Here is a 115,800-nt window from a genome sequence, read left to right as displayed (position 1 = left end):
CAGACTTAAATTTAAAAAAAAAAAAAAAGTAAAAAAAAAGTTGTGAAGTTGTTTGTATGTGTGTGAGTGTTTGTGAGCATTTTTACATTGAATTGTATCAGTGAACTGAAAGAGGCTGCTTTGTTTGTGTATCGTGCTTCCTCGGGCAGGAATGGGCATACACTCACTGAACGTGTTTGAATGTAATAGGTTTTTACCAGCACAGTGAAACTCCATCAAACAGGGAAAAAAAAGATATCGCATAATTGTAAATACAGTTTAGTGCTGCAGGTTGTGTAAATGTTTAGATTTCAAGGCATTTTAGCTGGTACTTCACTTCATATTTATGTGTGGAAGCTGCAGTTGGTGGTGTTTTCTTTTGTTGTTGTTTTTTTTTTCCTTCCTTTTTCTGGGGGGGGGGGGGGGGATCTGTAGATTGTTTTACAAGATTCGTTGATACTTTGTAAGATTTCAGTCTAAACAACTGAAGACATTAAAAATGACCTGAAATGACGCAGTCTGGTGTTTTCTTTTCTTTTTAACGGGTCAAATTGAACTTCTGTCGAGTCTTAAAATACTTTCTTGCAGCATCACAGCATGATGCTGCCACCACCATGCTTCACCGGTAAATACAGTCCTTTAGCAGATCGGCAGGTGATGATAATAAAGACACTTTTGCAAAACCTCATGTAGGAGCCAAATGTGATATTATTGGATTGTGTACAAGGGTTTGACCTGTGTGGGTGTGTCACTGACGTCATGCGCATATAGCCTGGGGCAATGAAGGAGGAAACAGGTGTTGACCCCGGAAGGGCACACAGGTTTTTGACCGCTCTGGCGGAGTTTATCGGAATATGCTTGTGTTTTGTGCTCTGGTGAATTGAACTTGGAAGTAATATAATTTACACTGAAATAAAGAGATTTTGTTATCTTACCGAATCATTGGACTCAATTGATGGACACAAAGCTAAAAGGTAAACAATAGCCGCCTTGCGCGTCAGACCCACCTACCGAGGCAACAGCTCACCAGCCCAGTATTAGGCTGGCTGGTATACCTCAATATGAATTTATTGACAAGTCTTTCCTTCCTGAACTCTCTCTCGTGCTGAGGTGTGAAGCACAGACAAAGAGGACAGTTGCAAGTGAAAAGTAAACGCTTGTAAAATTTCAAACCCTTAAAAATGACCAAAATTTCAAAATAATGCTTTAAATTTCATGTAAACATGGAATACGGTCACCATAGCAAAATCTAATAACATTACATGAATTAGAAATGTAGCCTCATTCAGAAGGGGAAACAAATGTTTCTTCTATTGTATTAGATTTATTGTAAATAAGTAAGTATCCTTGCTGTTGGTGTATAGCTTCTATCCTGCTTCACATCATTACAATATTAACAGTAATTGTTTCAGTTTGAATAAGTCAAAGTGAGAGTGAAGTTAAATGATTTCTCACAGTCCATCACAATAGACCCCGACAGTTCCCCTTCCTCTTCTGGTTTCCTGTCACTCCTGTCTTTTACTGGAAGCTGAGAAAGATTCACATTTCGTGTTGTTGGATCTTCCACACACACAGTCACAGACCGGACCCACTTCTAGATTGAAGAGTTTGGGATTTGTTGTAGTTTTCGCACTGTTGTTGTGAACTTTCTCCTGCATTCCGTCTGATGAATCATTTTGTGGAAACACAAACAGATTTTCAAGAGGAACCAGATGTTGGATGTTTTCCACTGAATCACATTTCTTCTTCCTGAATCACTTTGAGATGCTTCAGGATCATTTTCCTGCAGAAGGTAATCCCATACGCTTTCCCATGTTGTGTTTACAACCAATACTGATATTAATGCTAATTAGTATTAGTTGGAAATAATAATGAGAATTATATCAATAATAATAATAATTATTACTATATCAAATTTTGGAGTAACATGACAAATATATTACTTAATTATATACTCCTCAGTAACTTGGAGCCAGCATTTTATTTCTCAAGCACATTTATTTATTTATTTATTTATTTATATCTAACAAGGATATGAAAAGAACAAATGACAGACATGAATAATAATAATAAAAATAATAATGTCACTGTACACGATAAAGTGTTGAAATACAACAAACAACATTAAAAACATATTATTATTATTATTACTACTACTACTATGTGAAACAAGATATGTGATTCATATAGAGACTTGTGTGTGAATAATAAATGGATTTGTGAATAGAATTCTCAAATTGACTTGTGTTTTCTCCTGTCTGCATTCATTATTTCAAACGTTTTTAATAGAAAATCACCAATCAGCATTTGAAGCATCATTGGTGTGTCAGAAATACATTTCAGTACATTTTCTGATACAATCTGAGTCGACGACTCAGCAGAATAAAGACGTCTTCCTCAAGTGAACCGGAGTCAGAGTAGGATGGAGCTTCCCAACGAGTCAGAAAGTCCAACGTCCACAGCAGGTTGTTTATTTACCCGACAGGAAGCAGCGGAAGGGATTCTGCTCCTGCCTCTGTTCAGCCTGCACTTTCATAAAAATCCGGGTTTTAATCCAGAGGCTGAAGGTAATCTCGAGTTAGCTGGACCAGTAAAAAACAGAAAACTGCGTTTTGCGTAAAGAATACACATCAACAACTCTAAACTGTTTCAGCAGCACGGACAGCTCATCTTAAAGATTAAAGAAAATATATCTGAGTACCTTTATCAAAAAAAACTTTAATAAATTGACATTTTTGGGGCCTCAGACCACATGTTGAACACCCCTGATCTATCACACACACGCACACACGCACGCACACACACACACACACACACACACACACACACACACACACACACACACACACACACACACACACACACACACACACACACACACACACACACACACACACACACACACACATTTTGCTCCTCCTCTGCGGGGAATCGAAACTTAACTGAGTTCAATAAAAAGTCAACTCAGGGCATTTAGGGCGTTTTCAGTCCCGGACCGTCCACCCTGCTCCAGACCCATCGGGACCCCCGCAGCGACCCGCAGACCCCCGCAGAGCCCCGCAGCAGACCCGCAGCAGACCCGCAGAGCCCCGCAGCACCTCGGAATCATGTCTTTCAACCAGACTCCGTTTTATAACCCGGTAAGTGAGAGAAAGTCACTCGGAACCGTTATTCTTCGGGGAAACACAGTTTATTGTGTCCCGGTAAAGAAAAACAATGAAACGACCTGTGAACCTCACGTTCCGGTAAAAACAGAAACACGAGGACTTCCTCTGCTCGGCCTCGTCTTGGTTTCCTCGGGTTTATTCTCTTTCTGCTGCTTCCTGTCTGGTACCTTGTAGGAAAGACTTCACCAGTCATGGAAACTTGAAGTCATCAAGCATTTGACTTCGGTTTGTCTTTTCTATTTCTGGATAGAAGGAAAACTTTCCCAGCAGAGCGCGGGATTACTCATGATAAAGCAAATGATAAGAATGTTGCTGTTTTCCAGGTTTTGTTGAATAATTCCGAGTACCGATGCACGGACTGATAACAAACTACCGATACCAAACTACCGATACCAAACTAACGATACCAAACTAACAGTTCTAAACTATTGATACCAAACTACCAATTCTAATCTATTGATAAACAAATATTGCTACCAAACTATTGACACTAGATCATTGATACCAACTACTTATATCAAACTATCAATACTACACTATTGTTAAAAAATGATCAATTAGATTTTTTTTAAACCAAACTATTGATTAAAAAATAGTATTGATACGATGCTGCTTGTGGATTTAATGTCATGTTAAAGTATTGATTTGCTTATTAGAGCGGCGTTGATTTTAAATGAACATGTGGTATACAATAATACTGTTGAGTAATAATTATATGATTCTTGTTAAATACAAACACCTTCATAAATGCTTATAATAATTAATAATAATACTTTTTATTGGCCCTAATTCACAACAGATATTTTGGAAATAGTTAATTGCACAGTTTAGGGAATAAATTGCACGTTAAAATGTTTTTGAATACACAGTGCATGGAAACATAACTTAATAACATAGTAACTCAGTTATTACCATGATTACTCCGGGTAATATTTGTTTTCAGCTTATTGTACCGTGTGTAACATGTTTCATCTCTATGTTTTGTTTTAAATTGTTCCATGTTTCATTTTCAAACCGTACTAAATGTTGTTATGAGCATGTTGGACTTTTTAACTTAAAATGTAAAGTTTAATACTAAAACTTCTCGTTATTGAAATTGTAAAAAAAAAACTTTTCAAATCAGTTCAATATCAGTGAATGAAGTTAAATGTCATGTTTTTTTTTTTGTTTTTTTCCCTATGGGATATTTTTAATTGTTGAAGCAAATGTGTATTCTACACAGAATCCAGATTAAAAAAAATATATATATTCTTCGCCTCCTCTTATCTGCATTTGTCCGGTCAAACGGTCAAACGATAAGGCTTTGTGGTCTGTCAGTCAAAAAGACATCAAGAAAACACCGAGCACCACCTCGGGTCCCGACCTGGTTTAACATTGTCTTTATTTCTGGTGTATTCAAAAGTAGAGTTAAGCTTGTACAAGTAAGAAAGGTTTTTTTTTTGTAATTAGTCAGTGACTAACTCCACCCATGTGTGGGCTTCAGGGCTCTGGAGGCTGAAACACATGAAAGCTTCCAAGCACACTAATAAAGCCCATTTGTAGAGGTTTTGTTGGGAAACCTGTCCTTGAATTACACGGTTTAAATAGAACTGTGAGACGTTATATAGTTCAGTACTTCTTTAAACAGCGCCATCAAGCCTACACAGTCTGGGGGGCTTTTCTTCTTCTGTGAATCCGTTTCTCCTGTGGGTTTGATTTGGGTTTATTTCGAATTCTTGAAGTGAAGACTTTCAGCCAATCAACAGCAGGAAGTGGCAGCGGCAGTGAAATATTGTGAGGCGAGAGAGAAAAGCAGTGAGAGAGGAAGAAAGTCAGTTATTTGAAGATCGTCAGATGGAGTGTGAAACGAGTTGAGGCTGCTGGGATGTGTACATTCTTGCTCTGCTTGTCAACATATTGGGCCAATCAGATGAAGCTCCACTGCCCCGGACTGTGGACACAGTGAAGCGGATTTCACTTCCTTGTTTCAACATTACATGACGCCTGCTGGTCGCAGGGCACAAGTCAAAAAAAACCCAGAAGCAAGAATGACAATAAGAACTGCTCTGCGTCTGAACGGCTGCTGGATTTCTGTTTCCCAGTACAAAGAGTTCAAACCCGCTCAGCTGTGATTCAACTTTTAACTAGAAGGTCGGATTGTTTGGTTCTGTAAATTAGCATGTCAGGCCACAAGTTGGCGCTGTTGGGTTGTTTTTGTAGTGAAACCACACACACATACACACAGGGTGAAAGTAAGGCCTCTCCTCTTCCAGCCAATCCCCTTCACCGGATCGATCCAGGGCGGCCTGCAGGAGGGGAAGTCCATCAGCATCGCCGGTCGGGTCGTGCATGGAGTCGACAGGTCAGAAAGCAAATTCCTCAACTCCTCAAGCGGTGACGCCGGGGCGGAAGATGGCGGACCTCATTTCGAGGGTCGTTTCCTTGCGATGCGGCGCTCTGGTTCTCCGTCAAACGCTTGACGGTTCACGTGTCTGCAGGTTTCACGTGAACTTGCAGTGCGGCTCCATGGCGGGGACGGACATCGCGCTCCACCTTAACCCGCGCTACGACGGCCACCCCTACGTGGTCACCAACACCTTCCAGCATGGCAGCTGGGGCGCCGAGGAGAGGAAGCAAAGCTCGCCCTTCCAGCGTGGCTCGCCGTTCACCCTGCTCATCGTGGTGACCAGAGACTCCTACCAGGTGCGTGAGAAACGCTTCTCAAAACTATAGTTGGCGTCTTCCAGCGGATCCCCGTTCAATCCAGTCGCCGTGAACAATAGTAGCATCATTCCAACACGTTCTCGCCATTCCTGTAGTATTTCACTCTGCTGTGACTGTGTGACTGCTTCCTCAAAATGCAAATCAGGCGGTTTAATGAAGTGATGAAAAGATGCTTCAGGACAGAATCTCGCTCATAAACACGGAGCAGTTATCATCAGTATCAGGACTATAAGAGACAGAGCAGCCTGCTGCCTGGTTCCGTCGCGGAAGTTCATCGAATACGAAGGACGAAGACACGGATCCCGGGCTGCTTATTTAAATGTTCTTATTAATCAAGGAAATCCTGTGTAAAATCACACGTCCATAAGCAGTAAGCAACCCGATATAGTCACAATTAAGTGATTTAATGTGAATTCACATCTACGGGCAAATAATGAGGGATGGATAGACGGTCTCTCCGTGAAACAAAATAAATCTCAAATTTGATTTTCGACTTTTTTTGAGGCCACGAAAGTTTTTTGTTTTTTTAGCCTCCGAATTTTTTTTTTTCTTCAGTGGCCCTAAAACTCTTCCGTAGTTTCATGACCGACCAAGCAACAAAAAGAAAGTAGGATTTATACTCTGAAGCGTATGGTACTTGGAGTGATGCCAAACAAACTCGTGTGTGGTTCATTAAGTTTTGATGTTATTTTCAACGATATCTTCACTTGTTTTTTTTCTTCTAGCTGAACGTGAACGGCTGCCACTTTATGGATTACAGGCATCGTGTTCCATTTCAGAGGGTGGACACCATCACAGTAGGCGGGAAGGTGGAGATTTCCAACATTACCTTTCAAAACCCAGCGGTAAGGATGCGAGTAGCTTTTAAAGGACTATACCACACTGGTTACTTGGTACTTGAATGGATCAACATGTAGGGGGTGAAAATGTGAAGTTCACTTCTTCTTCATGTCCGTCATTCCCTCCTCCTCAGTTTGGCCTAGCAGCTCAGACCGCATTCCCAGCACAGTCTTCATTCCCAACTCATGCCGGATTCCCAGGTCACCCTGGATTTCCAGCGCAGCCGGGATTTCCAGCACACCCTGGATTTCCAGCGCAGCCTGGATTTCCAGCATACCCTGGATTACCAGCACAGCCTGGATTTCCAGCACAGCCTGGATTTCCTGCGCAGCCGGGATTTCCTGCGGCAGCTCCTGTGAGTATCGGAGGACTGAACCAGCAGCAACAAAGGTTATGCTCAGATTCATGAGAGAATAAAATGTTTGGCCGACGTCCAAGAAAATGGACACAGCTGCAGGAAGGCCATGAACTGGATTCCAGTAAAAGTAAAAAGTATACTTTTTTAGGCGGGGGCATGACTAACACAGCTAAAGCGTTTTAAAGCCCCGTGTCTATAAATACTTGTAATCCACTTTCCACTGCACGTCTTTTAAACACAAACTGTCGGAGCAGAAATATGTGAGAGGATCCATCTTTAACAAGGAAGAGGATCTGGATGTCTTCTTCCTTGTTCCGTTATCTGCAGGTTTTTGAATCGAAGTCTTCCTCGGGTTTTTGAAATAACCCACTAACCAACCGACCAACAGCAATATCAGCACGTACTGTACCTCCTGGTGGACGTAGATAAGCAGGGTACTGCAGCATCATCTCGTGAGAGGATTAACTGGTATAGAAAAGGAAGAATATTTGATAATATGATCATTTAAAACATGAAAACCACAGTGACCGGTTAGTTTGATGGTTGAAAGAGGTAGTAAACTATACTAGGGTTGTCAGAAGACGCAGTGTTTGGTGTAACTGTGTGAGTGAAGGTGTGTTTCTCTGTACACTGTCGCTTGCTGGGAGAAGCTTCAGCCTCCTGCGTCCTTGGGTCTGTATAAACTCAGTGGCTGAACCGTTTCCTGTTTCCATCCTCTGCAGGTGGTTCCTTACCGGAGTCCCATCAGTGGAGGACTCCGACGAGGTCGGACCGTCACCATCCAGGGGACCGTGCACCCCAGTGCGACAAGGTCAAACTAGTTCACCCTATATATTAATACACAGTACATGTACTTGCATCATGGAGAACTTGAGCAGAAAACCAAACCAACATTAAGAAAGTGGACGCCGGCAAAGAAAACCCCTAAAAGGCACAAATCTGACTAATTAATTTGATTGAAACTTCAACTAATGTGTCGATGTTCAATAGCCGGGTCACAGTCATGAAATGTAAACGTTTAAAAGAAGGCTGTCACAATTTGGACTTTGGACCTCCTGCAGTCACGTGCAGTTGTGTCATTAAACTTCTGCAAAATAAAAACGGACCCCGGAAGTCAAACTGTGTTCGCAGCTTTGGCAATGGGAGCTTCTTGTCGACGCCGCTCACCCTCGGTTCTGTTCAGTAGAACACGCTGGGGTGTAAACAAGAGTAAAGGTCGATCAGCACATAGTAACTTTGTCCAAAAACTGTGGAACATTTTCAGAATACTCTCTGAAACCGTGTGAACTTCTTCAAACCGCCCAAAGAATCAAGAATCCCTCAATGTTGGAAAATATACATTAGTATATAGAAGTAAAATAGAAGAAAAACTTGAATCTCTGGTAAAAGCAACAGCTGACACATCTGGTTCAGCTCCAGCAGTCGTTTTAAAGTGACACCTGCTTTCTCACAGATTACTTTTTTTTCTTTCTTTTTTTTTAACAAGAAAATCTGTGTAAGTCAAAGTTAGAGCGACTGCTTCCCGTTCTAACAGCGCCGCTTCATAGTAAAGGATCCGGATCCAATTATAAAAGCACTAAGTCCCAGGAGGATGTGGATTGGGAGTCAAGACACCGTCGTCATGACGACGAAACCACAAAACACAACAAACGTTTTCACTTCAAAATGTTCACTATTTTCAATATTCAACCACAACAATTGATAATCACTTAATATAATCAATAATAAATTAAAACATTGGAAAGTAAGAGAGCGTGTTTAAATTCATATAAAAAGAGTAGATGACAAAAGGTCTGCATACTTTGTTTTGAAGATCGACTGATAAAAAAAAAAGGGAAAATTGTATATTTGCTGCGGCCGTCTCAACTTTTTTTGCGACGTGCGGCTGTAATATTAGAAATGAGTTTTCCTGAGACGTTCTGTTCCTCTCAACATCGAGTACAATGAAACACAAAGTATGAGAAGTGCACATCACAAAAAACAAATGTTCTCCTTCCTCTCAGGTTCTGTGTGAATCTCTCCCACTCGGTCGGCACCGCCCTGCACTACAACCCGCGCTTCGACGAGAACCTGGTGGTCCGAAACTCCAAGTTGAGGGACAAGTGGGGTTCCGAGGAGCGGGGCGGGCCAATGCCTTTCCACCGAGGACAACCTTTCACGGTACGGCTGCAAGACAGATCGCCCACACCGGGATCCAACGATCACATGATCATTGTGAACAGGCTTAGACCCTCGTCACCACCAGATCGCATCGAAAAAAGTTAGATAAATATCTTGTGACACTCTAAACCCACACGAAACTCAAACTTTGAAACATGTGATCATTATTTGTGACTAAATACTCAAATCAGCCAGATGTCATGGGATTCTTTCATAATTCACACGGTGTAAATTAACCTTTATCCGAGCGAAGCCCCATTTCTGTGTAAACTGCCAAATTATAACATGTAAATACATTCATTCAAAACATTTAGTTAATATTTTATTTACATTTACTGAAAGTTTGTTTATGTTTAAATACGAGTCTCTGATTTAGTATCAACATATTTCTCACCGTCACAATATACTGCAAAAGCGTTTCAGATAATATTAATAGTACTGACTAAGATAAAGAAATAAATATAGAAACCTTCTGCAGGCTTTAAAAAAAATTAATCTGAATTGATGTTTTCCATTTATATACAAACAAGATTTTAACATGTAATTAATATTAATAATTAATCTTGCGAGTTAATATTGTACATTTCAATTATTATTTTTTAATTATGTGTCAAATACATTAATGTTTTTGTTCTCAATGTCATTTTAAAATTACCCTCCATTTTCTGTACATTTGAGTTAAATTCAGTTTTAAGAAGTTTCAATTTCCATTCAGTTTTAATAGATTGTTAGATTTTGTCGCCCCCTGGTGGTAGTAGAAGTTGCCCAGACGCTGAAGGAGCTGTGTTTCTTCCAGCTGGTGTTCTCCTGCGAGCAGCACTCCATCAGGATCGTGGCGAACGGGATGCAGATGCACGAATACAAGCACCGCTTCACTCCGCTGCACAACATCACGTATCTGGAGATCGAAGGCGACGTTTCGCTGACCTCCGTCAGCGTGTAGGAGCGAGCGCCACGACCACCACGACCACCACGACCCACCGAGTCCAACTTCTTCACTTCCTCCTGTGTGTGTTCATCCCGCAATATTCAGTGTCATTTTAACGTAATATTACATTGTCTGGAAAATGTAAAAATCCTCCTGTTACGATCACATTGAGTAGAATTATGAATAAAGCTCAGCTTGGCTTTCTCCAACGTGTCGGCATGTATTTCTTATTTTACCGAAAAATTTGCCATACGACAATCTTTTTAAAATATAACTGAACTTTAAGATATTATTAGAATATGCTATGATTCTCCTCTCATGCTAAAAAATAATTTGTTGCTTTACGTGATAATTAAAAGTTTAGATAAATATAAAAAGGCTCCACTGAGCTGCTTTTACTCTTTTCTTTAGTTTCTAGCTGTGGATTTAGGAAAACAGAAAAAAAAGAAAACTGAACTTCTGTTGTGTTTTGGGATCAGTTTACGTGTCAGTGGTGCTCGGAGACACTGAAAACACAACTTTTAAAAAAAAAAAAAAAGAAGAATAAAACAAGCAACAATGCCACCTAGTGGCCCTACATGCTATCTACATCAGTTTCAGTGTTTCAATGTTTTTTTAATAGTTCTTGGAAGCGGACATCATTTTCAAAGTGCCAAACTTTTCTGAAAAGCAAACACAAAAACGACGTGTTCACACTTGTGTAAATGAGGGAAAAAACGACAGTAGATTGATGAAAACGTCCAAATTGGACGGTCAGGAAAACAGGAGGAAGTAGGAAAACCGCTTTGGAAAAACACTGGATTTTTTGACTCCGACATGAACCTTCACAGCTGAGAAGAGAAAACAGTTTTCTGTGCTGAAGCCAAAGTTTGATCGTGAAATAAAACTCAAAACCTTCCCAGCTCAGGGTCTGGACTCCTGCTGAGCTTCGATAAACTTCTTATAACTCATTTAAAAAAAAAAAAGAAGCTTTGAGATACATGACCGGCGTTATTACCAAAACTCTCAGGCCACAGCTCAAATCAAAGGTTAAATCTTTAAGGTCATGAATAATTATGTGAAGCCGGTCACTTGACCTTCATTACCTCTGTCTGGTTGAAAAGTTGCCTGCAGCTGCAACAATGCTGGAAAAGTTTAAAAGTCAAGAGGAAGTTATCACATGTAGGTGACTAATAAAAGCACTTCGACGAGTCACAAGGCTGTCGGATGACCGTGGTTTAACTCAAGTGACAAACTCACACGTAACTTTTTTACTTGACACACAACCAAAAAGTTATGCATTTAATTTTCAAACTTAAATTTAATGCAGGGACACATTCTGACCTTCATTTGGAGCAGAGCAGTGAAATGTCAGTGTAATAACCTTTAGTGGGAAACTCATAATGTTTCCCTTCATTTCAGTCATTAGATAGTTTACATTTAACTTAATATCTGATGATGTGGGAGAGGGTTTTTTTTTCTCCAATTTTATTTATTAAAATTTCACAAGTGTACAGTATCCCTAAAACAAACATCAGGGAGGGGGTTGAGGGTGTGGATGTGGAACATTTAAATTAAATATATCACAAACAGTCATGTGACTCCTATCGATCTGTAACATTTCACTTTTGACCAATGGAGAAACGTCAGTGGATCCAAATGAAGAGTTCTGAGCGTCTAAGTTAAGTTGACAATGATTTGTTGTTATTGTGGAAATATATATATATATATATATAAAACAAAAAATTACTGGCACCACAGGAAGGAATACGTGAGAAGGAATGTTAGATATTGTCCCCTAACAGGAGCAGGAGGAGTAGACAACGTTTCCTTTTATTCATTTCCTACTTATAAACACATGAATCCTCCTGTTTGTGAACTTTATAACGGAAACATCGCCTGATCTCGATCATCAATTCTCACTATTTGTTTCACAGTGAAGGACAGTAACGCGATCAGTACCTGTAGTAGAGGCGAACAACCACAAGGTGGCAGCAGCAACACACTTAAAGATAATCCATGTTTCTTAGCAGAGTGGCGACCACGTGTGAGGGACGTTGATGTGATTCTTTTTTTATTATTGATTTAAAAAGCTGATTTCATAACTTCTACACAATATTTATTCTGTTACCTTCATAAAATCACGTGTCACCATCAGGGCAGGAGAAGGACTCATTTTTAGCCCTGGAATTTCATACCTCAGACCGGCCCACTTTAGATCACGACCTATTAAAATCATGTTATTAAAATGTTAAAAATGTGAAGTTCATAGCGCTATTCTGTAAAGCCTTGTAATTCAGTGTATTTTTTGAAAATATTTCCATTTCATTGCAAGTAAGGGTTGCTTCATAACGACAATTTAGTTCAACACTTGTGCACCATTATACATCTTTTCTTTTTCTTTTTTTTTAAAGTTTCAGAATCCATGTTCTTTCCATAGACATAATAAAGAGATATATATATAGATATATATATATATCTATATATAGATATATATATATATATATATATATCTATATATCTATATATATATATATATATATATATATATATATATATATATATATATATATATATATATATATATATATATATATATATATATATATATATATATATATATATATATATATATATATATATATATATATATAAAGATATAATGTCTATGGTGTTATTATCCATCTTTCACGTTCCACTGACCGAGTGCGCGGCGTGTTACGTCATCAGGGTGCGTCTGCAAATTAATTCGTAGCGTTCGACGGGGGTTCGAACATTAAAAATGAATAGTCTATTAATTTCTAATGCCTTCACAGGACGTTACCAATTATTTCCAACATAGACCAATAATATACATCATCACAATGTATTAACTGGACTATCTGACATTGATAAATGGATGAATAATCCTTGATTAAAGGGCATTTTCTCAGTTTTACTACACTTATTTTTGGTGGGAAAACATTTTTCTATGTAAAAAAAAAAAAGTTCTGTTCAACATCATACATGAATTATTATGGATAAATCAGAATTGTACTTGATTTTAACCACACATCAAATGACAATAAGAATTTGTAACACGAGTGCAAAAGTAATAACTATTTTTGGGTGAAAACAAATGATATGGTGTAATAATTACATTTAGGTCGTAGGTACAGGTTAATACAAATGGACGATGAAAACCAGGATTAGAGATGTATAGGTCACAGATCGGAACGCCGGCCTGGGATTGGCTTCCTGTAGATTTACATGAACCATAGATGGAACCCAAGCCGCCGGTGGGCACAGGCCGCAAACTTGCAGACTTGGAGAAGTTTTGGCTGGAGGTCAGTGAAGGCGGCGCTCGGCGTCCTCCGGTCAGATTATAGATTACAGGAGTTTCACAATGTGCTCAGACACACACAACCGGCAATTCACAACTAATTCACTCAGGTGTGTGTGTCATAAATATTATAAGCATCAAAGTGTTGTCTTTTTTCCCCCCGCCGCTCCTTAACAGGCAGCGAGTGACATTTGCGAAGGTTGAGAAAACAGGCAGGAGGTCCGACTGAAAACCCAGCGGAAAAAATTTACTAAGGCAAAAGATGGGACCCTTAAAGCAGCTTGTTATATCTCTATTTTTACACGCTAACGAAGGGGGGTGGGGGTGGGGGGGGGGTGGGAGTGTGACAACTCCAGGAACAAAAAAGAACAGAAGCTGGAGACAGGAAGCGAGGATGGATGGATAAGGAAAGGCACCATACTGTTATTATTGGGACTCACACTGGGTCCTCCTGCTGCGAGTGTGTGCAGCGCCGAGACGAGTGTGTGACTCATGCATACCACCACAAACGTACAGAACGTAAAGCAGACACGCAGAAGCAACGCGGCTGAAATTAGACTCCATTTTTAATGTGTTTTTATGCTCATTAGGCTGCTTGTTATATTGCATAAAATACATCAAGTTGCAGTGTTCGCTTCCGTGGTTTATTTTCGCTCCATGTTTCACACTGTACGTATACACGCCTGTACAAAGATATCCGGCTTGGAGTTTTTGGGTGTACGAGCTAAAGAGTCCAGTGTGTGTGTGTGTGTGTGTGTGTGTGAGAGAGAGAGAGAGATTGGTGGTTTCAGTGTATTAGCAGGGGATTAATCATCCACTTTGGCGAGCATCCCAGAAGAAGAAGTGGCAGCAGAAGACAACCGGGCTATTTAACGTCAGAAAGCAGAGCTGACATGAGCGGAGGAGACGCAGACGGAGGGCGAGCTGCAGCGTAGCGACTCCAGGGCCTCGTGGACATGACGTAGTTTCTCTGTTTTCCTGTTCACGAGGCCCACAACTCACTGGATTCACCTTCAAATGAGGGGAAATGGAGGATCTTAACACTCAAAGAAGCCATAAACAACATTTCCTCTTATGCAAATATAAGAGTATTATTAATTGGAATATATCAGAGCAGGATTGAAGCACAAACTTGAGGTGGAGATTAAAACAAAGAACAAAAGGAAGAAGTGAAAACAACTTCTTCCCTCGAGCCCCGGCCAGCTGAAACATGCTTATAACTCCCCAAACTAGGTAGTTAGAATTTTATCATGGGGAAACAAAGAAATACATTTTGATGTTAAAAGAAAAGGATAAATTGACGCTTCGGGATAAATTACCTGGACAAAGCATGTAAAAAAAGTGTATTAACAAGGAGGGCCACCAGGTGGCACCAGAACAACGTTTCACTTCATTCTCACTTCGATTTGAAGAGTCTGAAAGTGACTTGGTGGTTTTATGACTGTCTAAGGGAGTGATGTCAAACATTATTGGTGGGAAAAAAAAAAAAAATCAGTTGGAATGTATCAAACTTACCAAATTGACTTTCTATGTCACAATCTTTATGGGCTAAAATCAGCAGTGATCATGTATGTTTATTTGCACTATAAAGGGTTTAAAGATGAGCTCGGGGTTCGAACCAGTGACCCTCCAGGTCTCAGGTTGCTGGACGCTGAAGAATCAGAAGTAAACTGATATTCAGTTGTATAAAAAGTGACTTCTCCACCTGGTTACCCCCTCTCAGACACAATGTGTGTGTGTATATATATATATATATATATATATATATATATATATATATATATATATATATATATATAGATATATATATATATATATATATATATATATATATATATAGATATATATATATATATATATATATATATATATATATATATATATATATATATATAGCCCGGCTGAAAATAACCATTACATCTTCACTCGTTTCTCCTTTTTCCCCGCCACCCTCCTTCAGTGGTAATCCTCTCTCTCCCCTTGATGCATCCCTCTGGTTAGCAGCTCTGCAGGAACACACTGTTCAGGTGGTGTTTTCCACGGCGGTTTGATATCTGCTTTAAAGAGAGCGCTGCCGTCGAGGCGCAACGAGCCCAGAGTTCAGTGTGAAACTGAAGAAATCACCTGCTTCTTGCACTGATCTGTGAAAAAGAAGCGTTTGATATGTGTGGGATCCATTTTTATTAAGCTTGGCGAGTTTGAAACTTGTTACCATCAGTGCCAGAAAATGAAGCCACATCTTAAGCTCTGTGAAATTAGGAAAAGTTTTAAGGGATACGAAGTAAATACATAGGAGTGTTAAAGGTACACAGACCGATGGGGGGCAGTGTCTCTGGAACATTTAATTTGTCCTTTGCTGTAGTACTTTACCAACGCCACCAGGTGGGGACACTATGCGCAGGTTTTTGGTAACACCACCAGAGGGCAAGTGTTGTTCTGGGACCCAAAGGAAGTTATACGTTTTCTTAAATTGGGAAGTCATTTTGTTGGCTTTCAGGAGGTGAAATACATCTTGAAACATATAATTTACCTCAAACCAATCAGTGATTTCTGTTTATACGTGTTTTGATGTTTACATGCATTACTGATAATGAATGTACAGTATTCCGGACAATAAGTCAATTTTTTTTTAGTCGTTTGTCTGGTCATGTGATAATACTAAAAAGCCAAATATAGCAGTACATACCATCTTAAACCACTAGCTGTCGCTGTATGACCACAGAAAGCCGCTACATTAACACAGAAAAACTCACATTACTACTGGATTTAACTAACAGAGCAAGAGAAATGTTTCCAAATAGACAAATTCACAATTATATGACGTCAGACAGTTTCTAAGACAATAAACATAATACAATACATTCAAACCAGACCAAGCTGCTGTTTCACAGATTAGTCAACAGATTAAAAAAAAAGTTATTTCATGCATCCTTTTGAACCAAGTGATCACCTGTCCAAATTTCTGTTTCCACACATTAGTGAAGATGCACCAGATGAAGCCTGCTGTGCCCCGTTTGATCCTTCATGATTCGTTTTGTTGTATTTCTCAGGAAAACCTGGAGAGCTGAGAATGACAAGAGAGATAAACGGCTCTATTGAGCAACGGAACGTTACTACGAATGCCTCGAATTCAGTTGCGTCTTCGGCATTTTTCAGTGAAAGTGAGCAAATGGGGCGGTTCAAAGGAAAAGAAGAGGCGCATTTAAAGTATGGCAGAAGCTCAGTTCTGAGAAAACACAGATGCTACGTGCACCGTGTCGCTCTCATCACTGACATTATATAAACTGAAGACAGTAAACTTACAAATTGGGTAAATAATGCTCCTTGTGGCTGCAGGTTTATTTAAATAAGTGTTTGATGATGGGTGCTGCAGCGTGCGCGTTGTTTTTGCTGGATTCATGGACGAGATCCATGCAGGTCGAATACATCTAGGTCTTTAGGTCTTCTGGACGTCCACTTTTTAAAACTTAACATCTTGTGGTAAAGATTAACCGCAATAACTTCCTGTGAAGAGACCTGAACATGCACATTCTGGGCCGTGAAAACCCTGAAGATGGACAAAGTGAAGAATTTAGTCCTGTTCAGTTATCTAATCCCAATCTGGAGGAGAAAATGTTGGCTTATTGCACAAGAAATGTCCTCCATTCATTATGGATCTCCGCCTTTATCTATTCCAGACCACCAGCGTCAAACTACCCATGTTGTTGTGGGATCACTCTCGCATGCATATGACTCAAGGCAGGAACACACTCTGCACACTCCTAAACCGAGGAAACGACGTCTTTCCTGGCGGTCTCACATTGCAAAATGTAAGAGGTTCAAAATTGAAACGTTCACGGCCACAAGACAGTGTCAGAAATGTAGGGTGGCTTTCCAAATCTCCCATCAACCAACAGGAAAACGAGCGTTCACAGGTTATCCTGGGGGGGGGGGGGGGGGGGGGGGGGGGGGCAAGACCTCTCTCCATATTTTCTTTCGTCGATAATCTTTCTGTGCTCAGAAATCCCTCAAGAACTGCGGCTCAACTCAACAATTGCTCTGTTAAACCTGCAAACACAAGGTGGGATTTGTGAAAACGCCAGAGGGGAAAATTTTGAGGAAATCATGGGAAAACTTTCATCGGGTTGAAAGTAGGACCAATATTTTCTTTACTCATCAATCTGAAGAACAATAATAATCGAAAGTGCAGTGATCAGCAGAAGAGTTGGATCATGTTGGATCAGACGGACCAGAACCCCCGATCTGGAGGAGGCCCACAGAGGGGTCTGACGTTGGTCCATATCAATGACAATATGATGAAATACTTCCTGCAATGACATGATCCCCCTAAAGGGCCCCAGTTTGTTGTGGCTACAAGCAGCCTCACAGAAACAACTGATATTTTGTCCACTTCATCAATATCGACGCCTAAATTAGAAAAGCTGCAATGACAGGCTGGGGATCCCCCTAATGGGGCCCCCTGCTGGACGCTGCTGTGAAAACACGCAAAACAAAAACGAAACGAGACAATTAGTAGGAGCCTTATATTTAAAAGTAGTCATGTCACTTTCTATAGTCTGTATTTTTCCAGACCACACCCCCACCTGCCCAAAAGACAATCTAACTGATGGTGTGTGTGAGAGAGGAGAATTGTGTTTACAACTTCTACTTATGACAATAAAATACAGTTAAAAAAAAGTAATGTAGTAAATAACTGGGTTTACTGCTTGTTATTGGTGCTATATAAATAAGACTGAATTGAACTGACCCCCATCTGAAGAGTAAAAAGATCTGAACGCCCCAGATGTGGGGAAATCCCCAATAAACTGCACCCAGCATGCGTTCGGTAGTGATCGTCGCCTCTGATTCATCACAACGAGGAAAAGTTCACGAGATCTGAGCTGCGTTATGAAACGAGTCGCACCTAAGATAATCGCTAAAATGTGCAGATGAAGGGAGTGACGGTGGTTTCACCGACTTCAGTCCAAACCGGAGACTCAGAACGTAAAAGTGAAACGTGAAGCAAAGCGAGCGGCGACAGGAGGATTTAAATATTCTGAGCGGAGAGACGGCGGCGTGCGGCGGGAAAAGACAGCGAGATGAATGGAAGTGAAGCCCCGCAGTCAAACGCGGCTAAATATGGATCCAGCAAAGCCAAGTCACTCCCAACCAGATCAAACGCGCCAAACTTCAGACGTGTTCGATAATCCTTTAAAGGGTTTCCTGCAGTAAAGGAGCGGCAGCGCCGTGCTGGATGAGAGTCAGTCTCAGCCTGGAGGTCAGAGGTGAACTCAGCCTTTTCTCTCGCAGCGTTAATGACTGTATTCAGACGGACACGGTTGTCCTAAGTCTGTCCTGAGACGTTTCGAAGCGTCGACAGCCCTCGTTCCGTGGTCTTGCTCGTCTCATATCATCGCCGGTCACATGCCTCCCTCCCTCCCTCCCTCCCTCCCTCTGACGCAGCTTCAAAGCAGCGATGCCTCTCAGTGAGATTATGATATTATCAACACAGGCCGCTCTCTGCTGCACAACATTAATGGATTTTCTGTTGGTGCTGCCAGGAAAAGAAAAGAAAAAAAAACAGGCCGAGTCAAACTTTGATCACACATCCAGCTTCGTTGTGGCGTTCCAAGGCCTCAGTCCTGGAAGTCAGGTATTGGAAGTTTCCTCCTCTTTTGCAGGAGACTTTCCGAGGTCGTCTTTCTGATGACACGAGGACACCCTTCCCGATTTTAACGCTCCACCTATTATCTATTAAGAAAAACTCAATGCTTGTTGGTGTTTGTCAGAAAATGGACACCCGCTGCAGCTGCGGATGAATATCTCAAAGATGGATGGTCATAAACCTGTTTCTTATTCTGGTTCACTCTATTCCAAAAAAATAAATAAATAAAATAAAGATTTTCCAGAAAAGGAATTCACAATTCTCATAAAAGGGTTTAAAAAAACCACCATAAAGAGTTTTGGTTGTTTCCATTTGTTTGTAGGAGTCAAACACTCACAGCCTCAGAATCTCTATATGCAGATGACACCATGGTAGCGTTCTTACAGAACTTTACAGACACAGGCAAAAATCTACCTGCAGCTTTCTTAACAGTATACTTGCACGTGTAACTCCAAAACGTTAAGTCAGAAATAATAGTTTTCACTTCACCGGTTCGATGAGCTCATGAGTTTAGCTCTGTGAAAACCTCATCTTCATCAGCATTTACAATTTTTGTTCGCCCGAACTTCAGTGAAGCATTATGGCCCACGAAACAGAACAAACGCCACAGCAGTTACTCGCAGAACGATTAAACGTAATCGATCGCTAATTTTCATTACTTTGCATAACACTAGAATGGAGAAGATTTAGACTCCAATCGGATGTGTTTAGGTAATTTCAATAAAATATTTACACGTCTGGTGATTCTAAATGACTCATATCTCAATAAGATGTAAAAAATGAAGAGTCTGTTCAATCATACTTCCCCATATATATATTTATTAATTTTTTTAAAGAAGCAGTTTAATGTTAAACTTTGCAATAAAAGTTGTGCAGAAAAACATCTAAACCTTTTCTATAACTTAAACTGAACTCCGAAGGAGTGATGAAACTTTTTTTTCTTCCCCTCCAGTAACAAAGTTGAATGTCTAGGTTCTGTTTTTAGAACTGTTTGCCCTAAACTTGGAGTAAACTTACTAAACAACACCAGACAAGCTGTTCTGAAAACAAAACAATCACGTTTCCCTCATAGCTTATGAGCTCCAACGTCCCAATGCGCCAAGATGCAAGTGCACCTGGCTCTTAAAGGGGAAGTAACACAGTGTTTGAGTGTTTGGAGGTACAGTAGAACCTCGGCGGAGCGGACCCGGTAAGCACGGACACATATTTAACCGTTAACACACCGTAATAGGGGACAACCTGCCTGACGTGGACATCAAACAGGTTTTCTGGGATTATTAGAATATTCAGACGTTGTGGTGTCAGGAGATTAGTTCTTATTAATTCTGAATAATCGCTGGATCCCCGCAGCTCAGTGCTGCTCTGTGAAGTTGGCCAAAACCCACCAAGAGGCCCCAATCTGGTCCCACCAAGCCAGATGGTTATATAGGATTTATACAAGTTTTTTTTTTTTGATATTTCATTGTATTTTGCACCAGAATGTTACATTAAATATGACTTTATGTTGAGATTGTAATTACTTTCAGTACAAACTGTTTGATATTGCAAAAATATAGACAATTTCATTACATCCACTGTGACCTGCTGCCACACAGACGTTCTGCAGGATGCAGCAGGCAGCAACAAGAGGACGTATCTCCGGGGCTCTCAGAAAGATGGAGCACCAGCGGCTTTGGCAGTTATAATTCACATGGAAAATATTTGATATATTGTGAAGTAATCATGAATCAGAATTTATTGGGTATCCTTAGTGTTCATGATTGTGCAAAAGTGTACATTTAAAGGTTATTATAGCAATATTGCACCATTTTGTACTCGTGACTTGTCCCTCCGAAGAGGGGACCCCTTTCTTCAGGGGACACCATCGGTCAAAGCGGAAGTTTAAAAAGCGTCTTTTAAACTCAATGAATTTGAGAATAAACAGAAGAACGTGACAAGACAAAGATTCGTTCGGTTGAGTTTATTCTTGTTCACATTTAAAAGATTTTTCATGGCATCACATTCTTCCACCTTAAACGTGCAAGACATACTGTCCTGCGGGCAAATCTCAAAATCCATTTAAAAAAAAAAAAAAGAGAGGACGTGTTCGGGGAAAATCTCTTTATAAGACCTTCATCTGCAGGACGAGTAAATCAGGTGGAAATCAGATGGTAGAAAAAGAAGGATAGAAAAGCAGCATTTCAAATGTAGAATGAGGGAGAAGTTGTGTCTTCTGCAGTGATACAGGTGTGTGTGTGTGTGTGTGTGTGTGTGTGTGTGTGTGTGTGTGTGTGTGTGTGTGTGTGGGGCACAGAAGAAACATCAGACACGGCTTCAGATTTCACACCAATCCTGATGAAGGAAATGAATGAAGCTGCTGTGTTCTCCAGCCTGCGTGTCGATGACTTGTCGTCTTGCTACAGACAGTGCGAGCTTTGTTTCTACAAACACAAACACACACACACACAAACATGAGATCCCTGTGCAAAAATAGAAGTGTGTGTGTGTGTGTGTGTGTGTGTGTGTGTGTGTGTGTGTGTGTGTGTGTGTGTGTGTGTGTGTGTGTGTGTGTGTGTGAGAGAGAGATCTCTCTCTCCAGCGACTTGCAGGGATTGTGTCTCCACAGAGTCTGCCGTGTTGTTGGGAATAGAAATATATATACCAACATGTTTTCCGGAGGCTTCCGTGAAGTATGAGGAGAGAGAGCGAGCCTGAAAACCTGCAGCAATTTAAGGCTTTTTCTAATTGCAGACATGTGGCGTGACTTGATATATTCATGCCATATAGCAGGAAATAAAAAGGGATTCAAACATTTCATTTCTCAGCTCCTTGAGTCGACTGTCCCCCCCCTCCCCCCCCCCCCCAAAAGATTAAAAAACAACGACATCCAAAAAGCAGAATATCCCAATTGGTGTAAACAAAAACCCACTGATAGCTCCGTGCTATGTCCAGAGTTCATGTGGTCGGGTATCAGATGGGGAGGATAGAAACTGGAACCATATCCAGGCCTGGTGCTCGTCCGGGAGTGTGTGTGTGTGTGTGTGTGTGGTCGGTCACTGGTACTGGAGGTAGTTCTTGAGGGTCTCAGGCAGCGGGAGTGTGTCGATGTGATGGATGCGTTCTCGGCCCAGAGCCCGTCGAGCCGCCCGTCTGCACAGGTCCATGAGGGGGAGGGGCTCCGCTGCAAGAGGAGGGGCAAAGGTCAAACATGAAAGTGTCTGAATTTAAGAAATCTTGAGCCAAATTTAACACCGTTGTCAGGATTGTTGACGGAGGAGCGCCATCACATTCCTTCAATCAGAATAAAGTTAAACACCAAGCATACGGCCATCTTTGCATTGGAACAATCTGAGACAAAACCTTCCAGTTCTTTACTAAAGCGCCATAATGTTTTGAGAAGGATTGCTATGAAATAAGATGACAAGACACCTGTGAAGTGTTCATGGTAGGCTGCCTGTTGGTCAAAACTTGTATGTCATATGAGGGGGTTTAGAAGACGACGAGGTCAAAACTTGTAAAAACTCCAAACTGTTGCTGGCGTCCCCTCAATGTAATGCATTCAACATCATCGTCTCATGAGTCCAGTCAGAAGGTTGGACAGTAAACAGAAGAGCAGCTGAGGGTTTTAGTAAGTACCAACCCAAAAAATATACAGATTAATTCAAAAGACCTTGATTGAAGTCAAACTCTCACTACTGCCACCTAATGCACAAAGACACCATGACAGAAATCCTCCATATTGCTCCTTCAAAGTTCTATAATCAAACACTGTTTAAAGGATTGTTGCTGACTGATGTCAGATCAACACGCGCTCTGATCTCAAGTAAACAGTTGTTTGTAAAATTTCTCAACTTTATTCAGAAACAACAGCACATTCACTATTCTGACTCTCAACTCTAAAACTACCAAGTTCCAGGAGAACATGTTCGAGGAGTCACGACACTCCGGAGGCTGCTGCTGCTGTTGTTAATGTCACTACTCACACGTGTGAAGAAGAAATATTGAGTACGTGCAGTAGCGGCATTTCAGAAACGGAGTGGGAGCATTTCAAAGAGTACCGTCGTCGTGTGAACGGACACACAAAAACACAACGAAAGTTTTCCGTTTTCACTTGGAAACATCTTCGTGTTTCAGCGAACGCTGCCGTCGTCTCGGTAAGATGGAGAAGCTGAACCAGCGCTGGATGAGGGGGTGTGATGTTGAGTTTTTCTTTAGCCGTCTGTGAGTGGATAAATGGATTGTTTCCTGCAGGAGAGGCCGCTCGCAGGGCGCAGTGGATCAATACTTAGTTTGAGACTTTATCAACACTCCAACTTCCACTTTTCTCCAATGAGATATCATCTTAGAAATAGGACACAGAAGCTATATTGCTTCTTCGAACTTCAGCAGTTCAGCCATAAGCAGACAGATTTTGGGTGGAGGTGCCTTGTTATCAGGTGGGCTTTTTTGTAGGTCAGTCTGCGCAGCAGCCTCTCTGCTCCGCTGGTGTCGGAGGATTTCTGGATTTCACAACTGTGTGACAATACATTCAACCAGAAAAGTACTGATAACAGAGTCCATTAACTTCCGAGGGATATAAATACTGCAGCTTTCCTAAATTTAGCCCCGGCGAATATTTAATAGCACGCTGAATGCATATTCCTCCCTTCAAAAGCCAATAAGTAACAGCAGACTCACGGTTACACACTATCTCACTTCGTTTTCCAGCAGCAGATTCACCTCACTGCTACTTTAAACACACACACACACACACACACACACACACACACACACACACACACACACACACACACACACACACACACACACACACACACACACACACACACACACACACACACACACACACACACACACACACACACACACACACACACACACACACACACACACACACACACACACACACACACACACACACACACACACACACACACACACACACACACACACACACACACACACACACACACACACACACACACACACACACGCACACACACGCTATTAAAAGATATTCACAATATATCCACACAGTGAGAGACGAACGACGTCTGGTAGTCAGACGGACGGTAAACTGCTGAAGCTGCTCCACCTGGAGGCACCACCCGCCCCGAGTCCGGCTGAAGGGCACGAGGAGAGACGTTTTAACTTTACCCCCATGTGACGATACGAGGAAGACTGAAGGAGAACTTTGTCCTCGACTCGGTAAACTTGTCCAACCTGCTAAAGTCTCCTGTGTTCAAAGGAAAGTCCGCCCTAACACGCACTCATTCAATGATTTGATTCATCTACGATTAAAAGCATCGTCGTGTGAACTCGGTGTACCAGTGACAATTTAACCGGATAGTAGTAGGAACACAAATCCCAGGTTAGTAAGAAAGCTTAAGCTATTGCTAATGCTGTGACACGGCAAACACTGGTGTGTTCATGATACAAACAAGCTGATAGAGATAGCCCTCCTCTGTGAGAGTTTTCCTCTCAGCCTATTAAAAGCACACTGTTACCACAAACCAAAACCACCAAACAAACATAAGGCCTTTTTTTTTTTTTTTTGTGAGGTGTGTTCAGAGAACTGGAGCAGAACGAGCCTGTTGGGTGTGAGAAACCAGGAAAACTCAGGATTTCAGCCTTTGTAAGAACCTTAGGGACTTTATTTGAAAATCGGGGTGCAATTCCGCTGCATCTCCTCTGTGAGTTGATCTACTGTCTGAGTCTGCGTGACCTCTGAGGCAAAAGACAGAGGAGAAGTGAAAAGAAACAAGGGCGCAGCGATCGAGTCATTTGACTGCCGTGTACTTAATGAAAAGTCTTTGCGAGAGCACCTTGGGGACCGGTGGCGGATTCATTTGTGGAGCTGAATGAATCCCAGTTGAATGTAGACAACGTGCAGCAGTGTGTGCGTGTGTGCGTGTGTGTGTGTGTGTGTGTGTGTGTGTGTGTGAGAGGCTGATAATCCTCACAGAAGTAGGAGAGAAACACTCTACAGGACGATACAACCCTCTGACGTCTTGTTTGTGCACGTTTTGCTGAGGCAAAGTTGAACAGCGCGGCTTAGCAGATTAGAAATTAAGACCCCGACGCACCGGCACCGCGATGGGATCTGGGCTCAGCCTCGGCACCTGGAGAATGAATGCTGAGGCGGCATGCTGCGAGACCCCCGGGATCACACTCCGGGGCACGTGGAGTCCCCGAGGGACCAGGAAAAGCCCGCAGAAATGAAGGTCTGCTCTCTATCAGGCCGTACTGCAGACCTATCAATCAGTCTACAATCTCATCGCTACAGGATGCGGACAGCTGTTTCCATGGCAACCCGGCTCCGCACACCACTACTACAGGGGAGTCCATTGAACAGGGAGTTCATATTCACAAATACACAATGTGCCATCAATGTTAACCGATAATTAAATGGTGAAAGGAAGCGTTTGGCTTCAACACGTTTCACTACTGGATGAGCAGATGTAATCACACGGAGCACTCCAAATGTGGAGGCAGCAGCTCATTATGACAAGGTCATCCAAAAAATAACGGAAATTACCAGTCTGCAGCCTTCACGACTAAAATATCTTCAAAAAATATTTGCCTTTAGCTAAATAGGTCTTTATACAATAAACAAGGTAACAGGTTAAATTTAAAATAAACACTAAAATTTCATTATTTGCAGGTTTTTGTCCATTCTTGGTTGCTGCAGCCGCTGATCCCACAGCCCATCTTCAAACATAGTCCACCTCCATTCTGCTGTCATACAGTGACGCCTCGTGGTCCCACATAGTATGTACCGTATATTGTGATATGCAAGTCGTGTGAGCAGCCAGCAAGGATAACCAATAGTCTGGTAACTACGGTAAACCGCTGCAGCTTTAGACCACAGGGGACCTTATTAAATGCCCTCTCTCACCATTCTCCTCCATTCAATCACTTTACATGTGTGTGTCATCACTGCATATTGTTAACTTAATTGTCTCTCTCCTGGAGTCGGCGCTCCTTCCTGTTCCAGTACATTCAGCGGGCTGTTATAATGCAAAAGTTGACGATCTAACAGTTCATTCACTTTCCCAGCAGATTGAGAGAAATGTTCTGAATCGTCTTCTGAGGATAACTCATGGTAAAACTGACAATATCCAGGTTTGCATATGAAGGTTTTCTTTTTTTTTAAATATTTAGAACTTAGGTGTCACTTGATGACTGCATTTTAATTGAACGCTACCTTGCAGCTTGGCTACCGCAGACAGTATCATTCCACTCTGACAGCTCTCCTGACAGAGGCCGACGCCATCACTCTACAAACTGGCTAAAAAAAAACAGCCAAAGGCTGCTGGCGTACGTCGAGTCTCCATGGTAAGGGTTGCCCGGGGCGACAAACAGTCCCGGTGATGAGCACCGACAGGAGGTACACGCTGTCCGTCAGCCGCTGCCGTTAATGAGTGATGCCGACTGGTGGAGGAGGCGGTTGTGGTTGACAAATAGAGGTTAGGAAGTCATTTCAGCTTGAATGTGATCAAGAAGGAAAAGGTGAAGGACTCGGGTACGAGGGTATGACGAATCAGATACAATGTCGTGTCTGCAGGTATTTCATACCTTGTGAATATGACTGATACAGCAGATTCAGATATAAGAAAAGGTTTAACACTCTTATGATCTCCTTGAACCTTTCAAACTTGACAGAAAATGCCAATAATATGAGCATTTATCTTTTTAAAGTCTGAGATAACCTATAAGTCCGGAAAGGTCTTGGAAAAAAGACCTAATGATGTGAAACTAATTTTCCCCAGTAAGAAAAGCCATCCATAAAGACCCGAAATGTCATTACAGGAGCCGTAAGTAGATGGACTTCACTTATACAGCTCGTTTTTCACTGCCTCAGCAGTCTCAAAGTGCTGATCAGTCACATTCATACACACATCAATGGCAACAGAACGACTTTGTAATGTGCTCCCCCATTATCGGGGGGGCAACTAAGGCAAGAATTCAGGAACCTGACTGAACCACCCACCTCCAGATTGGATGATAACTCACTCAGTCACAACAGCTCCTCCAACTGTTGCATTTAGGATGCGATACACCTCAAGGTGAAACCTCTTTGTGATTGTGGACACTTGGACATCACATCATGTGACAACATCCGTACACTTCTACATGCTTGTTGGAAATGATTTGCTCTGGCACTAAAAACACTTGCAGGTCATTTGCCTTTTATAGGAATAATTAAAGACTCTCCAGGTTCACAGTCATCCATCATCTAAACAACTTTATCCAGAACACTTGATCTAAATTCTTCTCACTGTCAAACAATGACAGTATGAACTACTGGATAATTTATCCTTTTCAAATTGTACATCCATCGAGGGTTGGTGACAATCCCAGCTGACAAGAGGTAAAGTTTGAAAATATTTATGGTTAACATAGAAACACTTGAAATATTGTAGTTTCCACATCTGACCACAAGTTGGTGCTGTGCTTTTGTAATATGTATCCACTTATGCAGGAGGTGTAATAAATGTACACCTTTTCGGAAAAGTCGCACAGTCTGATTACCTCCATTATTATGGTTGTCGGTTTAAATGTTTTATAAAAAGTTCTGTTTTCAGCGACTATAAAAACCGTTGTCGTGGAAATGAACAAATGAAACTCGACAATATGACCACACAATCAAATATCAACCAAAAGCATGTGTTTCAGACTGTGGAAGAAAACTGAAGTACCGTGAGGAACTCACACACTGGAGGTACAGGTTCCAAACTAAAAAGGCCTGCAAGCCTGGACTCAACCCGGGGATTAACTGGCTGTGAGGTGAAAAGGCTCATCACTACACCACTCATACTTGTCCACAATATCTTTTCTAAAAGTCTCAGTGGGCTATACTCAACAGATTTTAGTATGAAAATGTTGCCGTTAAATAGCAACGAAAGGCGCCATCTTCATCCAGACCAGGGTCATAGAATCTATTCCAGCCAATAAAGTTTGTCAACATAAAGAGATACACAAGCACTTTCACTCATACTAGCGCTGTTTGGTTAAATGTGTTCTTTCTTTATGTTGCTGGACTGTGTGAGGAAGCTGGAGAAACTCTACGTTAATCACTACAACACGGTTTCAAACTCGCTCAGTCTGAAACCTCGCATCCTGACTTTAAACATTTTAAGGTGGAATTAGTTAGTAAATGATTCTTTAAGCTTGCCCCAATTATGAAAATAATACAAAATGTAAATGTACTTTCGGTTTTCTGTCAATGCTACTTTTAGTTCTGAGGGAGAGAGAGAGAGAGAGAAGGGTGAAATGTTTGATGGTCCAAAAAACGTCAAAACAAAAATATCTGTAGGGTGCACTTTGTTGTTCATTCCTTATGGGCTTTCTATTCTTTTAAGTGCACATCGTGATTGCAAACCGAGACTGAGCTCCTATTTGGAGCAGCCTGCCTGTCAGTCTGGGTAAGAGAACCCTGACTGAGTCGACCTAAACCAGCCTCAACTATTAACTCATGCTAATTACTTGGGAGGCAATTCAGCGAGTGGAGCTCTCTGCATATCCCTCGTATTTCTACCTTTCTACAGTCCTGTCATGTGTCTGTGAGTGTGTGTGCGTGTCCTTCAGATTTATGGCGGACTAAAGAGGAGCTGGAGTGTGGGAAAGTGTGGTTGAGGATGAGTGATGCTCTGTGAGACTTCAGAGGAGTTTTGGTGGCTCCTGCATGCAGAGGAAAAGGAGGGGAGTGGTGGGACGTCTGCGCGCCGGTCTGTCTGTCCTCACTCAGGTGAGACTGCTTATAGGCAGCTGGCGATAGATCGCTTCAGCTTCTTACACTTGAATGTGTGTGTGTGTGTGTGTGTGTGTGTGAGTGGACTGCAGAGACAATTCGACCTGGATACGTCTCATTTAACGACACACAGGGTCCATCTCTCTGGCACATGCGCTCCAATTCACTGGCGCTCCGACTCCGCCCTCTTTCCGCTGCCTTCCTTCATAATGAGGGACGTGTTTAGGTAAAAACACGAGGCTCCGGGCTGCGCTTATCAAAAAGATTAGCATAAAACTGTCGGGCTCGTCTGACCTAGTTTTAAAGATGACGAGTGGATGTGTCTCCACAATCAGCCCTTAAGGTGACGACACATCTCAGATACAAAAAAGTTGTTCAGCTCCAGGTTGAAGGGAGGGTGAGGGAAAAAAAAGGAATATATTTAAGAGTGGACAAAATCAGACCGACGATGTAGGAGGAGGAAAAATAAAAAAAGATAAGTGGAGCAGGAAGAGATGGAAATTGCATTCTGATGGGAAACGCAGGCGTCCAAATTGAGCAGGACCCAAATTGCGTGGTGAGGCAGCGGAGATAATCGTCAGCGGGAGGAATTTCTATCAGTGCCTGACTTCCTGTTAACTCGTGCCGGCTGGACAGCAAGCAAAAATCTGGTGGAGCCGCTCCTGCTGCTAATCTCCCGTCATTAGGAGCATTTGCAGAAATACTTGAGTAAACAAACAGAATGAAGCTGTGTGTGCACATGATGAGACAGTGACCGACTCCTGACTGATGAAACGTGAGATTCACGGTTTGTAATATTACTTGTTCATGTCGGGATTCACAATATTTGATAAACGTAAGAATATTGTTGAGTATTGTAATAACGACATTATTTGCAATCAATACATTAAAATCAAACAACTTAAGTGTTTTTGCGCTTTGGGATTTGTTCTCAACAGTGCTCTTTCTCTCGGCACCAATTTACCCCAGCTGTGACTGGATCGTGTATTTTTTTGTATGTTTATGTTTTCCAGTGCATCGAAAGTTTCCACCAGTAGCGTTTTAGACGCGATTATACATGTTTTTTTTTGGTAATTTCCCCCCCTTGATTTTGGTGTTTTTTGGTGATGTGTGTATTTTGTGCAGTCGTAGTAAAAAGTACAAACGGGTCCTTTGATACAGCTGCTCCAAACATGAGGTCCAGGCCAAAACTGGACTCGCATGAGTCAAATAAACTTTAAGAGTGTGTGTGCCAGTGTGTGCGCCAGTGTGTGCCAGTGTTTGGCCTATCTGCAATGTTTAATCAGACCTTGAGATGGAGCCACAGAGTTTCTGAGATTATAGAGACGCAGGGAGATGAAATGCAACTGACTAACTCGTCTAACTCGTGTGACAGACTTGAGCTCAGAAACGTCCAGTTCTGGTTCTGGAGGGTGTTTTCTCAGGCCCCGTTTACTTCTTGATTGAAAACGCATGGTTTTTTCGATCTTGCCTATGAAAAGTTTTGTCTGTGGAAAACACAGAAATGCTGAAAACAATGTAGTTTTCATGCAGAGCAACTTGTGGGTGCAGCTGGTTGCTTTTGTGTGGCTGTGGTTTGCATGAGCAGTAGCAGCGTTTCAGAAGAGTTCCGTTTTCCCCGTCAACACGGTAACGGAGTTGGAGTGTTTTCAGAAAGTTTTACGTTTCCGCCCGTCGTGTAACGGGGCGCTTAGAGGTCCATCTGACACGTGATTGTCATGAGCGTCCAGTCATCAAGCATTCTGCAGAATTTGATTACGAACCATAATTTCCATTCAGGCATTTCAGGTAAATTACATCAAAAACATGCAGCGCAGTAAAGATTTAAGATGGCGATTTGACAACACTGAATTCAGAAGAGCTCAGAGCCAACATCATCTCTGTGGTTCTGAACCGATTATATTCAGAGACAATAGGTTCCTTTCCGAAAAGATCAGCAAAACAATGTGGGTTGAGAGGACCAGGAGACCTTTTCTTATTCATAGTTCTAAGCAATTATTTCAGGAAGTAGCAGCACTTGCATTCCAAGAAGCCAGTATGGTAAACAGTCTTATTCAAAAGAGCACGCTGGGGAATCTTATGACCTTTATGGTCTCACTGGTACAGACATGAGACACGGGTCACATTACAATTTGAGAAGTGAGCCCACAAACACCAAGAAGGATGTGAATATTAAGTGCCAACTAATCCAGATGTGTCCAAACTATGGTCCTGGCGCCAACCGTGGCTCAATGAACATTTTAATTGGTCCAAGTTTATAGATATGGCTTATGGTGTTATTACAAGACTGGACTGGCTGGGATTAGTTAGTTTTTCAAACTGTTCAGAAAGACGTTAGCAGATTGAGGTCTATGAGGTGAAATCAAGATGGCCGTTTAGTCATATCATTTAGATGATAATTTTTTTTTTTTTTTAATGTTTAAACATTTCAAACTTGTTGGTCCTCCATCAAAACATGTGATTCTAGTCAATGAGTCACGAACCTCGGAAGGAGTCTCATGAGAAGCCAATGAGGAACAACTTCTTTCCAGAATGTTGTCATAAATAATTACTTCATGATCTCTAACAAAGTATAACAGGGTGCTTGGTTTACACAGCGACAGTCATATTCAAAAGGACCTAAAAAAAAAAAAAAAAAAGAAACGCAAACAATCCAAGGCTATAAGTGTTTAATGAACTGACCCTGATTTTCATCACCACCAAAAACACGAGTAGGAAATTTTGACAGCGAATGGATGAATCATCGGACTCTTGTTCAGACAGTTTAGAGAGGCAGGTCATCGAATCAGCTGCTATCATAAATAACAAGCAGGACATCAACAGCCACCAGTCTTCACTGGGAACCAAATAATTACACACATGGGGGAAATAATGGAGGTTTATCATCTGGATGATTGTTTTAATGTTCTGTATCATCATAACAACTGAGCCACGGCTGTTTGGACGCGGCTATCTGAGCTCACCTGGACTCTTGTTGACGTCAGAACAATAAATCTCTTTAACTCAGCTTCTAGGAACTCAGGCTTATTGACAAATGACTGGATTATCCCTGTCTGACGCAGCATGAGCCCCCCCTGCATCAGCTTTCAGATAACTCCTCTTCTTATTGCAAAGAAAACACATAAGTTTACAAACCCTCCCAAATAGAGATTCTAGTGTAGGAAATCTACATACACCGAAAGCCCAGACTTAAACAACACAGTTTAGATGAAAATTGGCCATTCACTAAAATGGGACTAACACAATCATACCCACTTTGAGACTTTGTGAGTGCTCCGACAGCCAAGCAATTATGGCACATATACAATAAGCTCCAGATCCAGCCTTCAAGCTCACAGTCAGGAAATTAGATTTTGGCAATTTCCCTTTTTCTTTTCCAGAGGACCAATGTTTAGTAAATAAGGTGCTGTAGTTAAATGAGCCACCTTAATAATGAAGATGGGGACATGTGTGACATTTACATTCTGTTAAGCCCGCACAGCAAGTGCTAGGAGTTTGCATCAATCTGAGGGCGAGCACAAAAGGCCAGATTTAATAAGATCCTGTATAAAATGTGATTTTACTTTCGATTTGCTTGCATTTTGTGAGAGATCAACTGAGGATAATATCACGAGAGACATCAGATAAAAGTTTTCCGTAATCAAGGGTTTTACACATATATTGCTTGTGTTCACACTGAAGCGATTGGATGGACACAAGTAGGTGGAGGGACGTATCTTTACATGAAATCAATCAAGCAAAAATCAAAAACATGTCTCTGAATACTGTGGAAAGTACCACTGGGACATGATTGGTGGGAGACCCAGGATAGGCACAACAGAGGAGATTCAGAAAAGATGACCTGAGAAGAGGCAGGACAGAAAATATTTCATAATATTAAAGTCATGAAGAGCCATTTCAGCAAATGTCTCCCACCACACCTCTGTTGAAGGCTGAACTGATTTCCACTTTCTTTTCCTGTGATTAACCGTGTAAGGTGCTTTAGGGACTGCTCAAGTGGTGGAACAGCACTGTACAAGTGAAATCCAGTTTTACCATGAATAAAAACACAATTTTAGTTTGGGAATTTGTTAAACAAAATCCTCTGTGTATCAGACTCAAGCACAACACAGGAAGATGGAAAGCATGACAGGTGTTTTTTTTTTAAGGAACTTCTCCTTGATTCATATAGTTAATAGACTAAACTATAGAGTACATATAGTCAAGTATTTCATGATACACAGTACTGGTATAAACAGACAGCATTTTCAAACTATGTTTGGGAACCTTTTTAAAGGGAAAATGGAAAAAGTGACGTGTTTTCACTTTAAACCTTCTCATGTAAAAAGGTCCATATATACCCAACAAAGTTGAAATTGCTCCTCCTTTATTGATTAGCATTTTCAGGTGGGGTTAAACTTCGTTAAGCATTAATGATGAATCAGAGCAGTTTGCGATTACCATACCAGAATCTGAGCATCGTTGAATGATAATGCTCAATTGGGGACAAATGTAGTTTTTTTCTATATTAAGAACTTCAATTTCCATGATTAAAATAGAATCCACGTGTTCAACCACCTCTGAATATGGTTGATAAACGACAACGGGTGACTCCTGATCCAAAGCAGCCTTCTGTGAAGCAGCGGATCAATTCAACCTCAATACCCACGCAGTCTGAGATCAAGTTACAGCTTACATCTGCGCCTTGAACGTCTCTGAACTGCAGACAATCGGGAGGAAGCAGCTACTTGGCCACCAAACAAGTGAGAAAAGAACATTGGTCAACAATTAACCACCCACCTAATCCACACACACACACACACACACACACACATATACATGAAAAAAGTGTTTCCACAGCAACATGCCGCCACAATTGGGTGAGTAAATGTTGGAAGAAAGGAAGTGGGGGGAGGAGGGCAGAGGAGGAAGACAGTTGGGAAAAGGAGAGCGGGGAGGGGGGTGAAACACAATGAGAGCTGGAGTCAAATAGGGTTCATTTACAAAAAGGGGAGGGTTACACATGTCAGGAGTGAGTGTGAGATGCTTCCTCCTCTCGGGTGTAAATGAGTTTGGCTCAGCTTGTCACCGAGGCGCTGGCCGGGGCCACCGAGGTGTCAAGAGGCTTGTTGATGCCTTTCCAAGAATAGGAGGAGGAGGAGGAGGACGGCGCGATCCGGCTTCCCCATTGTTTCCTACTTAAGATGAGAGCGGGTCAGAGGTAGAAGAAGTGATGAAAAATAGAGTCTCAGCAGGGTTGGCTTTCAAGTGACTCCTCCGGCTGGAGGCCAGAGCACCGGAGTGATGAGCGAAGCATGATGAACACCAGAAAACCCCATCATTGTCGGGACAACAAAGGCAGGAGAGGAAGAAGTACACAGATTTTTATCTCTTTTCTCTAAAGAGACTAAAGGAGTCTCAGAAGAAGGGAGGAGGAAAAAAATTAAATAAAACGTGAACAGCCTACAAGACCAGCGTAAGACCAAGAAAGCAGAAAGTGAACAAAGACTGAAGCCTCTCAGTGAGGTGTGGGAATAAGGGAGCGCTGCTATCTCCCAGCATAAATATTGATGCTTTTGCATCCGCCACATCACAGAGGCGTGCCGTGTGCTTGATATCACGCAGTCATCTCTCATGTGCATTCTGTCAGAACATCAGCTTCATATGGTAGCAGGCGGGCCGACGGGTAAAAGACTATACGACAGTAACACTGATACTGCTGTCAACAAGCTCCTACTTTATTAACAATGACAAGTGACGTCAGTTCAAGCTGACTATTCAGCTTCAGCGGACCAGAGAGAATACCCCAGGGTATCAAACTACCACCTGCATTTTCCACTCACTTATGAGGATCACTGCCTCCCTGCGTTTACATGATGTACACGTCACATACATGAATGCGTTGACAACTCACAGCGAGCTCTGATCGCAACAGCCACATTCATGAATTTATTAGAAGTCATTCAGGGAGTTGCTTCATTCTTGATCCTCGCAAACTGCTGCGTTTAAACAGCACCCATGTTACAGAAACATTGACGGTGCTCTGAGCTACTGAAAAACTTTTTAAAAATGGGTGCAACATTTCGAAAAACGCTCCGCCTCCATGTAAACGAGGAAAATGCACCATTTCTGAAGACCTGCTCCTGTGCATGTGCACCACAGTCAGATAGTTCTTCTGCACATGCTCAGTAGATTCAGCCACTACAGTGTCAACCGACATCGTTTTAAAAAGTTGTCACGTAAATATACTTTTCCGAAAGGACAGCACAAAGTCGATGCGTTTTCACTTGAAAGGGTGTGCATATAGTGTGGTACTGAATTCGGGACATTTGGCACATTTGGTTTACCCTCCTGCATATTTTAAAAAAAGAAAGATTACTAATAATCATTCGATGAAAAAAGAGCCAAATGAAATGCCTCAGGATTGTTGAGATTTGATCCAAGTTATTTTGTCTTGTTAAATTTCAGTAAATGTGAAGCAGGGTGCAAACGGCCATGCTTCAGATCAACAACACCCACTCTATCCGAAATACAATCTTTATATTCAAGCTTAATGTGAGAACAAAGGTTAGATGTCAATACAAACCAAAGTATGAACTAAACACATTTTCATTGCAGAGACAGGGATCTTATATTACCGTTCAGCATCATAATTCAGTATTTCGAAGTTACAACCACATTTCCTGGTAAAAAACCAAGTTGCAGTGTTCTGTTTGATCAAAACATTTCAAGTATTCAAACAGTCAGAATTAGTTTTTTCAAGCTGTTATTTCCCTAGCTCTCCGAGTAGACAGAATAATATGACTTTATAATGCACAGCATTCTACATTCCCACAAGCCACGCTGTACCAGAACCGTATGTACAAATCCTTGAAATGGTCAATAAATGTCCGTGACATGAAAACATAACAGCGGCCTTATTTACATGAAAAATAATGGGAATTGAAGCCTGACAAGAATTGAAATGCTCCAATGGAACACATCTCCAGTAAGACTCTGTTATAAGAATGGAATTTATTTCTGATTGGACTCTTATCTGATCAAAGGAAATTCTCGTAGAAAGTCGATCACATTAAACTGACTACCTATATGTTATGTTATGTCACCACAAAACGTAATGAATGTTGTTTCGATAAAAATGGCAGTGCCAGAGACTGCTGGATTCAGAGGACATTGCTGCTCTTGAACACAAACGTCTTTTTCTTGTCAGACTGAAGGACAGTGCTTCAATGGAGCCTTTTCAAAAATAGACACAGCAAGCTCCATTATAGCTACTAAATCCACCTTTAATAGATAAGATCAGACTTTATCAATCTCAGATGGGGAAATTCAGTTATCACAGCTCAACATTGCACAAGTATTTAGAGGCAGACAGGATAGTTGCACACAAGAAATAGGGGGAAAGTATGGGGAGAAACCCTCAGGAGTATTTATATTTACAATAGCCACAGTGCAACAGTACCGTTTAAACATTTATTATTCAGTTCCTGCTGTTGAAAAGGCTCACCAGCAGCAGGTATGAACGAACAGCCAACGTCAGGGTGCAAAACATTATGGGATTGAGCCGAGGATTGAACGGAATGATATTCTTGGTGCATATAAACCTGCGTACCAATCTCATAAGTTTATTCAGTGTTGAAGTGAACTGGATAATCTGATCTCTTAATCACAAAAATCATGTAAATGGAACTAGGGTTTTATAAAGACAGTGTGGAGCCACATTAAGAACTGAGCCAGGAGTTTACCTGTGGCGTACCGACATGCAAACCCAGTGTGTTACTTTCATTCCACAACATCAAAAACTGCTCTGATTTAAGAGCTCAGAGGAAACTGGAAGGCACCATCATAGGACGGATGGAAAACCTCATCATCACCAGTCAGGTTTGGACAGTGGGAGCCTCGAGGTAAGAGAAGTCAGCTTGCATTCAGAGGTTTGCAGGTGCAAATCACGCTGCCAAAAGGCTGCCACTGCAATTGCAAGAATCTTGACCCGTGGTAGTCTACTACACCTAGTGCAGTGGTGCCAGGGGCCACATACAGCCTAATTTCATCTCGACTGGGCTGGATTGGTAAGATGGTGCCAAAATAACCTATAAATTCAAATTTCAAAGTTTTTCTTTCTTGTGACAGTGTTTACGTGATGAAAATGTCTATATTGACAAAAACCAAACAATTTAGTACTTACTAATACAATCTCAACATGAAGCCAATTTTAATGATACCTCCAGTGAAATGTCCTGAAAACTTCTCCTGTAGCTGTTGCATTATCCATGTCTTTACAAACTCACCCTCACAGCATGGCTTTGACACTAATGCTAGTATGCTAGTGTTAATCCTTGAAAACAAAAAGAGAGAGACAGAGGTTAAAACATTGTGTGGCTGTGCTCTCCGCATGTGCCGTCGACCGCACTCTCAATGATGCAAACGGATTGGTACCCATGCACTACTAACATGAACTCAAATGATGCATTTAGACACCTTTTGAAAGTTTTCCTTCTTTCTAACAAATCATCAAATCAGTTGCTGTATTGGAAATTAAAAGTGCAACAGTTTGTCTTTCCCACTTCAAAGAACCTAAAACCAAATCACCTAAATGTGTAAAGTGTTGGCTGCCCTGCGGGGTGCTTGATTTCCACTGGAAGCATTTTGCAATCCTGTGTCGAGCCCAAAGACACTTCGACAGGACATGATGGAAGGGGTCAAACCACCAACATTGGGATGGGAAAGCAACCGCTTTAGCAGCCACCTCACAGAAAACGTACACACAAACTGATTTAACACACACTCATTTCCAACCTGAGGTTTCTCACTATGTGAGGGGCCAGAGGCACACTGGGACGTCCTCTTCAACTTCTCAACTGTGTGCGGGGACACAAACATGGCTCACAGCCACGGACACTATGTCCATACCACAGTCTGCCTCTGTGTCTTTGTGCAACATGGTGGCAGGGGCTGGAGAGACGACCCGGAGCCTGTTACACAATCTGAAACACACCGATCATCTTTATGGTGACTGAGACAGTATAGTCCTCCTGCATCAGAGTTGGAGCCAGTGTTCTTGGTTTCCTCTCAGCTTGTCAAAAGTTTGAGGTACCACTGTCTGCAAACTTGAGCAACAAAGCCATTGAAAAAGCACCTGACTGGAAATAGTTAGCGCCGGCGGCACATTCAGGACTCTTCCTGTTGGTAAACAAAGCAGCAGCCCCTTTCATTGTTGGCTTTTTATAGATCAGTGCAGGCAGAGCAGCGTGCTGCGCTCGCATCCTCCACGCTCCCAGCGGAAAACGGGCTAAATGACAAATCTGCAAGCGAGGCCCCGCTCAGCTTTTCCTCGAAGCCTCCGTGCTGACATTTATGGAGAGCCGGGGCCAGGTGCAAATGTCTGAAGATGATCCACAGCATTCAGGGTGTACTTGTTGAATCCTCCTACGTGCTCCTTGCGATTACACAGGAAAGATACTGTTGCAGTCACACTCGGGATTGCATGACTGTGCCTTCTCCAGAGGGTTAGGAGTTTAGTGAAGCCTGCCAGGATGACTCAGTCGAATGATACACACAGTCCTCAGCATACAGTGCATTTGTTTGGAACAAGGACAAAGAGACGCACAGACCACCGGCCACAGACTTCAACTGACGACTGAAAACACATTTATTCTCTTTGATCCAAGCTCCACAAACGTTAGGACGCTGAGCAATGTCAACAGAAACAGGTAGCAACCATCTCTATTTAACAGTTGGCGATCCAATAACAGCGGAAAGAAAACAAGTGTTGATGCCAGGAACAAATTTTAAAAGTTTGGACAGCAATGTGTCGCCACCCTCTGAAGGCATTTGGGAGCCGAAAAGACAATCTGTTGCCATTTCAAAAGTGAAAAGCAACTTCAATGCTGCTTGATGTCGAACGTCAGCTTGTAGTTTTGTCTATGATTCATTTAGCTTTTTTCCAGCGCCATGTACAAACAATGAGAAGATGGCAATTTCAGTAAGAGCTGGGAGCTTTGCTTCGCACCAGGGTGCCAACAGACGGTGCACAGGGGCATTTGTCCTCAGATTTCTTGTTTTACAATGTGTTGGGGTTTTCATTGGGTGACAGGTCTGGACTGCACTCAGAATCTTTTATGAAGGAGCCATGATGTTGTAATATTGTGGTTTGGCACCGCTGACCTCGAGTAAGACGGACATTCACTGAGAAGGTCATCTGGGTGGTAGGGTAGGTCGCTCTGAACTGTAAATATTGACATTTACATAACATGTACACCAATGCACCCACGAAACGAACCGGGTGTGTTCTTTTTGTACCTTCACTGGCTCAGCTAAGCTAAATTAAAAAAAAATAAATAAAAAAGCTCCACCCCAAAGACGTCAGCACTGTTCCCGCATCTGGGGTCTCGTTTATAAAACAGTGCGGAAAAATCTATGTGCAGAAAGAAAATCAGGTTAATAAAACCGTGTGTGAGCACAGCCGCCCTGGAAATGTGCAAATGTTTATTTCCCGCCTTTATTCATTCAAGCCGAATGCAAAGCAGTTGTTGAACGTTAATACACTACTGGAGCCGTGGTTCCCAACCTTTTCCTTGACAAATCAAAATTTATACCGTTGTAAACTTACGCGACTCCACCCTACCGTGAACAATTACAATTTGTTTTTTATAAATATTGTCCATGATATATTTTGTTACGATAAGTTCCTTCCCTCAGAGGATAAACTCTTTGAGTTTACACAGCCTTTCATTTGCCAGTTTTTCAATGCAAAAGATGCATTGAGCTCTAATTTGGTTCATTTATTCTACATAACTCTCTTGGTACAATCCCACTGCCAGGCTTACTTTTGTGTATAATGGAGACCGGACGTTCATGTTCGATCGGCCCGTACCGTCACAACAACTATAAAACTTTCAATGAGTAATTTCTAAAAAACATTATGAGAAAACCGACTTTGGCTCCAGAAGCAGCTCCAAATTTGCCATTAACCCCCAACTTTTACCAGGCACAACTGGAAATCTCACTTTCCAGAAAATGGTTGTGATTTCAACAGGAACAGCGTGTTTCAACAGCAAGTCTTTTTTGCGAGATTTTCCCTGACATTATACACGAGACAGTGATTTATTTAATTATTTTTGCAATGCAATACTGAGAAATAATACTAATCTGGCAGTATTTTCCTGTACAGTCCTTCACAGAATTCCTCCTCATTCTGACAGCCTCACTCTCTCTGGATAGCTCTTTTATAACCAGTCATGTTACTGACCTGCCCCCAATTAACCTCATTAGCTGTGAGATGTTCCACTGTTTTCTTTTTCAAAGCATTACATAACTTTTGCAGCCTTTCTGTGTCCCATTCCAACCTTTTGATTGAAAGTGTTGTTGGTGTTCAAGTATAAATGGACAGAAACTCACTGGCCACTTTATTAGGTAGACTTGCGCAATGCTCCATCAACAGTAAAGGTTTGATGGAATTATACTGAGGTTGTAGGTTGACGTGGTTAAACTGCATTTTTGCTGAGGAGTGTTTCTAATAGTTATTTATTTATTTTATTTTTTAACAACATGAGGTTATAGAAGAGTGGTATTGCTGAATCACATTAGATTGTGAAGTGCACCTAATGAAGTGGGTGGTGAGCGCTTTTCCAACATAATAAAATTTCTGAGTTTAATGCGTTTTTTTTGTTTTTTTTAATGAAATAGAGGTTTTAAAATGCGTGCCTTTAGTTTTTATGTCCTAATCATAAAACTGTTTTTGGATTTAGGGTTGAACAATCACAGTTACCCACCTTTCTCTACTTTTCAGTTCTGTCAGTAATTCTCAAAGCACGGATCAAACTGTGGACCACTGCATTGTCACTCCACAGCTCTGAAAGCAAGTCTTTCATGAGTTCAAGCCATAAACATCATAACCTTTCCACACAAGCTGTGAGAAATCCCCTACCGCATCCACCTCTCCACATTTCTGCAGTGACGCAAATGCAAAGAGCAGAAATAAACAGTTGCGAGTTCTCGTATTTATAGGACAATTGGGTAAACAGAGAGCTGCGAGTTATTGACTTTCACACAGTGCAAAGTAACATGATTTTCTCTCTCTATATACATATATATATCTAAATCACTAATCTGAGTGTTTACATAGAAGTATCAGCATGGAGGAATGCAGGACGGGTTCCAATATTGAGGCAATTGCACGAAACTCAAGGAGGGATTCGACTTAAGAGTTAGAAGATAAACACATTTTGACATCAAACATCTAGGCAAGAAACTCTGGATTCCAAAATAAGACGCTCTCAGACTTTGGAAACTCTGAATACCGCCTTTTAACATGTTTGGGTAGTTAATTATACAGCATCAATGCGCTCTACACCATGTCAGCAAACTAACAGACGGGAACAGCAGGTGTTAGAGCAGATGACTGGAGACTAGAAAGAAACATGACAAAAGTCCCCCTTCTATAAGGGATCTTGACAATTTAGAATCATGTTTTTGCGCTTAATTAAAAAAGCTGCTGAGTAAATTGTGACTGTGTATGTCCGTGTGGTACTTACGATCTAGTCCGTTGACGTAGCGAATTGACACTTCGCAATGCCCCCACACTGCGCTGACAATGGGATACAGTTTCTTGCCTTTCAGCCCCCTGAAGGCAACTCCCAGGTACTGTTCGTCCACCATGAAGCTTAGTGTCCCCTCGTCCATGTCAAGTATCACTGTCAGACAGTCTGGAAGCACAAAGGACTCATCGGGCTCAAGGAAACTGGGATATGTAGACACTGATGTGGGGTGAATGCGGTTCTTTCCGTTGTGATAAATTTTGTTCCGTCCCAAGTCCCAGCCCCAAGACTCCTTGTCTAAGCCCACCAGAGCTGTGTAGCCCACTGAGTGCAAAGGAGCTTCGGCGGTTCCCACCCCCACCACGGCGTGGGTGCCTCTTTGTCGAGCCGGCCAGTGAATCCTCCACACGTGGAGGCCCCTTGTGTAGCCCACCCTACCGCGGATGCAGTCCGTGCTCTGCGCTATTGGGTGCCGGTGAAACGTCAGCTTGTCGTCCTCCTTGACGAAGACGTTGAGCGATCGGTCGTCTGGGTTCCAGGCGTGGCGGAACTGAGTCTCTGAATTGACCGGGGGCATGTCCAGCAGTAAATCCAACCTTGGGGGCCGACAGTAATCGGGGCCCCGTAGCTCACGGCGCACCGGTCGGTATGAGGGTTCCCCTTGTACATCCACCGACTTGATGCTTCCAGAGATCTTCTGGCCCATGGCTGGTTGGGTCCAAAGAAGGAAGGAACAGAGGGGAGGGAAATGGATGGACCAAGGGTGGTAATGAGGGGCCGTTTGGTCCTGACGTTACCTCATAGGCGCATCGGCAAAACTGTGGGTGCAGGTGGAAAGATGTTGTTGGACACACCCAATGTCTTCAGCCAGGGAGAACCACGCTCCTGTAACACAGAGGAAAGGTCGGCATGTATCAAATCTCCAAAACTGTGTTTAAGAGCAAACGGTAACAATAGTGAGTTAAAGTGTTCACAACTAACTTGAAATAACCGAACACAAACCAACAAACTGTGAGAAAACAATTGTGAATTTCTAATGTGACATGGTGACTAAACACTGCCACTCCATGCACTAACTGGTATTACAAGATAGGACATATATAAATCATACCTTCTGATTTTGAACTGTAGCGAGCAAACAAGACAACATCGTTTGTCTTTAACCGTTTGACAAACATGTGGTACTGCATATGAAGAGCTTTAATGCCCATTAACACTTTCAATACAAAAAAAAAAGTTCTCCAAACACACTGACGGCACTGATTTGTCTATAATAGGAGAAAATCCCAGAAGCTTACATGACATGACTTTCACTTTCAGCTTCAAAGATGCTGAATTAATTTGTCACTTTCATTGCAAGTAAAAATATCAAACATTTGATGGTTCGAGCTTTTCAAATTTTACATTTAATCCTCTTACACAGAATCTCCTGATGCTTCAAAAACCTGATTGAACAACTTTGGTTTTTACTCACATTTTTGGTTTCATTTCTTTTTGTGCATGATTTACGATAAGACAAAATTAGGACTGAAGGAGTTTTGATCCTTTTTTTCAACTAGTAATACATTTCTCAACAAAACAAAAAGTAACTGACAAGAAAACCACTCTGCTTGGCCGAGAACTCCAAAAATAAGCCAAATGTTATTTTTCACTTTATCCGAGTGTGCTCATCTCTAGGTTTTCCACTTAATTCACCGACAGTAATTGACAGTGAAATGTAATAGAAGATATTTCAGCAGTCTAGACAGCCAACCCATTGAGATTATGGCAACAGCCAAGAAAAACTACAAGTATGATGAGAAGTGATCCTCAACAGGATTCTGAACAGAGTTATTTCCAGCTGAAAGCCTTTTTAAAAAAACTGAAAATCTTTGAGAGGTTGAGGGATTTGCTGAAACCTGCTGCTGACTTGTGCAGTATTCACTCCTTATTAGCCAATCATTCCTTGTCTGGGAAAACCAACATGATGCAATTCATATTTTCTAAGTCGATAGGAAAATGCAACGCATTCACAGTGAGCAGACTGAACAGCCCCGAGTTGCTGTTTGTCCAAACACAGGTGCAGCTATTCCCAGTCTGACTGAGCCGTTGAGGCTCCTGTGCTGAAATTACCCAACGTCCTCCATCGCTCTCTCCCATACGCAATCCCTGCAAGGTTTTTCTCAACACTCCCCTATAGTTTCATGGGAATGAGCTCTGTGTGACTCTTCCAAGTAAAGAACACAACGATCTCTGGTGCTGACCCTCCGAGAGGGTGCCGGGTTGAGGGAGCAGATGCCGTGTGACTGGAATATATTGCAACTAATTAAAAGACTGAAAGGACAAAACAGATGACATTCATCCTCTTTATGCTGTGAAATGTAATGAAAAGTGAAGTAGCTGCTTCAGCTCAACTATGCTGGGCAATACGACGGCATGGAAATTCAGCACAATGCCAAAGCTACAACAGCAATTAAAAATGCACAACATATAAAAGTCACCACCATCCTGCTGGGTGTTGCTGCCCTTCCAGGAGGTGATACTCCAAGTCAAGACACTCAATGATGCATGACAAGATTAGAAAAACTATAAAAGACAAAAGTCACAACACTAGTCCAAAACCAAAAATATTGATGCGAAACCAAGAAAATCTATGCAAAGCTCAGTGTAAGTTCCATGCTTTGAATGCAAAAACAAATGCAAAAAAATCTTAAATAGGTACAAACGAGGCACGTAATTTAGTGGGCACAATACAAACTCAAAGGTCATATCGCTTAAATGGTAAATGAATTTCACTTATATTGCACTTTTCCACCGCTGGAGCGGTGCCCAAAGCGCAATACACTGTTAATCACATTCACCCGTTCACACGCGCACAATTCACAATTTGGGGTTGAATGGCTTGCTCAGGGACACTTTGACATGTGAACAGGGGGAGATGGGGAATTGAACCTACGACCTTCTAACAGAGTTGATTACTCTACCAACTGAGCCACAGCAGAATCAAGAAGAGTCATTCTGTAAAAACTCTGTACCAAAGTACTTGGCAGTATTGCTGGCAGGATACAAACAAATGCAGGGAGACCTCAATCTCCAGTGGGATTGAGTGATTTAGTATGCTGGGATAAAGAGTTTTGCTGATTGATATAATAAAAAAAAATGTTTTTGATCATAATATATGAGAGGATTCTTCACGACAAGTACATGGTTACACATGATCATAGAGTTAGTTCACTTTCCAAACTTTCCAAACAATCCCAACTAAAAACAGACAGATTGTAACTTACTGTAATTAATTGTGCCAGAAAAAAAAAACCCCGACAACAAGTAAACAAAAACTTTTCCATTATATGCAAATATATTCTGCGATGCAGCTGTAAATAGGTTTGGCTTCTGGCCAACAAAAACATTCTGACATTACTATTTTGTTTTTTTATTTCTTGTTGCCGTTTCAAAATGCCAAATTAAATATATTACCAATTCAAGCAGTATAAAAACAAAACATGGATGATAAATGGGCCACAGCTCCGACAAGAATAACACACCAGACTGTTATATGCAGAACACTATCTTCTAACTTCAAACCATAAAGACAGACAAGCTCCCACTTTCCATTGTAATTACAACCCCAAAGATGTGGCGCGAAGCTATTCCAGGACGAAGGCGATATCTATTTATCATACAGCGGCATTTATTCACACAAAGCAGTGTGATCACTCACTATCTGCTGATCAGTTGGCATTTATGTAAGTGTGCACGAGTAACGCCGGCGTTCCAAGTGCTCCCCCATGTACACGGTTTGACGGCAATTTCTCACGCTTGAGCTGTCAGTGGCAGAGACACCAGGCTTAACAATAAGGGGGCGGAGCAGAGACAGGAATGATTCATGGGGACCGGGACGACAACAGGGAGATGTATGATGAGAGAAACTACAAAGCAAAAGACTGCCCTCCAAAGTCACAGCTTACAATTAATCTTCCAATAAGTAGACAGCAGAAAGGAGATGGACGGCACACTCCACTCTGAATATGTAGTCAATTTGTTGTCGTCTGTCGATGCACTTCTGCATTAATAGTCTAAGATCAAATGTGGCTGGGTTGTATTGGGCTCAATAAAGCTTTCATAATAAATTCTAACATGCATTTCTTGTACTGATCTGTGTCCCTGGCAGAATCTTGGTAGTCTGATGCCTTTCTGAGCACTTCCTTGATTTTCTTTACCCATTAAAAGTCAACTAGTAGAATACACAGACCTCCAGAAAGCAGTTGTTCAAGTTAGTTTGAAGGTCCCATGAAGGATCTTTGAACTATGCTGTCTTTCTTTCAGGAGCACCGGTCTAGATTTTACCAGAAATTAATCACAAAGCATGAATGAAGCTGAAACTGCCGTTTGAAAAGAAAGCTCGAAACCTTCCATGACCTACTGGAATTTGTTGATTTCTCAATCTTAAGAATCTCCATCCTGGAAAGGTCTACTTATTTCGCTGGTGTAGTTCACCTCCCCATTAGATGTAAGTCTGAGGTTGATCATTGACGGTCTCAGTCCATAAATATCTTCTCATTTTGTCGGCATAACGGTGGCAGACTGACAGGTCTCCATTGGAACTACTTCCTTCCTGTAAATCAACACGGGAAGCCGGAGCTATCGACCCTTGAGGTGACTGACAGGATATGGATGAGGAAGGGTTCCAGTGCTGTGACCATTTGACAGGTTACTCCACTGGGAATGAGGGAACTTCAGAGAACCCAAGAAGCAGTTGCAGCTGAGGAATGAGTTGAAGGATTGGTGGGTATGAAATGTGCTCATCCGGTCGATGGCTATCAGGAGCCCATTGGGGGAAAGAGGAGGAACGAGTGTGGAGCACTGTCAGGGCTCACGCACAACAAAATATAGAGTAAAGACTGTTTAGGAAGGTCACGTTGTTATTGTATGTATGTACGCATCTCAGGCTAGTAGGTGGCAATGATGCCAACAACAATATAATGAAATTTTTAAACATGTTAGTATATGATTACTATGATAAGTGTTGATGTATTACTGTACCCAAGGTTGAAAATAGATTTCTGTTCCGAAAGACAGAACAGTAAAACTGTTACAGCCGACTTCATTTTTGAGTACCTTGTGCTGTGCAACCTACTTGTACAATGCACATTCTTATACTGCTTTTATACTGGGCCAAGGCATTCTGAACAATCAAACAATACTCAGTATATTAACAGGACTATGGGGTGTGGAATTAAACGATATGTGATGATGTTGAGTATCACGATAAAAGATGACTTGCAATGAATTTAAACATTTAAATAGATGTTGGTAATATCCAAGTGTCTTGGGATTTATTCCTCTAAATAACAGTACTCATTATCTCATTCTTTTTAAAGAATAAAAATAAACAAGTCAATTCCACATTTCTTTTTTATATTGCGATGTTTCTCACTCTCCTTTTAAAATTCTGTTATGAACGCACAGTGTATGGAAACAATTTACCACAGTTCAGTCAGTCTATTGTGATATTGCACATATTGACACTACAATAACAACAAATTTGCAATATCTTGTTCAGGATTTCTATACACATATTCAGATGGCATTTGCTGCATTATTTGAAATAAAAACTATATTCTAACATACCAGGTTTTGTTCTGTGACACAATATCGTATGGATTTATCACCCTACCACTGAGGTCATGAGAATAATTGTGGAATATAAATACTTGCTTGAACAACAAAGTGACATATAGGTCAAAGTGATCTTACAACTTCGAGTTCCATAATATAATTAGTTCATTGACTAAAAGTGGTGGTTTTTGACAATTTTGAATCACTTCCCATAAGGACATGAACCATCACATGAGGACACGAACTGAAGGGGTGAAATGTACAGATGGGTAGAAGGATCGATGGAAAGACAATGTGGCAGCACAATGGTTCAGGCCTGCGGCTGTAGCAGAGCAGTCATACAAAAAAGGTCAAATTGTTCATTCTGCTAAACGCTCTCCTTATTGATGATTCAGGAATGCAGCCAGAGGGGGTTAAAAAGACCAGGGTGGAGAGGCAGGACAGCGGTCCCATCAGCCTCTCGGCAAAAAATAAATTCCCTCTGGGAATATTTGACGCCATTTCTGCTCTGAGCTGCCGACATCAAAAAGGCACCTCCAGCTGCCAGATATCAAGCTCCCAATCAGCCTCCCCCTGCTGCGTGATCGACACGACAAGCTGTGCTCCCCTGCACACACACACAGATACACAAACACACACAACTGTTACCCACTGAGCCCTTGATCAATGACATCTGCAGACAAAAACAAACAAGTGACCGGGGTACTGTGACACGCTGGCTAATATCTCCAAGATGAGCAAACAGTGATCGAGTCCGACTGATTCAACGGTGTCATCTGCTACAATGAGGCCATGTGAAGCACAACTCTGGAAATAGAGAAGCTTTGACATTTGGTGCTACTTAACAGAACCAGATTATGTTCAAATCACTTAAATATTTAGCTGGAAAAAAAAAAGAATAGTGTTGGACTCAAGTTTTCATTTAAAAATTGTAAAAACATCTGCGCTCCTTTTCAAATTCAAGAATGAAATGTTCCGTAGTATTAGTTGCCAATCACAGATGTAATTATGAGATTGGCTGCTACAGGTTAGCAACCTCAATCTAAGGACCACACAATATTCAATTCAGTGGTGAAAATATCAGTACAAGTCAGGAATGGCTTCGACGTTCAGGCGCTCAGGAAGCATTAGAAAAACATTGTGGTGGAAATCACTGCAAAGGTACTCTTACATCTGCAAACACAGAAAATTCTCCATTATAAAAATGCATACCGGTGAAATATGCACCAAAGAAAGCCGATACAGATCAGGTAAGTTGTCGTCTATTCTGGGTTCAAACTCCCCGAAAAACTTCAAGGAGCTGCATCCTCTGAAGGTTGCATTTGAAAACCCGGCGCACGGCGTGACAAGGACATCTCATGTCGCAGGCTCAAAAGGAGCCCACAAATATGTCCATCGTTTCCAAGACAACGGAGGAACCAACAGCTAAATCATTTGCTGCCTCACTTGTCCAGATTTGCAAAACTGAGTTAATGAAACAAATCGTGTGACTTGTGCATTTTTATCTCAAAATATCTAAATGATCTACTTTTCACCATTTGAAGTGTGGTCTTTGTGCCGTTTCAAATTAAAAGCAGTGTTTGATCCATTTTAACATTTAATACAACTAAACAACCCTCACTATTCACCATACCACCTGATCACTGAAAGTACTGAGGCAGCTGATTCATGAACTGGATTCATTTTGAAAATTGGTCCGGGCAATCCTAAACCCTTCAAAGGAAAAAATTGTTTCCACAGCTGCGGAAAGTGGAGATTATTTTCTGAAAGACACGGCATATTTGGCAAACCCCCGATACTCTTATAGAGAGCTATAAATCACAGTCGTAGCGTGAACACAAAAATAATGTCTGCAATAACAATCGGCAGCTGCAAACCGGCAGTACAGTTATATCAATGATTGATAGTTTGGAATAAGAAATGTTGCAGAAAAAAATAAGTTTTGAATTTCCTTAAAGCCGATAGTGACCTCTTGAAAGTTGTGGGATCGGTGATAGGGCAAAATCAGCCCGTTCTCATACTTGGGTAGCAGAAATAAAACAAAGATTGGCAAGTTTCCTCAAGTAAATAAAGACAAAAAAATATGTAGGAGTCAAAATAATTGCTTGTGTCAGTCAACACATGGGTGATTCAACAGCGGTCATGTTCTTCCTCCAAGTCATTCGTTCTCACGGAGACACGGGGAGGTATTTTCTGGCTTGAAGATTGTCCACCCATGTCTCCAAAGTGAACGCTGCCACCGGCTCTCCCTATTATCTGCCCGTGTACCACGTGTGGTACAGATAATAAGGTACAGCTAAAAGAAGACAGACAAGGGTGGGTCCTTCTTTTACGGACGGCCAAAAAGATAAGGAGCAACGCGACACGGCTCGGCGAGAGGACGGAGGAAAAAGCTGGCTGTGAAGAAGGTCAGAGCTGATGAGGAGTGTCAGCCCTGAGAGCCAAGGAGAGGTAAAGGAGGAACATGAAGGAGAGAGATGCTGATAGTCCGGGCGAGTGACGGGGTGGTCGTGTGAACCCTCATGAAGAGAATGATGGCAGGAGATGACGCGTCGAAAAGACAGCACAGATCAATCACGACCTTACAACCAAAATAATTAAGACTTTAAACGGAGATCTCTGTCACAACAAGGACTACTTTTGGAGTTTCTGGACTATCAGTGAGTCGTTTTATGCTTTTCGTCTCCACCCTAATAGAGGGACCCTCTTTACCAAACACTGTAGATTAAATTAGATAAATATCGCAGATTGTTTCAAATGTTTTAACCATCTGCGCTACTCCTCATTAAAATGCACCAACAAAATCGACTGAGTCATCACATGACGCACCAGTGAAAATATCTTCGTATTGCACGTGAGAGTATTACGGTAAGGAGAAAAGCTCTTAGCTCTAATGATGTAAAGGTATTTTAGAGAGGAATCTCAACCAGTGTAGGGAACGTGATTTGTATGCGGTGGAACATTGTGCAGAGACACAGGCCTGAGTCCTCGCTGGACAGCATCGTTTTCACTGTGAAGCTCCAGAAAAATCCTCATTGAAATAAGTAAAAGCAAGCAAATGTCCCACAGTAGAACTTCTTTTTGAGAGAATCCAATCATTGCTTAAAATCCTTAGTAAAATCATTTTTAAAGCAAAATTAGGCAAACGAGGGACCGGAAACTGTTTCTATCCATGAAAGGTAAAGTAGCCAGAGATCACAGTGGGTATAAATCTTGGTCTCAGGATTTTAGTGCGACAACATTTCAAGTGAAAACACATGGTTTTTGCGTTTTTGCTTCCGAAAACTTTGGATTTGACGCCACAATGTTTTGAAGACAATGTCCGTTTCCACGGAAACGGCAGAAGCACTAAAAACAACGTAGTGCCAGGCTATGAGTCGGTGCTGCTGGTCGTTTTTTGTAATTAAACGGAACAATACACCAAAAACATTAACTATGGCGGGTTTTATAGTTGATTCTTAACTATAAAACTACCAAGTCATAGGAGAATACAGACTTGCAATTGTTGTCCATCTATTAAGCATGAGCAAAAGAACTATTTACTATGTAAACTTTATATCGACTGCTTTTATATTGAAGGATTACTGCTTGCTATGATGGTGAGATTGGGCTCATCTACCAGTTTGGCTTCACGATGGCATTCGTAAGAGCCTCAGCCTTTTGAGACTTTATGTAAAAGTGTTGGGAATCAGCGATTAGTATGAATATTATCATTTCAAGTGATTAACTGGTTTTAGGAAGCAAGTGTGATGGTTTTTCTTCCTTGGGAACTCCTGCACTTTTCCTCCAGCACATTAAAAATGACTGTGGATTACATCACAAGTTTAATCAAGTTTTTTTTTGTCTCCAAGAATCACATTGAAAAGACCCTGAAGACATCCTGCAGAGGCTGATCATGATCCATGATGTTAAGTGAACATGCGATCAATACAAACTCTTACAGATGTTAATGTCTCTGTGCGTTAATGTTTTTCCAAATAACTGTTTTGGTTCTGTCCCTAATATATACAGATTGTGACGAGGTTCTGTTTTTTCTTTCTTTGACTAGATGCCGACTTTGTTGTTTTGGGCATTTTTCGTCTGGATTCTTGTGCTTCTACCAGCTATAACTTAATGAGTGATGTCATTATAACAAACATTCTTTTAATCAATTGATCAGTTTTTTTTGAATGAGGTTTATCCACTTTTGATTCATAGTTAAAATTGTCATTTTGTATTATGCACATATTGTATTACACGTGAAAACATAATTTAATCTCAGTATGTATGTTGTAACAGTAATTCTGGAATACATTGTGCGTTCCCAATCAGCATCATATACTTACATGTTTATTCATTGAAGTCATTTTCCTTGTGGTAACACTGGGTGTATGAGTTCACAAAGTCCACAAAAACTGAGTAACCATCAATGAACAAAGGGACCTATTACCTTATGCAATAACACAGGGTGAAACTGTACGGACAGGCGCTGAGGATGACAAATAAATCTTTTAAGAGGCGGCTGTGAGGACGGTGTGGCGTGGAAGCTCAACGGAAACTACCCGGTTTGAAGCATTAACGTCCACTGTATCCTGACAACGTGAAGTTACGCAGTTTATTCCCATCGAAGCTTCTCACAATTCTGCGTGCTTCCTGTATTTTCTCTTTGGCAACACAACAAACCCAAAATAATAATAAGAAATGCTGACAACACAATTCAAGTAAAGACCAAAGTTAAAGGAGCTCTGGTGTCAGTTGTTGTTGCCTTTTACCAGCCACGTCTCTGCTTCTTATTCTGACCATTTAACCAGGATGTCAGGTCAGTATAGTGAAAATGTTCATTTCTCTGTCATGTTAAGTCTCCCAGAAGGTTTTAGTGCAAGAATGAATTGAGTCTTAACTTAGTTGGAGGAAGATGCTTTACAATCTGGATGTCGATGCTTCTGATAAACAGTTCTATATGATAATGCCAACGATATGAAGCAGCAACTGAAGTCTAACGCACAAAAATAAAGAGAAAATTTACAAATAAGTCAAATGTCTCCTCTTGTGCAACGCTGCTGGGAACTGGTGAAGCACATATGATGATAAATAAGAGAAAGAAAAAATAGCTAGAAATGTGGCGGTTAGTGTGGTATTTTATAGTTATTTCAAAGGCTGAAGCAAAATCAGTGAGAGATTCTGAAGCATCTGACCCATCACTGACCTACACTACTCAAGTATTGCTGAACTGCTGCTCACACGGTGCTAAATTCATCCAAACCCAGGATAGAGACTCGGCAGAGGAGCTTTGTTTGGCACAGACACTGTGACAAATGAAGAGAAAACCTCCATTTTAACCACATTCCAGTTTTAATAGCATAACAAACTGTGAATCCCTGCATGTTGTGTTTCCTGCATCATGGAGACACGCAAGCAATTCTGGATGGGAATGTACAGTATCTGACTTCACAACTTTTGTAGCAGCTTCTGAAACCATTATCAGTACATTCCTACCAACAAATGTAACTCACTGTGTGTGTGTGAGACCAATTTATTCAGTTTGATAATCCATTATGTACATCCAAGTAAAAACGTATTGCTTTTGGGTTTTCAGAAAGGCATGTTGGTTGTTTTGTGAAAATGAAAACACAGGTGCGTGCGCGCAGAAATAGAGTTTTTAGAGTAATCTTTTTCACACAATAAAATAAAGCCTCGTCACCGAGGCTTTGAGGGATGTTTTACTTCTTGACTTGTCCCCAAGTCTGTTTCTCTCCAAGAGGGTTCCATCTGTAATTATGTGTGTGAAATTGTGGAAATAAATAAATGAAAAATCGTATAATCTCGAAGTCATGCATCAACAAGTCTTAATTTCAGGTAATAATTGCTCCTCTGTGGTAAAGTAAGTTGCTCTGCAGGATTTCTCAGACGCTGCAAACTCCGCCCCTTTCATGTGAACGAATGAAACTTGGCTCATTTTGCCACACTCAGCATTTCATGTCGGTCCCGTTCTCACCCTTCAACTTTGGCCACGACGGGCTCCACAATCTGCTCCTCTGTTTAGGACTTGTGATGCATGAAAGTGGCAGCGCTGTGGCCGCAGCCTGTTTATTGTTCGCTTACAGTTTGGAAACAGAAAGGCAGTAGAAGTGGACCAAACACAATGCCGCTGTTTTTTTTCTCCATCTCCTGGCCCCTCGAATTTCACACAGTCTGTGTTGAAAGAATAAATCAGATCCGTCTCACACTGTGTGATGACAACGGGTAAAAACAGTTTCTGGGTGCAATGCAGGGGACATCTCTGACTCCGGAGATACTGAGACACACAGCAAGACCTGGGTAAAAACATTTATACGTAGCAGGAGACCCATTTCCTCACTCAGGAAACAAAATGGTAAAAATCAGTGTCTGACACTTGGAGAGAGTCAATAACTCAGCTCAAGCATCAAGTTTCAAAACACAGACCTGTGCAAGTGCAAAGTGAATCAACCTCCTGAAAGCACCTCCGCCCCCAAAATAACCTGACGCACAGTCGTTCAACCTTTTCCCTTCGTTCTTCCACCCGTCCACCCATTAAGATTAAAGAAGACGATTCATTTGGCCAAATCCTTTGTGATCAATGAATAATTTTTTTTCATATGAAAATCTGTAGCCAATATGGAAATGAATGATTAAAATGAAGAGTGTAACAACCTAGGTTTTGGACATTGGTCTCAAAACATGTGTAGCGTCTATGTTCTGTGGTTCGGCTGTTCGCTTCCAGACTCAAAATGTGATCTGCATGTTTGATTTGGGACAATCGGAGCAGTTTGGGGTTAAAGGTCAAACTCGAAGGATTAAACTTCCAACAAACTGCAAACAAACGCCCTCTTTCCCAAACTCCAGGCCACAAACACAGGCACGGTCTACAACACCCTTCTTCTAAGGATGTGTAAATGAAAGATTTTACGTGATCCAAGGGGTTTTCCAACCGGACAATTCAAAGAACTGTCGAATAAAAAAATACTCCCTTCATTATGTAATGGAACAGAACACTCATGTGTATAAGATAGATGTTGTGTCTCACTTTATTTTATGGTTCTCCGTGTGAGGAGGGCCCCCACGTCGACCTTGCCAAGAACTCCTGCTGAAAACAGCTTCAAACTAAGAAAAAGTACTTTCAGTTCGAAGCACATTCATGAGCTCCAGTTGGTATTTTCGGAAACAACACATTGATATTTGCTTAATCGGCTGAGAAGTATTGTCAATATTGTCATCGGCACAAGGAAACGACTACATCACATCAGAAGCTGAAAACGTCTTGTTCCCATTTCAAAACAAAAGCAATAGTTTCAGCCCTCCTTAAAGTCGGTATGAAAGAGGATGGATTAATGGAAATCACAAGTAAAATTCTTTCAAAAACAGTCCTGCCAGGTTCTGACCTAATCCTCTTTCTTTTTCCTTGCTGATCTGAAAAAGCCATTCAATCCCTGCTTAAAATCCATGATCCCATCCAAACTGTGAGTTAGGGAGCTGTTTACACCCTCACTAAGAAACACTTTCCTTCTTGCCAGCAGTCTAACACAATAGAGAAGGTCCAAAAGCATGTGTCTCTCCCTCCCACCCTTCAGCCACTCACGTGTGAGAGAGACCCTACACCGACGGTCCCGTGCTGGCCCCCACCATGCTGAACAGAACCGGGTGGTTCAACACAGTCAACAAACACTTCAACAGCGTTAAAGTGCATTTAAATTTCACTTTCTTACCAGAAAATATATCTGAAAACCTCAGCGAGTTTTTCTTTTAAATCCTCAAAGAAATCACTGCCATGGTAATTTACATTTCAAACATGCTCCAAGTTTGTCAATCGTACCGAGACTTTCTCGAGGACACCATGAAAGAAGCCGTCAGTGCGGGAGAAGCCTCACAGCAACCGCAAAGATGGAGATAATCACAAACAAGAAGTCAAGAGACACAAGTGTCCCGAGAGAGGGGAGGACGCGTCTTACCATGAAAGCATTTCTACCAGCAGTCAACACGGCGATGTGAGCACAGCGAGCAGGAGAGCGGGAATACTCGCTCCTCGCTCTGTAGTCCAAAAAAAAAAAAAAAAAATGAGGTCAGCAGCCAGACGAGTGTGGGACAGGACAGAGACACTAGACCGGAGTGTGTGTTTTTTTTGCGTATGTCGGTAAGTCTGTGAGTTTCCTGCTTGTGACGCGAGGATGAGGGGAGGAAGAGAGAGAGAAAAAAAAAGAAACTGCTTGGCTCCAGTTCACAGCTAAGACAGGAAAACAGCTGCTGGACAGGGAGAATGAGAGAGTGAGAGAGAGAGGGAGAGAGAGGGAGCGAGAAGGGGAGGGCTACGAGTCAAGCACGCTCCAAAGTCTTTCCCATGCAGCGCTGAAACCACCCACTCTCTGCACCGACTGTTCTCCTGTGAGGACAGGACGACGCCGTGAAGAAATGTGGGCGCTCACACACGCTTCTCCTAAATTAAAAGCTCATTTCCACTTTGCCAGAGGATGCCGGGCCAGACGAGGAGAACATGTCGGGCAGAGTGTCAAGGCCTTGGAAGTGAATTCCTCGATAATCAATTCATTTGAGACTAAAATCTAATCTGGAGAGCTTTGGACTGGCATTACACTGCATGGATAATGGCAGCTGCTGCTCAAGCATGCAGTCGATATCTACTCAATCAGGTCACGTTGCAGTCCCCCCCCCCCAAGGATAAGTCTGTTCGTCTTTCAAACTGGACCACATCTCAATAATGACCTAAAGTACAAGGAGTAAAACTTCAATGTCTCAGCCCACTTTAATGATGATCGTAAAACACCACTGCATGTTTCATAGGAGGTCTGCTCAGGCTTTTAATTGATCAGGGTCATATAAACTGGAGAGTGATCTGCAAATGCATTTGGGAGCCACGTGCACTTTATACTGCAAGGACATATTTGCAGAACTGTACATGTTGGATGTCCTTCAGAGGAAACTGATCACTGTGCACAGATCCCTGCTTGCAGGAGTGAGTACAGCACCATTGTGACAAAAAAATGTTGCCTTGCGATAGCTGAAGTGAGAAGTAATGCATCCATTGTCGGGTTTTACGTCCAGCCATTAAACCGAGATGATCTGCGACTGTCGTCATGGCGGTCAGTGGGGAAATCCATTATTGGAGTTAACCAGTGACCTTCTTTTTAAAAGACATTCAGACCCGAGTGAATATCTACCTCTTGTACCTTAATAAAAAGCAGTTTTGTGCGACGTGACAATAAAACCTAAAATCATAGAAAACCTTTTTCACTGGCTCTGTTCACACCTAAAGTCACAAGAGCTTTTAAAGAGCACGTTGGTTCAGAGAGCAAAAATGCCAAGCAGATTTTGTATTACAGCTCAAACAGACTGATTTCTAACTTTACCACAAACACACGTTTCACCTTTTAGCCTCTTGACACGCAGCTTCTCGGCTTTCACCTTTGTATATTATTGCAGTAAACGAACTAGTTTGTTCGAGCTGAAGCCAGAGAAGACATGCCTTTGTTTTAGTCTGTGACTTTGTTGCCGTCTTACATTATATGCCTTTACTAACCCGAACCCCCCCCCTGTTAAAGACCACATGTTGACTGTAAAACGAAATGGAAAAGAAACGGACTATAGGAAGAGAAGTGGGCACCTTCAGGATGCATGTTCAATTGGTCATATGTAACGGTAATTAACTTTAAAGTAATAAAAGCAGATGAAAATTTGACTATTTGTGAAATTCTACCATTACCCAAAACAAACAATCCAAAAACTGTATTAGGACCTTCAGAGGCTCTCATTATGTGACTTGGAATTGCTATATTCATAACACCAGTCTAATGTCTTCGCATTGGGTTATAATGGCTTTATCCTATATATTAATACGACGACCTCTCATTCCACGGCTTAAATGTTTAGCGATACGTAAACATACCAAGCATGATTAGTACAAGCAGTAAGTGTGATGACTTAACAAAACAGTTAAACTACTCAGCACCAGAAGTAATTCCGAGGAGGTTTAGTATTTTATTCTAGTACAAGCCGTCACCAACTAATGCACCGGTTCACTACTAATCGGAGTCATGGTGCCGTCAAAACAGCCACCCCCCTCCCTACAGCAGTACCCGAGAAAGGGACGACTTTAAAACGGCAATATAGACATCATGACATCGACCTCACGTGATCTGCGCCCACTTAATTAAATTGAAGCTCAAGACTTCAGAAAATTAATAGTTTAAAGTCCAATACAGTCCTCGGACATTATAATAAATGGCTTCAAATCACTCTCAATATATATCAAGACAAAGTTCTGATTACGTGATTGTAAGTTAAGTTCTTTTGAGATTTTCCTTCCAATAGTCAAAACCAGCAAATGGTCGGCATGTGAACAGAAATCAATACAGTATTTATAAACACATTTAAAATCCATAGTCTTTTCTCTGTTAATCCAATAATAATCTCCATAGTTTGTTTTCTTATTCAACAATCTGTTGCTTGTTGTTGAGGCGTGACAATAGTGTAGGACATTACTTACATTGGTGCTTTATACCCTGAACATACGTAAATATATTTTGTGTACTTAAAACACATTTGAGACAAAGCTTTAGGTTTCTAGAAGTGAAATGCACAAGCTGCTGACTGAGATTAAACACATTCATGGAAAAGTGCTTTGAAGCAGATCCTCATTAAAACTACAACTATCTGGGTTAAATAGTCAGAACGAAACAAAGACAAATATTCCTTTTTCTGGTTCATTTGGGGTGCAGCCACAAAAGCAGCCATAATAAAAAAAAAGTCTGATTATTGAATCAGTATGAGGAAGACATTATAGGCACTTAGGAACCCACAAATGCAACTGGAAAGATAATATACATCTGCTTAGTCAGCCAAGTGGGGAGACAGATTGATATTTTTTGCTGCAAAAAAGACTTTTAGTGCACATTAATGGTTCACCAATGGTGGCTTTCTGCTTCGTAAGGCTCAGCAAAAACAACTCCATGTGAAATTTGTTTCATGTTTTTATCCATGCAAACAGTCCCATCCAAGCCTCACCTCCCTCCCCTGCTTTTGACACCCTCCCCCACTCGCTACCTATGCATCCATGCGGCTCCTCTCCTGCTCATCTTTCTCCCGGGAGAGAGCAGAAAGGCCTCTCCTCACTTGGTACCTCCCTCCTCAGTGAACAACAGCATTCCTCGCCTGCCCGCCTGCCTGCACTCTTTAGCCTTAGGAGGGTTTCGTGCAGAGTTCTGCATACATTAAACACACTATGACTTGGCTGGAATTAACTCGAGCGAGAAGAAAAGACACTGCGGCTTTCACTCTCATAACAGATTCAACAACACCCACGCCAAAGGCTGCTTGCTGCAGGACTGTCTTGTTCGTTCGAGGTATAGTGCTACAGCAAAACGCCGAATGACCTCAGGTGAAGATCAGAGAAAGGTGCGTCAGAAGTTTTAATGAGGCGCTGTCGACGCGAGAAAATGCAACGTTTTTGTGTTTTTCGTTTCACAAACGTTGTGGGTTTTGAAAACTTTGTTTTCTGCTGTTTCTGTGTAAACAGACAATGTAGTTTGCATGTCACCCCTCGAGTTTGTGCCGTAATGGAACCACGCACACATACACAATTAACATTAACAATAGGGAGTAGATGGACTCTCAACTATAAACAGACGTCACAAAACGCGGCAAACGTTTTTCCGTTTTCACATGAAAATGTTGCGTAAACGAGGCTTGAATTTGAGGCAGAAATATCGAGAGGAGGTAGAAAGGATGAGTCACGGATACAAATTCATATTGAAGAGAATTATCGTGAGGAAGAGTGATGAGATGTTACATTTTCCCCTCCAGCTAGAAAATTCCGGAGGAAGTTTTGGTACCCAGCGCTTTCGCACCTCAATGGGAAGAAAGCCGGACGAAACAAGCTGCACAACAATGATGATGATGATGATGCACATTTAAACCGTCCTCCTTTCATCTGCTGGTGAAGCGGATGGAGGATTTTACAACGTGCGGATCAAAGAGTCTCGCCGGTCAAGGTAGCGGTCGGGTCAATAATGGGCCCATTTGTCCAAATGACTTCCTGCTCCTCAGACGAGGCGCACCCGCCCAGCAGCCGAGGAGGAGCGCCAGTTTGCCGTCTCCATTTACTCAGGAAAGGAATCTGTTGGCAACATCGTGCTGCGAGTCGGAGCCAAAGCTAACTCACTCTGAGAAAGCTCCTTTTCTTATGAAGACAGCACACAGTAAATCTGCCTCCATGCTTGGGACCTGAGAGACAACAATCCTTCTTATGTCAAAGCGGCCGTCAGTCTCTTAACTCAAGTATTTTTTCCCCGTAAAGGAATAAACAAGAAACCTGTTTTGAATGTGACAAATGTTTGTGGCAAACAGCAGCAGAAATCTACAGCTACAGTATGACCCACGAAAGGTTTTAAAAGGTCAGCTTAGTTGATGACATACATTTAGCCCGTGTGGAGTTTACGAGCTCTCAGCTTTCGCCTTGTTAGTCTTTCACCAATTTAAAAGCCTGAAGTGCTTATTTGTCTTTGAGGCTGTTTACAGTCGACGTTATGATGCCTCTTTGAAGATCTGCTCACCAGCCACCAGCTTGATGTGCAACAGCAAACTCCTGGTGTGAAAGTGCGTGTTTGCAGGTCTTTTTCTAAGCACTTATGACCAGGCATCCACTTTTCAGCTTTAAGTGGAGGTAAGCAAATGACTAATCTATTGATGTTTGCGCCCGATGGGAGGCAGCAATGCCACAGAAGAGTTGGGCTGCACAACATAAGGTCAACATGTGATAACCTTGTCCAGTATTGTGATAAATAACACTTTTGTAGGCGATGTCAATAACTTCACGCTTTGAGATTTTCCGGTTTTATCTGCAGTTCCAAGTTGATTTTGTCGGTTTTCATGCTTTTGTGGTTCTGACTTCTGTCCTGTGGCCAACAGGAACGTCAACAAAATAATGCTGAAGTTTTCCTTCTGAGTGAGCTTCAAGCGTCAATGTGGCTCAATTCGATTGGCCAAATGTGAAGAAAGGCAGAGCATGAATGCACACAGCATGCGAGCTAAATAATTGTCTTTTTCGTGTGTATATTGCACACGTTGAAATAGCCATGATTATAGCTGTGCAGCTATACTAAAGAGTGCAGAAAGGGGAATCCATTTCCACCCGATTGCAATATGGTAAATGATAAATGGATTTCACTTACAGAGCACTTTCCCCTTGCTGTGAGTGGTCCCCAAAGCGCTTTACATCGTTAAATGTCATTCACCCTTTCATACACTAGTGGAGGTGGCTGCCATGCATGGCGCTCAGTCCATCCGTTGGGAGCAATTTGGGGTTCAGCGTCTTGCTTAATGACAATTCAACATGTGGACAAATAGGGAATTGGACCTGCAATATTCCGATTGGGAGACAACTCACTCCACCAACTGAGCCACAGCCGGCCAATACTAACCATATTAATGAGGCGTGTGTGTGTTTCTTAAAAGTTTAGTGTGTTTCTCAAACTCATCAGTGGCGGATAGGAAGTAATTTCAATAGTCATTGCAATGTAATTTTTGTATGAGGCGATGCTCATCTGCCTACAAAAACAACAAGGAAAGGCTCCAAGGTAAATAGACTTCGGAAACGTTCTCTTAGAGCAAAGTCTAATCACCATTTTCCAACATGTAAAATCTACTGATAAAAGCTTGGATTTCACACGGTACAGACTTTCACTGTCAATCACTTCCCAGTGTTTTACACATGCTGATATCAAGGTAAACAGAGGCAACCTCTTTATAGTTTTTAATATTATCTGTGTTTTTCTTTTGTATTCGACATCTTTTATTTTTTTTCATGTTCATAGAGCATAGTGGACAGTCCTTGCATTTCACTGCCATACTTGTATGTAACAAATAAAAAAATCTAATCTAAACGGCAGGGGAGTCAATTCTCTGACCCACGAGTCAAACTGAGCACACCAGATGGTGGAATCCATCCACCAGGATGAAACTGCAAAATGGTGCATGACATTAGTTATTGTTGAGTACTGTACTGTGCACTGGCGATGAAACACTGTCGATGTTAATGACTTTTGTAATAACAAATTTGCAATAAACACACATTGTACATTGCAAAACTTTCAAAGAAGACACTAATCTTTTAATCTGCCCAGTGAGTTGCTTTGTTTTATTAAGATTAGCAGACATATGAGGTAAAGCTCCCGAATGCATTTTTTCTGTAAAATTGCATCGGCGTGAAAATCTGTGAGGGCGAGTTTAAAAAAAACAAACTGAAGGTTACAGAAGTTACGTGGCTTTTAAAGCGACAGGCTTTTGACATCATACGCCTAAAGAGAATCACTGAGAACGTCCGGTTGCTTGTGTTTTTTCTTAACAAAATGCTTTTTAAGTATTTTAAGGCTGTTCTTGTAATCTTGAGGTGATGCTTTCCTTTTACTGGTTCGCTCCTATTTTTTTTTAACTTAAATACGTTTGCGTCTTCAGGCATGACTCAGCATCTTTATCATGCTTTGATAAGACTGCACAATCACACATGAACACTAACCAGGCAGACAGCGTCTCGCACAAGAAACTGCACACACATTTGGAGCCGAGCGCCATAAGAGACGGAGAAAAGTCCTGTCGCTGTCTGACGGTCCACATCCAACTACACGGCTCAAAGTCGGCTGCTGTTTTCAGTTAGTGTGAAGGATGAGCGATCCTTCGTGAGCCCTCCGGTCCATTAACGTGGAACATGAGAGTGGTGAGGGTCAGTGTGTTCGCTTTAAGTGGCTGTCCTGACAGGGGGAGCATCATTTCCCGAGACAAGACGTGCAAGAAATGAATGGTCCTTTTACATTTGGTCTATAACAAGGCAAGGAACATTTCTCAAGTTCTTCAAGCTCAGACTGTCACAATACTGCTCTTGGTGTCTCGCTAACAGTTTTAGACATGAGAACTGACCCCCTGGACGGAGATCAGACTGAGAAAAAAGAACAGAAAGTCATATCAGTCTATTTCCTAATGAGGGTGGGAATTACGATTATTCCCGTAGAGGGAGTGCTACCACGGGTCCCCCACAGTGAGGCAGATATACACAGACTCTAAACAAGAGACCAAAAAAAATCGAGTCACCGTTAAAAGATGACTAATACTACCAAGGAAATGTCTTTACAGTAAGCGGCACAAGTTCATGTCAGAAAAACTGATGTCACTTCATGACTCAGTTGTGCACTACAGCGAGGGTATTGCAGGAGATGGATTACTACTACGTTTTCACAGAAACTGAGGTCAAACATTGGGAGTTTTGGATTGCTGTTCCAGGCGACTCTCTCTGGTTCGAGATGTAAATCCTTTAGCAACAAGAGTCACACAGAATGAAAACTAACTACATTTCAATGTACTGTAATATAATGTGTTTGTACATAGTGGAAATCCTGTGGATGGAAAACCCTTGAAAAGGTTGTGTGCATAGCCAAAGTCAAAATAAGGTAGAGTATATGAGCTACTACAAGATGACAACATGGCTCCTGACTGCTGTGGATATAAAGACGTCTTTTCACCATTTGAAACCAGGCTAAGTTGAAGTACATTTTCACATTCATTAAGAATATTTAGAAAGTTATCAATAGTCTAAGCCCGAAGCTATACTGGAAAAAAAAAAAAAAATACAACATTCAGCATATTCCTAAGCAAGATAGCTTCATTTGTAAAGCAGTTGTGATAGACAAAGCAATTCAAAGTACTTCAGAATGTTTATGTTTTTATTCCTCCACCATACATCATTGTACAGTGCAGTTGGGTTGTATCACGTTGTAATAACTCAGTGACAGATTACAGAGCACATCTTTCCCTGAATGGGTTCATTCATGAACAGCTGATTAAACACCAACTTCTCTAAATACGACTTCCACTCAAGTACACATGAGACCATTCAGTGTTTGACAGGACTGCATTGGATTCAGTTTTCATCTCTCCAAACACTCGGAGTATAACGGCTTTCTTTTTCTCATCCATGAGTAAGTTGTGGTAAACTCACATGGTCCATGAGCGACTGTATTTTCAGTTTAAATCAGTGATTCCTGCCTTTTATCTTCAGCAGATTGTTTCTTTGACATGACATTTCAGTGTATGTTTTTCCAGCATTCAACTCTGATTGTGTTTATTACTATTTAATAAGATGCAGCATTTCGTATTACATCACAGAGATTTGAACGCTGCATCTCTCTTCCATCACCTGAGGCGTCACGTGCCGGTTCTTAACTGTGCAGTCAACGTCCTCAATTAGCCATCCATCTATATGTTCGGTATTCCACTTTAAAAAACATGAACGTCAGCACAAGTGCCTAAAGGGCAACTAGTAACTGTATGAAGAAATTACCCTGGATCAGGTGTGCCAAACATACAGCCCGGGGGCCAAAACCGACATGCCAGACGGTCCAACCAGCTTGTGGAATAACACTGCAAGGTGAAAACTTACAAAAAAGAAAAGAAAAACCTGATGTGTCTAATGTATTTATTGGAGGAATGTTGTTTTATTAAACATACATATATAAGTAAGGCACCTCATTGAAGAAGTGGCATTAGTGTCAAAGCTATGCTGCGAGAGTGAATTCATAAAAACCTGCGTGCTGCAGGATGCAAGACACTGCAATAAGAGGATGTGGCTTTTTGCCATATTTAATGGTTAAAAAAAAAACATTTTTTTCCCCCCAAAATATCTGAACTTCTTTCTCAAAGGGATTGGATGCTTCCCATGCTGCACCTGTGTACTTTTGCATCACAACCGTTACAATACAGTGCCGTTACAATTAGATCGGAGCTGTATTCTTCTCGGGATGAAACCTGAGCTAGAACTCTCCGAATGCTGCACTGAAAAATTCAGCAGCCTCCTTGGCTCAGTGTCCCATCGCCTACAGGTAAGTCCCTACCGGCCGGGTCGGGTTTCAACAGCTGGTTTATGGAATGTGAGGCAGATGATTGAAATCACAAGAACAGCAGCGGGATACTCTGAACGTGCAGGTTATCTACCCGACAGACAATGACAGTCTTTTCTGAATGAAAATATTTTCTTTCCATTGCTGCTACAATCTTCTAAGAAAAGGTGACAGCTTTGAAGTTTGACTGCAACAGGCGGACAAAACAGGAAGTTGGAACAGAAACTCACTTCTTAGTCCATGTGGGTACGGACGACTTTAGGAAACTGCATCCTCGCTGGGTGACACTAAATTCCTGGTTGGTCCCTACAAAGAAAAAAGAACAGACATTTGGACCCTTGATTACACATGAAATTAAAGACATGATTCACTGTTGATACTTTATGAGAAAGAGCGTCATCAGGCTGTGGGGACGTAAACAGTCGATGAATGCAGCCATCGAGAATGTGCTTGCTTATTCAGTCATTTTCAAGGTTTTTGGAATTGACAGGTTGAAAGTGCAGTTTTCACAATTACAGACTCATTGAAAAGAAGACCAGGAGGTGTTCTGAAGAAAGGCAAAAGGTCTTTGCTTTCTCCCACCCAATGGCGTCAAGAACCGTTAAATACGCAGACAGAAACAGACTGAGCCTTCTGTCCGTCTTCTGTGTCCATAACATTGGGAATGTTTTCATAGAGCTTACTGGTGGGTAGCTCCACTGATGACCTGTGGGGGGCAGTGCTGTGAAGTACAGCTCATGTATGACCAGCATAAGGAACGGAGAAAAGAACATAAAACAGCGTCCATATAAAGAAGAGGCTGAATGAACGCGTAGATACAAGCTAATCTAAGAAACATCTGATGACTTGAACAGTTTAGAAATGTTTACATGAGCAAAACTGGAACATAAGGCAAGAAATTACATCCTCAGACAAAATCGTTTTAATACTACAAGGGACATATATACTTATTTGAGCAGTTTTTTTTTTTGATGTTTGGATTCTACTTCTACTACTGTATGAACTGTCCAACACACACACACACACACACACACACACACACACACACGCACACGCGTATAAAGACAGTGATGCAAGCCAACATTTGCCAACAGCCAGCAATTTACATATGTAAAGAAAAGCACAACAAGGTACAAGCTTAAAGGTCACTGGCTTATTTACAGGAAAGTCACTCATCATTTCTGTTGACTCCGCAGGGAAACCTGAAGGCATTAACTCTGAAGTGCACCATCGCTGCATCGGCTGCCCTCTGAACATGTAGTTCCTACGAGGGCTGCTTTACTTGTAATAGCTGTTACAAACGTTGGCTTCATTAGTATGACTCACTGCAGTCCTGAGAGCGTGTGACAGGAGGGTGGAGGGGTTTCAGCACCATCATTACTCCCTGTGGTCAAGCATGACTGTAGTCCACTAAAATCCCATCTGTTAGAGGAAAGCACACAACATGCCGGCTGCTCTTCAACAAGTCAGGCTACATTTAAGTAGTAATTCAGAATGCCGAGTCTTCGAGTGCGAAACTCGGACCACTTGAGGGTTGAACAGCAATCACCGCGACGACAAGTACTTTCACAGTATTTATAACCATCTACGAGGAGCACACCATGAATCACATAAATAAAAAAAGAGCTAGATTTCGCATAAGAATAGGTGATGGCAGGAATTCAATTTTTTTTTTCCCTTCCTGTTTTTCTCTGTGCGTGTGAACATAGTTAATGAGAATCTTAATAAATCTGCCAGCTTTGAGTCCTGATTCGCTCAGTTCTTACAAACACATTTGAGCGAGGAGTGTTATTTTGACCATCATGCATTCAAATGAGCAAAGGGGGAAACAGTTGGCAATGACAGGAGTGCTGCACTGGTGCAGGAAGGGTTCGCAAAGCTCCAGTTAAAAAGTAACTCCATCATCATAAGAGATCTTTGGCTCCTCACACTGATTAAACAAGAAATGAGCCGCAGAGGAGTGCGGTACACAGATCATGAGGACAATTAACTGAATAACAATGAGAATGTAGTACAGGAAGTGATATTAGACTTAAGAAAACTTGTTCAGTTTTTTTCCACAATATTCTAATGTCAAACTTACAAAAAAAAAAAAAAATATATATATATATATATATATATTATTCTTGCTTCGACCAACAGGTGGCAGTAATCTAACCTCATTAAACCTCGAAACATTTAGCTATGGAGATGCGTCCTACTATTAAATCCATTTTTTGTAGATTGATGCAAGACCCGTTTCCATTCAATTGTTCTTGTGTAAACAAATCTTTAGACTTTAGATCGCTGCGTCAACAAGCAGTAGCACCATTAATTAACTGTACCATCTGACACTTCCAAAACGCTGGCTTGGTAATGACAAACGGTAAGAAACAGTGAAACAAAACAGAATCGAGAAAGATTGAAGGCCGACGTCACCATGGCAACAAACTACATTTGGATGTCTTCTTGAGCTCGACTGCAGGTACAACAGTTTGGAAAGCGGTGCACACAGACTCAGCGCGGCGGCAGCAGGGTGCCTCTCTGCCAAATTGTCAGCCCTTGAGAAAAACAAGTAAACACATGCGAGAGCGCACACACACACAAATGCACACGCATCCAAGTGATCCGGCGCCTGGTAGCGTGTGGTCCGACCAAACAGCATGACGGCTCACGCGGCTCTACACAGGAGCCTTCTTTCCGATGCCCCTCACTCCTCACCACCTGTTTCCTCCCACTCCGCCTGCACGCCGCTTCGCAAACTGTCAGGGAGCTGCCGAGGAAGCCTGCGGAGTCGAGGTGAGCCGGATAACGCGGGAGTTTTCCTCGGAGTGGACACAGAGGCCCAGAAGAAACGGCCCACGCTCTCCGCAAAGCTTTCTGGGCACAAGTTTGTACGCGAGATCCCAGGAAATAAAAGACTTCTAATTCATCCGTTAGCCTTCCTGAGCTCACTTCATTTTAAATGATCAGTCATTTTTCCAACAATCAAACTGGTGTAACACTTGTTTTTTGCGACCTAGCGGATAGAAAGGTGGAACTGGAATCTGAGATTTGTGGGTTTGAATCCCCGAGCTCAGCTCAACACTGTGGGTCCCCTAAGCAAAGACCAACAGCAGCCCTCCGGGCGCCGTCTTGTGGCACCGCTCCGGAGACAGAGGTTTAATGTGGAGGAATGATTTCCCCAAAGGGGATTTTAAATAAAGTATACAAAATCCCCAAAACATGCAACACTGGGTCAAAAGAGTTTTGAAACCCAAATATGACTTGTGGAGCAAAAAGTGTGCAGTGTGAGTTAAGAGTTAATCACACCAGCGTACATGAAAGGTGACCGCGATAAATATTCTAGGTCCCGTTTACGCGTCAAAGTTTCATGTAAAAACACATCGTTTTTGCATCTTCTGTTGAGAAAAGTTTCACATTTTCAAAAAGGTCCACCTTGGAAGTCATTTTCAAAAAGTGCCGTTATGCACCGCTGTCATGTAAACTGATCCTCAAGATGCAACAAGTTTTCCGTTTCGACTTAACACCTCTGCCGTAGTATTTACTTCCCTGCTGCCTTGCAATCACACCCCGACCACATCACTTCTCCAAGAGGCATTAGTTTCGTCTCATAAGTTGCACTCTTTCATTTCAAAAAGTCCATAAGAAGTTTTCTTGAAAATTTGCCACGCAGTCAAGCTTTATGATATTTATATCCAGGAGGAAGCAATGAGTCAGGAGAGAGAGCGCTGTGCAAGTTTTTTTTCCATTCACAATCAGGATATTTTCATTTCCTCAAAATCACAGATCTGATAATGAAAACGTGCTTCAGATACAACAGCTGCACAACATATCGTACATCTATGACACCAACATGTGCAATATATATGCTACATGCCTGACTGACAGATCGATTCACAAAAAAAACAAAACATGCATTAAACTAGAATGTATGTATTTTAGGTGAATATGATGGAAGGCAACACTGAGGGACTGGAGGGGTACAAAGTGTAGAAGACCAGTATGGGTGCCTTTACGGGGGATTCCCCGAGTGAAGGACTTGAGCAGAGATGTGTGTCGACTCCAGTGTCAGCTTGTCCTTCAGAGCAGCTGGAAGCTCTCGTGTCTTGAGGCTCTCACAGAGACGTTTTCTCTTCGAGTGTGAACTCGGCTCTCAGGACCGCGCCGCCGTCCTCACCGTGCATCGGATTATTATCCGCTGATAGTCAACAGGACGATCATCTCCCAAAGACGAACCTTTAATTTAGCGCACAAACATCAGGGATGGAACTTAACGCACTCCGAGAGGGGAAAGGAGAAGATGTCTGCATGTAATCGCCTTCGTCGATTTAGTGATTTGACATTTTTAATGATGGCCGCAGGGAAGAGGGAGGGAGAGAGAGAGAGAGAGAGAGAGAGAGAGAGGGGAGCATATATCAGGGAAAAGCCCCCGGGGGACTCCCAATTGTTTCCATCTTCGGGTGTTTCAGCCCTGAAAACACTCATTCTGCTGTCTGAGCGCGAGCGGCGGATGGGTCTGGACTGAAATAGCAGCCATCTGAGCTGCCATTAAACGGGGCAATAAAAAAACACATGCAGGATGTCAACGTGAATGAACAACGATGAATAACCTTGTTAGGGCCCTTCAGGTGCTTCACAAGCCTCCAACTTACTTTACTTAGAATTAACTCCTGCGCAGCCACGCCTCAAAGCCTCCCGAAACACAAAGCCTTCACTCAAAGTGACTAAATAAGGCTGCACGCAGTCAAATACTATTTTTATTGTGCCGGGAAGGGGAAAAAAAACAAACAAACGGAGGCATGGTTTGTAGCAAGACTTTCTTTGTGTGCTCCCTGCAGACTCTATTGACACGGTGAAGGCGTTCAGAATCTCATCGATCTAACGTTTCCAACATTAGTTCAGTATCGCTTCAACTGGAAGATAAAACTTACACCGTGCGGCATTATTTCTGCACTACAAGAGATATTTCTGCAACATGGCACGACCAGCTCAAGTTAGAAATAAAGCACAGCAGTGAGGAACACCACGGAATGTGGATTTCACTGGGTTTTCTTTTATTGGTGATAAAATGTGATCAGGTCTACATCTGAGTCCTCCCAGCACGTCCTCCATAAACAGAAGAGACTTTTTTTTACCACTTCCATCAATTAAAATTAGCCTGGAGCCACAAAACATGTCAAATGTACTTTAAGATAATGCTTCAAGTTGGATAAATGGTGTTTGACATTCCTACAAAATCAGTACCTTAAGGTGCATTTATGGTCATTTTTAATGACAAGTTAAGAAAAGCACAAATTCTTGGCTGTTTTAAGTCCATTACATATTTTTTTTTCTCTTCAACCCCAATAGTTTGAGCTATTTTTAGTCTTGCCATTTTTCTTTTGGTTGAAGATTTTAGCTATTTTATACATTTCACCAGTTTCTGAATTTGTATTAAAAAACAAAAAACAAAACATTTCAGCCATTTTATCAGCTTTTTGTTTGTTTGTTTTTAGCAGCTGTAGATGTTTGGAGCTTTTAAGTCTTGATTTTGTTTTTTGAATTTTATTTAATTAAATGTAGCAGTTTATCCTATTATTTTTAGCCATTTTAACTTTTATTGTGCCATTAAATCTTTCCTCATTTTGGCTGCATTGGGTGTTTAATTTGTTCAATGAGACATTTGAGCCGTTTTGTCTCATTTAGACTTTTCTCTCTGCTTTTAGTCCATTTCTAATCATCTTAGTCATTTGGCCTGTTTGCCACTTTTATTGTTTTAGCTACTCTATGTTTGAAAGACTCCCTTTGAAAATGAGTCTAGTGTGCAGATAAAATAAAAAGATAAAAGTGACCCCTGGCTTAACCTAATACCACAGGCACATAAATATTTCATGTCTTTATTGGACGTATCCATTAAACATTCATAGTGCAGATGTAGATATTCTACCTCCCAAGCTTCTTTTCACCCTCTCTTCTTTAATATATGTGGTAAAGCGGCAGCATAGGAAGTAGCCATGTTGCACAATATTAGAGAAACATGCAATGTGTAAACATGTTGAGTGGCGAAATGGAGAACAAAATATGAATAAACCTAAACTTCAATGTAAGGTGTTTTTCTGCCTTGAATTCATGCGTTTCTTTCATTAGACAAAGGTAATTTACAACATTATGCCGACTCATTTCTGTCCATTTAGCCATCAAAATGCTCACTTTGTTCTCTCCATACACACTTTATGAGCTTGACCATTATCATCTATACAAGGAGAGGTCATCAAGGACAGTAGGACTCCATCTCATCTGGCTATTACAGCGAGATGCAAAGAGCGACACTGCATTGCATAAAGACAATTATTCATGGTTCAGTCGGTCTTTTGCTGTATACACATCGTGATAGATTTGCTATATATTGTACCGTGGTAGTTCTTAATTTGTTATTGTCCCAACTCAAAATTACCTCAGGTCCCAGCTGCACAAATGGAGCATTAAGCATCTTGGATCATCTAAAGTTTTTTCAAAGGGTACCTCCCAGTTTGACAAGAACTACTGTTGCCCACCTCTGTAGGGGTACCTGTTGGAACCTGATTCTTCATCCATGTTCAAAACTCGCGGAGCAAAGTGCCCACAACCTCGACACATTTTCAGATTCAGTGTCAGAACAACCAAATACCGTGGTGTACGTAGCAGGACATCTCTGATGACTTCACGGGGAGCAGATCGCTTTTAACCGCTGAACGAGCTCAATCTGCCGTGGCCCGGCGCGCCCCTGAGACAAAGAGTGATTAGCTCCAGTCAAACACCACGCAGATTTACTCAGGTAATTAATGGGCTTTCTATGCTCAAGGACTTGACTGAGTTCTAATTAAAAATGCAAAGCAAACTTTGGAAAAGGCGGACGAAGGTTACAAAGAAAAGACGGTGGTGTGAAAAGTGTCGGCCTTTTTTGTGTTGCTTTGAGCACATTGTCCAACCAAGTCTTTAGCAGAGCCACAAATCTACCAGATTAAACACTTGCTTCTGTTGCAGACACGCACTGAACGGATCGCGTAACCTCTACAACCTTAAAGTATTCATGTGAAAACTTGGATGACATCACCCGGCTCTGCCGCTGCGAACACAGACGCTGGCGTCTCGCGGAGGGCGCAGCGGGAAACAAAGACGCTCCACGTCAACGAGGCAACGGGATGCTGGTCGTGTGCTTCGCAGAGCGAACAGGACGGCTCAATTATTCATGTCAGTGCGGCGTAGCTCAGTTCGGCAGCTACAAGGATGGGGGGTGTGTGTCACTGACAGCGAGGTAACAAAAGGAACCAGTGAAACCGGTTCGGGCAAAAAGGCCAGTTGCACTTCAAGCAAGACTATCGGGGAAAACCTTCAACAGGCTTTAAATTTACTCAGCAAAAGTAAAGCACCAGCCCAAAGCATGCAGACAATGTCAATAAGAGCTATCTTGAGTTTGACAAGAGAGACCTGCAACAGATAAGAGTGGGCTATACAGAAGGTCTCGAGGTGTGCAATCTGTCCGGGGTTAAAGGACAGGACTGTCAGAGAGACTTCTGGTTTGTTCTTGAACATTGCATAAGTTCATTATTCCTTCATCCACATTCCATCATCAGAAACTTCATCCATTATAATGAATGGAGATGATTGGAATGACTGTGGTCTACTCACAATAGTGATTATGTAATAACATTATTGTACGTAAAGTAAGCACAAAAAAATAGTCGGTTGTGAAAAAAACCCAGTATAGATATGTCTAGGTGTGGAAAAATACATGCATTTCATCCACTGATTTTATTTTTGTTTCTCTTCTTGACAAACTTTTGTTGACCGATCGAACGTGTTACTGATGAAGACGGAAGAATCCTGTCAAAACTATGTCGTAAAAATCCACATGGCTGAAAATAAGAAAGCAGAAATACTGCCGTTCTGGATGATGTTAGGAAAAAACTTCCATCAACAAATGTACAAAGAAGAAAAATGCAGTTTAAAAGATGCAGAATGGTCACCAGGGACTGTACATCCTTCCATATATTCACATTGTGTTCTGTGATCCCATGAGAGAAAATTAAATGATTCATTTAAAGATGATAAATCATACTGAGTTCGAGTTGGATCGGTCATATCATTATCAGATTGGGTGATTACATCATCACTACCGTGAACAGACCGCATTCATTCCAATCATTTCCCAGTCATTATGTGCATGATAATGACTTGGAAATGTGTGCAATAAGTTGGCTAAATGATTTAAACATCCACGTTGTCACCAGAAATATATGTTTCATTGGCGTTTCATCCAGTTGGTATTGCACTTCTTCACTGTCATGCATCCGTCTGCCACTAGTCGGAGCTGCAGAGCTGTCTGTTTAAATAGACTGCAGCGTTAAAAACAGTGCTGTGGGAAACGAAGAGATGTTGTCACACTAAACTACCACTGTTTGTCAGAATGTTCACGTAGACATCTCTGATGGGCGACGCGAGCATCGGGCCCGGCATCCAGCCCAAAACTTTTGTTAAAACAAATATGCAAATCACACTACGATGCCTATACCACTTGACTAGAGGCCCGGGCTAACGAGAGCCGCTACAGCGACGGAGCCTGTTGACATTTTGAAGAGAAGGAAGGCCGATGTACTTTGTGTTCAGGAGACAAGCTTAACGCAACATCTCAAGGTCCGACAGAAAAACTGAGCTTCATGTGGGGAAAAGTATTCACAACCCTTATAAAGAAACACCCGCTGTAACCCTGACAGAGCTGCAGAGAGCCTCCACAGTGAAGCGTATTGGTGCGACTGTGCACACTGCGCTCATAAACCAGTTTCTCTTACGCTACACTGAGAATACGATGCCATGTATGACTGCATTAGTGCACCGACCCAACGAACCAGAGCACAATAGGTCATGTGGGGTGAGATGATTCACTGCAGCTGATTCACTGTGTGTGTGTGTGTGTGTGTGTGTGTGTGTGTGTGTGTGTGTGTGTGTGTGTGTGTGTGTGTGTGTGTGTGTGTGTGTGTGTGTGTGTGTGTGTGTGTGTTCGTGTTCCACGTCCTCGCGTTGACCCCGGTGGTTGGGCACACTGTGTTTTTGTGATTGTTGTGGCAGCAGGACAGATGAGGACGGTGCGCAGGGGGCAGATGGATTATTTCTCCGGTAACAGACTGTGTTGCCGGCGAGGACGCGGCACAACTGCCACCAAGGTTGTGTAGTAGTGAGTGAGTGGAATACACGAGAAGATATAACCGCCGTCAGGAGTCCTTTTCATTCACAGGAGTTTGGAGCTGGCTGCGGCACATAATGCGGAGCTCCGGTGTACCAGTATAGAAACACGTGGGTGGGAGTTTCTTCCAGAAGGGAGCGCTTTTACACCACATCCTCATCAGATGTGAAAGATAAACAGCCCCGCTAACTCCTCTCTCTCGCTCTGCTCAGAGGAACATCCATCATCTGCCTAAAGAGCTGAGACAATCCAAACCTCAGCGGTGACACGAGCGAGAACCTTTTCTCCCATTATCATGCACAGCCTGCCTCAGGAAAGAGGATGACGAGTGAGGCTCGAAGCATCACCCCCTATTCCAGTAAAGCTGGGACACGGTGGGAAAAAAAAAAAAGAAAAGACGGCAGTTCATTAAAATCCAATATGCCAGAGAGAGTATTGCGCAAGTGATAAGACTGCAGGGAAAAAATAAAACTGAATTAATAAAGCTTTTTGGGATTCACTTCCGTCGAATTTCAACATATTTCTCCACCTGGGTTTGGAGTTTCACCTGCTGGAGGCTGTTGGAAGCTTTTAAAAGCCAAAGCACACCTCAGACCAGCCCCCTGATTTTATTTTCCGTCTCATTTAAACAAGACAGCTTTTTAAGTGAAAATGCCTCTTTTGTTTTTAAAATAAATTTTTTTGCCATCTCAAAAAGTTGCGTATTCCGCCCCCCCCATTGCCACGGAGACAGAGATGGAGCAGTTTTGCAAAGTTCCCAAGTGATTTCAGTGGCTCGGAGCATCCAGTCCTTTTATATTTTATTTAGTTCGTCACAATTTTGTTGACCGCGAGGTGATTCATTGCACTTTTCTTTAAAATTGAAATACCAATGAATTTGCCAAAGACATTGTGCAGCCCGAGTAAAAACCGTCCCATTAGTTTTCGTTGATATGTGCAAAATCTATTTTGGACAACCTCAAAATATCCCATGCCTTCGAAGTCTTGTGATCTTGGGCACCAAAGATGATAGAATCAGAGAATCAGGAAAAACCTCAGTAAACAAGAGTCAGAGCTCAGAAAAGTACTTGAAAAGGTGCGATACTCAGGTCTATAGTATATTAGACGCAGCTCTGTGGTACAAATCACCTTTTCTGACACAGCCACAGAAACGATTAATAATGCATCTGAAGTAAAACGTCGCCACTATACAAGTAATCCTGGCTCTTTGATTAATCTAACCAGTGCAATAATGACAAATGAGCCAACAAATGAGTAATTTCTTTGATTCCACTCAAAACATGGCGGTGGGCACAACTGCAAAACAACGCGATCCGTCTAAAAACCATTACTCTCCATCGGTGCTTGAACTCACTTGTACAAAACCACTCGAATGGGCTTGAGAGCAACTAAACATGAGTGGCGGCGCTTTAAAGAGCGGTTCGTTCTAACGCGAGCCACTCCAGTGATTAGATTCGGTTTCAGAGAGCGGACGCGAGGGAGCTGCCGGCCTTTCAAAATGACCCGCTGTCCCATAAAGCCCCCCCGGCCTCGCCTTGCCCCGCGCAGCGCAGCGCCGCCCCGGATTGCTTTTAATGGGATTTCACGACATTAACATTCTGCTGAGTCAGCAGAGTAGACATGACGGCTGCAGTCCCGACTCTGCTGAGGCAGCGGGCTGGCAGTGTACAGCTCCATCAGTGTGTGTGTGTGTGTGTGTGTGTGTGTGTGTGTGTGTGGAATCCCCCCCAAGAGATAATTACAACATGTAAACCCTTCAAACGGCATCAAATGTTTGCATCTGGGGGAATAAACACTTCCGACACGATGCAGCTGATTGGAAATGTACCAAGCTTGGAAATGAGTTTAAATACCACATTTATGCAAATCTGTTCTGAACGGGGTTAGTTTACTGTCAAATTTTGAGATAGACGAAGAAGAAGAAGACTGATCCCTCAACAAACTTTTACATACAGATCAAAGTCAATAAAGGTTGTATGTGCAGGAATGTGATGATTTACATATAGGACGGATGTGTCATAATGTGACGAGTGATTTTTCATATATTAACGTTGTAATCAAGCCAATAATTTTAGAAAAGGTTGACCCAACTCACAATATGAAGAAAATACCATTAGATGTATGAAGGAGCATACAACTAGTATTTCATGCATGGATAGCAGGTCTTTACAGACCGATTAAGAGTACTTACTTCCAACACTCGATGTAATAAAATCTAAAAGAATCAAAAAATCCCCAAAATGTTTGTCACTTAGAAGCTGCTTATTTGCCAACTACCATTTTTGATCAATGACACTCGGTCCTCATTTATTGATTATTTCAGTAATGGAGTATTTTACAGATTATTCTGTCAATTATTCAAGTAATTGGATGAAAAAAATAGGTGTTCTGTCCATTAACCTCGGTGCTTATTTTATGAATGGTGATATCTGTAAGACAAAAATTATCAATTTCGTTCCTTCTACAAACAAAAATGTGCATTTTTTTTAATAGCTTGAATTGCAATCAAACATTAAAAAGTTCTGATTTCAAAATGTCAAAGTGAATTATTTGAGGAACAGTTTCAGCCCTAAAGCATTTTTTCCCTCAAACCTCACTTTGATTTTGTGCTTCTAACGACATATTATATATAATAAATATATTTGAATGTTGTCCCTGTACATGCAGGAGGTAATATACCGATCAAGCTTCTGCACTGAAACTGCATTTATACGCCTGATCACAACTTTTACACCACGCTTCCACAGGCATCTGTAAGCTGCAGCCATTTTTTGACATTTTCCTAGCTCGGATAACAACAGTGCCGTCAAACCAACGTCAAACACTGCCGCAGAGCCGCTGCCCCCGTTCGCTGCAACGCACTGTAAACAACATCACACACAACAGGTCGCCTATGAAAAAGCAGCCCACGCTCAAATGCCAGTAACACCACGAAAAAGGTTAAATCTGCTGCGTGCCGTTTTCTTCAAGTCAGACCACCATAAAGTTGCGGAAGACAAACTTTAAAACATGCACGCTGTTTTTAATCAGAGGTGGCACACGGAAATGGAGATATAAGCTGGTAAAACATGTGTGGTTATGGGGGGGGGGCGGTCTCCACGGCACATCCTGGGCCCGAAGAAGCAGATCTGGCTGAACCCTCGTGGTCATACTCAGTGCTGGGCCGGGTTTATGACAGCAGCAGCAGGAGGCCGACAGAGAGAGGCTGCAGCTGGATTTATTGCTCTCTCCAAGATGAATGGCACATTTCTGTAGCGGCCCAGCTGTTGGCTTTTATTTTCAGCAGGTGCACCAAAAGATCCGGCAATACAACGATTTATCCAAAAGCACTTGGTAATTCAAGTCCCCGTTTCTCTCTTTAACGTTTGGCTTGTAGCACCGCTTCAGTCCTCTGTCCGGGCGGCCGCAAGGTTTCTGCTCTAGTTACTAATCTGGTTACTGAATGGAGGAGAAAGAGAGATGGAGATCTCTGTACAAGGCCAGCAAGGAGCTTCAATCAGTGGGAGCGACTGTTTTCAATCCAATTTGACCTTACCCATTCATTTTCTAGAAAACACACGCACACACATGCACACGCACAACAAAGAAAAAGCTTTTATGTCTATATTCACCTTCCTCGTTGCTTTGAATTGCCTTTTTGTTGAAAGGCGCTACACCAATAAAGTCTGCGTACTCTCTGGAGTGTTAAATTTCTGAATCTGACATCGAACGTTGGTGGGAAAACCAAAAATCTAAATGAGTGGATAGTGTGCGGAATGCATTTATTCTGAAAATGAGGGCTTTTGTGCTTGAAATCAGGACAAAAAAAATTTAAGCACACATCGGGAACCCTGTTTACACGACAATACTTCAAGGGAAAACACATTTTTCCATTTTAAAAAAAGGTTTCGTGTTTTTACAGCAATGTTTTGAAAACACTGTGATAATCGGTTCGTTTTCCAAAAGTTCCATCGTGGGAGCAATGTCCAAAAAGTTGTGTTTTCCGCCGCTCTGGGTAAAGTTACCGTGCAAACGGATACCCAAACTGCAATGAAAGTTTTGTGTTTTCACTTGAAAATGTTGTGTAAACAGGGGCCTGGCACCTTCTTGTAAAGGCAACAGAGATCGGAGAGGCTTGACCAGCTCGTGGCTTTAATGTCGAAAACATCTGGTCGTAGATTTTTTCTAGCTTCGCTGTAATACTTCTTAGAGACAACCTGAAAGGCTCCAGGTACAAAGCTTGAAACCACATTGAGGGCGATGTGCTGATTGGTTACACGCTTCAACAGCAAAAAATTCAATCGCAGCATATAGCAGCTCCTCAGCACTGGCCTGAAATGAACCGCTGAGACGACAGGCTGATAAAACGGTGCTGTAATTTATCCTAAATGTTTAAAGCTTGAATGAATGAACCGGGTCAAATTATCACTGCTTGTGTCTGCTGCCGTCTGGGAGAGCGTCACCATTGTCTGTTAAAGTAGGGTAACGCTTTTCGCTGAAAGAAACAAGTGAAAGAGTTTCCGTTTGAAGCCCGACAGGTAGTTCTGGCTTGAAGACAACAGCCAGACTGATCAACAGCTTCCTAAACCCCCCCCCCCCCCCAGTCCGTAAAAGCTCTCACCACACTCCTATTCTTTCCACCCTGAGAACAAAAAGCCCAAATACATTCAACACTAAACACGACACACACTAATCTAATTTGATAGGTCTTCACAGAGTTCAGGGATCACCTGCAGGGGCAGTGTTGTGCAACATACACGATGTGCAACCAGAAAAAAGAGAAACGTAGAAGAAAACGCAATGAAAGACGAGCAAAACCACGACCTCATCTCACCTCGACATCCAGACAAAGAAGCTTCAGATCACTCGTACCGACAGAAACGTCTTCACTCCAAAAGTTAAAAATAAAAAGGCAATTTCAGAAACGTCACTTTTTTCACACAGCTGGAGAATAATAATTGTGCGTTAATCTTAACGAGTCCCGTCGATGTATTCAGTTGGAACACCACTGTAATCTTTAGGGAACATCTTCCATCGGGGGAATTATGATAAACGTAGCCTTAAAAGTCAAACCTAAAGAACAAGTGTTCGGCAGTCAGATGGAAAATGAATCGGCAATTAACCCTCCTCAGCTCTCGCCTCGAGTCAATTTATTCAGGATTTGTGAAACATCACACCAAGCAGGGTGTTAAGATGATTTAGATTGTGCTGAGAATTTACCTCAAGAGCGTGTACCTACACCCAGAAGAGTATTTGAGTAGCAATCAGCAGCAAAGACCCACACTCATCTGATAAACAGTCTGAATTTAAACATTCAGCCGTGGCCATTAAGTAGGATCGAATGACGCACGTTTAACCTGCGTCAGACGAGCATCAGTCTGTCAGCACATACACGCCAATCTCAGGATCACAAGCGCGTGGGAAATCAGTCCTCACGGCACCACAAGACGATTTATCATCAGTGTGGTAAAAACAACATAAAATGCGTTAATTTTTCACTGTTTTTTTTTTTTTTTTTTTAATCACATTAATGGAAAAATGGATTGCCGTTAAAAAAAAACTAAACTGAACACTTTAGTTTTGCTGTAGTGGACCAATTGTCCCAAAGCAAAAAAGAAGGAGATAATCCCTCAGGTCTCAGCAGGCCCACAACATATAATTATCATCTCACTTGTGCTGACATTTACTTCATGTGACGACAGACAATCTCCTAAAATCCCCAGGAAACATTTGGAAGTGTCACAACAGTTACGGTAAATATTGTGACTGAAATCGTTTTTTGAAAGAACGACTGAGGGGCGCGTTCACACCGGCACTGTTGGGTGTCGGGACCAGAGTTCGTTTCGGCGAAAGCCCGCTTCGTTTGGGCAGGTGTGAAAGTGAGCCGACGTGACGTATGGTGCAGTGCATTCTGGGTCGTAAGCGACCGTGAAGCGCAGTGTGAAAGCAAAGTCGATTCCCTTCTCTTGTGAAGCCTGTGGGTGAACTTTGACGACGACCTCTGGATAACATACTCCCAAACACATCATACCACCCACACACACACACACGCTGAAGCAGGCACTGGGGTCAAAAGGCTGGGAGTGGGGGTTGGTGGGGGTCATTAGTTACTCCGTGATGAGAAGATATGATCTGGTAGTAACAGAATAAGGACGAGAGTTCACACTAAAAACACTTGTCACACTCGAGCAGAAGTTTCAGCGCAAACACCATAGTGACCTTTTACCTTTCAAGCCAGACGCACTCTCCCTCCCACGCCTTTTGTTGTTTGAATGTCTGACTTTCTGCTGCTTCTCACGTTAGGATAGTCGCAATCCATTCTCATGCAAGTAGGACGCTGGTAGTTTGAAATATCTGGTGAGTGTTACACAAAGGGATTTGCACCAAAGCTTCTTATTTTCAATTTGTCTCTGTTACAGTGGTGGACAAGAGGTTACTAAAGCAAGGCATTAAACAGAATCCCACCACCAAGGGGTCGCTACTGTGTTTGGAAGAGCAAGGCCCTTAATCCAAAACCCCTCGGATTGCCCCAGAATGGTATCCGTGATAAAACTTGTGCCAAAATAGATTCACTGTGGCGTGCGATTGGAGAAAGCCAACCTGCACGTTTCCATAAACATTAATCTTATATATATATATATATATATATATATATATATACTCGTAGCAGGAGTTCTTCACAAAAACTCATTTGCAACGTTTAAGTGAAAATGGAAAAGTTCCATTGCATTTTTTGGTGTCCATTTATAGGACAACGGTGCACAGAGCCACTGAAAATGCAACTTTTTGAAAACGCTGAAATGTTCCTGCACATGCACGAGCAGATTAACAATAACGAGTGTGGTGACACCCAGTCCATATTCTGGTAGTTCTATAGTTGAGAGTCACGAGTAAGAACAATCCGACTTGGTCGTCTGCTCATACAGATGTCTGTGTACTCGCCATTGGTACGCCAATCTGAAAAAGAGGCGGGTAAAAAATAAAAAATGCGGGAGTCCTGTAACATTTGTTTTCTCCTGGAAAGTGGCTCGTGCACAGACGTGGAGCAGCGAGGAAGAAGTAGTGAAAAAGGCGCTTATTGATGTCTGGTCTGAAGACTATGAATCGCGGTTGTTTGCGGCTACCCATTAGCCACGGGCTAACTAGCCTAAGCACCATTGGATAAAATGGCGGGACTTCCGGTTTCGGTCTGGACCAATCAATGAGCCCGTGTTTCTTCTTTAGTTCCTCTCTGGGACAGCGCCCACAAACTAGCAGCTGGTGTGACATTTTACAGATGGTTTGGGCCGGTCTCTTAACCGAGTGTGAACGCCACCCAAACCAAATGAAGGGGTGAAAATCCCCTCCACCCTCCCAGGTGAACCATGTACTATTCCAATGTGAAAGGCCCCTGAAACAAAATGTAAAAACAAAGTTTTCACTTCAAATATCATGTAAATGGATGATGACTTTAGAATGGAATCCATATTTTGGAAAAGGCAACCCCCTGATCCCCCCCCCCCCCCCCTCCCTTTAACTTCCCCTCCAGCTGCAGCCCTCCTCCACCTCTAAAGCCTCCTACCACCTGAAAATGCTCTGCTCCAACTGCCTGATGAGAAATCCAGTCTTCTTTTTTTTTTTTTTGGTCCTTCCATATAAATCACACCAACCACAACTGAAAACAACACCAAACAACCACAACAGTCCCCGGGGTCGACCACATCAGCCAGCTCCGTCCTCCATCTCACCATCTGCTGTCCTCCGCCCACATGAAATCTCTCATCACACTTGATCTGGACACGAGCCTGCCCGCGTCCACGAGGGCAAAGCAGATGGCAGAAGCGTTTATAGCCCTGAATATTTGGGCAGAAGTTCAAAAAAAAAAAAAAAAAAAAAAACCAACCCACACGAGCCGCCATCACTACAGTCCCAGTCCTCCTCCTCCTCCTCTCACCTGGACTCACGTCTAAAGCCGCCCTGCTTAACGCTCAGCACGTGCAAACACCTTGAATTGGACGGATGAATGAGTGAAAGAGGGACAATCCTGCTCGTGCGGCTTGAATGAGGAGTCAAAACGATCATATTTCCACCTTCCTCACATGTTTTCTTGCCTCTGTGCCTGGACTGACTTCCTCACAGGTAAAAAAAAAAAAAAAAAAAGGAACCAGAAGGTGTGATTCACGGGTTCACCTCGCGCTGCAGCACCAGCCGTTGCTGTTCAACAAGTTCGACCGAGCCTGAGATCACAAACCAAAAGGACCGAATCACAGCGTGACTTCCAGACAATGAGGAAATACTTTGACCGGGAGTCTCGGTGTGTTTCTGGCTGAATCTCCTGCGGGCTCCGGGGAGACGCTGCGGCTCACAGCCGGGCAGAACAAGGGCGAAAACAACTTGGGAGAAAGTTAGAAGTCTCCAACCCCTCGATGGGATTCCTCCGAGACAAAACGGAGGAGAAAGACGCCAAACTTACCTTCGAAGCGACACCGGGAATGTTTCACGTCTCGGGGAAAAGCGACAGAGCGTCTTTTCTTTCTTTTTCTGTGTCCACGAGTTTCCTCCTTTCCCTCGGCAAACTACCGGCAGCCGTCGCGAACCTCCTCACGGGCCGGCTTTCACTTCTGGACGAGGAGAGTTTTGTCCGGAGAGGAAGGGGGAACCTCGTCCGGGGCTGCGCGTGTGGATGTGAGAGGAGAGAGAGGAGGCTCTCTTTGTTCCTGCTGCGTGCTCCGCGACTCCCAGCGCCGCTCGTGAGTCCCAGGCCGCCGCTGATTGGCTGAACAGATCCGGGATCAGGAAAAGGTGAAAAAAAATATTTGCAAAAAAGATAAATAAACAACAACAAACAAAAAACACCAACGTAATAGGGGCACTCAAGAAAAAAAATTAATTTGGAGGTTAAAAAAAAAAAATCTCGACTTTGATTTTCGACTTTTCCTGAAGCGCATAAGTTGGGTTTTTTTTTGCCTCCTATTTTATTTTTCCTTCAGTGGCCCTAATACTCTTCCGGAATCCTGAAAGTTCTGAAGTCACACACCTATTTATATCACGAAGCTTCGTGACGTTATTGTAATTCCCCAGGCCCTGCATATTTTCATCTTCAGGTTGCTTCTTCTGGAAGTATCCGTGTTGAATGCAGTGTAGGAAATAACCCTTTATAAAGTAATACATTAATAAAGTAATGCGCCACACTACTGATATGCTTTCTGATTCGATACCAAGTAAATCATAAATGGATCTGACTTATATAGAACCCGTTTACACAACGTTTCAAGTGAAAACGCGTTGATTTTGCATTTTCATTTCGGAAAAGATTTGCATTTATTTGAAAACAATGTCAATTCACACAGAAAGGGCAGAAACATGGGAAACTATGTCGTTAGCATGCCAGGCCACGAATTGGCGCTGGAGGTTGCTTTTGTAAAGAAACCACACACACATCCACATTAAAAACGGTGATTACACAGACATTTGTAGGGACAGACAACAAAGTCGGATTGCTATTATGGGGAAATCAACTATAAAACTACGAAGTCCCAAGAGAATATTGACTGGTGTCACTCCGTAGGCCGCCATTGCTGTTATTGTCCAACCACTGGTGCATGTGCAGAAGAACTATTCATTATGGCCACAAGGAGCAGGAGCAGCATTTCAGAAATTTTGCGTCTTCCCCTGTTTACATGGAGACGGAGTCAGTGTTTTTGAAAAGTTGTGTTTTCAGTGGCTCCGGGCACCGTTGTCATGTAAATGGACACCTGGAACGCAGCAAAGGTTTTCTGTTTTCACTTGAAACGGTTGTTGTGTAAACAGGGACCCAACGTTGCAGTACCATCGGTAGCCTATAGGGAGCAGGGTTGAGAGTACAAAATAGCGTAAGTTGCCACTGCTGCCTGCCAGTCACACGTGATTTATTGAAAATGTCTTTTAAATGCTTTATAGAGAATATAAAAGCTATAAGGTTTGTTCTGTGTGGGAGGAAAGTGTCTTTGTTCTTGCATAAACGAGCTATAGGTGGAGCATGTTTCAGTTTCAGCATCTGATGCATTGTTTTTGTACAAGTTTGAATCAGAAAAGGGACTTTAAACGATTTGTACATCACGACTTTGACTTTTTATTCCTAGCTCTCGCCACAAAAACACACAAAAAAAAAAGGGTTTATGACTGAGATGAAGCCTGTTTTGTCTGTGCACAGCTCGGAGGTCTCACTACGAACACAGCGACCACCACGTACAGTAAAGCACCATGTGAACTCAGGCTCCTTTAGTCACACTGGCCATCAAACAAGCAGCTGGTGTCCATGTTAATTCCTCCTCCAATCTCCCAGTCCAATTACAGAGGTGGGGATCTCACCTGTTAACGGGATCGGGAACATGAGTAATAGAGGCTTGCATGGAATCGGGCTCGTTGTGTAACGTGGACCAGCGACTCCCCGAGCAGCCGCCCTCAAATCAATTCAAAAGATGATGTGATTAACAACACTGAGATAACCTCGCCTGTCAAGACTCTGACACACAGATGATGTTCCCCTTCTTCTTCAGACTGAGTCATAAAGTCACCATTCTAACATTTTTTTCATGAGTCTGCTTGATTTCCGAGCAGTAAGTCGGATGAAGAGATCAATCGCCTGCCGGTTAAACACAAAGCTGCAGCCAGCCATGAAAACCGGAGGGAAGCCGAGGTCCATCCACAAGCTGTCACCGCAGACAGTAAAGTGTCTGCTGCTCATAAAGTTGGAGCGAAAGCTGATCTCAGTGAGGCGGCTTCAGCTGAATGTGACTCAGAGCTCCCATGCCGTGTGTGCACAGGCAGTGAAATCCTGCTGTTGTGTAACAGAGCCGAGCCCCGTGCTTGTCTATTGTCTGTGATCCAGGCTGGGAGGGCTGCGGGTTAAAGTGTGTCGTCTGCTTTTCACCAGCAACGACTTCAGAGGAAGCTGCCACGGCTCTTCTCACCAGGCTCAGGCGCTCTTGTCTCCATATCACCAATTCCCTTCCTTTCTCATCGCTCTGAGTGGTCTGAATTTGATTCACGTGATCTGTTTCTTAATTTTTTATTTATTTTTTTAACAGACCATGTTCAGTCATATAGGTATACTGTTAAATTTTTTTTACATAATCTGTCAATTATAATCACACAGCAGAAGTGAAAAACAGTCAAAACATTCACACTTAAACCGCCCCCCTTTCCCAATAAAAAAGAATAAAAGAACAAAGAAACAAAACCAAAAACACCAGTCAATAGAGAAGTGAATCTTTTCCCGTTTAAATAAATATAAAATGACTCTTATCCAGATTTCACTTCCAGGAGATCTGTCACACACACACACACACACACACACACACACACACACACACACACACACACACACACACACACACACACACACACACACACACACACACACCAGTGGTGATGGCTGACATACAAGGTGGTTTCACACCACTGGGACCAACTTGGGGTTCAGTAATTTGCTCAAGGACACTTCCAACATATAATGTAGATGATGGGGATCAAACCCACAACCATGCGATATGAAGGTGTACCAAGTTGTTAGACATCTGAGCCAGTTGATCCATGAAGAGTCTGTTGAGTTGTACCGATTCGGTCCAATGTTTCAGTCTTTTTCCGATTCCTACAGATTTAAAATGAGAGAATTACTAAGTTCTGGGTTTACAAAAGAGAAAAGAGGCAGAACCAGGCAGGAAACCTGGACAATGTTCTGTCTCGTTTCTTTTACAACACAACAATCGTCACAGACTCTCGGGATTCATTGGGTTTCAAGACCCTCCAGAGTTAAAGCCGGGGTTCCTTTTCCCCTCATCAGCAAAGTCTGAACATCTAATCTGGCAACATTTCACATGTTGATTATCTGAGGCCACATTGATTGACGTGTGGAATATCATTACCGCGGGATTACCAGTCTGTGTGTATTCGCCAGACGGAACGAGCATATTTCAGCCAGATACAGCGTGCTGCCATTTATTATGTGTGTAAAAACATCATATAGGGACGAGTGGATTATTGTTTAATCTACTGGCAGTGGCAGTAAAGACTGGGATCTGGTTTAGGAGTCATCGGCTTCACGGGGGAGGAAGCCAGGTATAAGCCACACATGCTTTTGTCTCACGTGGTTAATTGCTATTGAATTCTTCAATACCCATTGGATTTGGTTCTGATTCTGCCTTCTATGCACCTTATAAGCCAACAGTTACCATCCTGACCACGACTGATTCACAAAAGATGAAGACGGAAAAACTATTTATTCCTCTTTGGTTGTGAAAGGGGACTGAGTTGTCTGTGCACCTGGTTGCAGCAGCCGCTCCCTCTTAATGCTATGATGGTAGATGACGTACAGTCGTCTCCACACCCTGTATACAACAATAGTCCACAAAGTGTATTTTCCTCTGGTTTACCATTTATTTATATAAGTTTTCGTTTTACTCTTTGGATCTCCATTTAGTGACACTGAAACTTACATTTTTCCATATTAGTTTTCTGCAAAATATCAGTACAAAATAAAACCCCTTATATTGAATTAAAAAAAAAAAAGAAGATATTTCTAAAGAGAAATAAAAGCAAATTTCAAGTCTATGATTTTTAAAAAGATTTCTCTCGATGCAAAATACAGTAAAAACCTCAAACTTTTATTAAGAACTTCAACAGAAATTCATCTTGTGTTTTCTTTTTGAGGCAAATCGTCTGAAACCCCTGAAATTAAACAAACACCCTGATGAGAAGTTAGAACTTTGGCGGGTCGGAGTGCTGAAGTGTCTCTATTTCTTGCGGTTCCGCCGCTCTTGCATGTGAACCGGTCCTTTCATACAGAGGCGTCCTGATGTTTTAAACAGAATTCCACACAGTGTGATGACAAACTGTGCCCATTCAAACGGCCACAGGACACGCTGAGACCTCCCTCCGGCTTTGCTATGGTAAATTACCCCCAACTTCTATCAGCTGGGGTCGCTACAAAAGGACAATGAGTGAAGAACTGGGATCACTTCTTTTTAGGCATGCGGGATTATCATGTTGCATTTCAATGAAAAGTGCAAAGACGTTTAAAACATCTTCATTTAAATGTTGTTGGTAAAAGTCGCTTCCTTTTCTGGCATTTTGAGTGTAAATCTACTCCACTGTCTCTCCCTATAATGCACAATTTACATAAGTAAGACTCATTGGAAGCATTATTATTCGATAACCGGAAGAAATTTGAAAGTTATCAAAAATGGCCACTTGATGCCTGATAAAGGTGGAATGTTGAGTTTCAGTTGAAGTTGCAGTTAAAAAATAGTACATGTTAAAAAAAAAGGAAAAAAGATCTGGACATTAAATCAAGAGAGAGCAACAAGTGGCGTGATGCTTTCTGAACAAAATACGATTGTAGGACAACTCGTCCACGACTATTATTTTCAGCATTATTGATTTGAAGGATTGGATTTCAAATTACATTTGACACATTTGGAAGGACTATTAAGTGTATTTGACACAAAATCTCCCATTTGCTATTCCCCCAAAGTTACAATCATAGAAGGCATGGCATCAAAAAGACATCATCTGTTTTCTGTCTTTGACTGTCCACACCTCAGAGCCCAGCCGGGGTTTTAGAATTTCCACAGTCTGTGTTAAGAAAAAAAACAGCAACACATTTTCACTCCTAAAACACCACGCCATGTGGATGATGGGATGAAAACAGTGCGTCTTTGCTTAAAACGGCATTCTCGGACAGGCCTTGAGAATGAGTTTTTACATATATTCTGAAAAGGACCGCACACTGGACTGTTGTATCCCAAATTTGACTGTAGAGGGCAGAAAACCCCAGTCTGGATTTGTGTGCATTACAATGTTTCTTAAGGTTTTTTCAGGTTTAGCCTAATTTATCAATAATTTTGTTTTTATTGCAGATTACTGAATGCAGAGCAATAAATGTATATCGTAGAGATGCAACCTGGTCATTAAAATGATTACAAATGGGATGTTTCTTTGCCTGAATATTCTTTTTTTCTTCTTCTTCTTCAGTGGCCCTCAGTCCTCAGGTTCCTAAATTGGCGTTTATTCCCTCCTGCAGAGACTGATGGAGGTTATGGAGCGCTGTGACTGCGCATGCGCATCTCTCCCACTCGCTTCCCGTTCCTTCTGCTCATACACTAAACAAACATGGCGGACCGTAGTGGTATGACTCCCGTATTCTAGTTTTATGGTCCTTTTCAGTAGTTTTATAGTTGAGACTCACCCCTGATAGCATCCAATTCGACATACGGATGTCGCATTCTCTCCATTTTCTTCACGTTTATAGCTTTTGTTCTCTGCACACGTCTGTGTAGTTTCATTACAAAACCAAGCAACAGCGCCCTCCAGTGGCCCGGCATACTAACTACAGCGTCAGGTTTCTTCTGTTGCAGTGTAAACTCATTTCTTTTTTCTTTTTTTTAACGGATTAGGTGTTGTCATGTGAAACTTTGTGGTGTAAAAAGGGCCTAACTCACAATGACGATGTTTAAATTTACTATAAAGGTGTTGGAATTAAACAACGAATTGGAAAATGTGTTTCTGAAGCAAAAGTTGTTAAAAAACAGAATACTCTGCAGTGGATTTAATGTATATTTGAATTTTTGGAAAAATAAAATCTCCTCAAATGGCCTCAGAGAGGAGGAATCTGGGTGGAAGTTGGAAAAGGCAGTCAAAAGAGGGCAGATGCAGATGAATCTCCTGATATATGCATGTATGTAAAGACTGGGAGAGGACTTTCATCTTCAAACATACAATCCTGATGCGGATTAGCAGCCAAATATTCCCCCATTTTTCCTGGATTAAGTCTGACATGGAGCCCAAAGCCTGTTTCAGAATTTCCCCTCTGCTTCCTCCTCCTCCAGCCACTTCTCCACACTCCCTCCATCAGGCCAACACTGCCCCCTGCTGGGTGGGTAACCACACCGTCAGAGGTTTACATCTTTTTCTCGGTTTAATTCCATTTGGAGGTGTTTCTGTGGCGCGTGCGCGTTTTCCCTTCGTGCACGTGGAATTTCTCAGCCTTTTAGTTTTAATGACCTTGAATTTTGGTTAATGTATTACTTTTTATTGCATTTAAGTTGTATTTGTCTAACTTTAAAAACTAGTTACAGTCTGAAAAAGGCAAATTATTCAGTATTTTACTTATTTTAATAGTTACATTTTCATTTTGAAGCATTAACGCTGCATCGTCTTGGACATTTTATACGTTGATACTGTAGATTTATTCACACTCAGATAAAGAAACCAAAACTTTGAATATTTACATCATCCATGATTTCTCTGTGAATGACTTCAGAGATTTAAAAAGAGAAATGTCTTTGGCATTTTCAGTATTATAGTATATCAGGATGGTCCAGAGTGTAAGTTAGGTGCTAAATCTTTATATAAAGTCTGCAACCTTCAAATCTTTGAGTTCAGACTAAAGCTTATTTTTTCTCATTATATTTTCTCTCTATTATACTGAAATATGTATTTGCAAAAAAAAAATCCTTTTATCCTCCACTTTCTTTTTATTGAACTAAGTCATGCGGAAAGAATACCCCTTTTTCCTGCTTCACCACCCATCACCTGTACAAAAGACCTCAAAACAGTCCGTTCCCACTTTAAATTCACTGTTCAAAGTTAATTTATTGAACATTAATTACCCAATATTCCACAAAAAGTGGTACTTTTCATTTTTAGTACGTCTCTAGAATATTTTATTTATTTTTTAACTTTAAAGAGCTAAAAATTTGTTTTAACTGAATTACTTTTTACACATAACAATGTTTGTTTTATGTCTTTTCTCCGAGACTTTAAAGCCAGAAAATATCAGCTTTGAGAGTTATGTATGTTTAAAAAAATAAAAATAAAAAAAAACTCCAGTAGAAACAACATATTTTACAGGCAGAAAGTAGCTGCACTCCATCCATTTTATTGATTTTATTGTTTTACAAAAAACAAGAGAATGAGAGAATGCATAGAGCCAGCTGCTCGGATGGAGAGAACACAGAGAGGGGGAAAGGAAAAAGGCAACAAATTGGTTCAAGAGGTTCACAAAAAAAACAATTAAATAAAAGAAAACAACACTGTTTGCAGGCTTTTACACTCTCATACACTCTCACACCATCAACCAACAGCACGCCGACACGACGGAAGAGATGCATAGAAGTTCAGATCTCCTTCATCACGACAGAATCAAAGTGTTGAAATGCAGAAATTTCCCCAAAACTGTGCGAAAGTAAAAGACAAAATGTCTCCAAGACCAGCGAAAACGAGCGTTCGGTCGTTATTTTGGCGGGAAAATGGCAAAGTGACACTTGCGCGGCGCTACTTCCTTTAGCGCGCATGAATGAAAACACTTCAGACTGTTCACGTGAAGACGGGAACGGATTTTCGTCCTCCACGCGAGTAAAAGAAGAGAAAATGTTCACATTAGAGCGGGGAGCTTCTCCTCAAACTGGCAGCGGAAAACTAAGAGGACAGGTTTGGAAAAAGGTTGGCGGGACGTTAGCGCAGCGGCGTGTTGTCCGATACTCAGACCTCACGTCTTCCCTGTACAAACATCCAGGAATGTATCGCTGCCACATCAGCAAATTAAAGTCTCACATTCGAACCGCATCAAACTCTATGACTCAACTATGTTTGTGGGATTTTTTTTCTCTAATAAACACGATAATTAAGAACGTTTTTTTTTTATGTACCGGTGCAAAGTTTAGCGAAAAAAGCAAGTGTGAATGTGTTCACTTTATGTCACGACGCACGATTATGGAGAAAGTTGCCGAAATGACGACGTTAAACGTGAGCAGGAGAAATGTCGAATTGAAGCGCTACGATGTGATAAAAGACACTTTTGCATTATCGTAAAATATTAAAGTCTCGCGTGACAAACCCAACCAAAATTAACTTTCCACCACAAAGTTCTACAAACTGCGCGATGAAATGTTGGAAGCACAATAATGCTCAACGTCACAATAAAGTTCTATGATAAAACACCACATAATGGTAAATTAATAAGTTAGAAGGTTTACATTACATTCACTATATATATCTGCAAAATGTCACCAAAAGGTGAATTTAGGGAACGTTGTAACGTGGAACGTTTCACAATAAAATATTACGTGGCAGTGTTTTAGATTTAGTTTTAGGAAATGGCTTGGTAAGATATTCCTGCGTCGTCTCAACATTTTCAGGCGACAATTTAATCTAACAAATCAGTTTATAACCTTGATGTTCCGTTTGATCAGTTCCAATGCGATAAAAACAAAATAAAAAATTCTTATAGAGGGGAACCGTCACGTTCCATCAAGTTTTCTATCTGAAAAATAAAATATACGATAAATTTACATTACTGTTAAGAGTGTAAATAAGAAAAAAAGTTTTAAGTTCATGTTGAAATCCTGTGTAAACCTTTCAGTGTATCACGATTAAAAACCTTCAGACTAAATGTATCTCAGAATATTCCAGAAGTTCCTTAATGTTTGGAAAATCTCAATTCACCTTTAACTGATTTCACATTAATTTTACGACGTTATATTGTGACAATGTAGAAGATGAAGATGAAATAAAACCTTCACCCTGTTCTATTTTAATATGTTAGTTGCATTAAATTCAGTTACAACTCTATGTGATTGTATTTAAAAAAAATAATAATAATTTTACACTCAATTTTACTTTAGTGATTTTCTTTACTGCTCAACATTGAAGCTCTCTGGCGCCCCCCCCAGGGGAAACCTACCCACGTTTTTTTTTTTGCAAAGTACTGTTAGACATAATAAATGTTTATTTCTGCTGTGGCAGCAACACAAATCCCCACAATTAAGAGTAAAAAAAAAAGAAGAAGAAAAAGACATTTTCTTCCAGTAACACGTGAAACATGAACATCTGGTTGAAGCGCTGCGATTTGACTCGTCGAGGAGGAAAAACCAAGACGAGGAAAGAATCAGCAGAAACACCGTTTTTCCTTCTTCTGGATGATAATGTGCGTTTGTGAGGAGCGGGGCTGCTTCCCACCCTTCCAGTGTGTAAACTCCAGAGGACTTGAGTCGTGAGATGAACTTTTCCCAGGCGGAGCCAAAGTGCGAGAAGAAACAATGAACAGGGTTTGAATGAGGCGGGCGGACAGACGCCACGCGGTCACAGGTGACGCAGGTATTTCATACACACGTCTGTTAAAATCTGTTAATTAATCTTTACTTCACAACGGGTCAGTGTTTTAGTCGGTTTCGTTTAAAATGTATTTACATTCCGGCCGTTGGGAATGGAGGATTGGATTCTGCCTCGGTCTGGTCGCTTCTTCACCTCGACCCAGTTTCAGAGACGTTTCACCAGCTGAGCCTTACGGGACAGTGACAGTGCGTTCAGTCGTAACATGGAAGTTTCCAGTAGTAACGTGACGGCTCGTGGAAAGACGCCCACATAAAGTTGCCAAATTATACAAAGTGTTAAAAGACATGGAGTTCGAACGTGTAAGTCTTAAGTGATAATCGTAAAAAAAAAAAACAAGCGACAGGAAATGACGTTAAACGTCAGCAAGTTATAACCCAAATGTCGTCGTGAATCATGAAAGTAACAGAAACATCTGACAGGACAACACGCTGTTCTGTGAAAATAAGTCACCGACAATGTGAAAACTTCCATGTTGCATCACGACGAACTTTTATCGCATAACGCTTAAATTTTCTCTCGACAATCCGATTTTGTCAGAAAAACTCGATGAAATGATCCTGAAGTTTGTTGAAGCACGTCGGCGTTGAGCAGCGCTACGTTTGTGCGTCGTTGGTCCCCCGGTCAGATTTCACTCTTTCACCAGTGTTAATACAAGAGGACAGACTCAACACTGCAGTGACTCGTGACACCATCTAGTGGGACAAACTCGTATTGCAACACTGGATTAAAAGGTCTGGAGCCACAGGGGGTTGGAAAAAATGAGGAAATCTTCAGTGTGTGCTCATATTTTCAGATGCATGATCGTCCAGGTAACTCAGCTACTATCTTAATTTTTTTAAATTTCTTTTTTAAGGTCATCTTTTATTAAAACCGACTGTTCAAATGTAAAATTTTGAATGTTTGAAGTAGCTAGGACCTCGATACTGCGACTCTAATGTGCACGATTTTCGACTATGTGTTCTAGCATTAAGTTGATAGCGAGCAAACTTCCTGTATTACGGGTCCAGACAACATTCTGGTAAGTGCTTGTTTTTTGTTTTTGTTTTGTTTAAATACATATAGATCTTTCACTCATCAAGCCTGGTTTCACTAAGTCGGACTTTCACATCATCTTCACAAAAGGCACGTCTTGCGTTCACCTCTACTTCTCATCACTCTGGCGTTCTGTGCTCCCAGGCTTCAGATTATTCGTCCCACCTCCAGATGTTTGGGAGTTCCAGGCGGTGGTGATGAAGGATTTATTCCTCAACATTAGTATGTTTTAGGGTAAAGCAACGGGACGCGCGGAATGTGGTTCAGACTGAAAACCGGAGATTTGTATGAAGCCGGTTCTTTCAACCTTCTGTCTCTTGCGCTCGCCAAAAGCCCCCCTCCCCACACTTATTTTAAGATGGCGGCGGGGAGCGGCGCAGCGGTTTCTCCGCCGCCAACGAGGACGCTATCATTTAGTATTTTTACCAGCAGTTTGTGCAACAGACCGACGCTGACATAAGAGCGCTCGCCACCTCCGGACGTCTTCTCAGGAGCCGCAACACGGGACTGGAACCGGAGGTCGAGGCAGCGCGAGGGAGATTTGGACTGAACAAACGGTGGTGGAGGGGGAGGGGGAGGGGGAGGGGGAGAGGGGGCGGAGCCACAGCAGTGATTGGACATTAACTCGTGGGGGAGGGTTTTAGTGCCGGAGACAGACACATTAGCCAGTGAAGCATTAATGCAAAATGAATGTGTTGAACCAAACGGATCAATATTTTACCGAGAACCGTTGGATCTCTAGTTTGGTTGGAGGCGGATGAAGCCTGACGGAGAGAAGGACATCGGGGAATTTACTCCTCAAATCAACACGAGGGTCTTCTCCACCTTCGTTGTGCCACATCCTTTTGGTTACAAACAAAAACGTTATTCATTTTTTTTCTCTTTACACCTGCTCGTGTCAACAGAGGCGGAGGCGTCGTCAGCTGTCGTAGCTTCTCCAGCGGCGAGGTCACAGACAATCGTCCCAGAGGAGGTGAGGTGGAAGGGTGGGGGCTTTAACCGTTCAGGAGGTAGACCACCAGCTCGTAGGTGCACATCATGATGGCGGTGTTGGGGATCTGGCGGACCAGGTGGGTGGTGAGGCCGCGGTAGAGGGCGCGGTAGCCCTCCTCTTTGGGCACCGTCGTTAGAGTCTGGAAGAAGGAGCGGTACTTGGTCCCCTCCTCACGTAGCCTGGTGCGGATCACCTCTGTACAGGGAGGAAGGCCGGAATTAAAAAAAACAAAAAAAAACAAAAAGGAACAACTACTTCAACCTGTAAAAGTATCCGTACACTCCGAATCTCACTCCAAAACTTCAAACAACCAGCAGAGGTTCCTCTTTATCAACTCAGTGAGTTTATGAGGCATAGTGATGATGATGATGATGATGCCGGGACTCAACAAGTCATCAATTATTGACTTCTTGATTAACTTGTATACGAGCTGAAGACAGGGTGGCACCTATGAGGACTAATACAAACTTTCAACATCTGCTGTAGCCAGCAGCCATGACGACTCCGGAAACGAGCGCGATACGATTTATAATACGTAATAATGTGATAACGACACATGTGTGTATTCATCATGTTATTCTCCGTCTGACTCCAGATTTGTTCTTTCTCGGTCTGACAATTAAGACTTTTAATTAGTCAATCTCGTAATTTTAGTCAATTAATTATACATCATACATGTTGAAATCACGATAATGACGCAGTATTTTGTGCAGACTCAGCAGAAACACAACTGCTGCTGGTTAAATCCAGTTCATAGTAGAAAAAGCTGGTAACAAACCCAGTTAAACAGGTATGGATAGATTTTTCAGTAATTCATAAAGACCTGTAGTATTCTTATAGGAGGGGAAATGTTCATTTGTCTGCAGGAGGAATTTAGAGATTAAGTTGTGGCAGAACACCACAGACTCTTAGATCACTTTCAGACATTAACTTGTTTTTAAGATCAAATACTAAAGCGGTAATCGTATAAATAAAAAGGTTCTTTGCTGATTCAACTTTAACTTTTTACCTCTAAATGCCAAAAAAGCACTTTGTATGAGTGTTTTTCAAGAACAAATCAATGTTCTTTCGGATGAAGAAAATTGAAGATATAAACATTTCCACATCTTCATGACTATTTCTCTCAAACTCTTGGTGCTTCTATTTGGGCTCTCACCGTGAGGATAAGCGATAGTTGTGGCACAAGTCTTGGAGGTGGCGGCGGCGAGCATCATGCCCACAAAGTCGGAGGCGTCCTTGGACGACTCCTCCTCCTCGTCCATGTTCTGCGGTGCCTTGGCCTCCAGGAGGCGCCGCTTAATGTTTTCATAGATCACAAAGTGGATCACAGTCTCTGAGATGCCGGCGTAGGAAGCCGACATTCCCCTGTAGAAGCCCCGCAGGCCGTCCGCCCGGTACACCCGCCGCACGCAGTCGAAGGCGTTCATCCGCCGCTCGCCTCGGTTCCTGGGAGGACGGAGCAGAGCGTGAGGAGGGGGCGTTGGGGGGGGGGGGGGGGGGGGGGGGGGCAGTGGGAAACAGTCCTTTAAGAAGGAAACAGTGCTCTTTCTCTTGCCTCTAATTTGAGCTATTTTTGATCAAGACGCTATAAAGATTAAAAATGCTGAATTGGCAGACATTCCTGAGGACAGGTGACCAGGTTGGATTGCTCTGACCGGCGACCACCAAAACCTTTAAAGAATAACTAAGAGTAATTCACCTGTTATCACCTAAACTACTAGCAGAGGTAAAAGTAGGCCTCGTGCGCCGAGTTTACCTCGCATCCAGCTGTAAACGGGTCTTTATGAGCCAGATGGGGTTGGTTGCCGTGATGGCTGTAAAACCTGAGGATTAATAAAAACAGATTTACACACAAACACAAAGTCACACACTGATAATATCATGTTCAATAAAACGAGGCTTATGAAAAAATTATTTGACACAATAAATCCAGCCCATGCCATAAAAACTGCAGGTTGTTTCAGTGATACAGGGGAGAGGATGAAACAGCAGAGAGAGAGGTGAAAGAGGTGGAGGAAGTGAGGAACAGATGCATCTGTGGCGAGTACTCACAGCAGCAGACTGAGACCCCGGGTGGAGCCGGGGGTCTCATGTAAAGGCCTAAAACAGACACAGGCTGGTGTGTAGCAAAGAGGCCGGCATGCAACCACTTCTCAAGTCTAGATCAAGACTGTTCTGCTGATACAGCCAATAAATACTGTAGGAACTCCCACAGTACTGCAGAAACTACGGTCGGCAGGTTTTACTCCGTGGTGGAGCAGAGTACACGTGGTGAAAATGTCTATTTTCAGAGTAATAAGAAAAGAAAATTGTGACCATAATTAATTTTTTCTCATGTTACCATTACAATCTGCTGTTTTTTTTTGTTATTTCTTCCTTCGACTGTTGAGCCGTGCCGGTCCAGACGAGCTCCATCGCCTCCTCTAAAAGTTTTGCCGCTGGATCGACACAAACTGAGGAATGCTGCCCTCGACCGAGGTGTTGACAGGTCTGAGTCGTACCGGTGCTAAAAGTAGCTCCACGCTGGACGTCAAAAATAAACTGGCCTGTCTGACTGAGTGACCCACATCTCTCCGGTCCAGCTCAATCCAGAGCCACGGGCGAGCACATCCTCTCCTTCACATACAGAACAGACGCTCCACATGCTTTATGTGGCCTTTTTATCCTGAGTTAAGATGATGTGCAGAAGCTCGGGAAGCACATCTGTCCAGCTTCCTTTTAAACACGGTGTGTTCTGGTGTGCCAAGCCCGTTAGAAAAACTAAAATCTTATTGGCTCTATAAGTGGAATCTTGGACAACACTTCAATTTTACCATAATGTTAAATCAGCGATGCAAAAAGTAACGTCAATCGAATAAATACGTAGCGTGGTAAGCATGGTGGGGGCAGCATCATGCTGTAGGGATGCTCGTCAAGGTAAAGCAGATAGAGGGAACTTTATCTCGGCTGCAATAGAGCTTCAAGTTGAGAAGTATTACTATCCATCGAACAAACAGCAAACGTTGCTCAGAAACATGAAAAAAGTATAACTGAAGTCTAGATTGGAAGTCGCAATGACTTGCTGATGCATCCTCTGGAGTCTATTAACTCGCAATCTGAAGGCATCAATGTAACGAAAACTGAAAGAATTAAGAATATTTAGCTAAAAACTTTGAACCGTATGTATTAGAAGAGGCTGTGAGATGCTGGATGAACTAAATGTAATTAAGAAGGAGCAGCTGGACTCCATATTTACTTTATGTTTTACTCTCGGGTGATTCCTACAAATTCTGAGCGGTAAAGTTGCACTATTAAGATAATTACTGTAATCTATCCAGAGAATAAATCAGTTTTAAACTTCATGATGTTTCCATTTATACAAGCGACTGAACATCTCAGTCTTAATGTATCACCACTGTGCATTAAAGCTCTCCAGCTCTGAACCAGCCACCCGACAGGACACATCAGACGGTGAATCATGTCGGTGCCGACCCGTCACCTCAGGTTGATCGTTACCTGCCATTCCTGCCGACACCATGTGCACCTGCGTGGAGTCCGCCTCCAGCACGCCGTTCAGCTTCTCTTTGGCTGTGGAGTAGGCGGCGAAGTAGATCGCCCTGTTGAAAGGAAGAATGGAAGAGAGAAATCACCGGGATGTGTTTCGCCTCCGGCCGATCAGTTTCAGCACAACAGTAAATAAAACGGCTCCCAGTGTCGGCTTTAGCGTTACGGGCTGGAGAAATTCATTACGCGCGACTCCAGTTTTCAGCAAACAAGCGAGCGATTCAGTCGGGACTCGATTTCACGCATTTCCAGGGAATTATCCCTGCTTGTTCTCGCTAATTTACCAGATCATAAATCTCACGGGGCACACTCACAGAGGGGCTCGGAGAGATGGTAGTAGCACTCAAAGCCCATCCATCACATCAGACAGTGTGTGTGTACGTGTGTGTTTGTCTTTTAATGTTGCTTCATCTCACCTCCACTGCGTAACGACTGCTAACAAAGCACTCGGAGTCTGCTTAGCGCTGCTACGTTCGCCGCCGGCCGCGGACATTAGCCTCCACTTTGCTCATCTCATTAGCCACCGGAGCAGCCGACGATAATGAGTAGCTACTGATTCTCGCACACACACACCATCTGAGTAGACAGATGGAAGCTCGAGGTGAAGCCTGTTTGTCACTGAATGACCACGAGCAGGTCTGCAGGAGTACCATTGTACCACGGTTTTCCCACTGCCACGTCTATAACCGTCTATGAACAACGGTGACACACCCAAGAAAACAAAAAGGTAGTTCTGATAAATCTGCAGCAGCTCAACAGGTATCGCACTTTAATATCTATCAGATTATAACCTGAGTTTGCAGATTGGGTAATTTTCCGTGACATTCAGCTTCTGCTCTGAAGTCTGTCACCATGCCCAGTGAGGGAGCACGGACGGTTTTTACGTCTGACCAGCTGTTAGAAAGATTTACATGCAATGTGACATATACCGCTCTGCCATCTTCAAGGGTAACAGGGAGCTGGAGACCTTTGAGGCTGATAACAAATGACAGGCAGGCGGCGCAAGACACAAATCTCTCTACTTTACAGAGAAGCACAAGAGGAGGAGAAAGAAAGTTTTCCCAATCTGATGAACAAACTGTGAGATACAAAGTCAGTGTTGACACAGTTGGTTTGGAATTCTGATCTGAACCAAAGTTAAAGAAACATTTTCACGCGTTTCCATTGATTCAGCAGTCCCCACTACTTCACATTGTTACAGCTGGGACGGAAGGCCCTCCATCCATCCACTGGGCAGTTTGGGGTTTAGTGTCTTGCTCTAGGACCTCTGGGTATTTTAACAAAAATGTACTAGTTAGGTGTCCATTTACACAACAATGGTGGTTGGAGTTACCAGCTAAGATCTTGCTGAAAACGTATAAAAAAAAAAAAGAGAGAACATAAAACGAGTAGCAGGATTTCCTCCATTATGTAAAAGACGTGTTTGACACCTGTCACTTCCTGTGTTTGCTCTGTTTACCTCAACAGGACTGTGTCAGAGTTTATTTAACAGTGAACCATTAACTGCTTTGAAGAGGGGTCTACTTTCACTTGTGTGAAAAGGTTTTGAATTGTGACTGAGTTTCAAAAAAAGGCAGCAATCGAAAAGTTTGTTCTAACCCCCTAACCCTAACCCCAGAACAAACACGAGAAATGGGAAGACAAGAAATCTACAAAACTGGTTTTAACCCGGCTTGTAGTGACAATTTCGATCCATATATGCAAAGTTTTCAGACTTAAAACATGTTAAAAAATAAAAGCTAACGAGCTAGCCGAGATCATCTTGCAATACCACTCTGTACCACAAGATGGTACAGTGAGTCACGGAAAATATATTATAAGTGACTGTGTACAAAGGTGGCGTTAATCTCACATACCGCACCTTTAAAGGTAACGATTTACTGAAAAAAACTAAAAGAAGAAAAGCTATATTCCCCTCATGTTTCTAGTATCCACAAGCCTTCAGTTGTAATAAATAAAAAAAGGTGTTTGATTGCTTCGTGTGTGTTTATTTAAAGTATGCAGCTTTCCAGGAAAGTAAACACACCCTCTCCAGTTAAAGAGCCTGCAGCTACAGCTGCTAAAACTGTCTTTGGCATATTTCCATTTCTCTTTTTAACATTTTCTAAATGTTTGGTTTTATTGCCTTCATTGATAAATGCTGATTCAACCTCTATGATTGTACTTAAGTGCATGCAGTTACAAATACACCATCTAAAAACAGATATGCAGCAAAAATACCCAAACTTTTCTTCCCGTTTCTTTGCAATCAACGATAAATGTTAAAATATTTTTGGAAATGATCCTCATATATACTGAAAAAGCATCTCTTCCTCTTAGCTATGGTGTTCATTTCCCCAAATTAACCCATTTTATTGAATGTAGATGTCTCACCTTGTACAGAAAGTGAATGAGAAGCTGAATCCATTTGAAGATAATGGTGAAATGATTTATTGACAAAAATAGCTTATTATATTCTTTAAGACTGTTACCAGTAAACTGTGACGCAGCATAGACAAGGGACGGGACGTACAGCACGTTTGGTTTCGGTCAGGAGAACAAGGAGGTGGAAAGACCGCGGCTGGTGTGAAGTGTCAGCAGGCTGCTGCTGTCCCTTGACGTGTAACTGAAGACATGATAACTGAACGTGAGCTCACGGCTCAGAGCGTCCGGACTCGGTTTTCACCGCTGAAGCAGCCACACACCCAACTTTTTTCTTTGGTTTGAGCCTTTTCATAAACAAAAACTGTTATTAGATGTGACTCATGGCTGAGGACTTTAGAACCCAGACCTCTCTGGAGTTTGGATATTTCCGAAATATCCGCCAATAACGACAACAACAATCAAAGCAACAAAAAAAACTGACATTATGACTGCAGCTTTTCATGAATCTGGTTTATCTTTAAAGATTCCAGGAAAAGCTGCACTTTTTTCCTTTGCGCACAAAAAAATTAAAAATTAGGTCACACTCCACACATGTTGAATATATTTAGCCTACCTGGAAGGTGCCACGCCCACTAGGTTTGGCCCCAGGCCCCTGAAGAGAGAGCGAGGGCCTTCTTTCTCCAGTATCAACCTGGAAAGCGAAGACAAACATGAAGGTGAAGATCCTGCTGGCGTCCACAGATTTCTTGATAACAGAGTTGAACAGATTCATCGTTCACGAATCTCGTCCACCTCTGGTTTAATCCACAACTATAAGTTGTGCAAACAGACCACCTTTAGTAAGCAGTGACAGATGTTGCACAACCTATTGGCTGACTTCATTCTAACAGTTTTCATTAAAGTCACGTTACAAGTATCAGCATGTTGGCAGGAGTGCAGCAACATAAATGTGGCCGTCAATCAGAAGGAGTTTGTGTGCTGGGGCTGTGCGTACAATTGACATTTTAATTAAAATCACATCTCACACCAGCTTAACTTCAGTCTCGAAGACGTCTTTTCGAATTACAAAGACCAACGTTCACAATTGAGCAAGTCTTTATTCGGGTTGCACATAAAGCTGGTTGAGTATTGACGAAATGATCCGATTTGCAAAAAAAACAAACACAGATGACGGTATTATCTTTGAGCCTTGGTATTTATTCTTCTGAATAATTTCTCTTTTTGCACAAAAACCCTTGTGACATCTATATTGTGCGGCCCTAATTTTCATTCTCCATTCTAGGACCGCCTTTATGATAAAGTATCCCTCTGTGCATGTGCCAGGACCTTTAGCCCACTTTCAAAGGCCTGGAAGAAAACAGAGCAACCTAAGAATAGCAAAAAGAAAAAAAAGAAATCCCTCCAACACTTTTAGATGGTTGGACTTTACAAACTCAACAAAGTCCAGGAGAGACTTTACAATAGAGGAAGAGAGCGGGTTCAATGTATGAGGAACATTCACTGCACTTTTGAAACATGCAGAACATCAAGCTGCACACTTTTCTTTGCTGATAAACAAGCGAGCTGCTTCCAGAGCAAACAGGAGGAGTTAACTCCGGCCCTGAAGAGCTCATTTATACGTTTTCTGAGAACTGCTCAAAAAACACAAGCTGCACCTCAAACCTCTGAGTCATGTATTAATACTGGTGTGGCAGACTTGCTCGGCCGCCTGCAGAGATCTTTTCAAACCGAACGCCCTCACCCTCTACCTGCAGCAATAAACCCACAAGCACTTCAGATTTATCTGTTCTTTTTCTATCCGTTCATGAAAATCCCACAAAATGAAAAGAAATACCAGCCGGATTTGTTTTGAAATTTCCTGTTTGGCTGCAGCGAGCGGTGTGTGCATGTGAGCTTCTGTGTGAAGTTTTCCCAAACAGTGAGGTTTCAGAGGAGTGGGAGAGGAAATCAGCCAGACTAAACAACAACAACAACAACAATACGCTGCGTGTTGAGGAAGAAACCATGACTCTGCAGAAATCTCTGGGAATAAATAACAGACCATTAATTCAACTGACAGATATGAGACACCGCTCATACATCAAACGAAATGTAAACTTAGAATTTGGTTACACGATGACGTCTCATGCGGGAACTCAGCGTTATTGAATTTTCATTTTAGAAAAGTGTTGCGTTTACACAGCGATGTTTCAAAAGCAATGTCCGTTTCCAAGGAAATGGCAGAAACGATGTAATTTTCCTGTAGACCCACCAGCGGGGCCTGTTTTTGTGATGGAACATGAAGAACAAAACACTATTGACATTAACAATGGCGAGCACACGGACATTTATATGGACTGACGACCAAGTTGGATTGGTGTTCCGGGCAACTGTCAACTATTAGACTACCAAGTCCCAGGAGACTATGAGTTGGAGTCATGACATTCTGGAGGTAAACATTATTGTTCATCTTGTCGGACATGTGCAGAAGAACTATTTACTATACAGTAGTGGAGCGCATGTGCGAGAAATTTCAATTCAAAAAGAAAGATGACCGATCGTACATTTCGTGTGACAACTTCTTGCCTGACTTGACGACAGTAATTCATTGTTTTTATGGACCAAAAAGCCTGAGTCACTTCAGATCTAAACTCCAGATAGACGTAGAAGGCCTGCACACCACTCCAAATGTGGCATTGCACCAATGACTGGCTGAATCTGCAAATTTGTGAAGTGGGACGAGTTACGAGCCGCTTGGCCCAGAAATGACTCGTTCATCTCTGCCCTTTCCATCACCACGTCACTCTTTAAGCGCTCTTTGGCCCCTCATGTCCACACAGGGGGCCGGCCTCTGAGGCAGCAGGGCTCCATGCAGCTGGCCCAATATGTTGACTTGCAGAGCATGAATGCACAGAGCATGGACATGAGTAACTTCACTTCAGTCAGCCTTTTGTGATCTGTGCATTGGAAATGGCCACGCTGTAAATACATTGAGTCGCTGGGTACTCACTTGAGACAGTGCAGGGGGCCGGGCGGGGCCACTCGGGCCACGCTGGCCCCATTGACGGTGCTGAGCTGGACCTCAGACACGTACAGCGTGACGGAGGACGATTGCAGACGAGTCTTCACCACTTCCAGAGGACAAGTCAATATGGCTCCGACAGTGCCCCCACATCTGAAGACAGAGGCGAGAGAGATCGGGGGGGGTGAAGGACAGGAAAACCGGGTCTGAGCGGGGACAGAACCAAGCAAACACAAAAAGGTATTGCCCGAGCAAACTGGCAAACGGTCCCGTTGGTGGAATTTGAACGATCCCCGGCATGTGGAAGAAGGAGCTCAATGCTGCAGCAGTGTGAGTGGGGAATGTTTTGTGTCTCCTAAATCCTTTCAGTTTAAATGAATAGATGTACGGATATGTGTTCTCAGGACAATGAACCTTTCATTCATTACATAGCTGGAAGTACTTCCACTGTTAAGCAGCTTTCACGCCGGGACACACCTTTGCACTGTTACATTACACTGAGACGTTAGAATATTATATAAACAGTTATAACAAAAGGTATAATCAATACATTTAATTCTATTGCGGAATGTCAGGAAACAAGTGTCACATTGAATTGTCAAATATGTTTAGCTACTGAAGTGAATCAATCTCAGCCTTTCCAGTCCTGTAATACCACTTTGTTCACACGTCCATGTAAGCTCACATGACAGCTACATGAATAATTAACTCGATAACAGGATTTACAATCACTTTGATTACAATGCCTAAGATGTACACAACATGGACTTTTCTTACATTACAATTGATCTACTATTGCTCTGCCAAGGTTTCATGGGAATACCTTTCATTTTCATATAGAAAGTCGTTGAGGGCAGCTTTCATTAAAACTTATGTAGAACGTGACAGAAGACAAGCTGACAACACTAGAACTTTTTTATTTCGGCACAAACTAGTTAGTCACCTTTTCGAACTCAGGTTTAAACATCACTTTGTACTGGTGAACAACATGAACATATATACATTAATGACGACAATCATCAAAACAATATGTTTAAACATTTACGGAGATGACTGCCACTTTTAAACATTTTGTTTGATTTCTGTCCTGTTTCTCATCAGCTGTGAAATAATTAGAAATGCTAATTGATCAAAATGATACAAATAGTTGATTAAACATTTGTGAATTTATTGCACTTTTCTTTCATTCTGCCAGTGTGATTTTGTCGAGCATTAAATAACTCATCGCAGCTTAGTTAGTATTTTGTCACAGGCATATTGTGCGTCTTTATAATGGTACATTTGCAATATTGTGAGCAGGCCGACTTTGTACAACAATTTCCTATAATGAATCACTTTCACCCAATAAAGGTTATTGAGAAATCAGAGAGAACAAACCTATGACTTTTTTTAACTACTGTTTATTGACACGTTGTAAAGCAGAGATTTGAAATGTAAAGTGCGCTATGAATAAAAAGTATTATTATATAATGCATGCAATACATTCGCTTTTCTTGTATTCATTTATACAGCACGTTCACCTGTCCTCACTAGGTGTGGTCGCGATTGTTTTATTTTTTTTAAGTTGAAGTCAAATAAAAAGCTCTGTGCGTGGTTTGAAGAGATTAGGTCGTTGTTTCAAAAGGATTTGAATTCATATAAATTATTATTCAAAACAGGCAGCGATATATGATGACAGTATCTTATCAAAAACGTGCTGCTGTTTAAAGGATAGCTCACTTGTAACTCTATCCCTGACCTTGTTTATACAATGGCCATCCAAGAAAATTATTCACCCACTCTGGTCAAGACGAAAAAAATTATATTCAGTGAAACTGTAATTATGGGGATGGCTGAAGCTGAGAAAGCCAACTGATATATTTAGTTTGTTTTATGAACATAAAAGAAAAAACAACGGGTCCCCTCTGCTGGTGTATTGAGTTAATTCTTGACGTTGACTGCGTGTTTGGAGTTTGAATCCTGCCTGCAAAAGGAAGGACAAGCTGCAAAAACAATAACTTCCTGTACAGATTCATGAAAAAGGGAGCAGCGGAATAGACCATTAGCAGGACGTCACCGTATGACTCAAACGATGTTACGTATTCTTTAAAAAAAAAAAAAAAGAAAGAAAAAAGCAATGACTTGTTTATTAGTGAGGAGTAGAAAAAAATTGAATCTTCTTATTAGTGAGGTGGAAAGAGTTTCACTTAATTAGAACAATTAAAAAAATTGCGGATGACTCTCAGAATAGTATTAATGGCATTTCAATAATCTGAACTATGAAAGAATGTTGAAGCGAGAGAACAAGAGCATTTTCTCCCGTGTACTACACCGATTAATTAAACTTCACAGGGACTCACTTGGCGGGGCCTGGAGGGAAGGAGGAGATCAAAAGTTATCTGGAGTTAATTTTCAAACAATGTCATAATGCGTGGAGAGAATCCTGTCGGAGGTGAACTCATGACGGGGCACGCAGGTAACTCGTGCGCACTCCCGAGAGAGCAGCACTTCAGTGTCAACTTCAGGCCACGGCTGGACAGGCAAAACAATGTCAAGAATCACACATGGCAGCTACGGACCTGGTGTTCCTCAACATGTGGGAAGAAGAAGGCTGCCAAACAAAGCCTATAATCTGAACGATATGGTGAGTTTGTTTAATTCTACAGACATCAAAGTGTCACCCTCTAACTATTATCATCATTTTTACCTCGCTTTCTTCTTAGAAAAAATAGCCCTCTGTTTATGTCTTAAAATCAGATAATTCTGCATTAAATTAATTTAGGTCACAAAACCACTATGTTTGAGCGTTTACATCATAAGTGCATTAATTATTTTAAATATATGTAGGAGTGTACCAAGACAGTCACAGAATGTTGCTTCATTGAGCTGAAGGCATGTTTGTGGTGAAAAACTGGCGAATGAAGGTTTGAACCTAAAGCGGACGCAGTCCAACAAACGCCATGAGAACCCAAAGAGTTTATCCTTCAGAGAAAAGGAACTGGCCTGAAGAAGCAGACTTCGGATGGGGAGTTTAAAGGTTTGATTCCCACAGCACGACCTTTGAACCCTTAATGTGGCTGCCCACTGCAGAGTAGAAATAGGATAGGTAGATTCCAAAAAAGGAATCCCTCCTCCCAAGTGGATTCATCAAGTCGTTAATAAGAACAACTCCTCCTCAATCATTAACACTTCTTGTGAATCCTCACAGCAAAACCCTACAGCAAGTTAGCAGGCAATGATAGTATTCATGTACACCGATGGGTTGTAATCACTTCAGATTCTTGATGTACAACTATTAAAACACTCTAGTCGTGGCATATAAAGTACGTCAGGACGGCCCCTTCACACAGGTCATGTTTTGATATACAACAGAGCAAAACATCTAAAAATCAGGCACATTTATGAAGTTTGCACAGGCTAATTCAAGTAAAATGTTGCTCTAACATGGCAGGCCTAAAGTGAGAGCATACATTTCCTCACTGATAAGTAACATTTATTTTTTGTATGTGGAAGACGTTTACCCCTTCCTGAATCGAGTGCATTTTTTTTTTTTTTTTATCTTTTCTGAATGACCTTCAGTGGGAGTGTGCCCACGTTTGTTTTGGTGCACACTTAAAGCCACCGCTCACAAAAAAACCCAAAACACCACTAAACCCTGATGTTAAACCCTCACGTTTTATTCTAATCTGGGTTATGCTGTATATCCCCTGCACTCGTGGTGAACACATGCGTCCACAAACCACTCATTTCATTCATAAACGTAAAAATGTCATTCAGACGTCAACTCCTCCGGAAGAGCATGCATGGTTTTGACCGGTCACCTGACATCCGATAACTAGTTACGATTACAAAGTCAACAGCTAATCCCAGGTTACGGACCTCGGTGAGGATGTTGTTAGCAGCGGTTAGCTCAATACTCACCCTCCAGCAAACAGATGAACTAAGGTGTCTCTTTGGCTCATTCTGGATCATATTCGGGGACCTTCCGCGGGACACCTCGGGGGTGCTGGAGGTGGTGGGGAGGGGGTGTGTGACCACCCCCGGAGGAGCGAGGTGGAGGCGCTCAGAGCGGCTGTGTTGTGGTAGAGGTCAGCTGGAGAAGCCGCGGTATGTAACAGCTAGCAGCTAGCCCACGTTAGCCGCTGATGCAAACGGCTCTCCGCGAGGAGGCGGGCGGTGAAAGACGGCCGGAGTGGAGCGACAGGTCACGGCGTCTGCTCCTGCTGAAAGCTGGGCGACACTCCGGCGCGGTTTTTCCTTTTCTTTCTTTTTTTTATTATTTTTTGTGAATACTGGGGAATAATTCCACACTTGAAGAGTCTCCGCTCGGCCTCCTTCACGTTCACGCGCTCCGACACACTGAGCTCCGCGAGGCTCGGTCCTCAGTGTTTATCGTCGAATGGGAAGCCGCAAAACAGAGGCGCTTATTGGCTGGCGAGGCCCGTGATCCCGCCCCCCTCACACGTGACGCGGCTGTTCGTTTGCTGAGGGGCAGAGGTCCCATCAGAGGCTGATCACGGAGTTTATCTTTACAACCCCCCCCAAAAAGGCAACTTTTCTTAGCTTTCTTTTCGGAAAAGCCACTGAAGAATATCCCAGTGGACACATCTAAATCGACAGATCCTCACCAATGTAAATTTTGTGTGCGAAATACAAATATTTGTACAGAATAGAGAAAGCACTTAGAAAGCACGGATTCCTACCCCTTTTCAAACATTCGCGTCCTCCCTACCAATTTATCATTCAAAGAAAAGAAAGTCCTCACTTTCCATAAAATCGTTAATGCACTTGTTGTATGGTGTATGTACCACACCATGGTATACTTATTAGCATTCATTGCTAAAAATAAAAAAAATATTGACATCATAAAATGAGCTTATCATGAAGTCTGTATTTTTTAAAATGTAAAGTATTAAGTGGGCTTTTTTGTGCCAATTATCTATGACTGTCTACACACATTAATGCCTTCAAGTGGTGTTTGAAAAAAGCCTTTCTGCGTCGACTTGTATATTCCTCCTGTGCATGGATTTTCCCCAATTATGATTGATTCTCTCCTACAGTCCAAAAGCATTCCTTTGAGGTTAAGTTGTTACTCAATTCTGCCTCTAGATGAGAGTGTGAGTGACTCTCTGTGTTTTCAATGGTTGTCCTGTGACTTGTCCGGGTACACTCTACTACTTGCTTCATTCACTTTTATACTTGTTATCCACATAAACATGCAGTAGCAGCAGTCTTCCTCTCTCATACCTCGATATGCTCGACTAAGCACGTATAAAAACAGGTGTAAACATGACCATGTGGAGGTTGATCTACTATGAGCGACGCATCTGACAGATGTGAAAAAATAGTCCATACTATTGATTTTGTGTGTGTGAATTCATAAATATAAAAATGTTGTGCATTTCTCAGATCGAATGCATTTACACCAATAGATTTTGGATCCGGTCATACGGAAACGTTTTCAAGTGAAAATGGAAAACCTCCGTTGTGTTTTGGGTGTTCGTTCACACGACATCTTCGCTCGGAGCCACTGAAAATGCAACTTTTTAAAAAATGGCTGCCAAGGTGGAACGTTCCAAAAATGTGTCGACTTTGTCTCCATGGAAACGGTGGAAACACAACTTTTCTAAAACACTGCTGCTGCGCACCAAGGCTGTAGTTCTTCAGCACATGTATGAGTAGATTTTCAATAACCATGACGGGCTCCAGAGTGTCGTGACTCCCAGTAAATATTATCCTGGGACTTGGTAGTTTTGTAGTTGCGAGTGACCCGTAATAATAATCCATCTTGGTCGTCTGTCCATATGAAGGCCTGTGTACTCTCCATTGTTAATGTTTATAGCATATTGTTCTTGGTGTGCATGTGTGTATGGTTTCATGTGGCCTGGCTCAGTGTTTCATACTATCTATAGCTGTGTATAATCTGCCTCGGCACTCCATTAACAGATATTTTTGTGCCACAATATCAACCAATCAGATGTCAAAAGTTTGGCTGTTTCACTTCCAATCGGATCGCTATATTTGTGGCAATCGACGGTCAGAATATAATCTGCATCACCTCAGACAATGCTGATATTTGTACAGTTTAGTGTAAATCATTTCTCAGTAAACATGCAACTTTTTCACACAGTTTTGCAAACTGAGAAATATTTGTTATACTTTGTATAGAGTACAGTATATTTACATACTTCACAATACCAGCTACATTCCATATCTTTTCTCGCCATCGAAATTATAATTCTGTGAACAAATTCATTTTTTTTATTGCAATACTGAGTGTGGCCACCGGGAAATTAAAACGATTATGACAATAATCAGGAATAACAAAGCCTATGTTTGGTCTTGACTATAATATTGCATTTAAATCTTTGACAGGAGGATAAAAACTACACATTATTCACGTCGTTATAATCAAATGACACCTAACTTAGAGAGTACTTTAACAAAAACTTCAAGAAAATCTGTAGTATTACGAAGATGAGTCCCTGTTTTATAACTTCTGAATTAGTCCTTTCCAAAGCAGTTTTTATCACATTATTGGAAGGAAGAATTTCTGTCAGAGGATAAAAGAAGGAGTCAGAAGATGATTTCCCAATCAGCATCACGTTTGATGCATTATTTTGTTCCGTAATTACTTCACATTGGTAATTTACGCGGCAGTGTGTCCCATGACCAGCGAGTATGATCAAATATACAGACGCTCATCAGTGCAAGTGGTGTAAATGTAGGAAACTACGTTATGTAACTCCAACAAAATAAGATTTGCAAAAAAAAAGACTGGCCAAAGCCATGATCTGACCTCAACCTCTTTTTAGTGTAAGTTACCCAAATACTTCACGCACAGAGGGTCTTTTGTGTGCCTCGCCCTCGGAAACAGCATGTGTAGAAAGGAAAGAGAAAAAGCGGAGATGAACGGAAGCTGGAGGCCCAAACGCTCAAAGTAAATGAGGTTTTCTAATTTGGGCAGCAGAATAAAATCCATGCGCCACTCAATTTGATAATTACAGACACAGCTTAACAAGGCCAAGATCATGTGCAGCAGTGTCTCCCGTAATTCTGTTATTCCCCGACTGTATGAGAGGCTGAAAGGCACGAGAGGGTGAGCGTGGAGGTCAATGTCCGGCTCCTTATCGCTTACACTTTTTTGGACATGGGTTGAGAGCTCATAGGAATGAAAGTTGAAATCGCACCGATCACCCTATCATTGTGCTCATCCAACATGTCAAGTCTGGGCTATTTTTAGTATAGTATCTGTGGAAATATATTAAAAAAAAAAGATTCATGAAACTGAGCTGCTTTAAATGTCCCTCTGTGGATCAAAAGAGTGCTGCTGTGGATTTATACCACTTGACTCATACGGTGTGTTTTAACAATCTCAAAGCCTCCAACACTGTTAATCCCATTCGTCCACTCAGATACACGTATTCCCAACAACAACAACAACAGGCCCCATGCAAGGTGCTCGACCTCCACTGAGAGTTATTTGGGGCTTGACGTCTTTCCCAATGACACTTGAGATGGTGAATTTCAACATAAAACATAATGGTTCTATTAGACACCAAAACAAAACAGCTGTTATAAACCTGGAGTGGACTAAGAGTGGACAGGGCAATCTATCAACAACAAAAACACACAAAGACAAAAAATAAAACTTCAATTCTCAAACTTTTGTTGGGTTTTGGGTATCCATGACAACGGTGCTCAGTGCCACTGAAAACGCAGCTTATTGAAAACGCCTCCCAAGGTGGGACTTTTCAAAATCTCTCCGACTCCATCGCTGGGGGAACGCAACTTTTCTGTAACGCTGCTACTACACATGCACGCCATGGCTGTAGTGAACAGTTCTTCCTGCACACGCACGACGAGATAGAAATGCAAAAAAAAATTCTGTGTTTTCATTTGAAATGTAATTATGTAAAATGGGCCGAGATTCAACTGTGGAGTGGAAAACAAAATAATGGGGATATGATTTTACACATGACGATAACAGAAACCCTGAAACGCACTTGATTAAAGACTAAAGATCCACGACAATTAGTAAACACAAAATATTTGGGGGAAAAGAGGAACATTTCTTTTGACAATGGTTTCCCGACCTTCACCCTTCGTTACTTGTTAAAGACGTTTCGTGCAGCTCAGAAAAATGCAAATTTTTCAAAATTCCTGCAATTTCCCAACATTGCATTCTGTAAAAGCACCCATTTGATTTTTTGCCCCGTGTGAATCTCCGCGTCCGACTTTCTAAACTACCTAAAGAGCGTTATAACGTTAACCAATAAGATCGGCCGCCACGCAATCTGCGGCACAAACCTCTGCTCTGATGATGCCTCTCTACCGTAAGTCAGTTAAACCGTGATTCTCTCCCTGCGGGTGCTCGTTACCACGTTATGCAATCCACGCTGCTTCTCAAAGCTTTTTCTTTCTCCAGTGGGGTGTCTTTAAAAACTTCCTTCAAACAAAGGAAAAAGTTCATTCAAGACTTTCTTACTCTTTTGCCTTTTATTTATGCTGAGGGTGCTGGATGCAGGCTGCTAAGATGTCTCTAAACATCTTAAATAGAGGAGCAATTATTCTCCCCAGGATCTTTTTCTTTGGACATTTCCAGGTTAGATAAAAAAAGTTTCATACAAGTCTGTTTATGTCATGGACGGGTTCAACGCCGTAGCTGTTCACTGTTTGTGTTCAGCCCGCATGCTTCCTGATGCTGACTGATATTATTGAAGGATTTATGTACTGGGAGAAGCTCAGTATGGCAATAGATGAAAAGCTTCCGCCATCTTAATCGGGAATCTGAAAACGTCTGTTTTGGCGCAGCGCTCGTCATTCTTTTTTTTTTTGTCATGTTTCGTCTTGATGTCGTGTTTCTTGCCTGCTCATGTTGCACCTCTCCTACTGCCCGACCGTGTTTCCACTGCTCCAACCATGGCGGACGCCTGCGCACAACGGGGCTAAAAGCAACTTGTCAGAAGTGCTGCTGCTGCACACGTGCAGCAGAGTCTGTGTAAACAGCTCCTCTGCACATGTGCAACAAAATGGACAATAACAACAATGTCGGCCTCCGGAGTCCCAGTCCATATTCTCCTGGGACTTAGCAGTGTTATAGTCGACTGTCACTCGTAAACAGTTGTCCAACTTAGTTGTCTGTCCATACGAAGGTCCGTTTACTCACTATTGTTAATGTTTACAGCGTATTGTTCTCTCAGCACATGTTTGGGGTTTCATTACATAAACAAACAACAGCGGCAGCTCGTGACTTGACACGCGAACTGAATAATCTTCCGCATTTCTGTCGTTTCCATGTAAGTTGACACGGTTTTCAAAGCGTTGCAGTGTGAACACAAAACCTTTGCAGAACTGATGTGTTTTCACTTGAAATGTTATTGTGTAAACGTGGCTTTAGCCTGTTACAACAGGATAAGAATAAAAGTTTTATTGTTTCACAACTCCGGACTATTAGTCGTGTATTTTAATTTAAACCACAATAATTTATAATCATCAAAACAACAGAAAACAGCAAAATTCAAAGCTATTTCTCATATAAAATGTAAATTATTTGCATTTAGACACTTACATTTTTGTACTTTGTGAAAAAAAAATCTATTTTCTCTTACATGTTGAGCGCCTCATTGATTTGTTTTCAATTGAATTGAATTTAGTGTTTTCAAAGAAAATTGAAGAAGTTTGTTTGTGGCACATATGATTAGGATTTTTCCCCAGAAGTCAACTGGACTTCGGGGAAAAGGTGAGCGGCGAAAACATTTAACTCATTTTGTAGTACAGTATATTTCTGTTATCACTGGACAATTACCTTGATTTTTTTTGTTGAAGTAGTTTTCAATTAGTATCTAAATATTGGAATGAGAATGGAATACATGCCACAAGAAAGCAAACTGATTTGACTGTTTAAAGTGTTTAAAGCAGGGGTGTCACACCACAACTACCAATCAAATGGTACAAATTTCAAAGAAAACCGAATTTTTTTTAAAAACTAATTTCGTAACAGTAGTGGACAAAACACAGGACGATGTGGCCTCTGGGTTAAGACCCCGTTTTCACGACAATGTTTACTTTTCTGTTGCCGATCTATTTGATCTTTTTTTTTTTTTTTTTCCAATGAAGCAAACAAAGTACCACTATTTATTTTCTGTGGGAAAGAAAACACATTCTGTACGGAAGAGTTTTAGGGCCACTGAAGAAAAAAAAAATTCGGAGGCTAAAAGAAAAAAAAAAAAAAAACAACCTTCGTGGCCCCAGAAAAAGTCGAAAATCAAAGTCGAGATTTTTTTTTTCACGGTGGAAAAAAAAGTCCCTCCATCCACATGCCAGCGCGTGTGACTGCTTCCTCAAAAAATGCAGATCAGGCGGTTTAATGAAGTGATGAAAAGATGCTTCAGAACAGACTCTAGCTCATAAACACGGAGCAGTTATCATCAGTATCAGGACTATAAGAGACAGAGCAGCCTGCTGCCTGGTTCCGTCGCGGAAGTTCGTCGAGTACGAAGGACAAAGGCACGGATCCCCGGGCTGCTTATTTAAATGTTCTTATTAATCAAGGAAATCCTGTGTAAAATCACACGTCCATAAGCAGTAAGCAACCCGATATAGTCAGAATTAAGGGATTTAATGTGAATTCACATCTACGGGCAAATGATGAGGGACGGATACACGTCTCTCTCAATGAAAAAAAAAAAAATCTCGACTTTGATTTTCGACTTTTTCTGGGGCCGCGAAGATTATTTTTTTTTTTTAGCCTCTGAATTTTATTTTTTCTTCAGTGGCCCTAAAACTCTTCCGTACATTCTGAGTCCCCAGTACACGGAGTGTTTGTTTTCCAGAAAACTGTATTTTTGGTCTGTTTGTTCCAGCTTGTGCCTGTCTGACAACAGTCAAATAAAAAAAGTTACTCTGAACTTTGAGAGCAAACAAGCTCAGTGAGTATCCAGGCTGGCCTTGACGATAATGACCGTAACAATTCAGCAGCCAGCGGAGGTTTTTGCGAAAAATCATTCGCTCGGTGTTCGTATTATTTGTCACTTTACACAGAAAGAGCATGTGAAAATACTACCTCTCAATAACTTGTTCTCACCGTTGTTAATGAATCTCTGGATCCAACGCAGTAAAATCTACCTTTGGTCCACCGTCTAACCCGCTTTTGTTCTGGTGGGAGATATCAGAGGCCTTATTCACCTGTTCTGTTAACGATTCGGTGATGGAGGCTGTGTCACACCCAGCTGCCATAAACTGGCTCCCACAGCTGACAGGAAGGGTTTCCCTGCATGTCGCTGAAGGCTGAAGGTTTCCGTCGCTGCTATATTAGGGAGAGAAAGTGAATGTGTGGTCACAGCAGCCATATTAGGACGCTACCTTATAAAGGAGATTGATTAGGGAAACCCTCACTGTGAAGTAATCTCTGGCAGGGATAACATACACGAAACACTGTGAGTGCTGATGATCAGGTCATATAGTAACTAATAAAACAATCATGGGCGGCAAAATCCTATTTTTGGCCATTTAAAAAAAGAATAAAGCCAATGATTGCTGTAACATTTTGAAATATTGTTGAAAATAATCTCTCCTGTGAAGTTGACTTCTTCAAAAACAAAAGAGAAATGAGTGTGACAGAGTAAGAAAATATACTTGTGGATATTGCAGTAACATTTAAAGACAATAATTCAAAGCCTTGATATATTACTGAAATAGCATGAAAACATTAATGATAGCATATAAAATCTAAAAACTGCAGCCGAAAAGGTTATAAAGCATGAATAAGATTTTAATTCCTGAAAATAAAAGTTTTAGTTTTTTGCCGTTTTTGTTCAGTTTTCTTAATAAAAATAGCTATAATGTGAGGGATAGGGGATGGCTTTTAAGAAGTTATATTTCCTCCCATTCCTTTATTCCCAAGCCAAATGTTATGTATAGTATTTTCCCTTCATTTTTCCTTCTCATACACTGCAATATTGTTTTTTTACATGTTGGAAATAAAAATGCTTTTTGCATCGCGACTTCTGTTTTAAGCCTTCAGCTAAAATCTGATATAAATGCTCGCAAGATCTTAAAGTCGGGCAAACTTTTCACACGGTCACTTTCGCAAAATCCACTCTTGACCTCCTGCCATCAGTCAACAGCGCATTAATGATCAGCCAACGTTCTACTGAACTCTTCACTTGCGGATTTTTAAAAAACCTCCTCCCCAAGAAAACTTCTTCCCTGTTTACTAATTTTCAAGAATGCATGTCAACGGGTTCACGAGGCCCGGTGAAGAGGTATGTATTGTTTTGGGGAGATAAGAAGCATGTTTCTCTCTCTATACCCAAGTGAACGGCATTAGTGAAATGCCAGTTAAACTTTAACCAGATTCGGGGCATGGGGTTTATCTGCATGTGACAATGGAGCAGTCAGTCATTACAGAGATACCCACGCTTCGCTCACATGTTCTCTGGTATCCAGGACAGCTGAGGTCTTTGGATGTGGGCGGTGGACTTGTTGTGTTTCACTGCAAAACTGCACTGCAGTGAACCAGGGTTAACACATTTTAATAAGCCATAGCAGGGATATTTCTAGGACGCTTTGGTTTTAGGACAGGAAGACGGGAGCAACACCTCATGTTTTTCAATGCTTGATTTAATTGCGCAGCCTAAAAAGTATATATATATTATAGGGATGTCCCGATCACACTTTTTTGCCCCCAATACCCATCCGATTTTTCAGAATCGACTATCGGCCGATACCGATACTTTCCCGATCCGATACTCACATTGCTATTGCAAATATACTCAATAGTCTATTTTTGGAGCGACTAAGATGTCTGAAGCTAAAAGCACTATTGGCCGAAGCTTTGTTTAGCTAGAAATTATTGTAAAACTCACTTATTGAATCAAAATTCTTCTCTTTCTCTTAAGTTGTTGTTGTAAACTGAGGGTACATCCACCCGACGAAAAAAACGATCTTTTTTCTCCTTGGCCTGCTTCCAACAAACCGTCCACACCTCACTATGAACACGGCTCAACACGAAGCTTCAGGGCATGTAGTACACATGCCAGGCCTTTAGGGGCGCTGTGACTCACCAAACACAATAAAAAAGCAGAAGAAGACAGACCACATAGAAATTTAGAAGTAGGTTTTTGCACATAAACACATAAACCACTATAATTAACTCTAGTTTTATAGGTCTATGGCCCCGCTCCGCTTGCTTCTAGCTTCTGCAGCTCGACCGGAGCATGTAGTCCGTGATTGTTGTGGTTATTAGGTGACGTTGCGGACCGCGTTTGTTTTTTTTAGATCGGCGGGATGATCGGCTGGATTTGCCGATCCCCGATCACTCACAAATCACCAATATCGGCCCCATCCAGCAAATCACGAATGTTTGCAGTACAGTAGTGTAGGAGTTCCTGGCTCCAACAAAGACAGTAAAAGAACCGTTTGATTGTATCCTTGTTTGTTCCCCGCAAAAAAGTTTTTATTTTTGCACCAGTAAATTTTTTTTTACCACTTATAGTCCAGAAAATTCTGTATTTTAATATATGTTAGACTGCGCGACGCTACAAAATACTATTAAAATTAGAAATGTGGCCTTGTTCCCACAGCTTAAAAATGATATACCTTTATTTTGTCATAATCTGTAGTCCTTTCTTTTGTTTGTTGTTTGTGTGTTCACAGCACGTCAGAAGGGTATATGTATTCTTGTTTTCAAGGCTTTTCAGTGGTTAAAGTCTTTTCCCAGCCCACTTCAGAAGACGCTTTTATCAAATGCAGACGTGTGAATCCTTTTCTTTAAGGT

General features: G+C 41.9%; 3 protein-coding genes across 3 annotated transcripts; 1 reads left to right on the top strand and 2 right to left on the bottom strand.

Annotated features, from left to right (window-relative positions):
• The first annotated feature begins 2,753 nt into the window (after positions 1 to 2,753).
• Positions 2,754 to 10,348, top strand: LOC308107132 (galectin-9-like). The gene is made up of 8 exons (XM_080459269.1): positions 2,754 to 3,119; positions 5,399 to 5,487; positions 5,624 to 5,828; positions 6,575 to 6,694; positions 6,823 to 7,044; positions 7,770 to 7,858; positions 9,051 to 9,207; positions 10,004 to 10,348. Exons 1-8 carry the CDS (start codon positions 3,087 to 3,089, stop codon positions 10,148 to 10,150), a joined length of 1,062 nt encoding a protein of 353 aa, XP_080315395.1. The 5' UTR covers positions 2,754 to 3,086; the 3' UTR covers positions 10,151 to 10,348.
• Positions 10,349 to 21,027: 10,679 nt separating this feature from the next.
• LOC308107682 (SPRY domain-containing SOCS box protein 4-like) lies at positions 21,028 to 81,710 on the bottom strand. The gene is made up of 4 exons (XM_080460159.1): positions 81,428 to 81,710; positions 64,046 to 64,121; positions 41,326 to 42,213; positions 21,028 to 22,240 (listed from the first exon to the last, which is right to left on the bottom strand). The coding sequence occupies exons 3-4, from the start codon at positions 42,032 to 42,034 to the stop codon at positions 22,113 to 22,115; spliced, it is 837 nt and encodes a 278-aa protein (XP_080316285.1). The 5' UTR covers positions 42,035 to 42,213; positions 64,046 to 64,121; positions 81,428 to 81,710; the 3' UTR covers positions 21,028 to 22,112.
• Positions 81,711 to 90,692: 8,982 nt separating this feature from the next.
• Positions 90,693 to 106,382, bottom strand: LOC308107446 (solute carrier family 25 member 36-A-like). The gene is made up of 7 exons (XM_080459764.1): positions 105,942 to 106,382; positions 102,030 to 102,194; positions 99,654 to 99,731; positions 96,629 to 96,729; positions 94,890 to 94,956; positions 94,290 to 94,579; positions 90,693 to 93,328 (listed from the first exon to the last, which is right to left on the bottom strand). The coding sequence occupies exons 1-7, from the start codon at positions 105,980 to 105,982 to the stop codon at positions 93,135 to 93,137; spliced, it is 936 nt and encodes a 311-aa protein (XP_080315890.1). The 5' UTR covers positions 105,983 to 106,382; the 3' UTR covers positions 90,693 to 93,134.
• Positions 106,383 to 115,800: the final 9,418 nt, after the last annotated feature.

The sequence above is a fragment of the Lipophrys pholis genome (genome assembly GCF_963383615.2).
Source record: "Lipophrys pholis genome assembly, chromosome: 3".
Classification (NCBI taxonomy): domain Eukaryota; kingdom Metazoa; phylum Chordata; class Actinopteri; order Blenniiformes; family Blenniidae; genus Lipophrys; species Lipophrys pholis.
The sequence above is the reverse complement of the archived record's forward strand: the minus strand, read 5'-3'. Positions and strand labels throughout refer to the sequence as shown.

Excerpts from the sequence above, each read along its gene's own strand:
- LOC308107132 (XM_080459269.1), top strand. The coding sequence starts at position 3,087 with ATGTCTTTCAACCAGACTCCGTTTTATAACCCG. Across the intron at positions 3,120-5,398 it reads AGACTCCGTTTTATAACCCG|CCAATCCCCTTCACCGGATC; the intron begins GTAAGTGAGAGA and ends CTCCTCTTCCAG. Across the intron at positions 7,045-7,769 it reads GATTTCCTGCGGCAGCTCCT|GTGGTTCCTTACCGGAGTCC; the intron begins GTGAGTATCGGA and ends CATCCTCTGCAG.
- LOC308107682 (XM_080460159.1), bottom strand. The coding sequence starts at position 42,034 with ATGGGCCAGAAGATCTCTGGAAGCATCAAGTCGGTGGATGTACAAGGG. Across the intron at positions 22,241-41,325 it reads CTACGTCAACGGACTAGATC|CGGAGCCCCTCCCCCTCATG; the intron begins GTAAGTACCACA and ends CTCCTCTTGCAG.
- LOC308107446 (XM_080459764.1), bottom strand. The coding sequence starts at position 105,982 with ATGAGCCAAAGAGACACCTTAGTTCATCTGTTTGCTGGAGG. Across the intron at positions 102,195-105,941 it reads GTTCATCTGTTTGCTGGAGG|ATGTGGGGGCACTGTCGGAG; the intron begins GTGAGTATTGAG and ends CTCTGTCTTCAG. Across the intron at positions 96,730-99,653 it reads GTGGGCGTGGCACCTTCCAG|GGCGATCTACTTCGCCGCCT; the intron begins GTAGGCTAAATA and ends TCCTTTCAACAG.